The 144,179-nt window shown below is 37.7% G+C and overlaps 8 protein-coding genes across 9 annotated transcripts in view; 4 read left to right on the top strand and 4 right to left on the bottom strand.

Annotated features, from left to right (window-relative positions):
• Positions 1-11,685, bottom strand: part of ttc13 (tetratricopeptide repeat domain 13) — a 15,904-nt gene extending 4,219 nt beyond the window's left edge. For both annotated transcript variants that reach the window (XM_052535388.1, XM_052535387.1), the window contains exons 1-17: positions 11,480-11,685; positions 10,375-10,469; positions 10,182-10,257; positions 10,017-10,087; positions 9,570-9,635; positions 8,791-8,883; positions 8,595-8,711; positions 7,341-7,451; positions 7,024-7,106; positions 6,792-6,933; positions 4,935-5,109; positions 4,295-4,451; positions 4,085-4,215; positions 3,068-3,200; positions 2,881-2,973; positions 2,123-2,206; positions 1,740-1,824 (exon numbers count right to left, since the gene is read on the bottom strand). In XM_052535388.1, the coding sequence (XP_052391348.1) occupies positions 1,740-1,824; positions 2,123-2,206; positions 2,881-2,973; positions 3,068-3,200; positions 4,085-4,215; positions 4,295-4,451; positions 4,935-5,109; positions 6,792-6,933; positions 7,024-7,106; positions 7,341-7,451; positions 8,595-8,711; positions 8,791-8,883; positions 9,570-9,635; positions 10,017-10,087; positions 10,182-10,257; positions 10,375-10,469; positions 11,480-11,648 (1,881 nt within the window). In that variant the 5' untranslated portion in view covers positions 11,649-11,685. The remainder of the gene's footprint in view (positions 1-1,739; positions 1,825-2,122; positions 2,207-2,880; positions 2,974-3,067; positions 3,201-4,084; positions 4,216-4,294; positions 4,452-4,934; positions 5,110-6,791; positions 6,934-7,023; positions 7,107-7,340; positions 7,452-8,594; positions 8,712-8,790; positions 8,884-9,569; positions 9,636-10,016; positions 10,088-10,181; positions 10,258-10,374; positions 10,470-11,479) is intronic.
• An 89-nt stretch (positions 11,686-11,774) lies between these two features.
• Positions 11,775-15,977, top strand: arv1 (ARV1 homolog, fatty acid homeostasis modulator). The gene is made up of 5 exons (XM_052535389.1): positions 11,775-11,943; positions 12,474-12,593; positions 12,712-12,865; positions 13,903-14,124; positions 15,013-15,977. Exons 1-5 carry the CDS (start codon positions 11,848-11,850, stop codon positions 15,138-15,140), a joined length of 720 nt encoding a protein of 239 aa, XP_052391349.1. The 5' UTR covers positions 11,775-11,847; the 3' UTR covers positions 15,141-15,977.
• Positions 15,978-18,287: 2,310 nt separating this feature from the next.
• LOC127939082 (protein FAM89A) lies at positions 18,288-21,786 on the bottom strand. Its single transcript, XM_052536099.1, has 2 exons — positions 21,345-21,786; positions 18,288-20,128 (listed from the first exon to the last, which is right to left on the bottom strand). Exons 1-2 carry the CDS (start codon positions 21,594-21,596, stop codon positions 19,853-19,855), a joined length of 528 nt encoding a protein of 175 aa, XP_052392059.1. The 5' UTR covers positions 21,597-21,786; the 3' UTR covers positions 18,288-19,852.
• A 6,109-nt stretch (positions 21,787-27,895) lies between these two features.
• LOC127938870 (exocyst complex component 8-like) lies at positions 27,896-30,948 on the top strand. Its single transcript, XM_052535768.1, has one exon. The coding sequence runs from the start codon at positions 28,021-28,023 to the stop codon at positions 30,073-30,075; it is 2,055 nt and encodes a 684-aa protein (XP_052391728.1). The 5' UTR covers positions 27,896-28,020; the 3' UTR covers positions 30,076-30,948.
• Positions 30,949-33,147: 2,199 nt separating this feature from the next.
• Positions 33,148-70,899, top strand: LOC127938873 (E3 ubiquitin-protein ligase TRIM9). Its single transcript, XM_052535771.1, has 10 exons — positions 33,148-33,982; positions 48,834-48,929; positions 50,467-50,589; positions 56,517-56,627; positions 57,450-57,603; positions 59,518-59,678; positions 60,445-60,583; positions 61,597-61,900; positions 65,335-65,497; positions 66,468-70,899. The coding sequence occupies exons 1-10, from the start codon at positions 33,221-33,223 to the stop codon at positions 66,510-66,512; spliced, it is 2,058 nt and encodes a 685-aa protein (XP_052391731.1). The 5' UTR covers positions 33,148-33,220; the 3' UTR covers positions 66,513-70,899.
• Positions 70,900-70,976: 77 nt separating this feature from the next.
• Positions 70,977-75,720, bottom strand: ca20h1orf131 (chromosome A20 C1orf131 homolog). Its single transcript, XM_052535772.1, has 7 exons — positions 75,338-75,720; positions 74,507-74,709; positions 74,003-74,062; positions 73,369-73,464; positions 71,982-72,068; positions 71,835-71,872; positions 70,977-71,470 (listed from the first exon to the last, which is right to left on the bottom strand). The coding sequence occupies exons 1-7, from the start codon at positions 75,423-75,425 to the stop codon at positions 71,347-71,349; spliced, it is 696 nt and encodes a 231-aa protein (XP_052391732.1). The 5' UTR covers positions 75,426-75,720; the 3' UTR covers positions 70,977-71,346.
• A 509-nt stretch (positions 75,721-76,229) lies between these two features.
• gnpat (glyceronephosphate O-acyltransferase) lies at positions 76,230-103,945 on the top strand. Its single transcript, XM_052536008.1, has 16 exons — positions 76,230-76,523; positions 77,439-77,630; positions 77,874-78,050; positions 81,552-81,681; positions 83,142-83,269; positions 85,831-85,906; positions 86,383-86,534; positions 87,761-87,891; positions 88,803-89,026; positions 96,056-96,307; positions 96,385-96,464; positions 96,546-96,686; positions 99,440-99,539; positions 99,760-99,853; positions 99,934-99,995; positions 101,182-103,945. The coding sequence occupies exons 1-16, from the start codon at positions 76,494-76,496 to the stop codon at positions 101,223-101,225; spliced, it is 2,013 nt and encodes a 670-aa protein (XP_052391968.1). The 5' UTR covers positions 76,230-76,493; the 3' UTR covers positions 101,226-103,945.
• Positions 103,946-133,953: 30,008 nt separating this feature from the next.
• The window catches only part of LOC127938411 (exostosin-1-like), a 309,435-nt gene continuing 299,209 nt past the window's right edge, over positions 133,954-144,179 (bottom strand). Inside the window, exons 10-12 of the mRNA XM_052535006.1 lie at positions 139,945-140,105; positions 135,685-135,856; positions 133,954-134,569 (exon numbers count right to left, since the gene is read on the bottom strand). Of these exons, the coding sequence (XP_052390966.1) occupies positions 134,384-134,569; positions 135,685-135,856; positions 139,945-140,105 (519 nt within the window). The 3' untranslated portion in view covers positions 133,954-134,383. The remainder of the gene's footprint in view (positions 134,570-135,684; positions 135,857-139,944; positions 140,106-144,179) is intronic.

Consider the following 144,179-nt stretch of genomic DNA (forward strand, 5'->3'; position numbering starts at 1 on the left):
GAAGCACATCAGAGAAACATTGTCTTTCTGCATGCGCTTTAGAAGAACATGCATATGTTTGTAAATAAATATGTCTATAAATAAACACGAATGCTAGTGTCAAATGCCAAGCATAATTATGGAGGCGGCAAATAAAACGATTAGCCTTCATTACACATGTGTTTATCAAAGATCTGGCCTAATATTATATTACACACTCATAACTGTCACGTGCAGAGGCTGTTACAGGTGAAGCGTTTTCTTTAACTAGCATTCGTTATTGTTCCCCGTTCTCTCATACACTTTTAAAAATGCTATTTATTCATGTGATGCAAAGCTGAAATTTTCAACATCATAACTCCAGTCTTCAGTCACATGACTTTCACAAATCATTCTTGTATGCTGATTTGGTGCTCAAGAAACATTCATTTTTATTAAAACTGTGCTAAAATACAATTTAAAAGCTTTAAAAAGTAATACTTTTACACAACAAGAACACACTAAACTGATCAGAAATTACAGTAAATACATTAATAATGCTATAAAAGATTTCCATTTCAAATAAATTCCCTTCTTTTCAACTTGTGAATGAATTCCAATGTAAATATATATATACACAGGTCTCCATGGGTAAAGGAGATTTATTCTATTTTTGAGGAGGTGGATATGTTGTATATCTACAGAAATAATTTAAGTTGTAATGTCAATTCGCTTAAACATAAGCTGTTAATGAAATATGAAGAAAAATGGTTTGAAAATGTTTTATTAAAGCCAAAATTAAGAACATATATGCATATAAAACAGAATTTTAGTCCAGAATTATATGTTACATCTCATTTACCTAGAAGCCAAAGATCTTTGGTTGCACAGCTGAGATGTGGGATTTTGCCTTTAGCCATTGAGGTTGGTCGATTCAAAAATACTCCAGAGGAAAATAGATTGTGTGTGCTATGTGATCTTGGTGAAGTGGAAAATGAATCTCATTTCCTTTTGTATTGTACACATTATGATGATCTAAGGGAATCTTTGTTTCTGGAAGTTACACGACAAATTTCTGAAATATTTTGGTATGCTGATGATCAAAAATGATTGTGCTTGTTTAACTATGATGTGTTTAAGTTTGCAAACTTTGTTTCAAAGGCTTGGAAAAGAAGGCAAGCCAGTTTATTTAATTAGATTTAATTTTGTTCTGTGTAGGACTATGGGTTTTTATGGGTGATTATGTGAATAAATGAGAATACATGTGTATAGGAATACATACATGCATGAATTTGAACACATATGTACTATTATTATTATTAATTCTATTACTATTATTTGGGGAGCAATGTATTATGTACTTTGGATCTGTCTATCTGGTACATCTATCTTGTATATTAATCCTCTTACTTATGATTATTAATGTTGGTGTCTTGTAAGTCCATGCGGGCTGGGCGTAATTATACGCATGACACAATAATAAAACTTCATTCATTCATCCATATATATATATATATATAAGTTGATAACTGTGCTTGAATAATTCTTGCACTAATATTTTTTTGTTTGTTTCTTATAGCCAAAAAAAAAACCTAAACAAAAGAAAACTGAATTTATCTCACCTGGTCAACTGTTAGAGTAAGAAAGATGCTTCTAGAGCTAGAAACTTGTCCAACCATAAGGATTACTTTATTTCGCTCAGCACACACATTATCGGGTTAATGATTACTAAAGATAATAATGAAATGCTTAAAAACACTGATGTTTAACACTCGTGGTACCTTCATGATGGGCAGCAGATCCTCCACTTTATTCACATTTTCCAGAGCCTGCTTTACGTCCTGAAGCCCACGTGGGTTATACGCCCTGACAGAGAGAAACACACACACGCATGAAGAGAAAGCACTTTAATACATGCACATGAATAAAAGATCAACTCTGTGAGTGAATGCATGCATGAATGAGGCAAATACATTCAAATAAGGGGTTTGAAGAAAATAATGAATGAAAAAAAAAAGTGAAGTGTTTTAATGTACAGGGTAGAAAATAATATGAACACTACAGTTCAAAACTTTGCGAACAGTACGTTTTTTTGTGTTTAAAATTATCTTGTTTTATTTTTTATTCAGTGGCAGAAGCGGGCTTCCATAAAAAAGATACTCACCCGTGATAAACCAGTATTCTCTCCTTTACGAAGCTGAGAATACTACTGAAATACTCCAGATATCTGATATTAATGATCTGCCCTCTAAGAAATAACAGAAAAACCATTAAAACACCATGAAACAGATACAGCAATAGAGTTTCAGGCCTGTTTGACACCACAAGCATGACCAGCGCATGTTATAGTTTCAATGCAGCTTTACAGAAAAGTTTCAGTGAGAAAGTATTCTGACAGGAAGTAAAACTATTCACACTCTGCTAAAGCTCAAAGTGTGAAATCGGCTGTCTCTTCTCTGTACAGAACCATCATTAATGATAGCAATGCCGGTATACACAATATCAGTAATATCTAATGTGTGTATGGCATCAAGGCTTCTCTGTACCAAGTGGCATGAAGTATATTTATGGACAGCACACTGTAGGGCTACTCATATTGGCAAGCTTTATCAGTTATTATCATTACTGTAAGCTCTTAAAGCAGGGTGGACTCTAATTGGGTTTACATTTTTTCATCCCGAATCAGCAAAAAAAAAAAAAAAAAAAATTCTAAAAGTGATTTTAACAATGTTGTTCTTCGTGTCGTTTTCAATACAATTGTGGTGCGTAGTGAGTGAGTCTTAAAATAATTAATAACACTTCATGGTTATTGTTATCATCCTTCGTACAACCCTTAAAAGTCCTTTAAAAAAGTACTTAAGCGATTAGGACTGGCAGCTTTACAGAGCAAATGACTGGGTAAACTGAGGGCAGACGCAGCACCTGATGAGGTTAATGTGGTTGTTAAATCCTCTGCTAAGACTCCTGGCAGGCATCTGATCCAACCACAGCACAGGCTGGTCTGGATCTGCAATCCTGCTCACACACACACACACACACACACAGGCAGCAAACATCAGTCACCAAGCTTTGGGAACACCCTCCACAGAGCCGTTGGCTGGAATCTGACCTTCTCCATTTCACTGCGATGTCAAACATGTCTCTCCACTGCAGCTGTCTGGTCTTTCCATTGACTCGAACCTTGGAGTTGCTCCAGGTGCGCTGCATGGCCTGCATCACCTCAATGGTGGCCAAGCCCATCGCTGCACAAAACACCAGACAACATTAACAATGCAATCCAGAAATAAGATGACCTGAATGCACCACTTCTATGAAGAGCATGCTTTTCTTCTTTTTTGATATGACTGGTTTGATATAACGAAAAGAATTAATATTATTTAAATGGAAAAAATTTAAATCATATTAATAGCTTGGCATACAATTTATTTCAATTAATTCTAAGAAGAAAAAAAAGTAAAAATAAAAACATATATATATATATATATATTTGAATAATAATACATCACTGCTATCAACAACCACTTGTGTAAGTAAATAAATAAACAAATATTTTATATATATATATATATATATACACACACACACATTTTTTTTCATTAGATTATTTACCTATATAGGTAAGGATAGCTCAGGTTACAAAAAAATATAGCAACTCCTAAAGATTTAGTGATATTTAGAAATTAATTATTTGTTTATATTTGTTTAAAAAGAAACCTGTAAAAATCTATTTAAAAAAATAATGATTGTTCATGCATTCGAGGTGCAAAGTAAATATGTTATTACATTTTTAAGTGAAGGCTGCATTACTTGATTTAATATTTTTTATTATTTAATACTTTATTTTTAAACTTTTCTTTAAATACTTGTATCACTTTATTATTTTGTGATTTTCTGATCTAAAAAAAAAACTATAAATAAAAATTAAACACTAAAAATTGGACTTAAAAACATAAATAAAATAATGACTGTGTACAGACTGTGTGTGTTTTTATTTTTCTGATTGTTGCTCCACATGATACTTCATATATATATATATATATATATATATATATATATATATATATATATTAGAAGATATGAAAGAATGGTATGGTTGTATTATGTAGTGCGTGTGAAGAGCTCTGACCTCGGTGTATTCTGAGGTTCGGTAAGAACCCTAATGTGTCGTACTGCATCAGTGCTCCGAGGTGATCCGCTGTACAGATCAGCTTCTGCACTTCAGCAGAGTAACTGTCAAAGTTCTGAGGAAGAACATCTCTGCAAGGAGGAATAAAGAAGAAATGAGATGCAAATGATGCCAGCAACACAAAAAAACTCATTCTGCATCGAAACTCACTTGATATGAGGCTGAAGTCCAGGCTGTTCTTCATAGTCCTCAATCAGGAAGGGCAGATTTTTGGCCCAGTGGTTCTTAAAGTTTCCAGGCAAATCCTGATCAACGTTATACTCCGCCACCGGGACATCCAGATGAGAGTGTAGATAACGGGAGTATTCTGTCACATTAAATGAGGAAGAAAAACAGCACGTTTCAACTCCAAATCACTGACCTAAACCATTCAGATGAACCTCTTATTAAAGGGGGTAAACCAACTTAATTATATTTATATTTAATGCAATATGATTACTATAATATACATACACACAAGTGTTCAAAAGCTTGGGGTCAGTAAGTGTTTTTATTTCTGAATCTTTTTTAAATAAATGCTATTCTTTTGAACATCAAAGAATAAAAAAAAAAAGATAATAAATTAAAAAGGAATCCTGGGAAAAAAATATCACGGTTTCCACGAAAATATGAACAGCACAATAAATAATAGACATCATTTATAGAGATAATATATATATATATATAATAGAATGATCATGTGACACTGAAGTGATTTATATATTTAAATGATATTTCACATTACATTTGTATTGAAATTGTGTTAATGAGAACTACTAATCAAAATGATTATATGGCTCTAATTTCTCACCTCGGAGATATTTGACTTTGAGATACTCGGAGCTGGCTTTCTGTCCCAAGAGAGGGTCGTTGAGCATGACTTTAGTCTGAGCTTTAATGCCCTCGTAGAACTGGCCCATGGTCACGTGACTGAGCCCCTTCATGTACTGACACACTTCATTATAGGGCTCCAGCTGCAGACATCTCTGAAAGACACCGTGATAAACCACCAGTGAAACAAACAGACACAGGACAGCACAGCGCACGAATCCAAACACAACGGTCAACATCGGACCAGAATCTTTCTTTGAGCTTCAATACAAGAAACGATACGAGGAAAACACAACAGTGTATAAGTGACACATAAGTATAAGTGTATAAATCAATGCTATTGATATTGTAAAGAAGGACTTTGGAGTAGCACTACTCTAGACAGGTCATCTTGACTGAAAAAAAAGTCTACTTGATCTTCCCAAATAAGTGAAATGGATGAATCCATTTAAACAAACAATCAAAGTTTGGAAAAAAACATTTAAAGGAACAGTACACCCAAAAATGTATGCATACTCATGTTAATGCAAACCCATTAGGACTTTTGTTTGGCTTCACAAACACAATTTTCTGTGTCAAACTAGTTCTCTGAGCTTCTGTTTGCCGTATTCAATGTGATCTATTTATGTGGGATAATCAGTCTTTTCATATATTCACATGGATCACTTTTCCTTTGTCTTTATGAACTTTTTGAAGCATCAAGGGTTTTGGTGGATTGGACATTTCGATGGAGGAACAGAAATCTCTCAGGTTTCTTTAAAAATCTTTATTTGTGTTTCAAAGATGGACTAAAGCCTTATTTTTGGGTGAATTTGTTTAAACTCTACTAGCAGCATTTACTGTCAATTACAACATAAGCTCATTTTGAGTTGGCCCTCACTTTGTAAAAACACCAAGTAGAAAACAATTATTTGATTACAAGTCTATGGTTCAACATATTCTGAAATTATATTTAAGCATAAATGTGAATCCTGTATTTTTGTTAAAGCTTATAAGAACTGATATTAATTCATCTGTATTCTTCCTTATATTATATTTACTGCAATGTAATATATGGCACTCAGTTCTCCTTTACGTGCTTCATTCATGAATGAATCAGCTGTTCAAATGAATCAACTGAATGAATGATTCAGTGATAATCAGTGACTTGCTGCCACCTGCTGGCAGTTTAGTTTCATTTTTAGCATAGAATTTCAGTTATTTCAATCATTTGATATTTCTTAAAATAAGACAAATAATTTACCAATCATATGAAATAAATAAGTATTAATAAAAGTATTAATAAATTAATCAGTACTACACAGGTGACACAGAAGAACACAAAAGTAGCTTGTAGGTACATGTTCAGATGTTTAATGTGGCTCAGAGGTGGCATGGGTGCAATTAAATTCATAAATCACTTAATGTTTATAATATAACATTTTGAATACAGAAATATTAATATTATGATTTAAATAACTGAAATTGTGCGCTAAAAATGAAACTAAATCAGCCAGCGGAGGCAAGTCACTGATTTTAACACTGAATCATTCATTCAATTGATTCGTTCGAACGGCTGATTCATTCAGGAATGAAGCGCGTGACTGTCTTTATGAACTGACGGAAAACTTTAATCCCCGAGTACTTCCCATTAAATCTGATTATTTACTGGGGAATAATCTACAGTGGGATTCGATTTTATCTATCAAGAATGGTTTTGATTGGAACACGTTGGGTTATGATATTAACATTCATTATATTAAGCAAACGGTCTACTTCAAATCGATTTGACTTCATGTTGTTTTTAAGGATTACTACTGCCAACAAAGAGGTAAATACAACACCATTTGGGATGCACCTTAAAGTTGCCTATGGCCTCCTGCAGGCTGCCGTGGTGGTACAACATCATTCCTCTGAGCTGGAGAGACTGGATGTGGTTCTGATCCAGTAACAGAGCTTTCTGGAAGCTCTCCATAGCATTCTCAAAATCACCCAACTCCCTGCACACACACACACACACACAATTGTCTGCAGAGAAACATCTGGTAAAAACCGACTGTTCAAATCAACACGAGTCAGTAGCACCTCACCTGTAAGCCTGACCCAAGCTTTTATATGCATCTATGAAGTCCGACTTCAATTTGAGAGCTTCTTTAAACACCTCTATAGCCTCCTGCGAGCAGAAAACGTTTTGTTAGTAGTGTAAACTCTAAGCTATGCCACTTACTGTAAATATAGACAACTGTCCAATTAAAAATGGCATATTTTTTTTTAAACTTGAAACTTTCTGCTGTAAGAACTACGGACCAGTCCTTACATCGAACCTACATAAGGCTCTTGAATTAGGCATTCTGCACTGGCTCTCACTTATACAAAAGTACTTCATTTGTGATATGACTCTTTTTACCTTAAGGAGGCCTCTATGGAAGAAGGTCAGGCCTTTGTAGAGCATCGCGATGGGCTGGTTCTTCTTCAGCTCTAGAGACTGCTGGAAATCCTCCATGGCTGCCATATAATCCTGAGAGACAATGAGAGAAAGGAAGATAGCTGTAAATAACGAGGGATTAAAACTACACCATCATTCAAAAGTTTTAAGAAATTTCCATTTATATTTTTATTCAGCAAGGATTCATTAAACTGATTAAAAGTGACAGTAAATATTTTTATACCTATTTTAAATCAATGCGGTTCTTTTGAACATGAAAAAATGTATCACAGATTCCACAAAGATATTAAGCAGAACAACTGTCTCCGACACTGATAATAATAATAATAATAAATATTTCTCCATTCTTCATTAATCACTCTAATTTGCTTATTTGGTGGTCGTGTGACACTAAACACTGGAGTAATGATGCTGAAAATTCTGTTTTGCGTCACAGGAACAAATTAGATGTTATAATATATTAAAATAAAAAAATATTGTTTCATTAGTGATAATATTTCACAATATTGTTTGTGAAATATTAATTTTTACTAATAATTTGTACGGTTTTTTTAATAAAATAAAAGCATCCTTGGTGAATTTTACAGATCATTAAAAAAAAAAAACTGACTGACTGATAGGAACAAAACAAAATAAAATTATTAATTAATACTGATGTCTTAAAGGTACAGTACTAGCAACAACAGCCAGTTTGCTTCGTAGGGTCAGAAAATGGCAATAGAAAACTAACAGAGAAGTCACATTAGCATAAAAAAAAAAAAGAGGCACAGATGTTACACACAAAAATATTCGTAAGTGTGGGGAAATATTTCACCCTTATGCAAAATTCCCCAATTCTTTTTAAAAGAGTGGATTTCGATCATGAAAAACTGCAGATCAACAGCTGAAGTGACTGCACCTTAAATTACGACTGCTTCACACTACAATAAATACTTATCTCATGAGATTAAAATTGATTACTCATGATATGACCCCTACAATTAAAACAAAATCACTGTGCATCTATTATGCATCAGTCAAATTACTGTTCAACTGGATAATAATAAAGATCTCCACATGATAAATCTGAAGGTCCTGGACTCTGTCCCCAGACAGACCCAGCGCTATCTGTCCACTCAGGACATGAAATGAAGAGATCTATACGTTACAATAACACTTAAACAATCTATTTGTTTACGTGCCAGATAAGCCGGCTGTGTGGTGTGGTGTGTGTACCTCTGATATGAAGAGCAGTGTTCCTCGGTGTCTGTAGAGTCGGGCTGAAGGCTGCAGCTGTATGGCTTTAGTCAGGTCTGACAGAGCTTCACTGATGCGGCCCAGAGGAGACAGGATCTGAAATCACACGCTTCATCGTTACCACTAAACACTTCATAAACGGTCTTCATTTGTAGAAAAATCAACCATCCCTCACTTCCGCCCTCTGCTCGTATACTTCCGGTCTGTTGGGCTCCAGTGCGATCACTCTGCTCAACTCATACAGAGCCAGGTCTGCGTTCTTTATGTCCTTCAGAGAGAGAGTTACCTTCGATTATATGTTCAGCTATGGCTAGAAATGCACATATATTTAGCAGTGTTTGCTAAACCAACGTATATACTAGTGGTCGACCGATATGTTTTTTGACAGCCGATACCGATATCTTGGAAAGCAGGGGGCCGTTAGCAGATATGATTATTTTAAAATAATTATTATTCATATTTAAGAAATTTGAAATAATATGTCAATGGATTCAAAAAATAAATGTGTAAAAGAAACATACTTTAGATGACAGTATTTTTTCCACAAATAAATGAATATTTAATAAAACTATAAGTAAAAAGGAAGTTAACACTGTAAAAATTCACAGCTGGATTCGACTAAGTTTGCAAGGTTTGTGAAATTAAATGTTTATTAGTCATTCAAAGATTTGTTTAAATTATATAAATGCATATTAGCTTAATGTTGACGCAAAACGAGAAAGTATTATAATGTTTGCCTTTCTATTACTAATACGCCTAATATAAAAGCAATCGTGATAATACTTTCTATATACATTAATTCCTTTGTTTAACCCTTCAATCTGATTATTAGACAGACTTCTATCTATACTAGACAAAGGTGTTCAAGACGACGACGAACTTATCGGCCGATAACCTTGCCGATATATCGGTCGACCACTAGTACATACACAATCGTTCAAAAGTTTGACTGACCTGCAGACTCTTTTTGCCGTAAGCTATTCCCCGTCCATAGATGGCACTGACCAGCTCAGGATCTCCCTGATGATAGAGCACCGTTCTTTTGTGAAAAAGGGCTTTTAACAAGTTCACGATTACCACACAATCAACTCAACCTGAGTTAGGGTGTTACTCAGATGACTGAATACAGCTGATATACTAATATTTAAACATAAAAAAAAACCTTCACAACTTACACTTCTAGAATGCGGATCTAAGATATTCAATGTAAAAAATAATACCAGCAACTTCTTATCCAACTGATTGGATCATGAATAGTGTACGATAACAAGGAAACTACAAGATAACCAAGTGATTCAGCCTCAAAATGAATCTAATTTGAGTAATTACCAGAAAAAAAACACAATACAAGATGTTGATTTTAACACCAGATGAACACTGAATCATTACATCAAAACTGACCTGTAGCAGTAAGGAGAAGTGCTTGATAGCTTCATCATAGAGGCCATTTCCAATGAGAACGTAGCCAATGGCTGAAAAAAAAACACACAACAGCGTTAGCGGAGAACATCAACCAAAGACACACTTGCCAAAGTTAAAACAATGAGAACCACAGCTGACACACACCAAGCTCTTCATTGGTATTCTGGTTTTCCACGGCGAAAGGAAACCGGCGCTTTTCGACAAACAACTTTGCCTGATTCTGTGGTGACCGAAAGAAAAACACGTCAGGAAGTCAGTAAATAAATAATGACAGAGTTTTTATTTTGGCCTGAACTATTCCTTTAACATTGTGCAATATGATGCAAATGCAACTCACAAGTATTTTTTCTGCATTAAGTGAAAAGATGGACTCGCAGGGCGGGTTGCTCCCCTCTTCACAGTCCGGATCCTCCAGCTGCAGGATAGACGACTCTGATGGACACAAAAATAAATGTGACAGATAAAATGACTAACCAAATGACTATTTTGAACTATCATTGGTTTCTGACTGGGTTTGCTGCAGAACCCAAGTCTAGTGGAGACCAGATACAGCACCCAAATCATATAGTGCTTATAAAATAAGTTAAAACAAGTTATGTAAGTGAATCTGTATTAAATGTAGTCTATATTGTTTACACCATGCATAGTTTTGTTCATTGTTTTTTAAGGGGTTGTTCACCCAAAAATGTTATTATTTACTCACCCTCAAACAAAGAAGCTATAGAAAAGAATGTTGATAACCAAACAGTTGCTGGTAGCCATTGATTTCCATAGTGTGAAGGAAAATTTAAAAAAAAATATATATAAAAAATAATAATAAAAAACCTACGGAAGTCAATGGCTACCCATTAAACTATTTGGTTACCATTTCTCAAAATATTTTCTTTTGTGCTAATGAGCTCATTATATTCTTTCATTAGGAGTTACTAGGATTGTATTTCAAGGCTCCTTTGGATCAAAACACAATCTGAAACAGAATACCAAGTCACAAGGGTAACAACAATAGTTTGAGACACGATACCACAGTTTCTTCCTATAGATATTATTACTATTGAAAACTGGACTCATGCTATCTGTGTTCTCATGGCACTCAATAAAAGTTACTTCAAAGAATGCCATGAACATTTGAAACCACCATTGTATTGTCCAGAAACATCTGCTGAACAATCTTAAACCCAATACAAATCTTCTTGTCCTTCATATTGCTATGAAACTATGCACCAGTATTGCATGCATGATCTGAGATTCTGCAAGTATTTTGAGAGTTGCTGCATGAATGATGTGATGTTTTGCTGAATGCCCAGAGCTTCTGCATGTGTAATGCGAGTTTCCCCTGTATGGTCTTTAGGTTGTGCATGTAGGATCCCGTCAAGCTCGAGTCACAGCAAGCGGAAGAGTGTGAATCAGAGACACATTTACATCAGGACGTGACAGAAGCTCACCGCAGTCCGCCGCATACTCTTCCCACTCGGCCGGAGAGCTGCAGCCGTGCTTGTGGAGGTCGCTGTTGAAAACAGTCAAGGTGGAGAAATACTCGCTGGATAAAATAGCTCCACATAAGTACATAAGCGACAGAGCCGCCAACACAACACCCCCGCCAGCAGGTGCCATGTTGTGAGTGACGTTATGAGCAGGTGAGGAACGGTGCTGTCTGGGGAATGTAGTTGTGTGGAACTAAATCCCTTCTTTCCGGCAGTGGCGACGAGGGAGAAAAGAACTACATTTCCCGTAAGCAGCCTGGTAGGCCCCGCCCCTTCTAGAGGTTCAGGAAGCAGTAGGCGTGTTTTCACGCTGTTTAATCTTATGGAGAATGGCACCGCGACTCTTTAAATGCATCGAGTGTAACGAAGATGCAAGCGAGCTGCATCGAGATTACAGCAACGGAATACTGAAGATCACCATATGTGTGAGTGCATCATAAAGTTCAGCAGTTCAAGTTTAGATCGTTAATTCTCCGGTCTGTTCAGGTTAGCAGGCTCTAGGCCTGATCTAATGCACATAGTGAAGTTCGGCTGTCACTCTCCAGTTTATGTTATTTCTGTATTTATGCTTGTTTTGGTTGGCGAAAAATGAAACACTTTCACCATTATTGCTCAGGAAAATAAATAAATAAATACGGTCCCGTTGCAAACTACTATTATTGACAGCGAGTAACGTTACCTTTTAACAAACAAACAAAAAACAATAAATAAATAAAATTATCTGACGCTGTAAAGCTTAGTTCCACGAAATATCTGCATTTGAAATGTATTATAGGCTTTTTTAAATGGCTTTCAGCAAAATGTAAGTACGTTATAAAACCCCAAACAAATATTTAGTGAACAAATATGAATATACAGATTTATAAAATCAGTGTTTTGGCTAACATAAATTGAAATTCATAAACTGTCATTGAAAATTAAAACCGATGTGTTTTGTTTTTGTTTTCCTTTGCAGAGTTCATGCAAGAAGCCAGTTGACAAATACATCGAATATGATCCAGTTATTATTCTGATAGATGCCACTCTATGCAAAATCCAGGCCTTTAGACATATCCTCTTCAATACTGAGATAAATGTGAGTAAAACATTTTCTTACCGCTTTTGAGAAAAAGAAAAACGCACGCAGAGAGTTTGTATACAGTGTGCAGAATACAGACTGCATAAATAGTCTTGTAATGTGACCCTGTCTCTAGATCCATTGGAAGCTGTGTGTGTTCTGTCTGCTGTGTGAGGCCTATCTGCGCTGGTCCCTCCTGCAGGGGTCCCAGGCCAACGATGACCCCGCCGATATCATCCGTTACACTAAAGAGTGGGAGTTTTACTGCCTGTTTGCACTGGCTTCACTGGGTAAATCACTGTTTTTAACAAAGTCGGTCACTGACTAATTAGATGGAATTATTCAAATGAACTAATGGAGTTGCTGGGTAAAGATGAAGTGTAGAGTTTATGCATTTCTTTGAAGGTATTTTGAGGTCTGTTTTTGTAGTGGCTTCGCTGTGATCTTCTAAGCTCCATTCTGACTGCTCACTTTCATTGGTGATGATGTTTTATGGGTTAATCAAACTAACAACATGCCTCGGTCATTATTCCCTCCAAAATCACTAAATCTAAAGGGGGTAATAAAAAAGCGTGAAAATAAATAAATAAATAAAGATTTTTACAGTATATAAACTAAGATTTTGAGGTCGGTAAGATTTATTTATTTATAGTGAAGAAGTCTCTTATGCTTGCGGTCTAATGTTAGATCAGTTTAGATATTTTAATGCTATTGAAAGTCTCTTATGTTAAGGCAGCATTTTTTTGATCTAAAATATGGTAAAGACAGTAATATTGTGAAATGATTTCATTTATTTCTTTTATTTATACATTTTTGTTATTTTAATATGTTTAAAATTGTAATTTATTCATGTGATGTGCAGCTGTATTTTCAGCATCATTCCTTCAGTCTTCAGTGTCACATGATCACATGATCATGTTTGTGTGTATGCGTATGTTTGTGTGTGTGTATGTATTAAGAAATTGGTTGTTTTTCATGAATGTTCTTCATGTTTTAAATTGCTTTTGATAAAAGTGTCTGCTAAATGAATAACTTATTATTATTTTGATGTGGGGGCGAAATATGTCCTGCACAGATTTTCATGAGATTCATCCAAGTACTACCTTGATGAAGATGCACTTTCAATTTAATATAATATACTATACATAATATAATATACATTTTATTTCTGTATTATATTATTATTATTATTATTATTATTATTATATATTATGCATACCATGATGAGAATTTTGGGGAAAATGTGCATGATTGTCATTACAGTAATGTCCCAGTGCAGAAGTTCATCCTAACAGCATGCTCCGTGTGTGTGTGTGTGTGTGTGTAGAGTTGGCCGTGTTCTGCGCAGGTGTGTTGCTCATTCTGTGGACGGCGCAGTGCTGCTCCGGTTCCTCTTTAGAACTGAAGGCGCTGTTGAAGGCACTTCTGCTCTCCAGCTACGGCAAAGTGCTGCTTATTCCAGCTGTGATCTGGGAGCACGATTTCTCCCCGCTCTGCTTCAGCCTCATACGACTGTTCGTCCTGACCTCCAATTCACAAGCCATAAGAGGTGAATATCAACAAACACCTCACAGGCAGCGCAAGATAACCATACACACTCTTTCATTCACATAAACACCCAGAGGCAAAGTGAAATATCCACATCTCACTCACAGAACCAAAGTAAACTCTCTCTCTCTCTCTCTCTCTCTCTCTCTCTCACACCAGCACTGTTGTAGAAATATCAAAAGTACCAGTATGCTGGTACCAAGTTAATGCCATATTTGTTTTAAATAAAGGAACAACACAAAAGTTAAAATGTGATCAGGAAATCGAAGAAGTAGGTGAGTTTGATTCTTCATCAAAACAAATTTGGAGAAATGTAGCATTCCATCACTTGCTCACCACCAGTGGATCCTCTGCAGTGAATGGGTGCCGTCAGAATGAGAGTCCAAACAGCTGATAAAAATCCACAAGTAATAAGAGTAACCCACAAGCTGCATGTACGTAATAAACAAATCCATCATTAAGATGTGTTTAACGGCTTCAGTGGCTAAGGCGTCGAGTCTGAATCAGGAGAGAAATCTGCACGGATCAAGCTCCATTTATTAGCAAAAACACTCTCTTGTTGTGAGAGAATGGACTTCTTCACTGCTGGAAATTTTATTTTGGATCATGGATTAGTATCTTGGCCAGAAGCCATGGTTTAAAGCAGTGCTGTCAAAAGATTAATCGCGTCCAGAATCAAAGTTTTTGTTTTCATAATGTGCTCCTGTGGCTCAGTGCTAGAGCATTGTGTTAGCAGCGCGAAGGGTTGCACATACTGCTAATACATGTATAGCCTGAATGCACTGTTAGTCACTTTGGATAAAAGCGTCAGCTAAATGTATAAAAATGAAAAAAAAAAATCCCTTTTCTTTTATCATGGACCTAATAATGTGTGTGTCCCATGTTCCAGTGATTCTGAACTGCAGTCGGCGACGGTCTCTCCTGGCGGTGTGTGGTGGTCTGCTGTTAGAGACGTGGGTCGCCCAGGCTTTAAAAACACTGCAAGTCTGTTCACAAGACTATCTGTCAATGCTCTAGTCTAGAAGAATCCAGGAAACCTCAGGATCGTCTTGACAGTAAACATCAAACCTGTCCCTCCTGAAGATAAACGGATGCTCATGGAACTGCTGCACAACTTTCTTCGTGAACGATTCAAGCCGTCCTTGCTCCTAGCGAAGAACGTTTGATTTCTGAAACTGATCGACATGCGAAATCTCAGATGTGAATGTAAAGAGACATGCCTGTCATTACGTCAGAGATGTTGTTTCTACAAGATGTTCCCTACAAAGGAATTCAGTGGCAATGCCAAGTGAAAGTAAATTAAGTCATAGAGAGCAAATAGTTTATTTTTACTAAAGTTACCACATGGTTATGAGGTTTGTTTTTTCATTCAAACATGTCTGGTTTTACTAAGTTAACACCATTAAGACCACTAAATTGTCTTCACTTGTGAATTCTCCTCACACAGAAAGACTAGTTCGGGTCTATAAGAGCAAGCCTGTGCAATATTCACAAAATCCAGTGTTTCTGAAGACTTCGAAGGCGCAGCTTCACATTCCTGAGCTCATCTGTCAGATTCCTCTATTAGCTCTGCTGAGAGGAGATGTACTACAGATGTCTGTGGACTAGTGTCGACACGATATGTTCACTTACTGTAATCATCTGAATGGCATCTGTTTTATATTGGATGGTTTATGTATGGACTTTCTTGCTGATGTCATTAATCCCGGTTACATAAAAGTGAAGTGTGGGCCTTCAGTATGAACTTGTGCGACTTGTTCTGAAGAAACTCAGGGAATAAATCTTGCATCTCTTTGGGAAACTGAATGTTTTGTAACTGAAGGGGAGATTGTGGTTAATAAAGGATATATTCGATTCGGTGTTGTATTGGTATTCACTGTTTAAAAGTTGCAAGAAGAAATGCAACAGAATATTAAGCATACAACATTGAATAAGTTTTGAGTGTGAACTTTAAAACTGATCATTTCAGTACCAAAGCAGAAAACTTGTGTTACTTGACTGTGTGTATTATGTATGTATGTGTGCTCTTATAATGACATGGGTATGACACAAGGAGAGGGTGACTTATGAGGACATAATCCATGTCCCCATTTTTCAAAACGCTTATAAATCATACAGAATGAGTTTTTTTGAGAAAGTAAAAATGCATAAAGTTTCCTGTGAGGGTTAGGTTTAGGGTTGGTGTAGGAACATTGAATACACAGTTTGTACAGTATAAAAACCATTACGCCTTTGGGATGAACACACTTTTCACTAAAACAAACGTGTGTGTGTGTGTATATATCAGTAGTGTTTTGATTTCAAAAATATTTTAAATCAGCGTTGCCAGTCAGCGGCATGGAAATATTCAATCCAAGCCGCATATTTTGTCATGTAAAGATCATGACTAAACGCAGGTCAGTGTGGAACGTCCACAAGCCAGAACAGGTTTTTAAATATTTTCAGGGCTTGATCACACTCTTGGTATTTGTTGTCGTTCCTGACGTACACAGGGTTTGGTTCAGGTCTGAAGAATCTCTGTTACACAGGTCAGTATTGTTTAAGAGTAAATAAGTCCTGAAATGAAATTATCCAATGAGTAGAGAATGTAAGGTTGGGCTCCACTCAAAATTCAAGTCGATTAGTTTAAGTCATTCTTTGAATACTGTAGCCCGTTGTGTTTTTCACATGCTATCAGGGTACATTTAGCATAAATTCAATATAAGAAGGACTATTTATTTTAGTAAACAATTACTTTATTTTAAGTCATGTTTTATGGCTTTAGTTTCACTTTAATAATCCTGGATTGTGTCTCAGAGTCAGCAATTACATCTCTTGATTCATATGGATTATTTTCATGAACGGTTTAGTGGAATGGGCTTTCAATGGAGCAATAGCAATCTCTTTTATGTTTCATTATCTATAAATGATGGCAGAATTGTTTTATTTTGGGGTGAACTATCTTTTTAAATGTCTTCATGTGTATATGTCTCCAGATGAAATGGCTTCTTCTCGTCTTTCACTTGTTGGAGTTTGAGCAGGAAAATCCCTGGTCAACGTGACGCGGACGCATTCACTAAAGATTACAGTAATCCAGCTCAGTCTCCTGAACAGGTGCTTAGGCCCAAACTCAGAGGTGTGGATTTAGATTTAGAGATTTGGCACAGCAAACAATGAAGACGAACATCCCTTTTGTTAAAGGAAAGTGTATAATTGCATCAGTATTGACGCAATCCTATTAAATGTACTGAGATATCAAGTTAAAGACAGTACGGTAACACCTGTTAGCATATCATAATATCATCAGCTGTGCTAAAAAACACCACACTCACGGCTGTTATTCATCTCCTCAATATACAGCATCAGTTTGTGATTTATAATCCCATTATGGGTTTGTTCATGGCAGATCAGAACAAGTTAAAGATCAATTAGTTCTGGACTCTATTCAAACATAAAGCAGAGCATCTCTGGCTCTGTTCAGATCAGTATGATATGCTACTATAACTATAGCATACAGGCTAAACGTACAAGGGTTGGACAAAACATTGTAAAAGCCTATTGGGACATGGACATGGACACAGTCATTGTCAACACCTGACCCGGTTTAATTTAACGAGAGGAATCAAGTTAGGCATTTGAGTGCATTGCATTATTGGATATTCCACACAGTAAGCTCTTGCTCTATGCTGATTTTGGCATATGTAGGTCAGGCTGAAACCACATGCATAACATTTGCATATTGTGCACATACTAAATACTGCAGCAGTAGAAGCATATGACAGCGTGCTGTTCCAACTTTATAATATGCATATCGTGCAAAGTGTGCATTATAGAGAGTAGATTCATTATACTTTTGTCAAAATGAGCTGTAAGAAAAGATGAGAACCTGTGAAATATATAATATGAACCTGACCTTCTATTTCCAGCATGATGGATGAAACTGAGTATAGTATCAGCTGCATTCATATATTTTTAATACAAAATTGCAATAAATATGCAAAATGAACAACTGTAATTAAACCAAAAAGGTCATGTGATAATGCATACAGTCTGAAATGCTTATGGTGGAAAGCTCACAACTTTTTTTTTTTAAATAAATATCTCTTTACTTGCATTGAATTAAGAATTTGAACACTTAAATTCTAAAGTGACATAAAAAAGCATAAAAAAAAAAGAATACAGATGGACCATACATTATTTTTATTATGCATCACTGACACACACAAGAGAAAACAAACAAAATAATGATTCCTGTATCAATTATCAGGTCAAATCGCACATAAACACATTTGACAATTTTGAAAAACATTCAAGAACAGACTGACCAAAAACAAGTCGAGCACACAAACGGCATCTAAACCAGATCATTTAACATCTTTGTATGCAAAACAGTTACAAAATTCGAGTGGGAATTTCCATGCATGATCATAGCAATAAATGACTGCAGGGTAGTAGATCATCAGGACACATTTTCTGGGTGGAACTTTCTCCTGTTATTAAGAGGGACTAAATGAATGCACGGGCCAGAGATGGAAAAAAAAACATGGATTCAAAGCTGAGGTGTGTCAAGGCACAATGGGTGAAGTTCAGTGCTGATTTTAGTCAATGCACCTAAAGCCTTGCAGATTGCATAACAAGATCTTTTTTCAGTTTTGCACTCAGAATCGAACCAAATATGAAAGTTATTCATTGTAAAAGAGCGTTAAAATCGAATCAGGACTTATATAAATACTGGGAATAAAAAAAAAAAAAAAAGATCCACTTGTTTGTATCTGCTAGTGTGAGAAAACAGTTTTCAGACGTCAAACACACAAGAGGTAGAAGAGATTCTCTCTCTGCGGATATTAATATTTGTGTAGTAGAAACAGTATTAGACGATCCATAATGGTGCACATTTTGAAATCCAGGCATTCAGTTCACCAACACATCAAGAAAATATGTAATAAATGCTTACATTATGGCATGCTATGATAAACACTGAAACTTTTTAGTGGATTTGATGGCCATTTGTACTTGCAAAAACAACGTTTATTATCTCACATTATGAATACAGGAAACCTTGACATTTGAGTAAAAACAGACATGATAATACTCCCATGATATGCACAATGGAAGACTGAATTCAAGCAGCAATTATACTGTAAGTAAATAAATAAAACCTCTACAATACATGATCTAGAATAGGTTTGCATAAGGTGAGAGGGAAATGCTATGGAGCTGGATATCGATTTACTTCTAGATAGCATGTTCATACTAAATTACACAATACATAATGCAATGAGTAAACTGGGACATTGCGTCTTGTTTTGGTGATGCTGTTTCAAGCTCGTTGTGCTGGTTATACCCTGGATTACATTTCAGCAAAGAATAGGCAGCATTTCCAGCATATTCAGGATTCATATTTTCAGTAAAAACAAAACTGAAAGCACCCAGTGAGCAATTGCTCAAAGAGAAATAAGACTTTTTAGTATCAAACCAATGCTATAAATTCATCAACACAAGTTTAACATGATTTAGTGTAAACATCATTATGAAATGATATGATTCTCCCCTTATTAAAAAAATCTTATAACATTTCCAATGCTGATTAATTCAGAGGGGAAAAATACTACTGTATGGATCATATTACACAATAAATAATAATTGTCAATTATATTTACTATAGAAAGAGTCTGCTGTAAAACTAAACAATGCCAGCAAACTAAATTATGGCACAGCTTGTTTTCATTGAAGAAAAGAAGTCAAGTGTTTTAGATTGTGATTTGGAACGATTCATGCATCCAGCCGTCTTTGGATGTCCCGTTTTTAGGAGAGGTGTCGTTTCCATCAGGCGTCTCGGCTGGCGTCGTACCGGAGTCGGTATAATATTCCTCATCTTCATCGAAATAACCGTTCTCCATCCCGTAGGGTCCATCCGCACTGGACACAGCGGAGAGGTCCTGACAGCTGCCCTTGTACTCCTGGATGGACTCGTGAAGGGACCAGAGCTGACAGAGCAGGGACATGTCCTGCTGCCGCAGACCCACCTGTGCAAACAAACTCTGATGAGTGATTCTGGAAACATCACAGGGACAACTCATCGTACACTAGAACAAAGGGAACCAAAACATTTTTTTTTAAATCAATAATGTATATTTTGTGTTTGCATTCCAAACCTTCTCTTTAGGTCTAGCTTTGTTCTGATATTGTAATTATTTGATCCTAATCCAGTGGTGGCTTAAATGTTACTTACAGCAAAAGGTTATGTACAAATATACTCAAAACTAGATTCAAACACAAACTTTTGTTTTTAAATGTTTAAGCGGAGTTTCGAGTGTGCGAACCGAACACAGGAATCGAACAACTTCGGTTCATCACGCGCGCAGTCGGAACATTTGAATCGAACACTGTTGAGAAGCAGAAGCGTTTCAAAAATTCAAATAAACACTAAATTTAAAGTTCAGGTTCACTTTCAAAACATTCAAATCTATTTTTGGGGCATCATTTATACAAGTAATGATACAAGTCTACTTATTTGTATTTTTTTGTATTTTTTATTCTTTTATTATGTGTTTTATGTTCTGTCGCTGTCATTCCGTTGTACTGTGGAGCTTCTGTCACGAAAACAAATTCCTCGTATGTGTAAACATACCTGGCAATAAAGCTAATTCTGATTCTGATTCTGATCACCGCGAGGTTTCGAATGTACGAAACTGAACAATTTAGTTAATAACAGGTAAAAAAAAAAAAAAAGACGAAACATTAAAATTAAACACTTAGGATTGCATTAGATTGAAAACATCTGAATCTGATATTTTGGGCATCACTTGCACAATCGGAACATTCTAACGGGAATCAAAGGGGTGTTCAAATAATAAGAACAAGAATATTAGCGCATTACAAGCAGAGTCAGAACATAGGAGTCTAATATAACTGGGAATCACGAGAATTAAAAAAAAAAAAATCAAATCAAACATTTTCCAGGATCACAGTCACGTTCAAATTATTAAGCGATCATTTGTGGTCATTACAGACTAGTGGCGAACATTCGAATAAATCTGTGCATCAATTCTTTTCATATGACGGTTCAGTTTCTTTCGAACTTTCCGATCGATTCGAGTCCCAGAGTTCTATTTGTGACTACGCTGTCCAAAGATGTTGACTAGATAGGAAGGTCACTAGGTTTCAAAACACATTCACTGACAAGTTAAATGAACGCGTGCAGTCGGAGAACAGCTGTTGCTCACTATTCTGCACTCTTACCATCTCTTTTCTGAGCAAAGCAAGGGCGGCATCCAGGTTTGCTGGTTTGTTCGCCAGCAGATTGTCCGTATTATTCCTTCCTCGACTCAAGTCGTCCTGAATCATGGTCTTCTTCACGTACATCCTCTCCATCTCTCTCCACGAGCCGCCGCTGGAGTTGAGCAGTCCGCTCAGGCTCTTGGGCAGCGGCGGAAGACCCTCGATACAGGCCAGCACACCGCCCGCTGCTCCAGTCCCAGCCTTACCATTCATACTGACATCCACAGATAACACGCTCTGCTCACAGACGAGTGGACAGTAACGGCATGGGGTACTTTTCTTAAAGACCTTTACACCCTGATGTCGGAAAATCCATATAACAGCCGCTACTCCGAACAACACTATAATCTGTAAGGCTGCAACTCTCACTTCCTGTCGATTTAAAGAGCCCCAGAGCAGACTGGGCGTGGCCGCCAATGACGGACAGCGAGCTCATTGAATATTCATGAGCATTAAGTTCTGAATTAATCTTTTCTTCCGATCAAAGCGCAGCCAGCGCTATTGTCTGGTAACCTACATTTTTTGGACTTGCTACTGACCTGTTTGTAAAACAAAAACAAAAAAGGGATATTAGGGAAAAAAACAAAATAATAATACAATAAAAAAATAATCAAAGTGAATAAGAAAATAAAATTAAACATAAGTTAATGAATGAAAACAGATAAATAAAAGACCAACGATTTTGCAATTTGTTCTCAATTGAATTAAATTTATTATAATTTTAAATATACATAATATTATTTGGGTTTGCTGCCTTCCTCTTTGGAAACAAAGAAACAAAACCTTTGATTTTCAAGAAAAAACAGCACACACTTAAAATGTTTTAATCTGAATTTAATCTGATCAAAGCACAGACAAAGTTATTGTGTGGTAACCTAGATTTTAATCACATGTATAATATTTGGATTTTGTTAAAAACAAAACAAAACAAAATTATCTTTAAATAAACGTTGTTAAAATAAATAAATAAAAAGCCCAACGATTTTATACTCAAAAACATAAACATTAATACTATTCATCATTTAAATGTACAAAATATCATTTGGTATTGGTACTGACCTGCTAATAAAAGATAATAATTTTAAGAACTAAATTATAATAAAACAAAAAGTAAAATAAATACATAACATAAAAGGTGAATGAATGAAAATAGATAAAATAAATGAAAATAATAATAAAAAATAAAGCTTTTGTGATCTACTCTCAAACATTATAAAACGTGTATATTTTAAGTATGTTTGTATATAAACATATGCTTTAAATATATTCACTTCAAGAAGTGTTAAAAAACATATACATACTTGTATAAATACAAATGTGTTTCATGTTGTTATATTGTCCTTTAGCATTGGTATTTTGATTACTGGGTTAAATCCAGATCACAGTCCTCTAATGGCAGCTCAGACCTTGGCTTGAAGAGCACATTGGCAGGATATGGTCAGATGAACTGACTCCGGGTGAGGTCAATCCCCACACAGAACAAAGGTGTCAGCAGCGGGCAGATGGTGACCACGAGCAGCCACTGACCGCCCCAACGACACAACACACACCAAGCTGCAGCTGGACACGAAGCACTGACATGAGGCCAGAACAAAGACAGCATGTGCACACATCAAGACAAAGCTGCTAAACTTCACGGCCACCTTTACCAACCAATGAACATACATTCATACGCAAAAAAAATTAAATGCACACTAAGGTTGAAACTGTTATCTGTGCTGGAGACTCTTGAGAAGAGTGCAGTAAGATAAACATCTGACCATGAGGACATTGTGTCATTAAAAATAAAAAAAATGTCGACCCAAACAATTCACTTTTTACGGCTCTTATGTCATTTTTTATTTTTATTTTGGTGGAAAAAAGTTTGTGGTATTGGTTGGTTTGTGTCACTCTAAAACTGTCAGTCCTCTGTGATAAAATCACACAAATCAGTCAGTTCTTAATCTATAAAAACTGTAGCTCTTATTTCAATCCTGTTATATTGTTTACACAATGAAATTACATTTAGCTTGACCTCAACATGTTTTGTAAGGGGCCATTCACACAGAATGCGTTTTTATTCCACCGTGCTGCTTTTCCATTGTTTTTCTATGTCAACACATGCTACATGGATGTGTTTGACTCTCAGGTCTTTCGCAGCATCTTGTGCAGTGTTAAAAAACCCCTGCAGTGCTCAAGTCAAAAGAAGTAAAAAAAAAAAAAAATACATATATTTTTGGGGGAACAGTTTAGTGCACTGCACTTCACTTTTCTATTGTTCTTTTTGCAGCATCTCAAGCAGGACACGGCATTTTAAAAATACGGTACTCAAGTTCAAATAAATTCAACTTCACAAAGAGACAAATGATTCGAATTGAATATTCATGAACAAGTTCCTTCCAAACTTTCAAATATATCTGACCTTTTTTTTTTTTTGGTTGGATATACCCCCCCCACCCCCCACGTTTACTTTATTCTGTAACAATATTTTCTTAAAATTACAAACTAGCATATTCGTTTTGAAAGAGTTAAAAAGGTTTCAGAATGATCAATGTAAAACTCAATTAAAATATGTAAACAAAAGAGTGTTTCACAAAGACAAAGGGCTACCGAAATACTTAATAGAACATTTATTTCGACAAAGTTAACTACAAAAGTTCATAAGGCAAAATTAGTCACAAATAAATCAGGCACAATTTTGAAACATGATAGAAAATCCACTTCCACATATCCACATACAAACATTTACAACCACTTAATACAATTCTCAATTTTCTCTTAAAACAGAGTGTCAATGAAACCATTTTGAAACAAAAAAGTTGCGCCTTAAATTGGCCAACAATGAACAGTGCAAAGTTTCGCTCCTAACAGATGATGATGCAGTAACAGCAGGGTTTGCCTGGAGAACCTGTAGTGCATGTTAAAACGGCATGCATACATTACGAATTACATCACTGACGCCTGCAGCATCTCAAACACTAAACAAATCAATGCCTCTTTTTACGAAGGGAAATCAATGTTACTCCGACGGGCCTATAAGTGAGCCACGCCAAAAGCAACATCTGGGTGTTCTACAGGTAACATGAGCAGCGTGAACTCGTCATCAGGCATTGTGTCTGAAACACAACAATCCTCGTGATTTAACAATATATCGTGACTATTATCACATCAGGAGGTTTTAACCTGCACACCCAATACTCATTTCTGGGTGGGGTTAGTTTTTGCACGTGCGCATTCCTCCAGGGCCAGGGCACAAAGTAGATGTGAAATGATTATGCAGAAGGTGGGACAAGCTCCGCCCCAATCAATGCTAACCTGACAGAGCTGTTATTGATGACACAGAGATGTAAGCAACCTTGTAAAGCCTGATCCGGCAGAAAGCTAAGCACATCTAAATCCCACAGAGGACATCCGAATACGTGCGAAATTCAGTACATGAACCGCGGACATCGAGGACAGTGAGTGACGCCGCTTTAAACCACTCACTCAGTTTCATCCAAGCGGTCAATCACGTCCAGCATTCTTCCCATGATGCAAACGCTCTCATTTACATAACATAGGTAGAATTTAAGACTGCAGGCAGAACCGTGTCTGTGGAAAGAATATATACAAAGATATGTTCAGATTTATGCTCTTCCCATTATCTCTTCTTGGCTCCTGAAGGCGTCATCCCTGACGTCCAGGGGCTGCCAAAGCTTCTAGGGCTTGGAAAGTTGGATTCAGGCTTTTGGGAGCCTCCAAAGTGCTTAGAACTGGATTCTGAGGTAGTTGTGGAAGTGTGGGAACTTTGGGGACTGCCAGTGATTCGGAATCCTGAGCTTGTAGCAACTGATACAGGATTTTGGTTACTTCTGAAGAGCTTAGAAAAGTTAGCCAGTGTGCCAAGCAGTTTCAGACTTTTGGGGGCTTTCAAAGATTTTCACATTTTTCAAACTTTGAGCACTGCTTCCAAAATATTTGGAGAGATGCGACTCTGGCACTGTGGCACTGTATGAGTGATGGTTATTGATCAAGCTAGTTTGCCCGTCTAAGGCGCTAGACGAAGATGGTCCATTGTTCTTAGCCAGTTTTGCTGTTGAAGAATCCATGGCAGGCTTGGAGGAACGAGTCACACTGGCTGCTCTCTCTGGAGATTTGAGGACTATGGCCTGGAAGTGATCTCGCACCGACCTCGGCTTGCCTCTTGAGCCACTGATTTAGAGCCAACGACATTGATGAAGGCATTAGTGTAACTAACAGACTTCCTGCTGGGAACATTCGATGCACCTGAGCTGACTCTTTTGAACGAGTTTGCCTCAAAGGGGCTGTAGTCTTGGAAGAAGCGGTGAGTCAAGAAGAGAGGCGAGAGATTCGGGTTGAGCTTTAGGAGGACTCTGACTCTGCTTGTGCGCAGAAGTCTTTGTGTTCCCTCCAAGAATAAACCCTTTCCCACTGAATGAGATTTCTGATGTCTTGTTGTCCAGAAAAGCATACCGTGTGGGGCTCTTTGTTTGTTTGTGCAGCTTGATATTGCAACACTGGCTCAACCAATGGAATGAGTTTGTGTTGGGACTACCTCTTTGTTTGACCAATGGCAGACAGGGTTTGTGTTCATGAAACCTTTGTACAACCTGTAATCTCTACTTGTACACTTATTTTCCAAGAGCTGCCACCTGCAATACCTGACCTCTAAAACATCATATGCAAAAACTTAAAGGGCAGCGACCTCAAAAGTAAAATGTATTTCAGCCACTGATCAACAATGGGACAATGCAAGATTATTAAGTAGGTATAACGTCTATAATTGTTGGGTTGCAGTTCTGTCTCCTGATTACAGAAATTGCACAGATTAATTTTGGCATTAACATCATTGCCACAGAGCACTGAACTGAACATACAGCACTGAACAGAATGTCGCTATCTTATAGTAATTACAGAAAATATATATATATTTTTAATTTCACCTGTTTTGAACACTATTTGAAGAATCACTATTCTAGAAAAGTGGTGTAGAAATTCACATCTTTCACCTACAAAATATTTGTTTTATTTAGCATTTTTAGCTCTTAAAGATGGTCTATTCATACACTTTCTGACTCGATATCAAACACACCAGAACAAGCTCGTCAGTGTCTTCAGGATTACTTATAATAGTTTATAGCTTATAAGCTACAGCAGGTGAGGGGTTTTTTCAGGGTTGGAGCTGAACTCTGCAGTACTACGGCTTTCTACTGAACTTGCCTATCCCTGCTCTAGGTCAAAATACGGCGAAGAAGAAGAATCAAGCGATTGTGTATGTAAAATAACGCAATCATCAAGCATTAAACAGCATATGAATCAAAACTGGAACCAATAAGTGGTATATTTTTTGGTGGGGGCAAAACATATAATGCAAAGCAATACAAAGATGACTGAGAGATTCTATTTTGATCATGCATAAGCAACCTGTACAAGATCTTTGCTGTGTCTGAGCTTCAGCAGCGGTTCAATGAGTCGAAGTGAACACAAGAGGAGGCTTGTGTCGCTCATAAGAGCAGACTCCAGCACATCTGAGGAGTCAAACACAGACCATGAGGTCAAAGTCTCTCTCTCTCTCTGATGTGTGGCTCTTACAGGGCTATCCACGACAGACAGTGTGTCTCTGGACCAGAGTCAATCTTCCGCTTCTTACTGGACGGAGTCTTCAACCTCTATCTTCCGTCTGCTTTAGGACGAACAGATCCACAAGAACTCCTCGTAAACCTATTAATCGAGACAGTGATCATACATTTTTTGAAAGAAACCTATTCCCACCACCAGAGACCTATGAAAAAAAAAAAAAAAAAAAAACGATTGTTGGCCAATCGTAAAATCAGTGTTGGGAATGCTGGGAAATGTATTTCTAAGCCCTTTTTTTATTTATAATGTTGCGTTATATGCATGAACAGTGCAACACTGGGACTTGTGGATGTTACAATATGCAAATAGATAAAAACAGCGCTACAAAAATAACAACCCGTGGCATGCGGAAAGAGACGGTAGATGCACCCAAACAACAACAATACATCGTATAATTATATGTTGTTTGTCATTTTATTCGTCATTTGTTAATTATTTGTAATTTGATGATTAATTATTCATTCATTATTGGAACAAATATCGGATACTAACCATCATGGTCAAATATTTCCTTTAAGTAATTCATTAATTTTACTCTCAACACTTGCAATCAAAAAGATGTCACTTATTTTTTATTTATTTATCATTAACTCAAATGGGTATAATGACATATATATATATATTTTTTAATTTATAACTTGTAAACTTGTTGTACAGTTATTATACTGTACCGTACTGTACATTATAAATAAATAGCATACACACATACATTTATTTGAGGGTTACTGACCGGATGTTTATCCTTCTTTTTTTTTTTGTAATCAAGCTTTTTATTTATTGACTTATTATGCATATAATATAGACATCAAAACCAAACGACATTAAACTAATCGAACATATAAGTGAGTGAATCATTCTTTGTTGTTATGTTCAGTATTTTGAAGCGTTCGCTCGTCATGTGATGTGACGTCACGGGGAGGCGTCGCGCGTTTCCTGTTGAGGAAGCGATCAGCTCTGCAGCTGATTTTCACACACTTATCCTCGTATTTGTGTTTCATCCATACATTTCAACATCTTAAAAATGACAGACACCGGGAACCGTTTGCGCAAGTTGCTGGAATCCCCTAATTTTGATCCTCAGTCGTATGTGAAGCAGCTCTCGCAGCAGTCGGACGGGGACCGCGATCTACAAGAACACCGTCAGAAAATACAAACTCTCGCCGACGAAACCGCGCAAAACCTGAAGAAAAATGTTTATAAAAACTACAGGCAGTTTATTGAGACAGCCAAGGAGATTTCTTACCTGGAAAGTGAGATGTATCAGCTGAGCCACATTCTCACTGAGCAGAAGAGCATCATGGAGAGCATTACACAGTCTCTCCTGTCCACAGATAAAGACCAAGCGGCCAAAGAGATGCTCGCAGCCTTCCCAAAGGACACCGAAGAGGTCAAACAAAGAACCCTCACCACGCTTTTGGAAAAAGTGGAGGGATGCAAGAACATCATGGAAACCCCGGGCAGATATCTGGTCTATAACGGGGATCTTCTGGAGTATGACGCAGACAACATGTCACAGATCCAAAAGGTTCACGCCTTTCTGATGAACGACTGCCTGCTCATCGCAACCTGGCTTCCCAACAGACGCGGAGCCGTCAAATACAAATACAATGCCTTGTATGATCTACAAAGCTTCGCGGTTGTGAACGTGAAAGACAACCCTCCGATGAAAGACATGTTCAAGATCCTCATGTTCCCCGAGATCCGCATCTTCAAAGCCGAGAACAGCAAGATCAAGAAAGAGTGGCTGGAGATTCTGGAGGAAACGAAGAAAAGCAAAGTGTCAAAAGACCAACACAAAAAGGAAGTGGAGGTGCCAGCGTCGCCGGTCAGACAGGAAGTCTCCACAAACCCATTTGACGAGGACGAGCCTCTGGGTTCGGAGGAACTGGTGGATCTGAGTCCCGAATGGATCCAGGAGCTTCCAGAAGACCTTGACGTGTGCATCGCTCAGAGAGACTTCGAGGGTGCTGTTGATCTTCTGGATAAGCTAAACGAATATCTGAAGGAGCAGCCGGTGAGTCCACGAGTGAAGGAGTTGAGGAGGAAGGTGGATGAGCGTGTTCGACAGCTGACAGAGGTCCTGGTGTTTGAACTCTCGCCGGATCGCTCGCTCCGTGGAGGACCGAAAGCCACACGGCGCGCCGTCTCTCAGCTCGTCCGCCTGGGACAGTCCACGAAAGCCTGTGAGCTGTTTTTGAGAAACAGAGCGGCGGCCGTCCAAACCGCCGTCCGGCAGCTTCGCATCGAGGGCGCCACGCTGCTTTACATCCAAAAGCTCTGCAACATCTTCTTCACGAGCCTGCTTGAAACCGCCAGGGAGTTTGAGACGGATTTCGCAGGCAACACTGGCTGCTACTCCGCCTTCGTGGTCTGGTCTCGCTCGGTGATGAAGATGTTCGTAGATGCCTTCAGCAAGCAGGTGTTTGACAGCAAAGAGAGCTTGTCCACCGCTGCGGAGTGCGTGAAGTTCGCCGGCGAGCACTGCATGCAGCTGAGCGAGATCGGCTTGGACCTGACCTTCATTTTACAATCGTTACTCATGAAAGACATCAGGGCGGCTCTCCAAAGCCAGAAGGACATCATCATAGAAGCAACGAGGCATCGTAACTCCGAGGAGATGTGGCGTAGGATGAACCTCATGACCCCTGAAGCTCTGGCCAAGCTCAAGGACGAAATGCGCAGCTGTGGGATCAGCAGTTTCGACCAGTATACGGGAGAAGACTGCTGGGTCAACCTGAGCTACACCATTGTGGCCTTCACCAAGCAGATGATGGCCTTCCTGGAGGAAGGGCTGAAGCTGTACTTCCCCGAGCTGCACATGGTGTTTCTGGAGAGCCTGCGGGAGATCATACTGGTGGCGGTGCAGCACGTGGACTACAGCCTGCGCTGCGAGCAGGAGGCCGAGAAAAAGGCCTTTATTCTGCAGAACGCGTCGTTCCTGCATGAGACGGTGCTTCCTGTTGTGGAGAAGAGGTTTGAGGAGGGAGTCGGGAAGCCTGCCAAACAGCTCCAGGATCTGAGGAAGGGCTCTCGGTCTGTCAGAGTCAACCCCGACAGCACCATGTCCGTTGTTTAATAGAGATGTGGGTGGACGTGAAGGAATGAATGAGACTGCTGATGCACTTTAGGTCTACAAATCACAAAACATTTCACTACATTGCACTCAAATGACTCATTTTTGTTGTTTTGATGCGCTCCGAAACCTTGCACACTCTTTAGAGAAATAGTTGACTGAAAATAGACATTCGGTAATTTTTTTACTCGCTAAAATTCAGAATTAGCCTTCAAATAACAGCATATGGCTTTGGAACAGAATGAGGGCGAATAAATGTGTCCTTTAAAATTCAACTATGGAAGTCTGTTTCTGCCTCAGAATAAAAGGAAAAAAGATAACTGCGGCTTTTTATCTCACAATTCTGAATGTTTTTCAGGCTGAGACAAGATTCAGACAAGACTTAAACTGATGTTAGAGAAAAAATAATAATAACGTAAAAATGTTTTGTACAACGACTAACTGTAACTTTGTATCTCAATTGTTGTTTTTTTCTCGCAATTGTGAGTTTATATATTATATATTGTTTAATTATATTTTAGTTTAAAGTGCTATATAAATAAAGGTGACTATATTACAATTCAAACTCCTCAGAATGGGCTATAAACCTATAATTTAAAATGCAAATTAACTTTAATTCTGAGTTTATATTTCGAAATATGTTCTCTTTCTCAGAAGTGTGATGATAAAAGTCAGAATCGGGAGTTTAAAAATTGGCAATTACCTTTTCCTTTTTGTTCTGTGGCTCTATATCAACAGTATAACACTTCAGAATATTAATTGTTTTAATTGTGCTTTGTAGAGAGGTCAGCTGTTGGCTCTTTAGCCATTTATAATGAACTGTTTATTATTATGTAAATTAGCATTGCCCTTCTAAATAAAATGTAAAGAATTACATTTCATTTGTCATTTCAATCAAACAAAAAGACGAATGTAAAATGAAAACACTTGTTTATACTGCGTCCTTTTGAGTGTATTTTTGTACACAAACTAGTAAACACGTGTTAAAGCAAGTTGCATTAAACTCACTAACATGAATATGCTCTGTTCTTTTGATCCTGTGCTCCAGATGTCAAAGCTTTTATATGTAGCGCCCCCTGGTGTACAGGGAATTGTTCAATAAAAGTAAGGCTCTGTTAAAAATCCCAAAGCCAAGAGTCTTGACAATAACCCAGAGTTATTAAAAATATCCCCTTTTCATCTGTTTTCTCTCTCTCTCTCTCTCTCTCTTTGATACCGCTGTTTCTGTTCTCTGCCAGACTTCATGTCCTTGATCAAATATTCACAAGGTCTTTTTGTATTGTATCTTTGTTGTTTTAAACCTTCCGGCACAAAATAAACAGAAAACTTTTAATTAAACTTCATAATAATATTATTAAGGAAAAGTTTTGGGGTGTTGACACTATTCTTGAGACTTAAAGGGGTCATATGATGCCTAAAAGAACATTATTTTGTGTATTTGGTGTAATTAAATGTGTTTATGCGGTATTTTCCACATAATGTACATTATTGTTTCTCCTTTCTGAAACACGTTGATTTTTACAAAGCTCATCGTTCTGAAAAGCGAGGTGCGATCTGATTGGCCAGCTATTCAGTGCGTTGTGATTGGCTGAATTCCTCAAGCATGTGACTGAAATGTTACACCCCTCACCATACTTTGATGCCCTGTCCGGCCAGAGCGATGAGACATAAACATTAAAACCCGTTATAAATGTGATGTAAACCATTTCTAGTCGTGTCCTCTTTTGCTTGCGGTAACCACATGTGACGACCCAGGGCTGGACTCCGCTTCGTCTACGGTGAAAGTCGATCCTGTGATCCACACACAGCATCCATAAAACATGGTGGTGGCGGCAAAAACAACACTATAACGAGAATAAAAGGTAAGCCTTGTTTATTTGCATGAACATCTGGGTGCCATAATGCAAATCTTCCCATGAAGTGACGTACAGATGTGGGGGCGTTTTAGAACGAGCCGTTTTAGGAGGTTGTGGACGAGTCTTAACTTTTATAAAGAATATCTCTTTGGATTTGAGACTTTAGTCTGTGAAACTTTACAGACCTTTTTTATGCACCAAGACTCCAAATAGAAATGAAAAACTGAAATCGCATTATATGAGCCCTTTAAATAAGGCTATTAAATTAATTTCTAAATCAATTTGAAACAAGAACTTGAATGCATGCAAGAAAATCAATTTTTTTGCAGTCTGGTTTGCACTGACACACACAACACTGATGCAGGTTTTTCAGTATTCTAGGTGTGTGTCACCCTGTGGGTTATGACAGGAGTTCATTTTCTCTTGGCAGACCCCCAACCTAATCTCTTTCCTTTTCACAAAATTTGACTCATTTGTTTTCCTTCTGTGTAATGTACATTATAATAATGTACATTATGTTTTCCACACACACACACACACACACACACACACACACACATATATATATATATATATATATATATTATTAATATTATTATTATTATTATCATTATTATTATTAAAATGGGACCTAAAACGTTTAAAAAATTATACTATTTGTGAGTGCATGAGATGATATGAAATGACACACATCACCATAACTCCATATATATATATATATATATATATATATATATATATATATATATATATATATATATATATATATATATATTCCCAATTACCATTCAATAGAGAACCTGTGGTGTGGGGGTGTTGGTGATGGATGTGTGGTGAAGTGCTGTAATTAGACTGTGTGGGCAGGATGGACTGTAAACAGCCCGATGCTCGCAGTGAAAAAGATAATAATAATTTTCCTCATTATTTACGGCCATTCACAGAAATAGGCTGCTGGTCAGCTCTCTCGGATGCCGTCACAATTACAACGCCTGTCCTCCTTTGACGGGGTTGTTTACACAGGGGCTTCTTTAAATTGCAAATAAGTTTTTTTCCCCCAAACCTTGACCCTTGAATACGGGATTATAATACAAATTCTTCTCGCCGCATTTAATTAGCGGAATTGAGGGAGTTGTAGTTTTTAAGAGGTCAACTGACGCAGCGGGTCTCTGCCTAGGGACTACAACGCCCACAAGCTTTCTGTGACTGCGCATGCGCGGAGCGGGTCACGGGAGCTGTCCGCGTCTGTAGTGCTGCTCTGGTTTCATTGAACGGCTGCGCGTGCGAGTGTGTTTATGGACGCGATGGAAGAAGAACTGAAATGCCCGGTTTGCGGATCTCTCTTTAAGGAGCCGATTATTTTACCGTGCTCTCATAATGTCTGCCTGGCGTGTGCCCGGAATATCATCGTACAGACCCCGGAGGGAGAGACCCCTCCGCAGAACCGATGCTCCGGTGTTGACTATGACTATCTGGATATGGACAAGATGAGCATGTACAGCGAGACGGACAGCGGCTACGGCTCATACACGCCGTGCCTGAAGTCTCCCAACGGAGTGCGCGTGTTCCCCCCCGCGCTGGTGCACCGCCACTGCTCCATCACCTGCCCGCTGTGCCACCGCAGCGTGTCCCTGGACGAGCGAGGGCTCCGGGGCTTCCAGCGCAACCGGCTGCTGGAGGCGATCGTGTCCCGCTACCAGCAGAGCCGCGCCGCCTCCGTCAAATGCCAGCTGTGCGACCGCAACCCGGTGGACGCCACGGTGATGTGCGAGCAGTGCGATGTGTTCTACTGCGCTCCGTGCCAGCAGCGCTGCCACCCCTCCCGCGGACCGCTGGCCAAACACCGGCTGCTGCCGCCGACTCAAGCGCAGGCGGGGACCGCGCAGCCGGCCGGCGCCTCCGCGCGCGCTCAGGCGACATGCGTGGATCACGAAGCCGAGAACTACAGCATGTACTGCGTCAGCTGCAAGACCCCCGTGTGCTACCAGTGTCTGGAGGAGGGCAAACACGGCAAACATGACGTAAAGCCCCTGGCCGCTGTGTGGAAACAACACAAGGTAATGAACGCATCGTGTCACTGTGGCTGTGCCATGTACAGTAATGTTATGACATGGTAAAACCATGGTACTTTCTAAAATTAATGATACAACGTAGTATTTTACTTCAAAAATACCATGGTCCTACAATGGCTCTTGTCTTAAATAAATAAATGCATGAAATATACAACTTCCTAATAGTACCATGCACTCTTAGAAGAAATTATTTCATATTGAACTTTTAAGGGTCATATCAGTGACGTCATATTTGTAACCCCTGTTGAGGTTCCATATAGAATTTATTGATTGATTAATTTTTTTTTTTTTGAGAGAATTTAATCAAAAGAACCCCAATAGTTCCAAAACGTTTATGAAGTAATGCAAATAGAAGAAGCAAACAAGGTTCTCCCCAAAACCTTCCTTTGAACAGTTCTTAAAAGAACCATTTCCCCCTTAAGAATATGAAGAAAATGAGAATATTGTGAAGGTTCCATAGAAGGTAAAGTTTCTTCATGGAACTACTGATGCCCAAACCTTTATTTTTAATAGTTTAAGTGAAAAGATTGCATTTAGAATCTTGTTTGGATTCCAAACATGAGATCATGGATACATTCTTGTTAAAGTTTCATGTATGTGTCAATGATACATATAGTCCGTTTTACCACTAAAATAAATCTAAATAACTGGAACAGTCATCAACAAATCATTTAATTTTATTCTAAAGAACTCTTTTTGGTCCAAAAATGTTCTTTTTTTCATAAAAATGTGTTATTATTTTAGTAAAAAAAAAACAGAACACTATACTTACCCTAATAAACCATAAGTTCTTACTTTTCAATACTTTAAGAGTGCTTTTTATTTGTATCATTTTCAAATTCTGTTTAAGTTCCACAATGTTTGACATGATGGTGAGTAAATAATGATAATTTTATTTTTCTGTAGAATTTTCAATGCGGTGTTATTTGGATTACCTTGCATGCAACATGCAACAAATATACAGTATGCATTCAAATGCTCCCCAACTACTGTTGTATTTCCTGATACCATTACTAAACTGCCACAATCCTTATAGGTTTTGATAAAACACCGATCTCACGTTAAGTGTAATTAAGTATTTATAGTATTAAAAGAGCTGTGACATATTGCTGATAAATGCATGTTCTTTTAAAAGTGCTGCAGGAGATGGTTCACATTATTGGTTTTGAATTCTTAAGTCAAAAACAGTTTACACTTCAGCTGTTTTAACACACACACACACACACACACACACACACACACACACACACACACACACACACACACACACACACACTGTCCACTCTCGGGTCTACTCGTGCTTGTCTCTGTGCTCTGCTCTCTGTGTGTGCGGTATGTGTGTGAATAGGTCAGTGTAAGTGCCTTATGCTTTACAGTATGTGTATGTGTTGCTGTGTGTATACGCTTCAGTATGTGTCTGTGTTGCTGTGTGTATACGCTTCAGTATGTGTATGTGTTGCTGTGTGTATACGCTTCAGTATGTGTCTGTGTTGCTGTGTGTATACGCTTCAGTATGTGTATGTGTTGCTGTGTGTATACGCTTCAGTATGTGTCTGTGTTGATGTGTGTATACGCTTCAGTATGTGTCTGTGTTGCTGTGTGTATACGCTTCAGTATGTGTCTGTGTTGCTGTGTGTATACGCTTCAGTATGTGTCTGTGTTGCTGTGTGTATACGCTTCAGTATGTGTATGTGTTGCTGTGTGTATACGCTTCAGTATGTGTCTGTGTTGCTGTGTGTATACGCTTCAGTATGTGTCTGTGTTGCTGTGTGTATACGCTTCAGTATGTGTCTGTGTTGCTGTGTGTATACGCTTCAGTATGTGTCTGTGTTGCTGTGTGTATACGCTTCAGTATGTGTCTGTGTTGCTGTGTGTATACGCTTCAGTATGTGTCTGTGTTGATGTGTGTATACGCTTCAGTATGTGTCTGTGTTGCTGTGTGTAAACGCTTCAGTATGTGTATGTGTTGCTGTGTGTATACGCTTCAGTATGTGTATGTGTTGCTGTGTGTATACGCTTCAGTATGTGTCTGTGTTGCTGTGTGTATACGCTTCAGTATGTGTCTGTGTTGCTGTGTGTATACGCTTCAGTATGTGTCTGTGTTGCTGTGTGTATACGCTTCAGTATGTGTATGTGTTGCTGTGTGTATACGCTTCAGTATGTGTCTGTGTTGCTGTGTGTAAACGCTTCAGTATGTGTCTGTGTTGCTGTGTGTATACGCTTCAGTATGTGTCTGTGTTGCTGTGTGTATACGCTTCAGTATGTGTCTGTGTTGCTGTGTGTATACGCTTCAGTATGTGTCTGTGTTGCTGTGTGTATACGCTTCAGTATGTGTCTGTGTTGCTGTGTGTATACGCTTCAGTATGTGTCTGTGTTGCTGTGTGTATACGCTTCAGTATGTGTCTGTGTTGCTGTGTGTATACGCTTCAGTATGTGTCTGTGTTGCTGTGTGTAAACGCTTCAGTATGTGTCTGTGTTGCTGTGTGTATACGCTTCAGTATGTGTCTGTGTTGCTGTGTGTATACGCTTCAGTATGTGTCTGTGTTGCTGTGTGTATACGCTTCAGTATGTGTCTGTGTTGATGTGTGTATACGCTTCAGTATGTGTCTGTGTTGCTGTGTGTATACGCTTCAGTATGTGTCTGTGTTGATGTGTGTATACGCTTCAGTATGTGTCTGTGTTGCTGTGTGTATACGCTTCAGTATGTGTATGTGTTGCTGTGTGTATACGCTTCAGTATGTGTCTGTGTTGCTGTGTGTATACGCTTCAGTATGTGTATGTGTTGCTGTGTGTATACGCTTCAGTATGTGTCTGTGTTGCTGTGTGTATATGCTTCAGTATGTGTCTGTGTTGCTGTGTGTATATGCTTCAGTTTGTGTCTGTGTTGCTGTGTGTATACGCTTCAGTATGTGTCTGTGTTGCTGTGTGTATACGCTTCAGTATGTGTCTGTGTTGCTGTGTGTATACGCTTCAGTATGTGTCTGTGTTGCTGTGTGTATACGCTTCAGTATGTGTCTGTGTTGCTGTGTGTATACGCTTCAGTATGTGTATGTGTTGCTGTGTGTATACGCTTCAGTATGTGTCTGTGTTGCTGTGTGTATACGCTTCAGTATGTGTCTGTGTTGCTGTGTGTATACGCTTCAGTATGTGTCTGTGTTGCTGTGTGTATACGCTTCAGTATGTGTCTGTGTTGCTGTGTGTATACGCTTCAGTATGTGTCTGTGTTGCTGTGTGTATATGCTTCAGTTTGTGTCTGTGTTGCTGTGTGTATACGCTTCAGTATGTGTCTGTGTTGCTGTGCAGTGGTAGGGGGTAGTAGGAAATTGAGGAAAGCTTTGTGTAGTGGATGGAGAGAGTCACGGTGTGTGTGTGTGCGCTGATTTATTGTAGGCAGGGAGGTACTGTGTGAGTGTGCATGAGTCAGTCTAAATTCGACCCTCCCGCTGGGCCTTTTTTTTCTTCATGCACTTTAATGGATTCAGATGGAGCTGGCAGAACAGATAATTTTACACGTATTGCATGAAGCTGTGAATTAAACTAGAACACACCTTTAGTCTGAATTTCACCTGAATCTCTCTAATCCCATATTTGGGTGCGTTTGGGTTTTTATCATTTAGGTGGTTGAGTGATTGTGGCAGTCTACTAGTCATTTATGAACCGAAAATGGGCTGTGAATTATGATGATGGGACATATATGTTGATTTTAGTGAGTGAAATATTAGGTTGGAGATTTACTGATGTCTAATGATCCCATCCATTATGATAGTTCAGACATGAGAGTTTTAATTTACTATAATTTTTATTGCTACATTACACATAATAACCTGCTGTGCTGGGGCAGAAAGAGAGGTGTACAGTATCAAGTAAAGATACAGACTGATAAAATGTTCTCCGTTAAGCCTGAATCAGCCTGACATAATTTTCATATTTTATATAAACCTGTTTGGGCCCTTAGATATGAAATATAATCACAGTGTAAGATATATAGTCCCATTGTGATAGAAAATCACAATTAAGACAAGTCGCACTGTGAAATATAATTCACAATTGCGAGATATAGTCACAATCACAGTACATAAAATAAATTCGCAATTACAAAACAAAGTCACAACTATAAAAACTATTAAGTCACAATGTGGCTCAAGGGAAAATTGTGAAATATAAAGTGACATAGCGAAATATAAAGTTACAATTACCTGAAATAAAGTTGCAATTGCGAGAAAAAAAAAAAAAAATCACAATTTGTAGATATAAAACCACAATATGAAACTTAAAGCTACAGATATGCAAAAGAAAATCACAATTGTGAAAGATAAAGTGAAAATAAAAAGACATATATCTTTAAAGACACAATTACAAGAAATAAAGTCACAGTCATGAGATATAAAGTACGGAGCCCTGCACATGACATGCAAGAAAAAATAAATAAATTGTGCGCACGATTTATTATTTCATTGACAGGTATTGGTAAGGGAGGAACTCAGGTGCAGACAGGGATTCTCAAACAAAGGGTTTATTACAAAAAGGGGAAAACAAAAACCCACGAGGGGGAAAACACGGAGCAAGGTAAAGACTAAATAACTAAAACAGGACTGGACTAACAAGATAAACAAGGACTCTAAATACTAACTATAAACAAACACTCACGGTAATACAAACACTTCTTTAAGGAACAATCACAGAGTGGAACAATCACAATCACAATCACAATCACAGGTACAAATCTCAATGACAATGAACCGACGCAAGACAGAGCACACTAGGAGATCTAAATAGGGGTACTAATCAAGACACGACAGGTGTTACAGATAGGACAATCAAGACACGACTAGGTTAACAAGGGGGGCGGGGCAAGGGAACGAGACAACACAAGCACATGGCCCAAAGACAAGGCCATGCGCTTGTACACAAAACAAGGGTCTGTCATGATCCTGCCTCAAGACTAGGAAAAATCAAGGACACGAGGGCAGGATCATGACAGAACCCCTCCCTTAAGGAGCGGCTTCCAGACGCTCCTCAAGGGAACATCAAACACGGGACATGACTGACATGACAGACTGGGACACAGACACAAACCAACAAGACATGACAAATAACAACAAAGGCAAACTTGAGTACACAACGGCAGGGTTGGGGTGACAAATCAAAAAAAACAAACAGGGAAGGGGAGGGGGCGGGACCACAAAGTTCATGGGGGGCACACCAGGGTGAGTGGGTGGGGCAGGAGTTTTAGGAGGACAGGACGAAGGCTGACGACGGGGGGTACGGGCAGGTCTGGGTGGTGAGGGGCGGGGAGGGGTCTCGGGACAACTGACAGGGGACATGATAGGAGCAGACAAGGGACGCGGGGCAACACTTACGGGACGCGGGGCAAGACTTACGGGACGCGGGGAGACGACAGCTGGACACGGGGGGACAGCATCTACTGGACACGGAACATCTACGGGACACGGGGCAACATCTACAGGACACGGGGGGGCAACAGGACACGGGACATCTACGGGACACGGGGCCACATCAACAGGATACATGACTTCATCAGCAGGACACGGGGCAACACTCACGGGACACGGGGAGACGACATCTACGGGACACGGGGAGACGACATCAGGACACTCGGGATTTCTGGGGACAGGGTCTGAGGACAAGACAGGACTGACGGGGACTTCTAGGATACGGACAAGACTAGACAAATAATCAGAAAAGGCTTTAGCCGCTAAGACAATTGGCATCTCCTTACGAGATGAGATACACTGAACTAAAGTCTTTGCTGCAGAGTCGGCCGCGGCACTCTCCTGCGCTCTCACGACTGCCGACTTGCATACTGCCCTCTTCTTTGCCGGCTCGGGCACGCCAGCGCTCACCGCTGCTGGCTCGGACACGCTCACCGCTGCTGGCTCGGGCACGCCAGCGCTCACCGCTGCTGGCACGGGAACGCCCACCGCTGCTGGCACGGGCACGCCAGCGCTCTCCGCTGCTGGCACGGGCACGCCAGCGCTCTCCGCTGCTGGCACGGGCACGCCAGCGCTCTCCGCTGCTGGCACGGGCACGCCAGCGCTCTCCGCTGCTGGCACGGGCACGCCAGCGCTCTCCGCTGCTGGCACGGGAGGAGACAGGGTCACAGGACCGGCAGGCCCCCTCTTCCTCCTCTTCCTCCTTGGGCGCGGTGCAGAGGCCACAGCTGGGTCAGAGGCGGGTTGGGGGAGTTTGGTCTCGGGCAGGGCAGTCTCGGACGCCGAAGACTCAGAAGTTGACTCCCATGAAAACCGTCTCCCTCGTTTCATGGGGAGACTGCTGGCTGAGGAGGGCACCTCAGGACTCTGGGAGGGGCTTGCCTGACCCCCCAGGGTTGCCACGGCCAGGACACGACCCTCCGGGATCGCCGGCAGCTGGGTAGGTGGGGACCTCTGGGGCTCCTCCTCTCGCCCACTCACTCCGGAACGACCTCCCCTGGTCCCCCGGAACACCACAAGGCGAGAGCCCTCAAAACAATCTCGCTGGCTGGCTGATGACATCCAGCATTGCCTCCTGTCTGCTGAGTTCCTTGGTGGTCGGTTCATTCTGACAGGTATTGGTAAGGGAGGAACTCAGGTGCAGACAGGGATTCTCAAACAAAGGGTTTATTACAAAAAGGGGAAAACAAAAACCCACGAGGGGGAAAACACGGAGCAAGGTAAAGACTAAATAACTAAAACAGGACTGGACTAACAAGATAAACAAGGACTCTAAATACTAACTATAAACAAACACTCACGGTAATACAAACACTTCTTTAAGGAACAATCACAGAGTGGAACAATCACAATCACAATCACAATCACAATCACAATCACAATCACAATCACAATCACAATCACAGGTACAAATCTCAATGACAATGAACCGACGCAAGACAGAGCACACTAGGAGATCTAAATAGGGGTACTAATCAAGACACGACAGGTGTTACAGATAGGACAATCAAGACACGACTAGGTTAACAAGGGGGGCGGGGCAAGGGAACGAGACAACACAAGCACATGGCCCAAAGACAAGGCCATGCGCTTGTACACAAAACAAGGGTCTGTCATGATCCTGCCTCAAGACTAGGAAAAATCAAGGACACGAGGGCAGGATCATGACATTCATTCCCTCAATGTACTAAAACGTGCACACGATTACTATTGCGTTCCCTCGTTTTGTGCACGATTAAGCAAATCGAGGGAACATATTAGTAAATCGTGCGCACTATTTATAAATTGAGTGAATGAAATAGTAATCGTGTGCATGTTTTAATACACTGAGGGAACGAATTAGTAAATCGTGCGCACAATTTTTTAATTTTTTCTTGCATGTCATGTGCAAGGCTCTGTAATAAAGAGATATAAATGATTAAAGAATAATCACAATTTGGATATATAAAATCACATTGCGCTATATAAAGTTACAATTATGCTAAATAAAGTCACATATCTGAAAGATAAATGATGTTGTGTGATATAATGTTACGATTGCGAGAAATAAAGTCGGAGATATAAATCACACTATAAAATATAAAGTAAATATACACAATAATCAAGTAAAATTAACATAAAAATTAAACTGACGGACATAACTAAAAAAAACACAATCAAAATAAAAAAAGACTCTAGCATCAATACACTTCTTGTATGAATGGAAAAACAGACAAGACTTCCGTGTGTGGAAATGCCAATGGATGTCACTAAAGTGAAATATAAATATGATTCTAGTGCCCAGACACGTAATGCAGGAATGCCGTCTCCTTTTATACATATTCATAAATACAGTGTGTGGGAATAGCTGTGACCTCCTCCTCCACACACACATTCATGACATGCAACAGTGGTTTTGCTTCACACACACACACACACACACACACACACACACACACACACACACACACTCACTAGCAGATCGAATGTAGGTTAGATGTTTCAGACTGAAATATGCAGTCCCACTCCTCCATATGCCATCGCTGAGGTGTGTGTGTGTGTGTGTGTGTAAGGAGTCTTTTCATGCTTTTTCCTGCCGGCAATCTGTGACCAAGAAAACAGCTCAGTAAACTGGCTGCTGACTGAAAAGATCTTAATACAAAACAGACTTTAAGCAAATAAGTGTAACTGGTATGTTTCTTGAAGAAAAGGAAAATATTAGCTTAATAAAGAAAAATTAAAACTGTTAAAACCATGAATCACATATTTACATAAAAAAAAGATTTGAATAAAAACGTCTTTGTTAATGTTTTTGCAAAAAGCTAAAGTCAAAGATTGTCAACCAGCAGGGTTTGAGAGAGAGAGAGAGAGAGAGAGAGAGAGAGAGCGCTCCACACACCCTCCTACAAACGTGACCCGTCCTGTTCAACGCCCAAGTGCAGAATCCTGTAATACAGCAGGTTTCCATGGTTACACATGAATATTACGTCAGTGTTTCATTTCCTCACACAACTGAGAAGTGTCTGTGGTTTCTTCAGACTAATACTGAACAGACAACCTCTCGCCTCCCTGTCCTGGTGTCCTGGTCAAAATACAAACCATGTCAGTACTGCTTCTCACAATCGGAATATTTAAATTTAGAAATTCTAATTTATATCAACAATATATGAAGCTTCAGGACGACTGAGTGTTTTAAACATGTAAAAAAAAATCCCGTAAAAAAACTGTACAGTTCCAGCACGGAAAAATACAGTTAAATAACGGGCACATTAAGTACCGTAAATTTTCCGTAATTCACAAATACAGTTTTTTGCTGTAATTTTACATGAGATTTTCTGTATTTTCTTCAGCTTTTAATGTTTAATAAGCTGTTTTACATAAATATTGTGGAAAGTTAAGAATTAAAAAAATAAAATAAATTATCATAAAGTTTGAACACTGCTTTAATTCAAAAAATTTTTTACAGTGTGTTTTTTTTATTTTTATTACTTTTATTTTATTTTTACAAAATTCTCACCACTGTAACGTTCCCTCATATATAATTGTTTTTTTTTTGTAAGAAGATGGTTTCCATAATTCTGTGTTTTTTTATGTAAATAAGCCTGGATTACAAACCAAATACTATAACTCTAAAGCACAAATACTTAATGTTACAATTAAATGATATATAATTAGTTTCATCACTATAAGAACAATAATAACAATTGCTAATAATAATTGTTCTGCTTATTTGTCATGGAAATAATGTCATAATGCATCAAAATGACATATTTCTTTACATTTTGGGGTGAAATATTACTGTTCCTGAAAGTTTTAATGATTGTAATTGTATTTCTCTGAATAATGCCTTAAAGGGTTAATTCACCAAAAAAAAAAAAAAAATCAAAATTCTATCATTAATAACTCACCCTCATGTCGTTCCAAACCAGTAAGCCCTCCGTGTCCAATAAACTTTTTTTTTTCTTTCTATTTTTTTTTTTTTTACTGTGTACTTACAGCATTGTTATAAATATTGCTTTAAATAATTTGGAGTGATGAGTATGAACAAACCTCAGGGCATGTGACACCCAATCCCAGTCTGAAGTTGTCTCACAGCATCACAGAAGGAATACAAACAGCAAAAGTGATGAAATGTGAAATCAAGGGAAACAGCTGAAGAATTGAAATGTGTGCATGTAACCTTCATTCCACTCTTTAGGGCAAAATGCACCACTGCAGCGTTCTTTTAAATATTCATTTAACAATTAATGATGCCAATGACTTTCTGTCTTTCCATTGAAAACGATGTATGAAGACGAGAGACAGAGAGAGGTCTGTTGTCTTCAGTAGGGAGATTTGTGTGCCCGGGTCAGATGGGTGATTGCTTCTGCTGACCTCCAGATGAACAGCATTAATCACAGAGACAACAGAACCTAATGAGCCGCTTGCACTGCAAAAATCATTCTCTTCATTAGTCATTTTGCCATGTTTTCCAGTAAAAATTAAAGATAAATTGACTTGATGAACAAAATGGGGTAAATATATTAATAATAATATTATTAGTGTAACACAGGGGTCTCCAAACTCAGTCCTGCAGAGTTCAGCTCCAAACACAAAGCCAACACGATTAATTATTGGTGATCGAGTTTGTGCAACGTCATGTGCATTTTTTATGATCTGTTTATGCTCCAGTGAGGGTTAAGGTGCAGACATATTTACTAATGTTTGGCAAATGTTCATGGGTGAAATCCAGTCATTTCAACTGGAATCTGTTCATTTCTAAATATTTCCCCATGCAGATTTGGCGAAAGGTTCAGTTGGTTGGTCATGTGAATTTGGCGCATTACAGAAAGCTGCTTGGGTTCAAAGTGACTGAAAGTGATTTCTGTTGGGGCTAGGCTTTAAACATCACTATGTTATTAACAACAGACAGCTTTCATACATTTTTAAAATTGGTTTCAAAATCATAAGTGCTTGTGCAAATCAAATCATATGACTTTAATGCACGTCCGCTGGAGGCAAGTTGAATGAGAAGCCATGTGCAGTTTAATAAAATCCAAAAGTGAGCAGACACACAATGAATAAGACTTGGCTTGGCAAAAACATGAACAAACTCACCAAACAGTGGATTACAACAGTGGGAAACATCAATATCACACAAAAAATACCAAACAGAATATTTGCTGTGTTCACAGTCTGTTTTATTATGTCTTTAATTGATGTTTCTGTACATTTCTGAAGTCAGCACTGGTAAGCTACTACTAAATATATTGTAGAAACAAGGACAACAATTAAGAATTTGTTCCCTCATTTTTATTAAGAGGTCCCCCTCAGCGGGCCCCCAATCAACCCGAACCCATACCCAAACTCCACGCCCCTGTCTCTTCTGAAGAGGTACTTCACTACATTTTGGAAGGGAGTCAGAAAAGGCGATAGGTTCAGAGGAGTATGGCAAACCTGACCCACTCTTTAGTGCATATACCCCAGGGACTCACAATCAAGGTCACTACTACATTAGCACAGACTTGTATCTCTCTCTCTCTCTCTCTCTCTTTCTCTCTCACACACACACACACACACACACACACACATATACATTAAACACACACGCATTCTCATTCTAGCAGACATGCTGATAAGGCAAGTGCCCAATTACTCTGTCAAAAAAATCTACCAACAACAGTTATTGAGATGTCATGCGTGTCACACACACACACACACACACACACACACACAAACACACACGCACACACAGACACACACACACACACACTGCTCGTCTTCAACTGTCTCTAAATTCAATTCACGTCTCATCAGCTCTTCATCACATTGCCCTGCTGAAGTAGATAATGGGATAATAGAGGAAGATAGAGAGCCTAAATAAAGAAGCTCCACTTTTCTGTGTGATTTCATATTAGAGCAGCATTTCTTCTCAGCGCTCTCCCCATCATTACAGACAGACTCAGTGTTTCAGTAAATCAGTAGATCAATGCCAGTAAACCATAATGTTTATTGTCCTGGTTTCAACCTAGAGATTGAAATGATACAGTGAAACCCTTGGACACTTACTCCACACTTGAATATAATTATGAATGATATATATGCTATATATACACTGCTATATATACCTTTTAAAGGTTTGGGGCCGGTAAAATGTATTTATGTTCATGAAATATTCATGTACTGTCTTCCAGGTAAAGACAGTAAAAACAGTAATACTGTATAGGATTATTACAATTTAAAATGATTGTTTTCTGTTTTAATATACTTCAAAATGTAATTTATTCCTGTGATGTTTAGCTGAATTTTCAACATCATTCCTCCAGTCTTCAGTGTCACGTGATTTACTGCTCAAAAAACATTTATCAATGTTGAAATATTTTAGTTGAAACAGTGTTTTTTTTTCTCTCTCCAGGTTTCATTGATGAATAGAAAGTTCAAAAGAAGGGCATTTATGATTTGTAACATCATAAATATATTTACTTTAACTTTTAACTTAAAGTATATATTTCTTAATTTCTTTAAAAAATGACCCCAAAATGTTTTGCATATATATATAGTATTATTTTATCCAGTACACAGACTTGACTGGAGTTGTCATCTCTTATAAAAATATAAAAACATATTCGTCAAATGTCCTATTGCATTTTTATGGATCTACTGTAAAATGAGAGGACAAACATCATTTGTCCATTATTCAAAAGAAAAGTGTGCAAATGAACTGAAACACATCTGATCTCATCTGTGTGAGTGAGTCTGACCTTTGCGCTGACTGTGGTCAATAAACTACAGCTACGTAACATTTTGGACTTTAAAATCAGTGAACTGTTTCTTTGTTTGATTCTTTGGTTGAAATCAGCCTGAGCGGTGTGAAGGAGGGACAGATTGTACAGGGTCTATGGACACAAAAGAGGGGCGGGACGGTGACCCCGATGCATCATTGACCCCAGCAGTGTCCTGGGGTCTTCTACTCGATCACACAGGCACACACACACACTAAGAGAAGTGGGCCATAGCTGTCAGGGTCTTGTTAGCAGGCTGGACAGCTTGCTCGCGCAGATGGCATGTTAATAGAGCGAGGAGATATGACGGTGTGTGTGCTTGTGTTTGTTTATATGTGTGTGTGTGTGTGTGTGTGTGTTTCTTTCGTTGATTTAAGATCCCGCTGATCGAAGAAGGCCAGGGAAGGCCCAGAGCAAGAGGAGCAGGTGGGAAGGAAATGTGTGTGTGTGTGTGTGTGTGTCTCTGTGGACTCATGCCAGGGTGTTTTCCACAGACTTAAGTGATCATTAGTCAAGCCAGAGACCTGCAGAAGATGTTAACACTTTATTGTGTTAAAAAATAAAAATAGAGTAGGAATTTAACAGATTTGGACAATTCCTTAACAGTTCCACTTGGTTTCGGGTTCTCAAGTCAAGTCAAGTCAAGTCACCTTTATTTATATAGTGCTTTAAACAAAAAAGTTTGCGTCAAAGCACCTGAACAACATTCATTAGGAAAACAGTGTGTCAATAATGCAAAATGATAGTAAAGGCAGTTCATCATTGAATTCAGTGATGTCATCTCTGTTCAGTTGAAATAGTGTCTGTTTTTATTTGCAATCAAGTCAATGATATCGCTGTAGATGAAGTGACCCCAACTAAGCAAGACAGAGGCGACAGCGGCAAGGAACCGAAACTCCATCGGTGACAGAATGGAGAAAAAAACCTTGGGAGAAACCAGGCTCTCACTTCAGCGGTTGTGTAATGTCTGGCCCAAGCTGAGGGTTTTATTATATATCATATTAGAAGTAAATAGTAGGCACACACAGTACAGTAGGCTAAAGTTTCAGCTATAAAGATACTATAATGCAAAGCTGTTGTTTGCTTTGAGAAGGTCATATTCAGCTGATCTTATATCCTCTGCCTATGGAGGTCTGGTAAACCGGCGACAGTGACAGTGTTTCAATCATGTAAAGCTGATTCTGCACAGACCAGCCCTTCAAAATCATATGAATCCTGACAGCTGAGTTATGTTTGGGGGAATATAAATGAGACATACAGTATGAGAAAGATACGGTGTCTAAGAGAGCTCAACGCGCTGCAACTGTAGAAAACATGCAAATAGAAAAAGCACCAGCAAATTAAGAAAACATCTTCATCAGTTTCACAACACGCTCTGCAAATACTTCTAACACAACCAAACACAGCAAGTAGCACAGAGCACAACGGAAATGTTCCAAGGGGACCCCAGCAACCCTTATGAAAATGAACCATGTTTTTAGTAAAGTAAAAGTGTAGTTACCATGTTTTTTTTTGCCGTTTTTGCTAGCTCCTCACCGGAGAGCTGTTTTGAAACAGAAAATCAAGTAAAAGTGACCCGACACTGATAACATATAAAGCTGCTCGATTTAAATAAATCTACTTTTAAAGTGCTACATATTGTATTCTATCCATTTTCTTTTCATTTATTATACAATTAACAAAAGCAAAAATAGGACGTCTAACACTAGCTTCCTCTATTATTTTTCTATTCTATCAGGTTTTTTTTTATTACATTATTTAAAAGCCCTTGCCCTAAGCCCTTGCTAGCCTTAAGCTAACTGAGACCTGTTATAGCACTTTTGTTGATTTTGATTGCTTCCGTTGTCCTCATTTGTAAGTCGCATCGGATAAAAGCGTCTGCTAAATGACTAAATGTAAATGTAGCTGTGTATATGAGAACGCTGGTTGGTGATTGAGGATGCTGGGAATATTTGAAGATGTTGGGAAATGTTGGATTGGCAGGACTGTTATTGTTATTCCGTCAAGTCACCTTTATTTGTATAGTGCTTTATACAACACTGATTGTGTCAAAGCAGCTTTAAAGTGTTAAACAGGAAAATAGCTGGTCAATAAATCAGATTTGAATCATTCTAAATAATTAAATGTCAGTAATTATAATTTCATTCGTGTGTTGAAGGCTCTCGAGGGAGAAATGAACTTCTGGTCTACATGATGTTTTATTTAGGGGATGTTCCAGCGGGGATGACTGCTCATGCTTCCCCAGCCAAACCTTGAACCCCTGAGGTTGAACATGTTGGGAATCTGGGCTATGTTTAAGAACGGTGGGAATGTTGGGGGGTATTTGAGGATGCCAGCTAATTCTGCGCTGATCGGGACTCTAGATAATGGTTGGTGGTGTTATTTTAGGAAGCACGGAATGTTGGGTAGAAAATCCTGGGAATGTTCAGTGGGATGTAGCTAATGAATGTGCTGCAAGAATTCATGCAGGTTTAAGACATTTTTAAAACTTGTGATGTGAGTGTGTGTACTATCTGTTTAATGCAACATTAATAGATACATGTTTTAGTTGAATTGAAGTTACATATCATATTCACTCACAGCTCTTTCAACAAATCATTTTGATAAGCAGATGATTTGATTGAGTCTCGTTGATGTGTGCAGTGTCAGCTGTCCCAGGCGTTGAATGGAGTGTCTGACAAAGCCAAGGAGGCCAAGGAGTTCCTGGTGCAGCTGAAGAACCTGCTTCAGCAGATACAGGTATGCAACTCAACAAAGCCATCTGACGAACAGTTGTGTCTTAGAAATGTGAAATCGATGTAAACTCATTCAATATCAAATGTTTAAATAGCTTGCCAGTTTTGAATGTGTTGTGCTGAAGTGTATTGAACACTTGTGAATAGAAAATGGCCTTAACATCTTAAAAACATAATCAAAACAGCCAAGCTAGCAGCACTCAATATTAGCATCTATTCCTTGATTTATGAGAGTCTCATTAAATATGCAAATGAATATCTAGTTAAAAATGAAGTGGGGTACTTATAACATTCAGCATGTATCCAGCAAACGTGCCATATGTCAGATGTTAACATGAATTTTGTTAGCATGTTTATGCGGTGCATATTAAAGGCTTTGATAATCTAAGGCCGGGGGTTTCAGCTACGGTTCCATTGACCCCCGGGAGCCGGAAGCAGATATATAAAAATGTATTGGAAGAATAAAAATATTGAATAAATGTAAAGTTTGAAGCATTAATTATCGCTTTACCCTGTCCCGATCTACAGAAATAAAACCGATGCATCTTAATATTCGTTTGTATTGAATGTTGATCAATGCAATTTTTTGCATACAATTCATACATGCACATGATTGTCATGAGATTAGAGTTGTATTCTGCCTGGAGACCATTGGATTATGAGCTCTGAGCTATTTTTACTCAAGTGAAGAGTTTAATGCCCTTTCATACTGCCCAGCAGAGGAGAGAGAAAGAGCTTGTCTATCAAAGCCTCTGTAAGCAGACTTTGTGCTGAAGTGATTTTCAGTGCAATGTGACATACATTATAAAAGGTAGCAGTCACATGTGAAACGTCTCCTCTTCATCATGGTTGTGTAGTAGATGAAATGACTCCGTCCCATCAGTGTCAGTGTGTGGGTGTAGGTCTCACATCTGAGTCACAGCCGAACTCAAAGTGAATGAACGATCAGTTCCTTTCCAAACTCCTACACCACAGACAACTGATCTGTGCCAGCTTTACAAAATGGGTTTTAAAGCTGACGTGTTTCATTTCTGTGCCACTACGGGCTCTAAAGAGAATAGAAAAAAAAAATAGAAAAAAAAAATAGAAAAAAATGTATTTGAAATACCCCCGTTCCCCGTCTTGCACAACCAGGGAGTCCAGCACCAAGCTTCACATATATTAAAACTAATATCATATTGTAACTATATTTCCACATTTTTAAATTATGGTTTCCCACATTTGCATATAAACACCATTTAGTATTCAGCAGTTTAAAAGATAGAAGTTTACAAATGTGAAAGGTTAGCCAATCATTAAAGAGGTCATTTTAATATATAAGTCAGAAAGGTGCAAAAGCATTTTAAATTTTAGGTGAAAAATAACAATTAACCAACTTCAGCAGACTTCTTCTGGAGGGAGGTTAAAATGGTGCAAAAGTTCCATATTCAGGGCATCAAAAACTAAATCATGGAGACATATTGCATTGTTGTTTTGTGGTGCAAATTCTTGAGGCTCACTCTCATTATGTGTGTGTGTGTGTGTGTGTGTGTGTGTGACAGGAAAATGGGGTTGAATTTGAGGCATGTCTGGTCGCTCAGTGTGACTCTCTGATTGAAGCGCTCACTCGGCAGAAGGCCAAACTGCTCACCAAGGTCACAAAGGAGAAAGAGAGTAAGCTAAAGGTACGTTAACACACACACACACAACATGCACATCTCTTGTCACTCATTCCTATTCTAAACACCTTTTGACAGGGGTCCACACATCTAAAATTAAGAGTAAATTATATTTGCTAGTGGTTGTAGCATCAGCATATATTCTATATTCTATACACACACACACACACACACACACACACACACACACACACACACACACACACACACACACACACACACACACACACACACACACACACACACACATATATATATATATTAGGGGTGTAACGGTTCACAAAATTCACGGTTCGGTTCGATACGATACACTGATGTCACGGTTCGGTTCGGTACGTTTTAGATACAGCAAAATGCAAAAACATCTCAACTTTTCAGAATGCCGCAAGCGCACCGCGGGTCATGTGACAAGAACTAACCAATCAGCTTCATCCTTTCCCATAACAACGTTGAAAACTCAGCCAAGATGAAGGAACAGCTGATCATAGTTGTATATGGATTGCAATTTTGAAATAAATTTAGTAGCAGAGCTACTGCAAGCGATTTTTAGAGCTGCAAATCCATTTATCCTTCGCTGAAATTTCCGCATCTCATGGAGAGAGCACGTCATTGTTGCTTAGCAAAGACAGACGCCTCATGAGCGCTTCTGCCCAAGCGCTTTGGAAAGGAGGAGAAAGACGTGCTTAGCGTTTTCCACGCGTTTTTAGGAGCGATATGTGAACGGACCCTAAGGCGCTCGCTCACTCAGCACGCGCTGAAGGCTCATTGCAAAATGTCTAATGCATTTAACAGACCAGAAATATAAGATCCTAAAATAACCAACAGGTCTGGTGTTTGGGTGCACTTTGGATTCCCTGTAAGCTATAATACTGGTGTCTAAATGCTGCGGGCATAGTTTGTTGCGTGCATGTTTCTCCTTTTTTTCGTCTTTTCCCAGATACTGACACAATAAGGTGATGTCGGCGTAAATGAGTTGACATGTTTCAAGTATTCACGCTGGTGTTTTTTTTTTTTTTAAAGCAATGAAGCAACCGCGCGAAGCCCTCACTATATAGGATTTTAGAAAGAATGCAGAGCACTAGTGTAGTGTGCAAACTTACCACAGTGTGGATTTCAGAAAGTGTGCAAAGACTTCACGTGCACACTTACCATAACATGGATTTACAAATAATGTTCTAAGGAGGGGCTCTCATGTCACTCTGATCGAGCAGCTCATAGATGGAATCATGCATCTCAAACAATATGTTTGAGAGTCATCTTCTTTTTCTAGTCTGTTAAACGCATTGGCCATTTTGCAACGAGCCTTCAGCGCGTACTGAGTGAGCGAGCGCCTGACTGAGTCATAACATAACATAAACATAAGTTGGTGTTTTTTTCTTCTTCGGGAGTGTCAGGGGCGTTGCCTGTTACGTCGTTTGGGTTATTGGGCTACCTTGTTGAACGCATATCATTATATTTCTCTTTTTTTTTCCAAATATAATTAATTAGTCCAACGAACCGTTCGGTATGCATAATGCGTACCGCGTACCGAACCGAAAGCGTCGTACCGAACGGTTCAATACGAATACGCGTATCGTTACACCCCTAATATATATATATATATATATATATATACATATTAAAGAATAGTTCAACTATAACTATACATTTTGCAACAGTGAGATTATTTCCTAATTCAGTCACATGACATCATTCCTGGCTTCACCACACAGATGGGACAGAGCTTCTGTAATACACAGCACTGTTAGTGTGTCCTCCTCTGAATTTATGGAAAGCAGATTGAGTTTTTGTGTTATTTGTGCAACTCCATGTGGTCAAAACACAGTGAGATCAGTGAGTTTCTTTAATCCGGCTGTGTGTAAAAAAAAAAACTAATATTTACTTATTTACTGTACTAAAATATAGCCTATAATCTAAATATTTGCACTAGTAGAAAATATTTATTTATTTATAACATTTTTTTGTTCATTTAATTCACAAATGTAAGTAAATTAATTTTAATTATTATTTTTGTTTAATTTTTTTGTCCCCCCCAAACATTTATTATTATTATTATTATTATTATTATTATTTAAATGTATTATTACTTTTTTTTTTTGAAGATAAAAATAACTTAAAATTAGCATGATGCTTCTAGTGCCATTTTCTTCAACTCTGGTTGTATTGAGGACCTCATGATATAAAAAGCCAGTTTTTCTGTTCTCTATGATCATTTGTGTCTAATAGTGTAGGTTCCTCCATCTTCCGGGGTCTGTGTGCTCTGCTCAGATAATCAAATGAAGTGTTTTTGTTTGCAGTGACAGCAGACGTCATTTTCTACTCTAATTCGTTTCTTCCACGCCAGTAGTCTGACAGCAGAGCTTTACACATGCCCTCTTTCACCACACTGAACACAGGATGAAGGGGGTTGGGTGTGAAAGTAAACCCGCTCAGTCCTAAGCAGTTATTACAGTGTGTCAGGGAATTAATACATAGATTGTTCTATAGACTACAGTGATGCAAGTTTATATTGTGCATTAGAAATATTTAAATTATCCAAAGTTTATGTATCAGAATTTGGGGGACAGGAAAGCAGCTAAATTTAGGAAACCCTGGTGTATGTATGGCTCTTTGCACAATAAACCAACCAACCAATCAGGATAAGGCAGGTAGATAAAAAAAAAAAAAATATGAAATTGCGGTCTTGCTTTTTTCATATTTAAATATTCATCTCACACTTATGAATGTTTTTAAGCATTATTATTATTATTATTATGGTACATTAAATGCATTGAACACTGTGTTTTTGTTTTGTTTACATATTCATTCATTTCTAACGTAAAGGGTTAATGTTGGTTCTGTCAGTTATAATTATACAGTCATTCATCTCAAGTGCAAGAATAATTCAAGAGTGACTGATTTGCTCAGCTTGTCTTCACAATTAGACACGGATAGCAAAAAACCATGAGTGAATGTTTGATAAATTAAATCAGCTCATTAGCTTATTATTTCATTAATCAGCTTATTATTTCTTAGTATTTCAGGAAAGAACATTTAATACTCTACTTAAAGGGATAGTTCACACCCTCATGTAATTTCAAACCATTCGACTGGAATGAAGATACTTTTTATGACTCCTGAGAAATTTCTGTCTCTCCACTGAAAGTCCATTCAACCAAAACTTTGACGCTTCAAAAAGTTCAGAAAGATTTTGTAAAATAATTCCATATTCTATATTCCATCAAGCTGTAAATTCCGAGTTTTCAAAAGATTACTTAAAAATATAACTTATAACTTATAAATGTTGCAGGGAAAAACCATTTCATAAAAACTTCAATGGCCAGTTTTCATAAACAGTGCTTATTAAACAATTTCAGAACAAAATCAAGTTAAAAACAAAGTACAAAATTTCGAATTTTTGGTCTAAACTTAATGGAATATCATGTAACTTTACAGTAAATAAATATAATCTATAATCTTAAGAAGGGGTGAGTCCAGGGGCGCGGGAAGATGTTTTAGGTTGGGTGTGCGGGGGTGGGGGTTGGCTTAATAGCAGTTGTTTAGTGATATGCTATTTACACTTGTCGTTGATGATGACCATTGTAGGATAAAAAGGCGTCCAGAACAAGCAGGAATCCGTTTAAGTCGGTTTTATAAGGCAGAAAGTGACAAAAGTTCCACAGCGCAGGGAAGAATAGTGCTACGAATCAAAAAAAAAAGTAAATAAAACTATGCAATATTCACAGCAAACACGTTCAAGCCAGCAGTCTATTGCTGCGCACTAAACGGACTACCGTAGCCAACACACTGTCTCTGGCTTTGACCACGCTCACGCTACTTTCTCTAGACCTTCACCTGTCTACTAATTTCTACGGTCGTCATCTTAATGTCTTGACCCCGTCTACAGAACATTCCATACTATCGGTAGATCTAACATAACATTTCACATACATCTGGTCAAACATTTCTACACAGGACATAACCTGAATATAAACACAGTTGTCCTATACGCCAAACAATAACACAAGTAACAATCAGATATACATTTGTTCACAGATGTAACATGGATTCGCCCGATGACGTCCACAGAAACCATGAATGATATGCATAAATAAACCAAGGGTTTGAACAGCACCGGTTTGAACAAAAGATGCTTCCAGCTAATAAGAATATCCATTGTACTTGCGTCAATAAATGACTTAAACTGTATTACTGTGTCTCGTAGGAATTCTTAAACTCAAATGCCAAATTAGTAAAATGTTAATAGTTAGAATATATAACAAAACATGTACAGACTTTTACACTAGACATACTACACACGATACCCAAACATATTATACAGACAACCCTTTTATGAATCCCCGGCATCATAAAAGTCCATATAAATATATGTTGTGTGTGCATGTGTTTAAAAAGAGGGAATGTGCCCCATAGTCTGTGCATGGACACGGAGTAGCTCCGTGACAACACTGCAAATAAATAGCTCAATTCTATTTATACACATAGGCGTAGCTTGACGTTTGAGCTTGGGAGGGCCAAACTAAGCCAGTCGATTTGGTTAGTCAAACTTTTAAATACATTTTATAATTTCTGTAAACATACAAAGTCCCAATCCATGTACCATTAAAAGCGGGTTTTCTATGAATAAAAAAAGCAGCAGCAAGCGTGTGAGGTTGCCATTTAGTAACGTTAAATCTTACTGAAAATGGCCGATTAGGCTTCATCTGTCTTTATTTTGGTTAGGTTCAGATTCCTCTGCAGTTGTTGTATGTTGTAAAAAAATAAATAAAATAAAAAAACCCACACAAACAATCCATTCATGCCATGCAACAGCATGCAACAGGCAAGCATAGACTATTATCCGCCAAAATGCAGATTCGTCACGAGCCAACTTCTTACTCAAGTAAGATTGGGAAAGTCTATTAGTAAGTCTGATTTGATCTATTATTTACTTACAATAAATAACAATAAAATATATTTAAATGACTACATTATATGCATATTTACTTTTGAGTTGAGAGCATTATTAATGAACAAATATTTAGTAAAATCTTTCAATCATTAGGGGGGCAACGATTGAAAATATTAGGATATTTTGCTAATTACTTATTGTGAATAGTTGCAAATATATTCACCTCAGCATTGTAATACATTATAAACCAGTATGAGTTGAGTGTACATTTTAATTCTAATTATTAAATGGATGCCACCTTATTGGGAAAAAGCCCTCCCTACACTTACCCTAACCCTGCCCAATATTTTATTACAATTTTATTAATAATAAATCCTTTTCTGATGTGATTTGAAATTAGAAAAAAATTATTCGAACCCATGTCGATCGCGTCAAAAGGAACTGAATGCTACACACTTTACCATCTACACCATTAAACCAGTGTACCCCATGATTTTCAGCTTTACCCTACTCTATACCATTTTAACAAACTTGTATCATCTAACAGTTTAGAGCTAACTTACTAAAGCAGAAACACGTGTGATTATTTTTTCGGATTTGTCCGCAATTCTTCAGACTCAAGAAGCATGAGTCCCTAGACATACAAAAATCCCTTTGAACAGCAAAAACAACAACAACAACAGTTTTAAAATCTAAATGTAGTTACCAGTTATTACATGGGCTTCTCTCCATCCCAGGTTTAGTAAAATGGTTAAATCTTTATTTATGTGTGGTCATATCACCAATTTTGTTTAAGGTTATCTAGAAACAAGGGATTGCACAACTTGATTGAGCTTAGCTTTTATTGAATCTGGAGCATTCCCTTAATTGGCCGAGACTGACGATCATTGACAGCCGTACAAATCTTGTCTTGCAGTTCTCTGAGAGTAGTTATTATACGGCTCCACATCTCTTTGAGGTGTTTATCTGACGTGACTCTCTCAGCAGGAGTTCATCACTGTGAGCATGTCTTTGATTGAATGCCGTCTCCTCTCTGTTTCAGACTGTGAAGGATCAGATAACTCACTGCACCATGAAGCTACGACAGACCACAGGAATGATGGAGTTCTGTCTGGAGGTTATTAAAGAGAACGATCCCAGTGGATTCCTACAGGTGCAAACAGACAAAAAACAAAGATCAAAAGATCTGAAATAATAATAATAGTATTAATTTTAAAAATCCATATTTCAAACAACACTGGTACATCCCTGTTATTATTCAGAGGTATGAATGAAACATAAAGCAAGCTGTGGTTTCCGATAGGTTCCTCTGAAAGCATTTATCTGGTGTTCAGACTTGCCCTCAGCAATTAAACTCTTTCAATAATTGATGTTTCATATCAGCGAACCTTTAAAATATAGAGATGACAGCTCCAGATGAGCAACGCTGCCACTTTACTGAATTTTTCATGAAGTATCGATTGTGATGTTCCTTTGAGTGCCTTCACAAAGCATGTAATGTGAGTCAGAGATGCCTGCCCAGCAGAGATTTCTGAAAGAAGAAGTTGGCAGTCAACAATGTATTTTGAGGATCAAGAAAAACCAATGCACAAAGGAACAAAGTGAATCGCTGAAACACTGTGCAGAATGTTATGGACTACATCTTTCATATTGCACATCAGTGGCAACCTAGCAAACTACTAAATTTGTACAAAAGCTAACAAGCATGTCCTTAAAAGAATACTATTTTGTCTTCATGCACTGTAATTCCAAACCATTTACTAACTTCAAAAAAAAAAAAAAAAAAAAAAAAAAAATTAAGATTATTTACATAAATAAATAAAGATTTTTATGATTATTTAAATCAATAAATAAATCAACCTTAGTCAGGGTAGTGCCATATTAAATTTTTAACAGGAATGACATTACATTTTCTAATACATCACTGCTGATAATTATCATTTCTCTTCTCCTCTTCATTTCTTCCTTCTTCAAGATCTCAGATGCATTGATCAAGCGTGTCCAGGTGTCTCAGGAACAGTGGGTAAAAGGTGCATTGGAGCCAAAGGTCTGCCCAGAATTCGCCTTGACCATCAACACAGACCCTCTGATGCAGTCGATTCTCCAGCTGGACTTCACCCAGAATAAAGGTAACATGTGACAACACACCTAACAAATGAGATTTAACGTTTGCTGTCTGTGGGCACCAGTGTTGGGGGCATAACGATACAAGCAACACACGTCACATGATCATGTTATGCTTTTGGGACTGTGAACACACCGTGCATGTTTTTGCAGTATGGCAGGTTCACACATACTCTGTCTGCAGTGTATTTTTTTCCGTGCCCATGTTAACAGAGTAGAGTGTTCACACTGCATTGCACAAAGTTCTTTATGATCCACAGGATTGCTTTTAAATGCAAAAGAAAGAAAGCAGGAGAGCTGTCTGTTTCTGTCATTGGTAAGATTAATTTAAAATGTTTGTGATAATGTAAGAAAAGTAGACTATATGCTGTTTAAATGTACTTAACGTATACATCTAGAAGTAAATAGCATTGAAACATTGCATATATTATTGCATTTAAACCTGAATGTGTCTATGAAGATTGTATTACTGTAATGTGTAAAAAGAGAATCACAGTGCTGAAAAAGCATTTTCATTAACATGATGAAACACAGCAGATCTGAACAGAAGATGCACAATAGGAACCAAATACCAAACAAAATGATCACTTTTATTCAGCAAGGAAACATTAAATTGATCAAAAGTGGCAGTAAAGACATTTATAATACATTTCTATTTCAAATAAATTCTGTTCTTTTGAACTTTCTATTCCTCAAAGAATCCTAAAAAAACAATTGTCTTGAAGCAACTTAGCCTATTAGAATGATTTGTAAAGGATGCTGTGACACTTAAGACTGGAGTCATGATGCTGAAAATTCAGCTTTGCCATCAGAGGAATGACTTACATTTTAAATGTAATTTACATTTTATTTTTCATTGTATAAATGCAGCCCTGGTAAGCATAAGAGACTTTAAAAAACTTCAAGCTTTAGACACTTTAAAAACTTAAAGGGTTAATACACCCAAAAAATTAAAATTAGCACATGAATTCCTCACCTTGAAGTCAATCTAGGTGTATATGACTTTCTTCTTTCATACTAATTCAGTCGGAGTTATTAAAAAAATTGTCTTTGATGTTTCAAGCTATTTAATGCCACTCAGTGGGTGTTGCATTCCATCGGTCCATGAGAAGTTTAATAAAAAGCGCATCCAATAAAAAAAAAAGTTTCTAACATGGCTCCGTGGAGTGAACAAAGGCCTCCTGTAGCGAATCGATGTGTTTTTGTAAGAAAAATATGCATATTCAATGGTTATAATCACTTTGATCTAGCTTGCGCTCACTGTTGCAAAACGGAAGCAGTTTAGGGGGAATGACGTATGAGGTTAGCATTTTGCTTTCTTCAACACTGGTGGTCACAGTTATAAAGCTAATAATATAATATGATTTTGAATAAGAACTTAATAAGATTCTAGAATGTGGATTCTAGAGTCTAAGGACTAGTAAACAACAGCTTTAAAAACAACAACAACAACAACAACAAAACTGCAGTTAAAACAATAATGGAAACACAACCAATCTTGAAACTCAAATTCATTTCTTGTCAAAGATCCAAAAGCAAACTGCATCATTCCCAATTTCATAGACAATTTTTCCCTCAGTGTTACCTCTAGACTCACACATGCAACACTTGCTTTGTCCGATATCATCTTTCAGATGGTCAGGAGGCTGCTTTATTGAAACAAATGCATGCAGGTGACCAGAAAGAGGAGGAGAGCACAGGAGGTATTTCAGAGCTGCTACAAACTGTTCCCCTAAAATACTGAACCCCTCCTAAACCCACAGTCCTGTTTCCTTTATTTGTTTTAGAGGCACCAGTGACTTTCAGGAAGTGCTTTCTCCCATGCATGTCACTCCACCATTACCCTGTTTAACCCTCGGATGCCTCTGTGGTTGACAAGCAATGCTTTAATGCGTACTCTGTAAAATTCTGTCTTTTAGCGGAGTCCCCCACAGTGCCTCCTGCACCACTGTTGCAGTTGGAAAAATGCTGCATGTGGAACAACAGTGCCACTCTGGCCTGGAGGATAACTACAGTCCAAGCCCTGCCTGTAGAGGGTTATGTGCTGGAGCTTGATGATGGGAACAGCGGGCCTTATCGGGTATGTATGTTGCAGACATTTCGTGAAAACATTAAAGAATAATACCAACTTGTGGAAAATGGGCATCCGATGTCTCCTTTAAAAAAATAGCCAATAGCGTTTAGCATCACAGTCATGAACATGATTTGCTGTTTATGTAATGGATGCTAGCCAGCCTGGGATGCTATGAAAATCTAGCCTACCATGCAAAATGGTGCTTATTTTAATTCTGTTTAGAACCATGTCATTAGAACCAATGACGTTGGTGCCATGACCCGGACGGGGGTGAGGTTTAACGAAGGCCATCTAGTAAGAGCTGTGCTAGGGATGCTATTGGCTGCAGTCTTTTATGTCTTTGTTAGTGTCATATTCAAAGTTTGGTATAGACAGATGACAGGATGAAAATGAAATACACAGTAACTAAGGACAGTAACATATACAAAAAAAGTCAATGAAAGTAAAATTAAGCAATTAAGAAATAAATAACTGATATTACAGTTCAAGTGTCCACCTCCCATGCCAGTTGAAGCTGGTTCATATAGGGCAAAATTCGGACTAACTAAATTTGTGCTGTTAAATAATCAAAACTGCTTTTCCTAAGTAGGGTTGCAGGAAGCTTTTTTTCTGTTATCTTGTTTTTAAAATTCTTAATATTATCTGCATCTCTTTGAGAAATCTACAGCTTATTTTATCTTTCATGATAAACATGTAGTGTTGTCTTGTTTTAACCTATGCTTTCTGTTTTTTACCTTACACCTTTTTTCCTCTTTCTCTGTCTATGTTTTAGGAAGTGTATGTTGGGAAAGAGACCATCTGTACAGTGGATGGCCTTCATTTCAACAGTTCATACAATGCTCGAGTCAAAGCGTACAACTCTGCTGGTGTGGGAGCGTACAGCAAGGTTGTCGTTCTGAAGACATCTGATGGTGGGTGTTTTGGTCGTCTGCATCACACAGTTTCTTTCATTCACCTTTAATAGGGTCTCTGAGTGTTCTTAAAGCTCCTATCTATGACGTTCATGCACAGCTTCCACATTATATATTCCCTTTCCTCGGTGGATCCCTGCTGTGGATGCGTTTCTTTAATTAGTTTTTTATAGGAAAACTCCTTTCAACGCTTTAGCCACTCTGCTGATCAAACTTCCTACATAAGCTGTATATAGACATATAGACTTCAACTTTAACTTCAGGTACATGGAGACTTGAATTGTTTCAGGTATTTAGTCCTTGAATTAATTTGACTGAATGTAGTATATATATATATATTTGAATTATTTAGATTTCATTTATTTATTTATAGGTGTATAAGTCCTGTGACTGGTCAACATTGCTTTTAACTTTTGCACCATTTTAAAAGAGCCCAAGACCAATAGGATTAAGATCCCAGTAATACTTACATTGGCAGGACCTAGATTGCTGTTTGCAAAACTACATAAACCAGGGGTCCTACAGGACATGTTTAATTAACATGAGTACATACAAGGATTTGATGCTAGATTTGCCTTACAGGCCCTCAGCTACCAAAACTCCACTTCTAAAAGAGCATACTAGCTTCGATATTTCATTCCTTCAACACTTTTAATAATTCATGTGTCACTGAAGGAGTGAATATGTGCAGCTGTAAGATCAGTAAATTATAATGACTAAACTTACACTCTTTTATACCCTTGTTAAAGGAGCTGCAAACTGTTTTTGTTTTGGTAATATAACACATAAAATGCCCCATTTATCTGTTGGATATAATGGAAATAACTGTCCTAAAAATCACTGGGCTCTAAAAAAAAATTCTTAACACAAAAATTAACAGTGAACCATAAATGTGGTACTAGAAACACAAGTCAACCACTGTGGAATGCTATATCGAAAGACTCAAAATAGGTTTTTGAACCACGACAGATTATTCTGGCTATCACAAACTTTATTTTATCTTTCCTTTGCAGTGGCATGGTTCACTTTTGACCCTACCTCAGCTCACAGAGACATTGTCCTGTCCAATGAAAACCAGACTGTGACTTGTAACAGTTACGATGATCGCGTGGTGCTCGGGACGGCTGCCTTCTCCAAGGGCGTTCATTACTGGGAACTTAGTGTGGATCGCTATGACAACCACCCTGACCCCGCATTCGGTGTGGCCCGGATTAATACGATGAAGGACATGATGCTGGGGAAGGACGATAAGGCTTGGGCTATGTATGTGGACAACAATCGCTCCTGGTTCATGCACAACAACTCCCACACCAACAGGTACACATCTTACATTTTCTAGTGTGGTGATAAATATTACAAGCTAGGCTTTTGACAGATTTGGTCTACATTATTTTGGCCATGCACCAGCTCTTAGACAGGAAGGGACCATCTGTACAACACATAATATTTGTCTATCCATTGAAAGTCCAACCGAAATTGTCAAGCTGGAAAAAGTTCAGTCTATACGAATTGAGCAATTAAAGTCCAAGTCGTACAACTCCAAGTCTTCCAAACAAACAATCAGTATATATGATGAAGAGCTTGATTCAGGCTTTTTATTTATAAACTTTGATCAATGCACATCAAATATGGTTAACGGCTGCTCAACCGTACTTGCTTTCGATGTCTAAGAACTCTGTCTTCATGAAAAAGTTTATTCAGACATCAAAAACATCATAGGGAACAATGATGAGAGAAGTATCTTTGTGTCTTGTGTACCAAAGATGAACGAAAGTCTTTAAATTATGAATTTGAGGGTTAAGGAATATTGCTTTTAAGTGCACCTGGGAAACATTAGGGAACAGTAAACCAAAATAACTAAGTCTGAATTCAAAACAATGAAAAATATGAATTTATATCACTTATTTATACATGGTATCATAACTAAATGGTAAGCAAACTGTGAATCGCTACAGCCTTGCTTTCAACATTTTTTGGTGAGATTAGATGCAGAGACTTGAAAAAGCAGAGAAGTCAAGAATTTAAGGCAACATTTTTGAAGCAAAGAGGAGATTTTATTACTAAAGATTTTATAACTTTTTACAAACTTTAAATGAAACCTATATTCATCCCATTCTTGGATGTTAATGACATAAATTAAACTCAATGAACTGATTAAATTACTGTACAGCCTTCCTGTAGCTCCAGGGAAAGCAGTGACTTTTCCCATTCCACTGTTTCTATGTGAACATGTCAGATCATTGCAATTCTGTTTTGTGTCTTTTGCAGTTTCTTGCTCATGACACAGTATACTAAAAACGCAGCACTTAAAGCTGCAGTAGGTAACTTTTGTAAAAATATATTTTTTACATATTTGTTAAACCTGTCATTGGATCTCATTCATGAAACACAAGCAGAACAAATTTTTGTGTAAGTCGCGTGTAAAGTGGTTTTGGCGTAAATTTTCGGATTCATTAAAACGTTCGTATTTTCCAAATGTTAGTTGGTACGAACCTGCTCCCAGCCACGCGTAAATAGTGCGTTTAACGTCTGAACGTTTTGCTCATTAATACGGCTGCATTTTAATTCACCTTAATCGGGTACATATTTACACAGCATTTTGAAAAAAATATTATATATAATAATTACATACGGTTTTTCTTTTAACTTTTATTATGAGAGCCTGTAATGGATCTGATTTTAGGACCTGATACGCCACTTGTGAATCAGGAGAAGAGTTTTCGGGAAGTTCTCTCTACGCGCAAAATATTTACTCGTATATTTACGAATGTTTCATGAATGAGACCCATTATGTCCTGACAGTAGAATATGAGACAGATAATCTGTGAAAAATCAAGCTCCTCTGGCTCCTCCCAGTGCTCCTATTGCCATTTGCATTTCCATTACCACTCCCGTTAAGAAACAACCAATCAGAGCTGCGGTCCGTAACTTTGTTTATGTTCAAAATGTAGAAAAATGTATATAATAAGCGAGTACACCATGAATCCATTTTCCAAACCGTGTTTTTAGCTTGTCCTGAATCACTAGGGTGCACCTATAATAAGTGTTTATATTCGGACTATTTTAGATTGCTTCGGGGGTACCGCGGCGGAGTAACCCAGTACCTTTGTGATTCTTCATAGACATAAACAGAGAGAAGTAGATCCGGCTACGATGTTCTTCCGCAAGACGCAAGCAGTTCTGTTTATTAACCGCTAGAGCGTCAAAAGTTACCGACTGCAGCTTTAAGTTAAGATAAGATACATTTTTAAGAAAAGTGTTTCAAAACCTTTCATTTTTTTCACTATTCCAATGTCCACCAAAGCAAAATGGATTTTGTGTGAATAGCCACTAAGTCACTTAGAATAAAAACAGCTGGCAAACACATAGATGTAAACATACTAAAATATTATAAATGGAAGACCAAGATCACTGAGTCTTGGATTATTCATGTACACCATATTCTAGTATGTTTTAATCAGTGTGGAGCATTATAAACATTGTTTCGGTATAAAGGTTTGACTAGAATATTCTTTAGAGCTTAATTGAAAATGTAGCGCATGTACACATGGTGTATGTCAGACTTATGCTGATGCAGTGTCCTCCAGTGAGTATCAAGGACATGCTGATTATAACACTTGAATACTAATGCAGTGATTTAAAATTCTGCCTGTTTATTGATAGTGAGGTGACTGCGAGGACACACTAACAGTACTGCTAGCGTTACACTTAACAGTCCCTGAAATCTGTGCCTTTCTGTGTAACCTATTTAATGTAGCCTGAAACCAAACTTGTTCTGTTTCTTGGATCCACCATGTGTGTATGTATATATATATATATATATATATATATATATATATATATATATATATATATATATATATATATATATATATATATATATATATATATATATATATATATATATTTAGAAATCTTGTTTTCCCAACATGTTTCTTTTATTCTTTCGTCCCTCCATTACCCAGGGTTTCTAAGCAGGTAAACAATTTAGGTTTGTAGTCACTCCTGTAGAACTGTGCTAGCAATAGTCCTAGTAATCTTATTAGCTTTGTGATAGTTGTTAGATAAGAGAATGTTCCAGAAACTCAACGGTTCTGTCGTATTAAGTGCACAGTACTAAATACACGTGGAAACATTTTATTCACATATAAACAGTAATCTACTTTCTTACATAGAGCACATCAAATGCAGTAAACGGAGACTAAGTGCAACTGTATTTGCTTAATGTGTAAGAACAAATCTCATTGGTTCCTGCCGGAGTTCGAACATGCTTGAATGACTTGAACCAACTTCGTTGGTTTTTGCGCACCAAGTAAACATTCTGTTTTCAATACTGATGTGGGAGTATCTTCATTTGTGTTCCAAAGATGAACGGACGTTTAATGGGTTTGGACTTTATGAGGAAAAACAGGTGGAAATAGGCCCAGTGTTTAGAAATACATGATATGTAGAGTTTCCTTGTGTTCCTCAACATGTATCTTAAAACAACAATGAGCTGTTTCTTCACTACTCTATAAATATAGTAGGTGATATCACACTTGCAGTCATCATGTCAGACTGTATATTAGCACTACTGTGATTCAGAAGTAACACACACTGGAGTAAAGTGGAGTCATAGCACAGTTCTCCATTTCTTGCATCCTTCTCATTCCTCTGCCCAGAAAGATCTTGGATCAAAAGAAAATGCATGTGTGTACTGTGTCACTGATTCCCTTCATTTGGCTCCTTCCTCTTCTACCTGATTCTTGCAGAGCTGAGGGTGGCATCACAAAGGGTTCGACTGTGGGGATTCTGTTAGACCTGACAAAACATACCCTGACCTTCTTCATCAACAAACAGCAGCATGGACCCATGGCTTTCGAGAACCTGGAGGGTGTGTTCATGCCCGCGGTTAGCCTTAACCGCAACGTCCAGGTGAGCGGCAGAACCACACCAACCTTTAGTGATTAGTAGCATTGGGATTCAAGAACTGCTTCTTATACTGAATCATTCTCGTGACCTTAAGCTGCTTGACCAAACATCTGGATTCTTCTGGCATGTTTGGATTTTTTCTCTTTTTTCCCCCACAAATGTTATCCTAAGTTTAAATTTAAGAGCTCAAATAAAAACTTTAGGGGTGCAGTATGGTCGCTGTACTGTATTAAACATTAATAAAGTGATACAAGAAGACATTTAGAATTATTTATTTTATTAAAATATAAAATGTACATTATAGGTTTTTAAATATTTCTGCTTCAAACTGTATTTAATAATTATAGGCCTACTTTAAACTATATGTATATGTATAATATATATTATTTGACTGTTACTAGTAAAAATCTATATATTTAAGCAGCCCAGACAGCAGCTACAAGAGTTTACGTTGAATTAAATGCCACTTTTAATTATAACGATTTACTGTTGCTGGCTGCTCATTTAAAACGATGCACTGTTACAACTCTCTTAAAAGCAACATATTACAATATAAACACCATAATAATGCATCAGCAGCAGTTTTAAAATGCGAGTCGTAGAATGTGCAACAGCACCGTGTGTTTATTTTGACATGCAACACTCATATCCGTCAAAGGAAATCATATGCTTTTTAGGTTTAACAGTTACATAAGGCTGTTTCACAATTCCTGTTTTCCATGCCTAAATTTAAGGTCATACAAAACCATATATTTCATAAAAATTTGATCCTAAGTAGATTTTACAGTTTGCACAGATCTATTTTGAGTTGTAAATGTGAGTGAAATACTTAAATGGTTCCTTTTGAAAGTGAATAGATGTAAATAGAATAATTTAAGATGAATTATAATATGAATCAGATTTCTGTGCATAGTCTTCATCAGCACATCATATCTCTCTCAACATTAATAACTGAAATGTATATTTTTCACAGGTGACTCTGATCACAGGTTTGGAAGTCCCAAAGAGCATCATGTGATCATCTTGGACCAATGAGAACAAGCCAGAACCTTCTTGTCAAACAAATCAGTGCTCTTAGACTGCACTGTCATACTGATCTTAATATTTTTTCCCCTTATGATCATATGGGTGATTTGCATTTTGGTGTTTACGAATCAATCCCATGTTTATGGAAAAGCAAACCGTGATGTCCCTATGGGGGTCGAAGCTGGAGTCGAACCCCAAAGCACTTTGAAATAAAGTTCTGCCTGTTTTTCATACCTCCAGCGAAAGATTAGCACAGTTTCAAAAATCTAATTTGGATTAAAACCAATTTATCATCCATTTGATGTGTTAGCAATGGAACGGAGTGATCAAACCCAACCGATAGTGATCAAACAACTGCGAAACTAAAGGGGAATTTGAAAATGTTTCAGGTTAATCTCACATGCTACATGAATCTCAGGTTTAATCACCTTTAATGTGCTTCAAAAAACCATGAATCTTGGGTGCTGGGATTGAAAAAGTCCCGGTCAAGCCAAAAGCCCTGCGTCAGATTATAGTGAAGTTTACAGTCTATTCAGTTCACAGTTCTATGAGAAAAATGTTAAATCTGATTGCTAACAGCACAATCTGATTCATAATTCATGATTTTAGCACAAACAGTGCAGGATGAGTTAAATGCTGAAGTGTAATACTTAACGTATGCACTATTGTCTTGCAAACAGCACTAAAACACACACACACACACACACAAAAAACTCCAGGTTTACAGAAATTAAATAATACCTGCCATTAGAGATAGACTGTGTCCTCACCACCAAGTCTTGGTGCTTAATATGAGCCACAATTGCGAATACTTAGCCAGAATCTCAACTCTGAGGTCTCCTTACACTGTGACCGACATATTCCTTAAGAGTCTTGAAGTTGAAGTGTGCAATTTCAACGCTATCCCGCGACCAATTCATACATATTTTACGAGGTGGCTAATTCGTACAAATTTGTACGACCTCCCTCATACAATTTTTTCGTATGATTTGTCTAGACCCCTGGTGATGGGTAGGTTTAAGGGCGGGGTTAGGTGCACGTCATTAGTTCAAATTCATACCAATTGTGCAACTCGTAAAATACGTACGAATTGCCTTGAGATCGGGCTGGTAATTTTCTCCTGTCCCAGCTGAAGTAAGCCATGTTAGGTTGATTTCGCAAAAAAAGTGTAAACATTGTCTCAAAACATTGCTTTGTTTGTTTGTTCTACTCCTAGCAACAACGACTCAACCAATAGTGAGAGTTTAGGGCGGGGCTATCTGTATTTGTGACCAATGACAAATGAGTGTAGGGGAAACCTGTTTGAAAACAGTCACTATTTTTGTAAATTTATTTAGTGATACACTTACACACTTTGACTTTAAATACATGACAGACTCAAGCTTCATACACCTCATTACAAGTAAATGAGCACTTCATGGTTCGATTTATCAGCATTATTTCCATCCCGCGCTCTTTAAAGGTTTCCATGCTTTTTTAGATTCTGATGTCGAAATGTCAAGTCAGAGCATGTAGTTGGGAGAGAAGATTGCGTTTGCATGTTGTACAGCTGTATATGGTTAAAGCATTGAAGCGCGCATGAGTTACACATTCATTATATTGAGTTTGTTACAGTGTGATGACTGGATTAAACAAGAATACAGCATAGACGCAGAGTTTGCAATCTGCCTCCTAGTGTTTGTTGTGTGGAATTATTTATGATAACATAGCTTTGAGTTAAAACCCCCAAAAGCTACGTAACTCCATAACAGCGCTTTTATTCTCATAAAACTGGTCACAGTAAATGGTATGAAGAGTCACATATGGGCCTTGCAATAGGAGAAACAAACCTATGTTCAGTTCATACCTCTTTTAAAATTACGATGGTTTCAGGGTGAAATAAGAGATGAATTAAATATATTATATTTATGTTTATTATCCTACCCAGACACTTATTTACTGGATTATGGGAGCATATGATGACCCATTGGTGATGTAAAACATGGGGTGTTGTTGATATTTATAACATGTTTCTATGAACAGTGTAATTAATGTAAATAGCCTGAGCTGATGCTTTTATTGCGCAATGATTACTTAGTTGTCAGAAGTACCAAGCTAAACTGGAACAGCACTATGTAAATAAATAAGAAATATTTCAAAAGAGTGGTAAAATGTAAAAAGTTGTGCTTAAAGGAATGTTCTGGGTTCAGTCAGGGCCATTGTCTGCTTGGGACAGCTGGGAATGTTGTTCCAGGTCATTTATCAACATCTTCACACTACTGTGATGGCTTTTCAAGTATAAATCACAGAAAAAAGTTTTTTTTTTGCAGTAAAACACCAACACAAGAACCAGTACAATCTCATGGCAGTTTGTAACTGTTTTGGCAAAATGGTGACTTATTCATATGAATTTATTCAATCTCACAAGTTTTCAAAGGATCTATTTATGCCCCAGTGATGGCTATATTTATTATTAAATTAATAAAATTAATTTAATGCATTTAGCAGACACTTTTATCCAAAGCAACTTACAAAATATTCAAGATAACAATTTTCTCCTAACCTGTGTTCCCTGGGATTCAAACCCACAACATTGCGCTTGCTAGCGCAATGCATTACCACTTGAGCTACAGGAACACTATATTTAGGGGTAGGGTTAGAGATGGACATTCATGCTTACTTTTTCATTAAAACTTTTTATATTTTCCCATTGTACAAATTCATATGAAACCACTACCTGCCAAAGCGATTGGGCTGTAACTTACACAATGACAGAAACCTTACACATGTTAACATGAGCCCTGAGCATGTTGAGTCCAACACAAGACCAAATGTAACCTTCACGTTCATGTGTTTTCATGTTCACAGCCAATTTTTGCTAATGGCCTTAATTATAGATGATGAGTCGGAAAGTCATGTGACTGAAACAGATGAATAGCTGAACTTTGAACATTCCTTTAAATCCAGTTTACAATGACTGTTTGGGTGACGCCTGCAAAACTGCCGTCCGTCCAAAAGGATCTATACTGCCGAATTCATTTTTTTAATATCACAATGATCCTTTTTTGTTTGTATTAAAGTATATTTAAAATTCGATGTCCGTGTACATAACAGAATCACTGCTCGTGTATTGAATATGAAACAAAATTCAGTCAAAGAGCAGTTTGCTGAGACTGGAATAATGCCAACATGAGAACTTGAGAGGGTGCAGTATATATGTATGTTAATAAACCAATTGTACAGTGATGGAGAATTCATTATGTAGAGCTACATATGGATATGACCCAGAATCATGGGAGAAAAGATGTGTACTATCAGGATATTTACTTACTCAACAATATGGCTGAGGAAGCCAACTTGCAATTCCTGCCAATATTGAACTGCCACAAACTAAAAACTTCATATCAGGGGGTTCTTCAACTGTGGTCACCTTTTGCCCTGGGAAATATCAGAACCTTTGTCATTTTCTTAACCAACAAATGCAATCCCATTTCATCTCAAATGGAAATACCATGTTAAACTTTTTTTAATTATTATTACAATGGCCCATCTTGCCACTTTTTTGTATTCTAAATACAATTAGATAATATGGTCATGCTTTTTTTTTTTTTTGACAACACAACTATACTTAATTTTTTTCGGCACTTTGCATGCATTTGTAGAAGTTTCCCTTTTAGGCGCAAGTTTGAAAGTGTGGATCTGGAGAAAAAATAAAATAAAATCTATGGATATCTGGAGTTGTAAAAGTACCAAAAAAAATAAATGAACACAATGATAGTTTTAATGTGATCCATCATATTAAAAATTTAACAATCCTTTCAGGCATAAAAGTGGCCATAGTTGAAGAAACACCCATCAACAGAAAGCACAGATGAATTCCACTGTATTAATTTATTTTTTATTTTCCAGAAACAAGGACATATATACGGAGCAATCCTATTTTTCCTCCGATTCTTTTGAAAGCGCATACAATGGAGTGCTCTTGAGGGAGTAGTATGGTGAACATGACTCTCTGTGAGCGCAACTATCATCAGAAAAACTTCTGTAGTCCTAAAAACAGAAAATCTGCCACACTAACACGTTTTTAAGAATTTATTTTTCTATTTACAGCATATGCATGTGGATGTACATTAGTCAGGTGCCCTCAAATGATCGCATTATGAAAAGTTTGGAAAGGAAAGACTAGTTGTTTTTCAGACGCGTCTTTCCACTGATCAGCTGACACAAGACACAGCTCTTAGCATTGTGTATCATCATTTTCTCCTGTATGTGATCTCGAGCTCTCATTTGCTCTTACTAATGTGATTTTTGTACATCAAAACATTGTACATGACATTCTTTTCTTACTACTTGGTGTAGAAGAAAAACGGTCTTTCCCTTTTAATAAACAATACAACTGATCAATGCGTCTTTATTTGAAGTATCTCATCTATGATTTTTTTCCCCCAGCCACATAGATTTATTAAACTCCAGAAAGCAGTGTTACAGCATTATTTATTGTGAATAAAAGTACACTTTTACACTTTCTGAAGGAATTATGTGTGTCAAATGCCCTGGTAGTGAGGTTGCTAAGATGTTCTAGGAGGTTTCTATATTACTGGGGTCTATAAAGCGCACTCGGGTCCCAAAAGCTGTCAAACCATATTTTAACATATAATTTATGTCTGTAGCACAGACGCACCAAAGTGAAGAAACCAAAAAATATAAACCGTAATGGCATTATAAATGTTCAACAGAGAAATGACAGAGGTATAGTTTCAATTACAGTCCAGTCAAAATGTGATATACCATACATATTAAAACGATCTTGCATTTTGAAAGTGGTCTGAAGATTCAGAAACAGTCGCTCACTTTTTCACTTTTACTTTTAGTTTCTGAATGTCTTTGGAGCTCAACACCAGCATTCCGTTTTTGAAGCGACCAACTTGTCCACCGAGCTCTCCTCTCGACGATGATTTACTTTTCTCAGGCCTGAGAAGTCAAAAAGACAACCAAAGTTACAAAAACAATGACCAGATAACTTGACTTTGAGTGAAAATTCAATCAATTCTAGAGGAATCTGTAGGCAAATCCAATTTCCCATGCAGATTTTGCTCATGTTCATGCAAGTTCACTGCATTAAGAAAAGCTACATGGTTTAAAAGTGACTTCTGTGTGAGTTGTGCTTCATGCATTATTGAAAATTCCTTTGTGAAATGTTGCTGAAATTTCACAAATGCACCTGAATACAATCAAGCACAAGCAAAGTACAACTAATATCATTTAAATGACAGCTCCTGGAGAACAACACAAGGCGGACTTCTTAATGTCCTGGAGTTCAAACATTAACACAAACCTTGATTTCCCTTCTTTCCTTCTTTTCTTCTGTGTTTCCTGACAAAAGACCCAGAGGAGAAATGTTAGTGTAAAGACTGCACATGCTGCAGAAGAAATCGAGTGTTTTTTTTAAAAGTAATCATATAAGAGTCGCTGTTGTACTTACAGCTTTAGCTTCCTCTTTTGCTTTCATCTTCTGATCTTTTATCATTTGTTGATACATTTTGTAGTTAACATACTGCTTTTTCGGGGGCTACAGAAAGAAAAAAAAACATTTAATCATTCGAGCCTTGTAAAATAAAATAAAATAAAATTAATACTCTACACAAGTACTCAAACTCTGTGTTATTTTTGTATCGATATATATATATATATATATATATAGGCTATTGATTATAAATAATAGTTTTTGTTAATATTTTAAATTTAAAAAAAAATTCCCATTTGTTTAGTTTTTTTTTTTGGTTCTATTTTTGACATTTTTATTTTTCAAGTAATGAAAATGTGAAAAAGGCGTTTTCAAGTACTATGTACTTTGTTTAAGTGAATCGATGTATTAACATCATGTAGATACACAAGTAATTACAGTTTTTAAACTCTACAAACCCCTGAAGCCACACTCAAAGCCAAAATTTACACCAGTCCTTTAACCTCAACTGCAGTGTACCACAATTCAACATGAGCACAATAGGTGCACTGTACACAAGCATATAGTAGATAAATACACCATAATTTGAATTGGAATAAAAAATTCGTAGGGCAAAGGAGTGATCGAGTTACCTTCAAATGTCTGTGACAAATAAATGTACACTAGTCAATAGGGCTGTCACTTTTAGTTCGAAAATCTATTGCACAATCGATCAGACCAAACAAAAAAAGTTTCAAAAATGAACATTTTAACCAAATATGTACACTATTCATTTTAAAATAATTAAACAATTAAAAAATATAGATGTAACAAAACTCACAAACAAGCATAAAAAGAAAATAAAGAATTTCGAAAAATGCAGTATGCCTTGCGAAAGCTAGACAGAAAATACCAGCAATTCGAAAGCGACCATGCTGCTTTGCACCATACACGAATAGAGCGTCTGGCGCAAATAATTTCAATGTTAAGTCAATATAAAGATGCGTTTACGTGCGTCGGGAGGTCTCGCGGTGCAGTAGACACGAATTCCCCTCATTCGCGCATCTAGTTACAGGAGATTCTGAGTTATGAGAAGGACCATTGCAAGCTGACAGCGACCGGCTTTTGTGATGGAAAACTGGCAGAAATACCCCCACTTTGCGCAGCTGTACCAGAGCGTCCCACATCAGTGCGGTCGAAAATGATTTTTTCCCAAAAGTGACAGCCCTACTTATCAATAGTTCAAGCAACTTTCTGTCCAGGACTCTTCTGCCTGATATAGCGCCCCTAGTGGCGATGATGAGAATGCATACTTGTGATGTGTCGTAAACTGCATACTGGAGGCAATTCTCAACACAAAGCAGACTGAATGCTTTCTTATAGTTGCTTTGGGCGCATCTGATTATTGGATGTGTGTTGAACTCACTCGGGCTCCCAGCATGATGGCCCTGTCCTGCTCAAAGACCCTCTGCTGCTGCTTCTGATACCCCGACAGCCCAAACTTGTGAACCTCAAACCGAGCCTGTGAAGGACACACACACACACACACACACACACACACACACCATGGTGAGTTCATGTGATAAACGAGAAACAAGTGGCTTATCATACTACAAAAGGGATTCAAAGGGGTGGAGCTTCATCTCCATTCACATCCATTCAACAACAAAAATAAAACAAAAAACCACGAGGTCTCCTTATCTGTGTACGCAGTGTTATTATTATTTTTCTTTTTTTGCACGCTTGCGTGTGAGTTTGATCACTGTTGGAGCTTGGCTTTGCTGAAAAATGGATCCTGAGGAATAGTTTGCATTCTTTTGTAAAAAAAGATGAACTTCATTAAATGACTTGAAAAGTTTGTGTACATCAGCCGAGAGAAATCTGTCGTTTCTCAGGAAGATCGAGTTTGACAATTTGATAAAAAATTACAAGGTCAATTAACAAATGCATGGATTTAGATGCATTTAGAAAACAGATAGGGTGGATTTTCATTTTGTTCCGACTTTTAAAATGCTGATTACTTGGACAGTTCACTAGGTTTTGAAAAGCAATAACCTCACCTTTTCTATTGCTAGTTTCTCGTCTGAGCCCGATTTCTTCTTTCCTTTAACATCAGGAACCTGAGGATAAACACAGATGAGATGATGTGGTTGCATTCATTCTTTCATGCACATATTCTCAAAACACAAGGATTTCCATTTCACATGAATAAGACAGGGTTTGGGGTTAATAATCACAATCTTGCAAACTATTCTAACTAATTTTTTTCTGGGGAATTTTTTTTAAAAATAAAGACCACAAGAGATGTTGGATACATAATGGTTGTGCCATTTAACTCATGCAATGGTTTAGTTTAATTATAGCCTAACTTTAGCTTGTAACTTCTAGGGTTATTCAAATTAATTTGTGATTTGAGGGAAACAGGGTGATACTTACTTTTGCATTGGCCTTAAAAAATACATGACAGCAGCACTCTGTATCTACAGAATCAGTCAAATGATTGGCTCAACAAAAAGAAAAAAGAAAATCCCTCATGGAGCAAAGACGCTGCATGCTTTTCTTACCTTCTGCCCTGGTTCAGCAGTCTTGGGTATTTTGTTTTTCTTCAGAGGATCAGTAAATGTAACCAGCTCCACACTGGATAGTTCAGCTCCAGACGGGATGTTTTCACAAACTGTGGAGCTCGTCATGATCTGCTCGGAGCCTGTGTCTCCTGTAGACTTCTTTCTCTTCTGAGTCTTTTTCAATCCTTTGTTTTTTCTATCCCCTAAACATGAAGAAGAAGAAAAAAACTATTACCATCAGCAATTACACATTTCATAAAGTGTTGTTGGTTTTGTATGTAGGCCTATATTTACATTAGTCATTTAGCATAAACACAAATGAGGAGGACAACAGAAGCAATCAGACCAAAACGATAATAATTTCACAGACAGGGCTTAGCCATAGTTTAGTTAGTATATATATATATATATATATGCCTTAGAAAAAAATGATAATAAACAAACATTACTGGTCTGCATCTTGAGATAAAACAAGGACACTTCCATATTTTAAGACCAATCGGTGCAAGTTTATTTTAGGTGGCTGTGAATCCAGGAGTAAATGTAACGAGGAATACTTTTTATATGTTTTCCTCAGTACTGTTTCAATATTTTTGTTTTGTTTACAGTATGCAGTATATAGTGCACACTATGTAGTACGCTGCTAATTCAATGTGAACCTAACCCTGCAGCACTACACAAGTTACACTGAGTGAAGTTATCATACATCTCTCGGTGGCTTGTTCTTATGCTGTAAACCGCTGTTAATCACCATCTGCTAATGTCTACGATACTGGGACTGTGTCAGGATGTCTGTTAACGTTAGCTGTTTAAAAAAACCTTCAGACTTACCAAAATCATACAACTGGTTTAGAACTTGATCGAGGAAAAGATGATCGCCATCCGCCTCCCCATCGTGTTCATCTCTTTTCACGCTCATTTTTTAAGATAAATAAAACACGTTTCAACAGCAATGTTGGCTTTCGTGTGTTTCACGTGTGTGCATCGTACACGCGAGATGTCCCTTTTCGCTTTCCGTCAACACGTTCTTGGTACCGGAAGTAGCACGGTCGTGACAGTGCAGGACTGGAGCAGGAGGAAACTAGCGTCTGTAAAAACCCTCGCTGTCCTCCGGGCGGCGCGTGGAGGCCCAGAGCCTCCAGTGACAACAATCAAATCTCACGACATTTTTGTCTTACTATATGTAAGGTAAAAGTGATCAACTTTTAGATATATTACTATTAAAATGTACTACCTGATATAAAAATAAATAAAAAAAAAAAATCGCGCATGGAAAAGAGCACTCTAGTAATCCCAAACGCCATTCATATAGCGCTGAGAAAAGTAACATGTACCACGTGATCTATCTATCTATCTATCTATCTATCTATCTATCTATCTATCTATCTATCTATCTATCTATCTATCTATCTATCTATCTATCTATCTATCTATCTATCTATCTATCTATCTATCTATCAGACATTATGAACCATTTTATCCGTTTTGCTGACTTTATTCAGATTTAGTCAGTGACCGTACCTTCAGTTACATGAATCCCGCCCTCAAAGACGTGTAAACCAATCCAAAACAACAAACTCTTACGCACAGAATGAATGACAGGGAGGAGGCGTTTCTGATTGGCTAAACGCAGGAACGCTCTCTCGATTCTTTTATGTTACGGAGCTGTGACTTAGACACAGCAGGTGACGTCAGTAGGGAGATTTAACGAGTGGCATTAAACAAGTAGCTTGGAGCACCTACAATTATAATATTAATGATAAATAAAATGATTACTTTTGACCAATCGCGACCGACTTGATCCAACAGCCGTAGCTCCAAGCCCCGCCCACCCGGCATCGGCATTCATACTCATTTGTCACTCCACCCGCTTGTTGTATTTCTAAAACAGCTGTGAGTGTTACTGGACTGAACGATCAACCTTGATCCAAACTTTCTCACTCAGAACTCATCTCATCCATTACACTCATGTTTTGATAGTTGCGGAATGGAGATGGAATCTAGAGCTTTGTATTCGGTGAGTGTTTTACAACATTTTTGCATGCTTTCTGACAAAATATTACATGCTTGCAACACTTGCAGTTTGAATCTATCACAGCTTCCTTCCTTTAATATTTTCCTTGAAGGAAACATTAAGCACATTTCATGTCCAGTGCACACGAGCTTTTCGTGAAACAAAAATATTAAATCACATTTGATATTACCTCGGTTTAGAGCCATATAGCAATAATAATAATAATAAATAAAAACAATGCAAATCTTTCTATACAATCTGACAGCGTTTTTTAAATTATAGCAGTAATAATTACAAACATGCATATGTTTAAGCAGCATACATGTTTAGCTATTAATTTAATTATTTTCTTTTTTTATATTAATTACATATAAATGGATACGATTATTTTGTACTACTACAGTATTTTCCACATTTTAGAATAATTAAGTCAGATCTAGTTAAAACCAAAATGAATTAGTAGAATTTATGTAGTGGTCTCAAACCAAAGTTGTCTTGTTTTTATTATTATAACTAATGCTTATTATTTAGCATTAGTTATCAACCTTAGCATTTCATGAATCAAAAGAATATTATACAGTGTATAATTTTATAGAAAAATGTGTTCAAAATAAACAATTTTGAACAAAGATCTGCACGGTCTCGGCATTCTGGAAATTAACTCTTCATATGTGCAGTTTATATTTGGTAATATGAACAAGCATGTATTAATTAATTTAAAACATTTAAGCATAAGCAAATCAAAATCAGTTCAGTAAGTCAACCATAATTCTGTCATATTATTTTATTCATTGGTTTTGTGTAATTGTGTATGTAATTGTAATGTATTACAGTTAAAAAAAAGAAAGTTCTTTCAGTTCATATAATGAATCACCATTATCTTATCATTATAAAAAGCATGCATCTGTCTTCATACAGCCTAGGCATCCAATGCTGAAGAAGCAGGATGATTTTGAAGACATTCTGGAGGAGAGGCGACGTTCCAGTGATCTGCGATACGCACTGAGATGCTACACTCCCACACTCTATAGAGGACTAGTGCCCTGCAAAGCCAGCATGCTGAAAAGCATCGTTCTGCAGTCGGACCACCTGCAGTATGTCATTAAACAGGTACAGCAAACGCAAAGAGCACCACCATCCTTCTCAGTGCCACAGTTTTATGTTTTTATTTAGGAACCCTAAATTCTGTAAGATATTGTGGAGGAATTGGACATTCAAAGGAAATGTGCTCTTGTTTAATTATTATTATGTCAAAATTACAGTGTTGTGCTCTCCATTTCTTGGTCTGGATCTAGGAATACAGATCAGACCCTGGATGCTTTAATGGCTACTGAGTTGTGTGTGTGTGTGTAGGTTTCATCAGAATCAGGAGACAGCAGCGAGTGTGTTGCGGAAGAAGCGTCTCTTATTCTTGATGAGATGGCTCACCGTCTGCAGCTCAGCACTATTCGTTTCTTTGCCTTTACGCTCAGCAAAGCCTTCAAGAGGCTCTTCCGCAGCGTGTGTGTCAATGAAGAAGGCATCCAGAGAGTGAGTGACTCTTCACTGTTCCCAAAATACAATGTTAATTTCCTGCTAAAACACCTGGCATCTACACTACTAGGGTCATCTAATGCTACTAAAACAGCTGTCCTCATTTAATTCAAATCCCTTGTCATTAGTATGTTATTGTTAAAGTGCGTATTAACATATATTTTCTATTAGTCAAAAATATTGAATAATTAAGCTTTTTTGAAAACATTTTTGAAAGACGTTTCTTTTGTGCACCAAGACTGCGTTTATTTAATACATATACAAATACAGTAAAACAGTAAAAAATGTGAAATATATTTTTTTTATGCATAATGTACTTGACATTAGAATTTATTTAAAATGTAATCTTTGTAACATCTAAAATGTCTACATTGTCACGATTTATCAATTTAATGCATCCTTGCTGATTAAAACAACTATTTTTATTTATTTGATGTACCTCCCAAATCTTTAAGCTGCAAAACTGTTTTCAACATTGATAATAAGAAATGTTTCCTGATCAGTTAAATCAGCAGATTAGAAAATTCAGCTTTACATCACAGGAATAAATTACATTTTTAATAATTGTAATAATATTTCACAATGTTACTGTTTTTACTATATCTGTTTATCAAATGAAAACCGCTTTTGTGAGTATAATTATATATATATCTATATATATATCTCAAACATTTGACCGATTGTAGTTCCTGTAATAATGAAAGCACTGTTTGTTTTATTATTATATATATTTTTTTTAATGAACAGAAGTAGGGAGTTTTGATACATTAAATCAATTAACAACAATTCACTGAAATGTCATGATTTCAGATGTTGCCAGAACTGTGTGTTCTTCAGCCCAACAGTGCTATACAATAGGTATTGAAGGGGATTTATTTTATTTTATTTCAGTTCATGTCTTATTATTATTATTTATTTTAGAATTACATACCCGATTCCAAAAACGTTGGGACACTGTACAAATTGTGAGTAAAAAAGGAATGTAATAATTGACAAATCTCATAAACTTATATTTTATTCACAGTAGAATATAGATAACTTATCAAATGTTGAAAGTGAGACATTTTGAAATGTCATGCCAAATATTGGCTCATTTTGGATTTCATGAGAGCTACACATTCCAAAAAAGTTGGGACAGGTACATTTGCATATAAGGAACAGCTGAAGGACCAATTTGCAACTTATTAGGTCTATTGGCAATATGATTGGGTATAAAAAGAGCCTCTCAGAGTGGCAGTGTCTCTCAGAAGTCAAGATGGGCAGAGGATCACCAATTCGCCCAATGCTACGATGAAAAATAGTGGAGCAATATCAAAAAGGAGTTTCTCAAAGAAAAATTGCAAAGAGTTTGAAGTTATCATCATCTACAGTGCATAATATCATCCAAAGATTCAGAGAGTCTGGAACAATCTCTGTGTGTCAAGGGTCAAGGCTGTAAAACCATACTGGATGCCTGTGATCTTCGGGCCCTTAGACGGCACTGCATCACATACAGGAATGCTACTGTAATGGAAATCACAACATGGGCTCAGGAATACTTCCAGAAAACACTGTTGGTGAACACAATTCACCGTGCCATTCGCCGTTTCCGGCTAAAACTCTATAGGTCAAAAAAGAAGCCATATCTAAACATGACCCAGAAGAGCAGGTGTTTTCTCTGGGCCAAGGCTCATCTAAAATGGACTGTGGCAAAGTGGAAAACTGTTCTGTGGTTAGATGAATCAAAATTTTAAGTTATTTTTGGAAAACTGGGGTGCCATGTCATCCGGACTAAAGAGGACAAGGACAACCCAAGTTGTTATCAGCGCTCAGTTCAGAAGTCTGCATCTCTGATGGTATGGGGTTGCATGAGTGTGTGTGGCATGGGCAGCTTACACATCTGGAAAGGCATCAATCAATTCTGGAAAGTATATCCAAGTTCTAGAACAACATATGCTCCCATCCAGACATCGTCTCTTTCAGGGAAGACCTTGCATTTTCCAACATGACAATGCCAGACCACATACTACATCAATAACAACATCAGCGTAGAAGAAGGATCCGGATACTGAAATGGCCAGCCTGCAGTCCAGATCTTTCACCCATAGAAAACATTTGAAAACCTCAGAGAGTTGAGCAACTAGAAGCCTGTATTAGACAAGAATGGGACAACATTCCTATTCCTAAACTTGAGCAACTTGTTTTCTCAGTCCTCAGAGGTTTGCAGACTGTTGTATTCTGAATAAAATATTGAAATTTGAAACTTCCAAATCATTGAAATCTGTTTTTATTCTCAATTTGTAAAGTGTCCCAACATTTTTGGAAATATCTACAATCATTTGTAGATTATTGTAATGTATAATTAATAATTAATTCAATTTAAATACTTCCAAGTCATCCTGAGGCCCCCTAGTGGGGAACCAGTGTTTTAAGCCTCGTGTCCACCGCAGGAACTTTACCCAGGAACTAGGGACTTTGGGCTGGTACTCTGTGTGTTTCCACTGCAGGAACCAGGAACTAAATCAAGTCCCAGGCAAAAAAAATTCCCTCAGAAAGTCCCTTCTGGCGAGATGGTACTTTTACAAAGTTCCGTAACTTTTGGGGGCGGGACTTGGACGCTAAACATGCTGATAGGTTGAGTTTACACAGCATTGTGATTTCAACCACCATTTATTCGGATAATTTTCAAAATATTACTGTTATTGTGTCATGAAATGTAATTTTAAAAGTATTTCAGGCGAGAATGTAGTTGTTTAAAACTCAAATCTGCGGTTTATTTATAAAGACGGTGCCTATTTAAAAATGTGTTTCGCTAATTTCGGATCACTCGATCAGCGGGAGCTCAGTCCTCATGTATCCGCAGAGAGCAGCCTCACCTCGGCTAGACCTTCTGATGTGTGCCGCTAGCGCTGATGTCTCTTTAGTGGTTAAACATAAAATATAATTCGTTTTGGGTAAATCTAACCGGTTATCTTTGGTCTGTATTCAATTTATCTATATGTTAAAATAAAAAAAAAGAGGCAGTTGATATAATATTTCGTTTCATTGTAATGGCTGTGTGTATATATATATATATATATATATATATGTATATATATATATATATATATATAGCCTACATTCCCCTGAACTAAGTACATTTCTGCTGTTATTATAATTTTTTATAACAAAAGGAGGCTGTGGTATTTGATATCCTATTTCGTTTTATTGTAAATATACAGTGAGGAAAATTGCAGTAGCCAAGGCGAGCTGACTGATGTTATCAAGTACGCTGCTGTTTGCAGAAATACCGGATTTGTCATCGCAGACCTCTCACTCCCGAGTTGAATAAGCGAAGTCCGAACTACCGAGGATGGGGGGAAAATAGTTCCTGGGGAAAAAAGTTCCTGGTACAATTTTTCCGGGTAATTTAGGTGGAAACGCGGCATTAGATGGTCCTGCCGGTTGGTTTAATAAAGAAGCATGTAAATAAAGTTTGATGTCATGTGGGTTTTCATCGATGATGTTTTCTCTCTGCAGCTCCAGCAGGCTGTACAGGAACACCCGGTGGTTCTCCTTCCCAGCCACCGTAGTTACATGGACTTCCTGATGATGTCCTACCTCCTCTACACATATGACCTTCCACTGCCTGTGATCGCAGCTGGAATGGGTGAGCGTGGACAGGAGTTGTCTGAGGAGTGTAGCTAGTATACAAACACAAGTAGACACACTTTCCAAAAGTATGTAGTCCATACTCCTTTATATGCTTGAGTGGAGTTTGTATCTGATTTTATAGCCTTTCTGTGGTTCTCTCAGGGTGTTTTTGAAGGTTGACTTTGTTTAGACAAGTATCTGGGTGGTTTGATGTACAAAAAGTGCCAGCTGGAGCATCTAAACAATTGAAAATCTTTCTGTATTATATTCAAAATCTTAATACAAGCACTCTATGGTAGTTTCTAAACTTCATAAACATAAAAGGTTGTGCCACGTTTTTATTCTAGAATATATACTCTTGTAAAATCATGGTATTTTTAAATGCCCTGGATATATGGGTCAGAAATGGATTTTATACACATAGAAGGCATATTAAATTCAAGTGAATTGTCTGCTTTAAAGGGATAGTTCACTCAGAAATGAAAATTTGATATTTTACCATCCAAGATGTTGGTGATTTTGTTTCTTCAGTAGAACACAAACAAATATTTTTAACTCGAACCGTTGCAGTCTGTCAGTCATATAATAGAAGTGAATGGGAATTATGGCTTTGAGAGTCAAAAAACATACAAAATACTAAACAAAATTAAACCCTGTGGCTCGTGATGATACGATCTGTCTGTGCAAGAAACTGAACAGTATTTATATAGTTTTTTATCACAATGTCTGAACTGTCCTGAGCGTGTTCTCAACAGCTGGCGCATGAAACGTTGTCGTCTTCTTCTTGTTTTATGGCGGATCACACTTATAAGTGCATTACCGCCACCTATCTCTCAAATTGACCATTGAAACTCTATCTACAATCTCAATTAGGCTTGTTTTTTTTTTTTTTACTCTCAAAGCCGTGATTCTTATTAGCTTCCATTATATGACTGACAGACTGCAACAGTTTGAGTTAAAAATCTTTGTTTGTCTTGTACTGAAGAAACAAAGTCACCTACGTCTTGGATGCCCTGGGGGTAAGCAAATAAACATCCAATTTTCATTTTTGGGTGAACTATCCTTTTAATGTTTCAAATTATTTTTGTGAAAATAAAATGTCAAAATACGGGTGAAATAATGTTCCATCATCATTCAGTGTAAGATATTCATGTAAAAATGAAACCGCATCTTTATTCTGACTTGTATTTGTTAAAATATATAAAAGAAAAAGTGATCATACAAAATTGTATTATATTTTAAATTATTAAAAACGTCTTGTTGATAAATGGGTGAAACCTAGTGGTTTGAAGGATAGAGGCAAACAGTGTCAAGTTAAACTAATTTGAATATTAGTTTTAAGAAAATCACTAAATTAATTTCAGTAGTTTCTTTGTTCTTTCATTTCAGATTTTTTCAGCAAGTGACCTTAAACATTTTGAGTTATATTGATTACATATACTTTGCTGTTTTCTAATGTCATGATGTTTCCTGCAGATTTCATGAGCATGAAGTTTGTTGGTGAGATGCTGCGCATGTCGGGAGCTTTTTTCATCCGTCGGTCGTTTGGCGGTGATAAACTTTACTGGGCTGTGTTCTCCGAGTATGTGAAGACCATGCTGAGGGTAAGATGCTTCATCCACACAACTGAACAAATCAGGGAACTAAACTGTCCCGTATATATAGATAAAATACAGAAGATAAAATTCAAACTGCTCTTAACCCTGGGGAAACATATTATGTGTAGCTGCAAGGACCCTTGATCAAAACCAGTGTTGGGGAAAGCTCCTTATAAAAAAAATGCAATACTAAAAAGTATTGCATTGCAATATTGTGTTACTCCCTAAAAAAGTAACTAATTGTGTTACTTATTCAATGTATTTGCTTTTCTTTTACTTTTTAAATCTGTACTGTGCTATCTTGTCAAGTCACCTTTATTTATATAGCGCTTTTAACAATACAGATTGTGGCAAAGCAACTGAACAGCATGAAATAGGAACATATTGTGTCAATAATGCAAAAAGGCAGTTCATCATTGAATCCACTGATGTCATCATCCAGCTCAGTTCAGTTGAAATAGTATCTGTGCAATCAAGTCAACTATATCACTGGAAATAAAGTGTCCCCAACTAAGCAAGCCAGAGGCAACAGCTGCAAGGAACCAAAACTCCATCGTTGACAGAATGGAGAAAAAACCTTGTGAGAAACCAGGCTCAGTTGGGGGGTCAGTTCTCCTCTGACCAGATGAAACCAGTAGTTCAACTCCAGGCTGCAGCAAAGTCAGATTGTGCAGAGGACTCATCTGTTTCCTGTGGTCTTGTCCCAGTGGCTGTCTAGGACACAAGGTCTTGACTGTGGATCCTAATTAATGCAGCCTAAAAATCCTTTAACGGATTTGAATATTAGAAGTGTATTAGTGTGTAGTGTAAGCCAGGTTAAAAAGCTGCCTCCCGAACAATGTTAGGTAGGTTATTCCAGAGTTTGGAATACTAATACTAGCTGGAGGTTGTTTATTAAGCATGCAGAACAACCACCCAATAAAGCATTACAATAATCTAACCTTGAGGTTATGAATATATTTATTAATGTTTGTGCATTTGACATTGAGAGCATAGGTCCTAATTAAGATATATTTTTGAGATGGAAAAATGCAGTTTTACAATTTCTAGAAATGTGGCTTTCAAAGGCAAGATTGCTTTCAAGTTGCACACCTAGGTTCCTAACTGATGACAAAGAATTGACAGAGCACCCATCAAGTCTTAGACTGTGTTCTAGGTTATTACATGCATACATCCTATAATTAACACTAGAGATGTTTCGAAACCCCTTTTTCTCTTCCTGATACCGATTACGATACCTGGACTCAGGGTATCAGCCGATACCAAGTACTGATCCGATACCTGGGTGTGTATCTGTACAGCTGTATACACTAATAGAGAGATTCAACCAAGATCAGATGGTTAGAGCAGGTAATTTGTAACTCTAATGAGAGCAGTCTCAGTACTTTGATATAGTCTAAATGCTGACTGTAAATCCTCACAGATAGCATTTTTTCTTAACTAGTTCTTTTGGGTCTAGTTGTGTTTTTTTGATGAGAGGCTTAATAACAGCCAATTTGAAGGTTTTGGGAACATATCCTAATGACAATGACAAATTAATAATAGTCAAAGAAGAGGATCTATGACTTTTGGAAGCTTTTATGAGCTTAGATGGATTAGGGTCTATCATACATGTTATTGGTTTAGATGATTTAACAAGTTTATACAATTCTTCCTGTCCTATAGTAGAGAATGAGTGGAACTGTTCCTCAGGGGATCTATAGTGCTCTGTCTGATGCATTACTGTAGTTGACGACTGCATTGTTAAAGTTTTATCTCTAATAGTATAGATTTTAGAAGTAAAGTAGTTCATAAAGTCATTACTGCTGTGCTGTTGGGAAATGTCAACACCTGTTGAATGTTTTATTTTTAATTAATTTAGCCACTGCATTGAATAAATTCCTGGGGTTATGTTGTTTTCCTTCTAAAAGAGAAGTAATCAGATCGAGCAGTTTTTAATGCTTTTCTGTAGGATAGTGTACTGTCCTGCCAAGCAATACGAAATACCTCTAGTTTTATTTTCTTCCAGCTGTGTTCCATTTTCCGGGCTTTAGGGTGCGAGTATGCTCATTATACCATGGTGTCAGACGATTTTCCTTAATCTTGATTAAGCGTAAAGGAACAACCATATCTAAAATGTCCATAGTTTGTGTTACATCAAGTTTTTCTGAACTATTGGATATGCTAAGGACATTTAGATAAATCAGGAAGATTAGTTACAAAGCAGTCTTTTGTGGTAGAAGTGATGGTTCTACCATACTTGTAACAAGAAGACAAATTTACAGTTTTAGCTATATGAAGTTTACACAAGACTAGATAATGATCTGTGATATTATCACTTGGCTGCATAATTTCAACACCACCAACATCAATTCCATGTGACAGTGTTAAATCTAAAGTATAATTTCGACAATGTGTAGGACCTCACACGTGTTGTCTAACCCCAATAGTTCAAAATGTCTATGAATTTAAAAGCCCTTTCACACCAAAACTGAAATGAACAAGCCTCTGGCTGAAGGATTCCATTCTTGACAGTTGAAAATATACATTTTGGAAAATTATGAACCTGTTCTATGTCATTTATTCAGAATGGATATGCCCCGATTGAGTTCTTCTTAGAAGGAACTAGAAGCAGGACATGCAAATCTCTCACACCAAAGACGGGTAAGTGTTCTAAATTATTACTAAATCGACTAAATGTTTGCAATATTTTTTTTTATACAATTTCAAAAACAGACTGTTTGACTTTTCTATGTTTCATTTTGATAAAAGCTCTTTCCTTTTCTTCTGCATGTATTCTGGAGCGTCAAAGCTTTCCCCCACTTTTCAGCCTTTTTATTGCTTCACAAATAAATTCAAGGTGGCAGGAAACATTTTTTTGGTCCGCATGGCTTGCACACAGGAAGTAAGATGCCAGCTAAATGAAATTACACAGGATTTTCACTGAATCTTAGTCATAGAATGATATAGAGCCCTCAAATCGACTACCTTAAACCTGGAAAGCCCAATGGTGGCAGCTCATCAATCAAACCCAACAAAAGCAAATTTAGATGAATGAGACAAAAAACACAGTCCACCTCTTTGAACACTGTTCATTTTGTGTCAGCTTCATCTCCCGCTCTCTTTATCTTCTCCCTCAGGGTTGTTGAATATTGTGATGGAGCCTTTTTTTAAAGGAGAGCTGTTTGATGTGAACCTGGTTCCTGTCAGCATCAGCTATGAGAGAATTCTGGAAGAATCTCTGTACGCCCGTGAGCTGCTCGGCATCCCGAAGCCCAAAGAATCAACCTCAGTACGCATGGCCTTCTAATATGCATTACATCACTGTTTTTAGCAGACATATAACAACAAAATATGTGCCGCAAGATATATTGTCTTAATCTGTTCACATTTCCTGTAAAAAAACAACAACATAAAAAACAAGAACAGTCATATGCTCACAAGGCTACATATATTTGATTAAAATACAGTAAAAAACACTAATATTGTGAAATAATATTATTTAAGTTTAAAATAGTTTTCTATTTGAATATATTTTAAAATGTAATTTATTCCTATGATGCAAAACAGCATCATTACTTCACTCTTCACTGTCACATGATCCTTCTGAAATCAGTAATTTCTAATGTTCTGAACATTTTCTTATTATCAGTTTTGAAAACCGTTGTGCTGCTTCATATTTTTGTGAAAAAACATGTTTCCTTTTTAAGGATTTTTCAATGAAGATAAATGTTTTTTCCCAATTTTTCCCACATAGTGACATAGAGATGAGGGGGCGTGTTAGGGTGAGTGGTTTTAGTGGGGTGTGGACGAGACTTAAATTAGATAAATAATATCTCTTTGGATTTCACACTTTAGTCTTTGCAACTTTATAGATCTTCTTTATGCACCAAGAGCTTGTAACACTCCAAAGAGAAAGAAAACATTAAATCACATTGACCAGATGTGATGTTTTGTAATGATTTAACAGAGGCAGACATAAATTAAAATACACGATACACATTCGTAACATTTATAAAAAAAAATATGAAAGACTTGCAAACATTGAATCAATATAAACTATTGTGAGGATTCTGTCATTTCTGTCATTAATCGAGTGCACACATTTAACTGAAAATAGTAATCGATCAAATTCAAATAAGCAATAGAGATCAAAACCATTGGCAGCAATTGTGTTAGAGAAGAAAATATTGATAATTGCTGCAGTTTATTGCAGCACACTGCTTGTGTTTCGCCCACTTGCTCTCTCGCATGTTGTAGTAACTTTCAGCAGTTTTCAGTCCAAAATGGCGGCAGTGCCATCTTTAGACTGTCGCCCTTATCACTACAGGGTTTCGCCTCTTGGGCTTCTATAATCTTTGGTGTAACATTCCACAACCTTTTGTGTCTTTTTGGCAGAATGTTTAACGAGAAAGTTTTGAGTTTGAAACTTACAGGGCTGTTTTTATCATACAATGACTTCTCATATGTCAGAAGGGAATTTTGATTTCAAGTTTATGCTTTCTTTCCTCCTCTCAGGGTCTGTTGAAGGCCCGGCGGGTCTTGAGTGAGGACTATGGCAGTATGTATGTGTATTTTGGTCATCCTGTATCTGTACGCAGTCTGGCAGAGGGGAAAATTAACCGCTCTCAGTACAACCTGCTGCCCAGGTATGACACCTGCAATCAGCCACGCTCAGAATGTTTTGCTTTAAAGGCCTACATTAGTCACACAAAGCATGGATTTTTGTCACAGCAAACTTTTAAAATCTAAACAATGCTTTCCTATGGATTCCCTCACCTAGCATGCACAATTTTCTTATCCTTGTTTAATAATGTCACAGTAAACTATGCACATTAAATCTGTTTTAAGAAACAGTTGTATTATGTGTCTTTGGTGTAGGACTATCAGAAAGATGATGCCATCAAAGCTCAAGAGGTTCTCTTGTGAATTTTACTGGAAAATCAATTATCAACGCTTTACATTGTATTATTTTTTAATAGTGTGTTTATCATTTTCTTTGCTTACTTTTATTCAAAAGTGTTTTGACTGTAAAGACATTCATAATGTGACAAAAGTAAATTAATATTTTTATATATTAAATAAATGCTTTTTAAATAAATGCTTTTCATCAAATAATCCTTAAAACAACATCATGGTTTCCATAATATTAAGCGGCAACTGGTTTATTTATTTATTTATTATTATTATTATTATTATTATTATTTTACATTGATATTTGTAGGAAATGTTTCTTGAGTAGCAAATCAGCATATTACAATGATTTCTGAAAGATCATGTGAGTTTAAATTTAAAATGTTGCTTTTTACTAGAACTTTCATCAATTAAATGCAGTCTTGGTGAGCATACTTCTTTCAAAAATATGTAAAATCTTTTTAATTGTACAATATGTTTATATATATATACATGCAATATTGATGCTTTATAGTAGATTAAAATATATCAAATGCATTGCTGATTTTACTTTTTTTTCTATAGTCAGTGTTCAGATATAATCCATATTTAGGTGAAGCAGATTGCACTCTGTACTAAGAGAAATGACTAGTGTTGTTTTTATCAGGTATATTCCTCAGAAACCCAGTGCAGACACTCATGAGTTTCTGAACGACGCTGCGTTCCGACTGGTGCGCATCCAGGAGGAAAACATGGTTCTGAAGCCCTGGGTTCTCATCGCCACACTACTGCTACAGAACCCTGATGGCCTGGACCTCTCCTCTCTCGCAGAACAGACAGACTGGCTCAGACACCTGGCACTGGCATTTGGAGCATTCTTGGACTGGCCTGGTAAGGGATCACAGTCTAAACCTCAGACTGACCACTCTGTCAGAATGTCAGGATGCACAGGTTTAAATCAGTCTACCAGGACACAAAGCCTGGTTTGTGAGGAACAAGATGCTGCAACAAGTGTTTGTACAGGTGAGCTGAAAAACACAAGACTTTGCAAGTTTGAAAGATTCATGGCATGTTTGAAATAGATTCAGAATTCTGTCTGAAACACATGCACACAACTGATTAACTTTGGAAATTTGGTCTTTTCTTATGTTTGTCATGATGTCTTGCTGTAGTACTAACCGCACAATGCCCATGGGAGATGGTCGGGCTTGTCTGAGTATTTCAAAAACGTCTCTGGTTACTTATGTAACCATGGTTCCCTAAGTAGGGAATGAGACACTGTGTCCTCTATAAGGGAATGCCTAATTGTGACCCATGTCTGAAGCATACATTGAATAACAGCAACAACACATGCCAGCGACAGTCCATGACATCTCTACCGGTGCAACTACAGTATAAATATGTGCCGTGAGAACATGCCATCCACTTCTTCTTCTGAAGCTAGAGTCTATAGCATGGCGGGAAGCTAGAGAATGCAGTGTCTTGCTTGTGGGGCAGCTGTGGCCTAATGGTTGGACTTGTAACTGTGAAGGTCACAGTTTCGAGTCTCTGTGCTGGCAGGAGTTGTAGGTGGGGTGGGGGGGGGATGAGCGGCGCTCTCTTCCACCATCAATACCCATGGCTGAAGTGCCCTTGAGCGAGGCATTGAACCCCCAATTGCTCCCTGGGCACTGGATATAGCTGCCCACTGCTCCGGGGGTGTGTTCACTTCTCACTGCTGTGTGTGTGCACTTGGATGGGTTAAATGCAGAGCACCAGTTCCGAGCATGGGTTACTATACTTGGCAAATGTCACGACTTACACTTTATTTCTTTTTCATTCCCTACTACGGGGAACCATGGTTACATAAGTAACCTGAGATGTTCCCTTTTTAAGGGACTGGTATACTCACGCCACCATGGAGAGGGGAGTCCAGACCAGAACCATGGTGAGCATTAAGTACCAACTCTACCGTTTCCATGGGAGTTGCCTCTGGGACGTTAACTTTCCTTGACATTATCCTTTACGGCCAAAGGCCTAGGCTACATACCCAAACTTACCTGTTAGGGCCAGACTCCTGTGCTCGGGGTAGAGCTCAAGGCTTAGAATCAAGAAAAGATTATTTTTAAAGGGATACGACCAAGAGCCTAGCATCATACTAAATCTTGGCCTGTCACACAGGGGCTACCACTTGCTCTGGCATAAGCTCACTGAACTGTCTGGATTTTAGGAGACTGTTCTAAGGGGCTCTTGCAGCACTCTGAAAAAGCAGCACATGGGTGGAATGGTGCATCCCAAAACCAATATGTTCGAGAGTCACCAACTTGATCTAAGGTATAAATGCTGGAGTTGCTAGCAGTAAATATCTAGCTGAGGGGTCAAACACACAGCTCTCTACTGCTGCTCTGTGAAAATGTAGAATTCAACCCCTCACGTGAGAGGAGAAGTCCAAATTCAACAAGGGAGTAGTGTGCTCTCAAGCACTGCTAATACTACCACGTGAACAGCCCACGGAGCAAGGAATACAACTCCTTAGAAGGCGAGAGAACTCGAGCGCTTGACAGGAAGCACCATGCTCACAATAACCCTCAATGCTCAGGGTAGGGATGCTTCAAAATGTGTTAATAGACACACTGGTTGAGTGGAGCCCCAGGGACCGGGGTCTGACCAACTCAGAGAAAGCAAACGAAGCTAATCAAGTAACCCTTAACATACAGGATTTCATAAAGTGTGCAGTCTTGCATGCACACTTACCACTTATGTGGATTTTAGAAAATGTGCAAAAGAAAGTTCACAGAGCTTAGTGTACATACTTAAAGCTTTACAAGCATTTATTCACAGATACCCAGAGGTACTGAACCGAACAGGAGAGACAATCTCAAATACAACCCTCTAAGGCAAGGGGAGCACTGCCTGAGACAGCATTGCACAAGAAGGTTTTTGCAAATCCCACCTATACTTTCAGCTTGATGCTTCAGCAAGAGGAGATATCCTGGTGACCAGAAAGCCCCTCAGGGTGACCTAGCCGGAGATCCAGGAAATTTTGCAGTGCTGCGCTGGGGGCCTGATGATCAAGAAGGATCCCGTAGAAGCCTATGAAGACAGAGAAGAGGATATTTATACTATAGTCGCACCGGTAGTGACATTTCGCCCGGCCAATGTGTTGTTTGTGTTTTTCAATATAATGCTCCAGGTTACGATGAGGCATTCCCCAATAGCAAACCCTAGAGGATACAGTTTGAAGTTCCCTTGAAAGGGAACTGCTGATCTACTGGGATTTTCATGCACAACCATCTCTAGGTTTTACAGAGAATGGTCCAAAGAAGAGAAAATATCCAGTGAACGGCTGTTGTGTGGACGAAAATGTCTTGTTGATGTCAAAAGTTAGAGGAGAATGGGCAAGATGGTTAGAAATGGTTAAAGATGATAGAAAGGCAACAGTAATAAAAATAACCACTCATTACAACCAAGGTATGCTGAATACCATCTCTGAACGCATAACATGTCGAACCCTGAAGCAGAAGACCACACTACTGTAGGTGGCACTTCTGTCAATTTAAGTCTGCGTTCACTTCCGTTCCCGCAGTCGAGAGCACCAAAAATCACTCTGACTGCACTGCCAACAACGCTGTAGAAAGATTTGTGGACAATCTGATGCTCTGACGTAGATCGAATGCGAATCTTTTATTTAAAAAGGCTGCTAAGCAAACAAGCTTGTTGATCTTGTACAGACTGACTACAATGAGGGTAATGTTATAAATTAACCTCATTAAATATTTTTGCGGACAAAGTATTAAGATCCTTTACCTAGTAATGTATAAAGCACTAATAACAGACTGTAAAAAATACTCTACAAGTTATCAGAACAAGTTGGGGAAGTCGTGGGCTAATGGTTAGAGATTAAGACTTGTAATCCAAAGATTGTGAGTTCAAATCTCGGGCAGGCAGGAATTGTAAGTGGGGAGAGTGAATGTACACCGATCTCTCCACCCTCAATACCACGACTGAGGTGCCCTTGAGCAAGGCTCCCCGGGCACCGCAGCATAAATGGCTGCCCACTGCTCTGGGTGTGTGAGTGAGTGAGTGAGTGTGTGTGTGTGTGTGTGTGTGTGTGTGTGTTTGTATGATGACATGGGTATGACACAGGTATTACAAGGAGAGGGTGACTTATGAGGACATAACCCATGTCCCTGTTATTCAAAACACTTATAAACCATACAGAATGAGTTATTTTGAGAAAGTAAAAATGCACAAAGTTTCCTGTGAGGGTTAGGGTTAGTTGTAGGGTTGGTGTAGAGCCATAGAATATGCAGTTTGTACAGTATAAAAACCATTACACCTATGGGATGACCCCACTTTTCACTAAAAAAGATGTGTGTGTGTTTATGCCACTGCTATGTATGTGCACTTTGGATGGGTTAAATGCAGAGCACGGATTCCGAGTATGGGTTACCATACTTGGATGGATATTATGTCACTTTAAAAAGTCCTGCATTGAAAAGTATAATCAGGTATAAACATTACTTAAAGGTGCAATAGGAGATCTTGGAAAATGCTAACATTAGCCTGAAAGTGAATGTCCCACCATCCCTGCATTCACCTTCCAAAACCACGTCTCCTGAACACATTTATGCTCACAGACTAGTGGTTGGTTCCCAATTCCAATCCATGTTCCGAAGTGAAGTAAACCCCTGCTCAGGGAGTAGGGAGCAATGAACATGGTGTAGGGATCATATCGATTGGAACACAGTTAATTTACGTAGCTCGAGTTGGTCATCTGAATCGGGTATGTTAACTAATCAAGAAATGCAAAATTGTGAAAATAATTTTGAACCATTGGGCTACATCATGTCATTAACCAGCAAAAAAACTTTAAATGTAATACAATACCAGGAAGGAAGACCGGGCAGGTAGGTAGGAAACGTTGACAGGCAGGTAGGAAAGCTATTTAAAACACTCTGACCGATGTTTACCTATACATAAACAAACAAACCAAACAAATGCTACATATAAACACTGTACCTATACACAACTAACCTACTGACAGATTTTGAATATGAATATACTATATATAAATGTTTACCTATACTTAGACAGCACAAGAAAAATATATAGATCAGACGAATGCATCAAATAGTACTGTGCATGTGCAAAGAGAAACGTCGTAAGTCAAGCAGCTGGTTGGGGAACAGTGCCAGATGATTTGTAGTGCATGAGCATTTAAACACGTATTACAGAGTATTTTGTGGGATCATGTACTTACAGCAGTATATGTTAAAAGTGTCTAGGGCGCATATAGGAGAATTGCACAAAAATGATTTGAGGGGGTTTGTGTGGGGTTTCAGAGGAGCGTGGGGTGCTTTGAGTTCAGGGATCTCATAGCCTGGGGAAAGAGCTGTTGAGCAGTCTGGCGGAGAGGGCTCTGATGCAGTCGGCGGAGAAAGTGTAGGCGCTGTTGTGCCTTCTTGTAGGGTGACTTGGTGTTGGTGGTCCAGGTGAGATCCTCTGTGACGTGAACCCCCAACAATTTAGTGCCGCTCTCTCCACAGTCGAGCTGTTGATGGTCAATGGGGGGTGGTTAACAAAGTTCCTCCTGAAGTCCATCACAACCTTCTTAGTCAGCTTAGTCAGTTCTTAGTCAGCCAGCTTTGCCACTTCCTCTCTGTAGTGCATTTCATAATTGTTGCTGATTTGACCTACCACACTCGTGTCATCTGAAAACTTAATGATGTGGTTGCAGCTGAACTTGGCAGTGCAGTCATGAGTCAGCAGCGTGAAGAGCAGTGGGCTGAGCGCACAGCCTTGTGGGGCACCTGTGTTCAGTGTGTTAGTGCTTGAGGTGTTGTGGTCTACACGGACTGACTGAGGTTTTCCAGTTAGAAAGTCCAGGATCCAATTACAGAGGGAACTGTTAAGGTCCAGCAGGTTTAGTTTGATGATGAGCTGTTGTGGTATTATTGTGTTGAATGCTGAGCTGGAGTCGATGAACAGCTTTCTAACATAGGAGTCTTCATTTTCTAGGTGGGTAAGAGCCAGGTGGAGTAAATTGCATCGTCTGTAGATGTTGGTGTTCCTCACCAGAAACACCAACAATCTCAAGACACCTTGGTCCACGCATCATTTTTAAAATGTACGTCCCTGTACGCAAACAGGGACACATCGTACAGTATTGGGAAACCCGCCACAGCAATAATCAACCTCTCCTCCATTTTGCTTGGGAACTAATGTGGTCAGTACAAAAGTTTACAGGGCTGCGTTCTCTGGAATCCTCTCAAGCTTTGTACTTCTACGTTCCGATTTATTGCTGCCAAACCGTGTCATAGCTCATTACCATAAAGTTAACCTAACAACACGCCACTGCTCACCACTGCTTGAAGCTGGCTCACGTTGAAAATGGATGACTTCCGGCTACTTTGACGCTCTTGACGGCAGCAGTGTGAACGACACGCACAGTAAGAACAGGAAACAGAGGCTACAAATTTCACAGGCTGACCAAACTCTGACAATAAAAGATTGGAAAAAACGTTCCCTGTTCTGATGAGAATTTATGCAGAAACATTCATATGGTAGGGTCAGAATTCGTTGTAAAGAACATCCTGCCTTGTCTCGACGTTTCAGGATGGTGGTGGTGGTGGTTTAATGGTGTGTGTGTGGGATATTTTCTTGGCACACTTTGGGCCCCTTAGTACCAATTGAGCATCGTTTAAATGCCACGGCCTACCTGAGCATTCTTTCTGACCATGTCCATCCTTTTATGACTACATGATCTTTCCTTTATGATCTTCTGATGGCTACTTCCAGCAGGATAATGCACCTTATCACAAAGCTCATATCATCTCAGACTGTTTTCTTGAACATGAGCGTTCACTTTACTCAATGGCCTATACAGTCACCAGATCTCAATCCAATAGAGCATCTTTGGGATGTGGTGGAATGGGAGATTCGCATCATGGATGAGCAGCGACAAATCTGCAGCAACCTTGTTGTGTTCCTGTAGCTCAACTGGTAGAGCACTGCGCTAGCAAACAAGCAAGCGCAAGGTTGGGGGTTCAATTCCCCGGGAACACATGATATGTAAAAATTGATAGCCTGAATGCACTGTAAGTCGCTTTGGATAAAAGCGTCTGCTAAATGCATAAATTTAATTTAAATGTAATTTATTTGTTGAATTTTCAGTATCATTATTCCAGTGTCACACTTCAGTGTCACATGATCCTTCAGAAATGTTGATTTGATGCTTAAACTTTTTTTTTTCTTAATACCAATGTTGTAAACAGTTGTGCTGCTTAATATTTTGAGAATCGTGATACTTTTTTTTTCAGGAATCGCTGAAGATTAAAGTAAAAAATAAAATATACAACAGCATTTATTGAACTATAAATGTTTTGTATGCTGTTATTCCTTTCTGAATAAAGGTCATTTCTAAAAATAAAATAAAAATACTTACTGACCCCAAACTTTTAAATGTTAGTGTACATTTATACCATTTATCAGTCTAGATTCATGCTAATTTCTCCATACACAAATACATTTTTTTTTACATTAGTTGTTCTATAAATGAACAGTTATTGTTTCATAAATAAACATGAATTAACATCTGACAACAGTATAAAGTCAAAAGTGCCAATCTAAATTCCTACATAAAAATCATATCAAAAATCATATAACATACAGCTAAGTATTTGTATCCGTGAGTGAAGATCTTTAAATTTGACAGCGACTTGAGAAATTATATCCTATTATCATATATCGTGTTCTTCAAATGTTTTCATTAAGTCAAAAAATGATCATGCATGTCTTCAGGATATGCAGAATCTGCTTCGGTAAAGGAAAGACGCTCAATGAATAACTCATTGCAGAGAAATCCAACAGCCTGATCTAAGCTTACTTGTCCTTAATGAACAGTCCCAAATAATTTGATCTTTCTCTCTCTCTCTCTAGATGATGAGGCCTGCAGTGAAGTCATCAGCTGTAGTTTAGCTCTGCACAGACACCTGTTGAGTGTGTCTGCAGGCCACGTTCAGCTGAGCGTCACGGATGCGCCCCAGGTCGAGACCACACCAGAGGAAGACGTGTTTCACCGAGCGGTAGTTGTGCTTTCCTGCGCCTCCTACAGGAACCAGATCCTACACGTGTTTCTGAGACCTGCTCTGTTAGCAGTGGCCATGCAAAGTGCCAACTCCAACAGAAAAGGTGTGAGAGAATTAGGTTTTATAGATGTTACTCTGGATTAGTAGATTTTACCAATCACAAAGTCGTTTGTGTTCTAGATGACGTATACAACAGTTTCAACTTTCTGAGAAACATGTTCTCCAATGAATTTATTCTTTGCCCTGGGGACTCAGTTCAGGTTAGACCTTATTCACAAACACATTCCCCAAAATCTTGTCAAATGTCTTTTCTTGACATGTTATTGTGTGCGTTTTTGTAGGACTTTGAAGAAGCGTGTTATTTGCTCATGAAGCGTGGAGTGTTGCAGGTATTGGAGCATGAGATTGTGATGTCAGCGAGCGGTCACAGCACCCTCGCTTTCCTGTCTTCGGTTCTGGACCCATTCCTGCAGGGATACCAGGTGACATCTCATACAAAATGTGCAAATGTATACTACAGCTCAAAAGTTTGGAGTCGGTATGATTTTTTTTCTTCTTCAGTTGTTTTCAACATTGATAATAATGCGATGAAATGCTTCTTGAGCAAATCAGCATATCAGAATGATTTCTGAAGGATCATGTCACAGTGAAGAATGGAGTAATGATGATGAAATTTAGCTTTGAATATTTCACGATATGAAATATATTAAAAGTAAAATATATATAAAAAAATATATATTGTAAAAATATCACAATATTACTATTTTCAGTGTGTTTTTGATTAAATAAATTGATCTTGGTGAGCATAAAAGACTTAAAAAAACCAATAAAAAATCTTACTTAGCCCATTCTTGTGATTTTTAGCATGCATTTTTTAAAAGTCAATTTTTGGAATAGTTAAACGTGTACTAAGCGATTTCTGACAAACGAATGATATTTGAAATCGATACCCAAACTAACACACACATCTACTCAAAAGAAACACACCCCTCTCTTCATTGCTCCGCCCCCAAATTCATGAACTTGGAATGCAACACAGGCAACGACTAACCGCACACACCAGGGGCCCGTTCTTCGTACGTCGCTTATTACATCCGAGATCAAATGACACATCCAAGATGATATCATCGTGCTAATCATGATCCGGCTAATTGGGTTCCACGAACACACCTGTTGTGTATGATTAGTATCGGTGGATTGAGTTATCTGAGATAATTGCACGTTCATGTGTTGTCTCAAAAGGGGATATGTATCGATACTCGAAACCATGATCAGCAGTGCAGCGATTGGCTGGTGGCAAGACGGCAATGTAATGACGTCATATAATTTAAAATGACACCCGATGAAAAACTTGACAAATTTCTGGACTTTTATAAGGAAACAGCCAAGAAAACAAAACTACATAAATGTTATAATAGATACATGAAACAGATAATAGATACATGTTTTTATTTTCTTAGAATTTTTTTCATGATTCCCAATTATTTAGATTCACAATTTATAATAGTTACATTTTTATTTCAATGTAGAAATTATCTATTCATTTCATTTTATATTTGGACAGATTTGTTACGTGACAGCATTAATGAAAGTTTCTTAAGGGTCAATATCATGTTATCTGCATCTCCTGCGCTCCAAGCCACTCTTATAATAGCAGTCATCACTCAAAATAATACACGACTCCATTATCTGTATAGCATGTGTGTAAGACTTTAATACAATTATGAAGTAATAATTTTATGACAAATAAATATTTCAGTGAGTAAAACTGGCTGTCTAGTAGGCTGTTATGGACTACACAGCATTTTTATATTATTTTTCATTAATTTTTTTAATGATTATTGTCCCTGGATCAGTACGATACTCTTGTAATAAAGTAGCAGTGGTAGCAGACATATTTTGAGTATCAGTTCTGGTTGAAAAGAAGCGATCTAATCCTGTTTACATGAAATAAGCTGCTCCCGAGCAGGTTTAAGCTGACGGACCTGTTGCTATGACAGCAGCTCTGGGATGAGCTTCGAATAACCAAACGATCCAAGATCACGCCAAATCGTCAACATTCAAATCCAGCTAACTGAGTTAGCGACGTACGAAGAACAGGCCCCAGCTCCAGACAAACAATGACAATGCGCCTTTAAAGGTACAGTTCCCCCAAAATGAAAACTTGATGTTAATTTACTCACCTTCCAAGATGTAGATGACTATTTTTTCTTCAATAGAACAGTAAAGAAGATTTTTAACTGTAATCATGATTCTTGGTGACTCATTAAATGCAAGTCAGCAGCTACGTCACTTTGAGAGTCAAAAAAGCATATCAGGGAAGATAAAATCAACACCCGTGTCTCCTGATGATATATTGAGGTCTTATGAAGCAAGATGATCGTTCTGTGGATAAAAACTGGACATTATTTACAACATCATTTCCTGTAATCCACTGCTCGAGCAGCACAGATCTACAAGTTACTCAATCAAAACTACGTTTCTGACTGTTACTCTGTTGACTCTAAAAGATATCAGCATATATGATTCTGTGGTGCTAGTTTTTGCCAACTCCTTCAGCGCTCCAGCTCCTCCAGCACTGAGGAAACAGTTCTGACTCAGACTAAAGACAGATGAGCCGCTTGAATCAATGGGCCCAGTCAATGTTTTTAATGTCTCTTTGTGCATATAAAAAGGTTCGCTGATGAAGGCATTATGTGCATAAGACCATGTGTTTCATGGATGCTCTAATAATATAATTGCATATTCGTTACGTCATTGTGATTATTTGAACCAGTTCACGGAAAAGAATCAGATTTTGCCGTTTGCCTGAGGCTCTGGATTTACAAGCAGTAGTGTTCAGTTTCTTGCACAGACCGATCGTTTCACTTCATAAGATCTAGATCTCAAAATGTCGCTAAGAGCCACAGGTATTCATTCCTTCTTGCCTGACATGCTTTTTTGACTCTCAGAGTGATGGTAGCCACTGGCTTGCATTTCACGAATCACCAAGGATCGTTGTTTCTGCTAAAAATCTTGTCTTTTCTGTTCTACTTTTCAAAAAAGAGACACCTGCACATTAGATGGCCTGATGGTAAATTAACATCAAGTTGTCATTTTTAGGTGAACTATCCCTTTAAGTAGTAGGCCCTGTATAAAACTGCTTATTTATTAATTGTTTTTACATAGGAAATGTTCTTAGGTTTAATTACCTGCTATTAAAGGTCATATTAAGTTAGTGTGTGTGTTTGCGCAGGTGGTGTGCCGCTATCTGTGTGAGGAGACTAACGAGAACCTGATGGAGAAGGAGTTTATTCCTGCTGTGAGGAGTTTTGCACTGAAACTCATATTAGCAGGTAATACAGGATGGCAGTGGAAGTTTAATTGTTTACACACCAGGTCCTGTTTACACCTGGTATTGACATCCGTCTCAACTGATCCAGTTATGCATGTCCTAGGCTGCGTCCGCTTGTGATCAGATCCGGTAGAGGTGTTGCAATTGTCAACAACTGATTTTGCTTCAGTTTAAAACGTGAGTCTTCTGTTTTCTCTGTGTGTTTGTCATCATGGCATCAGGCCGTCTGAAGTGTTATGAAGCTTTATCCTCCGACCTGCAGAAGAACGCTCTAGCAGCTTTTCTGAGACTCAAAGCCGTGAGGAAGGTCAAAGTGTAAGTCTGTGTTTCATTAGACGTGCTGTGGGCGTTTGACAGGTTATGGTTGTTTAACTGACGTAAACTCTCTCTCACAGAGGAGAGCAGGAGACACTGAAGGTAAACAAGATTGCAGTGAATTCACTGGAAGATACGCTGGGTAAGAGTGATGTCATATCTCATCAGAATAGCCGGTGTTCAAGTATAGCAATGTCTAATTGTCTAATTGTATCTGGAGTATATAATTTTATTGTACCTTTAACTGTAAGTAATACATATTTCAAACATTAGAATGCTTGGATGAAAAACTTATATAATCGAAATGTTGAAAACTGATTTTTTTATTATACATATATATGCGCACACACACACACACACACACAAACACACACATACACATATATAAGCTAAACACAAGTAGAAAAAATAAAACAATAAAAAGACAAAAAAAGATAAAAATACTAAAAATACAAAAAAAGAATAAAAAAATTTAAGCTGACAATATAAAAATATAAATAATGCTAAGGTATCATATTACATACTATAATGTTAGATTTACACTGATTTAATTTCGGAATTGTTTTGCAAAAGCACACAGAGCATTTACAGAGCATTAGACTGTATAAATAAAACATATTTTTGTAACTAAAGTGACATGCGAAAGACCAATTTATATTTAAGAATGCAAATAGTTTTATAATTGACACAAAATTCCTCATGTGCTTAATGTGTTCATGTTTAATAACTACAGTAGCCTCATGTTTAGATAACCGCAGATATGTGGCCAGAAATAAAAGATGATTTCAAATATTAAGTAAGACCCATACAATTTTTCACATTTTGATGAAAATCAATATATATCAGGTCAACTTTGAAGGTCTTGTTTTATAAGATGGTCTCAAAAACATATTTTACGTTTGTACTATTAAATAATTTTATAAAAGTTGCTGTGTATATTTACATTTTAGTTAGAATTTTATTTAGTTGTTTGCAATTAGTGTATTGTTTTTATTGAGTGAATGCAACAACAACAACAACAACAACATCTAAATATGTAATAGTTAAAACGTAAGCCAGTCAATGCACACACGTATTTAAATTTAAATTAAATTACACAATGCAGTATAATGAACTATAGATATTCTGCAGACTTTTTTTTTTGCCCCGATTGCTTGCTTTTAAATAAAATTAATTTGCCTCTTAAAAAATAATGTTTTTCGTGTCCCCTGACAGAATTCGCTTGTGACCCTGTTCTTGTCTCACTGTGCTATACGGCTATGAGCTCCTGCATCTTCGTTCTATTTTACAGCTGCGCTTGTTTACTTTTCTTTTCCTCTGTCACACAGGAGGTAAAATTCCTACCCAGAAGCCCATCCTCGCTCGACTGTAGTTATATATGCACATGTGGAGACTCCGGAGGGATAAACCAGACTAAACTGCCTTCATTAACTTAATGCCAAATTTTGCAAGGTGGCATGGCTTCGCTGACTACAAGGGTTACCCGTCATCGATCTTTAAAGGGACGTCATGGGTTTGCCTTCTGGGACACCCGCATTACACTAGAAACACTCTTTTTATCCCTCTCCCTCTCCGACAAGCTTGACAGCAGGTTGCCGTGTCTGTGATCAGCCTTCGATCTTCACCGTGTCTTTATCAGACGAGGTTTAAACTGCTCTGAAGTTGCCAAGTGTATGAAGACAGTGACACTTTAGATGTGTTTTTTTTTCTTCATATTTGAACGTCCTTGTTAGCAACATTTGTGTTTTTTTTAATCTGTGTCTGCACTAAAGAGCCCTGGCTTTGATTTGAAACACGGTTACTGTTTGTTTTCACTGGATTTGTGTTGGGCCTGTTATCTTTTCTTCATGACTCGTCTGATTTTCTTTTGCTCACTAGATATGGCTGTCTGTTGCGTTTTAGGGAACATGTAACAAAAATAGGTCACTCAAAAGTTGTGCTGACTCCATTTTTATCTGCTCTTATAAAAGAAACATAGATAAAAGAAAAAAAATGCTGTAAATTTACTCGGGTCATCAAAGATGTAGATAAGTTTGTTTCTTCATCAAAACATATTTGGAGAAATGTAGCATTGCATCACTTGCTCACCAATGGATGCTCTGCAGTGAATGGGTGCCGTCGAAATAAGAGTCCAAACAGCTGATAAAAGAACATCACAATAATCCACAAGTAATTCACACCACTCCAGTCCATCAGTTAATGTCTTAAATCTAAAATCTGCGTGTTTGGAATAAAAAAGATATCATTAAGATGTTTTTAAAGGTACCATAGTATGCAAAAATCACTTTAATGAAGTGTTTGAACACAGTTGTATGGCCACAGTGTGAGAAAAAAAACTGCCTATAATTGTAAAAATCCACCCACTCATTGTTTTATAATCCCAATCATTTCTAAACAGTCTCTCCACACACTAGCAGTTCCAGGTTTCTCACATACTATGATGACAGAGTCAGTGAAAGCCCCGCCAATTTGTGACGCTGTATGCCCTATTATGATATACACAGCCCTGAGTGAGAAGCTGCGGTCCGCCATTACTGTTCTCTTGCTGTAGCTGCTGAAGGTACAATATCAGCACCAAAGAGCCATTAAAAGTGTCGTGTGTTGGGATGCACCAACAAACATATTATTCTCCATAGATCGCTGAGGACACAGTGGTTACATTTCATTTTCATAGGTAATTTCCCGTAAACAAAATTGAAAGTCCTATACTTTGTGCTAATCATTTTTACTCCGGACTGCCTCACAAACGAGGGTCAGTTCAGCGCTGTAGTTGTGCAAAGATTGTTTCTGAAAGAGGGATCGATACCAACACTTTGTGCGCAAACGTCCAGACTACAGACAAAGTAAGCATCACACATTATAGTTGTTTTCCAAAAGATCTTCTTGGCTCTCTGTAAGGCTAACGTTGCTAAAGCTACCATTGTTTCTGCCTGTTTTCACTAATGCTGCCTTCACGTGCTACCAGAATGATCGTGAATACGAATACGGTAGTTAAAAATTGCATTTGGAAGCAATATGAAGTCATTAACACGGCCCCCGCCAGTTAAACCGTAACACAGGTATGCATTGCCTGCAGTATGTGCTCTTGAAGCTCTGCAGGGGAGCAGCAACTCATTTTCATTTAAAGGGGACGTACACATAAAACAGGCTCATACCCTAAAAGTGGCGATTTCAACAAGCTATAAAAAATTATGTGGGGTGTTTTGAGATAAAACTTCACATACACACTCTGAGGACATCAGAGAACAATTTAAAATATTGTATCAATTCATTATATGGCACCTTTAACTTCAAACCATTGCTTCCAGCTAAAATAGGAGTCCTTTATCCATAACATTGTTTCTCTAGTGAACCTGGACTTTGGATTTGTGTATTTGGATTTGTTTCTCATAAACCATCAGTTTTTCACTTCACAAGATGTTTATTGATGAACTGAAGTCATGTGGCTTATTTGTCATTCTGACGGCACCCATTCACTGCAGAGGATCCATTTGTGAGCAAGTGATGTAAAGCTGAATGTCTCCAAATCTGTTGAAAAATCAAACTCATCTACATCATGGATGTCCTGAAGGTGAGTAAAACTTCAGTTAATTTTAATTTTTGGGTGAACGTCTCCTTGATTAATTCAAAAGCTGTTCTCATGAGACAAATATGGAGACTCTTTATTGCCATAACAGTGTTTACATGCCTCGTAAACTGCAGCTTTTATTTTATGCATCACTATTTGGATATTTCACTATTTCACTTATTAATATGCTGAAATATTTGTATTATTAAAAAGGACCTGACAGAGGCATGTGCCACAAGTGTTGAATCTCTGTTTGCTCTGTTTAATGTCCCAATCATGTTTTATTTCAAATCATTAAGCCATTTTTCAGACTTTATCAATTAAGAATTAAGTTGTACTGAACCAGATTTCATATTAGACAAAGTCAAGCTTTTAAAATGATGAAGTTGATACTGTATTAGTTTTGGTTTTTGATTTTTCACACAGCAAACTAAAACTGCAGAAAAAATAAATAAAAATAAAAATGTAGATACGTTTATGTGTTGCACTTTTTCTAGAAATAAAAAAAGAATATAAAATTGTGACCATTGTGTGGATTAGAATGGGAATTCCGATATATATTTATCCCATAATTTGGATTGATATTCAGATATTGTGTTTGCAATCACTGAATGGATAATGCAACTATAAAACACAAGCCACAAAATTAGAGCTAGAGTATTCATCCATCCTGGGTTTGGGTCAAATCTTGCACAGTTCACTGAATTAAGTAAAAAAAAAAAAAAACACGCTTTTGACATAATCCGTTAATTGCAATTTGTGGATTGAAATGGTTTTGAAGGAATCCGTGGAAATCACTCCTTTTCAACTTTTGGACATTTTATTTTTCTATCTATGTTAATATTGTGATTGAACAGTGTTTCTGTCTTATAAATCTGGAGAAATGTCACTTAAATCATACTGTCATTAAACTTTTGAATGGTAGTCCATGTTGGAGAGATGCAAAGATAAAGGTCTGGACATATAGCTACTCATTCTTTACTATTAGTATTTAACACACATTAAAATTGTGTGTGTTTGTGTGTGTGTGTGTGTGTGTGTGTGTGTGTATATATATATATATATATATATATATATATATATATATATATATATATATATATTAAAATGAGCCTATTTCGTATATATAGTAATATAAAAATAATTACAAAGTTAGTAGTCTTTGACATTATGCAATAAAACAAATGGAGATATATAACAAATATATAACAAAAAAACATTTTAACTTCATGTACAGTATTTCACCCATGACTCTTCTAGACAAATATAAATAATGCTTTTGTTTTATAAGTACAATAACACATTTTATTTGAAACTTCCAAATCAAGTCTAAACAATCTGTTGGGAGTCCAGTTAAAACAGTGCAGAATCTTTGATTTAGACAGCTTTCATTCCATCCTCATCCTTCACGTTGTTGTTTTATCAGTCTTGTCCTCTAGATGGCAGACTTGGATGTGGATTTACCAGCCAGTCCAGTTTGATCCTTTCACCAAATCAGTGCAGCCAAGCAAAACCTTTTACTCATATTTCCTTTCCATTTCATTCATCTGGTCAACAGGAACTCAATCAATATGGCAGCAGTCTCTTCCACTGAGCACACAGGACATGTCTACTGCGGGTTCTTGACATGTCCAGTGTTCATGCTGTAGCTACAATTCATTAAATATAACTTTAAACAATAAAATAACATATGAATAGCATTGCACTTTTAAATTTTTTTTCTATAAACAAAATAAATCGTAATAGTAGTATTATATTGGAAAATAAAAGCATTAAATAAAAAAATACTATTATTTATATCTCATGTAAAACAACAATGCTAACATTTTCTTTAATTTCTTTTCCTTTTATATTTTTATATGAATTTGGTTATGTGTGCGCATCGGAACACCATTTATGTGCTTCCATGTGTTTATATCCTGTCTTATTCATACATCCATAGTTTTATTTGATTGATTAGGCCCATTTAGCAGAAAACATTCAACAAATTAACATTAAGCAGTGAAGGCCTGCTGTTTATTCTTCCACGTGGAACTGGACATATAGGATTAGTGGTAAAATGTCATGGCAAATGCAAACAATATAATCTAAGTACTGCATTTTTATTTGACGCAAACACAAGAGCCCCTCTCCGGGGGATGCCATCAAAATGGAAGTCATTGTAGGAGATGCTTTACTATGCTGAATAAACAGATTTTGTATTACAGTCTCATAATAAATGTTGCACTTTGCATCTAATCTTCAACAAGTTTAAAAGCTATATTGGAAATGAGCTATACTTGAGTTCTGCTACAAAATATCATAGCTTGTTTATGATTGACTTTCAAAACTTGTTCACTATTTTTTTAAGTGACATACACTCAGAGTTTTTGATTTCCACCTCTACCAGAAAATCTCAGATGAAACTGAGACTCTGAGGTCAGTTCAGTGTCAATCTGTCTTAAGGTCACATCTAATTGTCACAGGCCAGAGTTTTTTTTTTTTTTTGATTTTCACCAGACATGTTTCAGTGTCTGATAATATCAAACACACTGGCTATGTCTTGAAGTAACACTTGTCACACGTTTAAAGAAGTGCATACAGTGGGGGGTGCACACACATGCTGAGTGTGATGTTGAGAAAAGGCATTGGCTGGGTTTATGGATATTAAAAAGATTATGAACAGATAAGTGAACTATGTTTTATTAGGTTGATACACAGTACATTTGTGATGCATTTATGTGCAAATCAGGTCGGTGTAGGCTAGAGTATTTGCTCATGTGCATACTAGTGTTTGGTCAACAAAAAAAAAAAGCCATCTGAAAAATGTCTTAATTTCTACTGTGAAATATGTATTGTAGTCATTACATATTCTCTTGGTAATTTCTAAAGCTATCTTATATCATCTTGATCACTTTATGGGGTAGTTATATAAATATATATACAGTGGGTACGGAAAGTATTCAGACCCCCTTACATTTTTCACTCTTTGTTATATTGCAGCCGCTAAAATCAAGTTCATTTTTTTTTCATTAATGTACACGCAGCAACCCTTATTGACAGAAAAACACAATTGTTGACATTTTTGCAGATTTATTAAAAAAGAAAGACTGAAATATCACATGGTCGTAAGTATTCAGACCCTTTGCTCAGTATTTAGTAGAAGCACCCTTTTGATCGAATATAGCCATGAGTCTTTTTTGGAAAGATGCAACAAGTTTTCCACACCTGGATTTGGGGATCCTCTGCCATTCCTCCTTGCAGATCCTCTCCAGTTCTGTCAGTTTGGATGATAAACATTGGTGGACAGCCATTTTCATGTCTCTCCAGAGATGCTCAAATGGGTTTAAGTCAGGGCTCTGGCTGGGCCATTCAAGAACAGTCACGGAGCTGTTGTGAAGTCACTCCTTCATTATTTTAGCTGTCTGCTTATGGTCATTGTCTTGTTCGAAGGTGAACCTTTGGCCCAGTCTGAGGTCCTGAGCGCTCTGGAGAAGGTTTTCATCCAAGATATCCCTTTACTGTACTTCATCTTTCCCTTGATTGCAACCAGTCGTCCTGTCCCTGCAGCTGGACTCAAATGAAGGTGTAGAACCATCTCAAAGATGATCAGAAGAAATGGACAGCCCCTGAGTTAAATGTAAAAGTGTCACAGCAAAGGGTCTGAATACTTAGGACCATGTGATATTTAAGTTTTTATTTTTTAATAAATCTGCATAAATCTCAACAATTCTGTGTTTTTCTGTCAATATGGGGTGCTCTGTGTACATTAATGAGGAAAAAAAAAAAAAAAACTTAAATTATTTTAGCAAATGGCTGCAATATAACAAAGAGTGAAAAAAATTAAGGGGGTCTGAATACTTTCCATACCCACTGTGTGTATATATATATTTATATTGCATTCCAGTTTATGCCATTATAATAGTATAAACAGTGTGAGTGTGTTCACACTGAAAATTCCAGCAAGAGGTACACTTCAAAAATGGGAATCATGCATTATTTAAGAAAAAAGAAGAAACATTGTTGTGGAATGTTGGACACTTTATGCATTTAAAGTTACCATATGTAAAACAATGTCACTGTATAAACAATAAACATATTGTTTAGTGAATACCTTGTCAGAATGTCTGTTTTTGTTTTGGTCTGTGTGACTCCGCCCACTGCCAGTTTACCCAATACTATTTAAACAACCTGGGTTGCCAGCTCACGGAAAACACAGCTTATTGTAGCCAATGAAGCCAAAAGAAGCAAACGAACTGGGGCCAGTTGCATGAACAGCCACAATGCTAAGATTGTGTCTTAAGAACTAATTTCACCAACTAGCGGTTAACCAGTCTTGCTTTTCAATTCAGATTATACCAGTCTACCTTTTTGTAACTGATTTAAAAAGTTATGACCCAGTCTATAAAATAAATAACAATAATAATAATTAAAAAATGGCATGACTAACTTTAGTCTAAGCAGTTTATGAAACTGGCCCGTGGGTCGGAAATGGCAGATTCTATTCAACCTATAAAGCCTAAAGGATCCATCTAAAACTGTCAGACATTAAGTAGACTGTATTTATATCCATCACAATATTGTTTTCATTTGCGTCAAATTAAATATGTCATCTACATTCGACCACGAACACTCCATAGATTGAATAGGCGTGAACAGATCCAATGGAACTTGTCATTTAAATTTTATAGCTTTCACGTCACTCAGTGTCATATTCACAGCTTAAAGGTGCTGTATGTAAGTTTTTGACTCTACTAAAGCATAAAAATATCATAATATGTTTGCAGATATATAAAATATGCTAAGTTAACAAATTTGTCTATCTGAAAAACAATGCTACAGTCCATTATTCTCCTTTGGAAACGTGCGTTCCGGGCCGGAATGTCTGTTTTGGTTTGTGAAACCCGTCCACTGCTAGTTAAACCAATTGTATTTCAGCACCCTGGGTTGCCAGTTGGGCAAAAACACAGTGTGGTTAAATTAATTCATTATCAAGTGTGCTTGTTCTTGTTTGTGACATGAATCTGGCAACCTGCATGTGTGTCAAGTCTGAGGAGGAGGGGCTGGGTGAAAAAAACCCTCTCCAATATTTTGAATTTGGACTGCAATACCTAGTTCAACCACTCTGTGTAAATCCCACACACAGCACATGTAAAATTGAAACAGAAAAAAAAATGCTTTGCATTTGAATACTCTGGAAATGAGAGTATTTGTTAAAGCAGCCTCCTGTGGTCGGCACAACCAGTCACAGAATCTTACCAGCCCTGGAGTCGCTGGACTTGCTGTTTCCTCTTCCACCGGGAAGCGGCTCCGTCAGATGAGTGTTCAGGGGTGTCAGCGCCATGGGAATCTCCATCAGTGCACTACTGACAGTGAAATAAATAATGATTCTCACACAACCGCAACAAAGTGACAGCCTGGAGATGATTTAATAAAGTTCAATACAATCTAATTGAAGTTGTGAGCAAAAGCCTCTTGAGAGCGACCCCTTTCTGGATTTGTCACAACCTCTGAAGTGCGAGTTATCACTGTGGAAGAAACATGGTTGAACCACACAGCTGGTGGTTACTGAACTGGGTTCACACACTTTACACGTGCCCTCAGCAGAAGGTATTGACTCTTTTTGGACAAATTACCTTGACCTCAATGACCCCTGGACATATGTGATAGGAGTCCCATGGATGATCATACTGGCAATTCCAGAGCATTATTTTGAGTGCCTTGGAGTGCCACAGTGTAAATTAGGGTAGGGTACCGGAACAAAAAGTGAAGTGACATTCAGCCAAGTATGGTGACCCATACTAAGAATTTGTGCTCTACATTTAACCCATCCGAAATGCACACACACAGAGCAGTGAACACACACACACACACACACTGTGAGCACACACCCAGAGCAGTGGGCAGCCATTTATGCCCGGGGAGCAGTTGGGGGTTCGATGCCTTGCTCAAGGGCACCTAAGTCATGGTATTGAAGGTGGAGATAGAACTGTACATGCACTCCCCCCACCCACAATTCCGTCCAGAACCCACAACCCTTCGATTGGGAGTCCAACCCTCTAACCATTAGGCCACGACTTACCGCTAATATGGCACCGGTAACTATGGAACTGGAATGCACCAAACCAAATAAGAACGCATATTTAGGTGCCACATTTCGGTGCCTCTTAAGTGCCTGAGCGATAGATTGAAATATTTATCCTGGTTCTCTGAAATGTACACAAGAAGCACGGGCATCGCTAGGCTTTTTTTTAGCAAGGCTATAGTATTTAGCTCTATAAACTGTACTCAAATTCGTGATTGCCTCATAGCCCCTAACATTTCATATGGAAAAGGCGCCAGACTGGTCCTCCCCATCTTTCAGCGTTCTTCAATCCACAGACCGCGGTGCAGCACGAGTGGACTCAAACAGAAACAGAGGACACAAGGTGTGTGTTTATAGATAGATTGTTAGAATATCTGTATCTGTGCAGTTCTTTGTCATAAATACAGTACCATAAAAAGGTCACAAGGGTGCAATCGGTTTCTCATTTACTGTAAAGCCAGGATGTGCAGGTATTGCGGGTCCTAAGAAACTACGAGCTGAAAAAGGATGACTTGGACAGATACGTCTTTCTGATGGGCCTTCAGGACCGAAACGAGAAGCTGTTTTACTTGACCTCAGACATCGAGAGATTCATGCCCATTGTGTACACACCTACGGTCAGCCTAGCGTGCCAGCAGTACGGCCTTACCTTCAGGAGACCTAGGTAAGAGACTGCGGAATGTAACTGAATTTTCTTTTTAAATAAGTTCTTTCTCCTTCAACACCTTAACTCCTTAAGCAAGCACATCCATCCAACTGACAGCTTCTCTTACAGCTCCTGGCATTGTCGCTCTGCTTTTTGAATTGTTCTACAAATCATTGAATATCTCGCCTCCAGGCAAATGAAACCGAATAACTCTGGAAAGTTGAAACATCTGTCTGGAGAGTTGAATATACATCCTGTCATAACTCCTTGAAGTATATTCCAGTATAAATAAGCATAACCTTCAGTTAATTGACGAGCTTGGCGTATTTTATAAGATTGTTATCATTCTCAGCTTCCTGTGCTGGGTCAACTTATGATTAGTAGTCTTTATCACCCATTTTATATATCAAATTATGCCTCTTGTTTGCCTTTTTTGCCTGCCGTACTTTGTGGATTGAATTAGATCTGGACATAATCAAAAAAATAAAAATAAATTTTGTTTACTTAAATGGGGAGTCATCTCATTTATCATCAGTAAAATATGGAGTGCCACAAGGATCCGTCCTAGGTCCCCTTCTATTTTCAATATACATGTTGCCCCTTGGTAATATTATTAGAAAATACGGAATTAGCTTCCACTGTTATGCTGATGATACTCAGCTATATATCTCAACGAGACCAGATGAAATTTCCCAATTGTCTAAGCTAACAGAGTGTGTTAAAAATGTAAAAGATTGGATGACAAATAATTTTTTCCAATTAAATTCAGATAAGACAGAGATACTAATTATTGGACCAAAAAACATCACACAGAATCTTGTAAATTACAATCTGCAACTAGACGGATGTACTGTTACTTCCTCTACAGTCAGAAATCTGGATGTTATATTAGACAGCAATTTGTCTTTTGAAAATCATATTTCCAATGTTACAAAAACTGCATTCTTCCATCTTAGAAACATTGCCAAGCTACGAAACATGTTATCTGTTTCTGATGCAGAAAAGCTAGTTCATGCATTCATGACCTCTAGACTGGACTATTGTAATGCACTTCTAGGTGGTTGTCCTGCTTCGTCAATAAACAAGCTACAGGTAGTCCAAAATGCAGCAGCTAGAGTCCTTACCAGGTCAAGAAAATATGATCATATTACCCCAATTTTACAGTCTCTGCACTGCCTACCTATTAAGTTCCGTATCAGTTACAAATTATCATTACTTACCTATAAGGCCCTAAATGGTTTAGTTCCTGCGTACCTAACTAGCCTTCTACCACGCTACAACCCATCACGCACCCTAAGGTCAAAAAACGCTGGACTTTTGGTCGTTCCTAGGATAGCAAAGTCCACTAAAGGAGGTAGAGCTTTCTCACATTTGGCTCCCAAACTCTGGAATAGCCTTCCTGATAATGTTCGGGGTTCAGACACACTCTCTCTGTTTAAATCTAGATTAAAAACACATCTCTTTCGCCAAGCATTCGAATAATGTATCTTTTTAATTGTGAGTGTAGTTGCATCTGATCAAAGGTGCATTTTTATTCATTAGCTTGGGTTAAACTAATTTTCATTTGTTGGATCAGCAGCTATGCTAATGATGTCTCTATTTTGTTTCTATGTTTCGCCACGGGATTCACATCCCGTGGTAACTAGGATTTACACAAGCTCCAGTCTGGATCCAGAACACCTGAGAAGAGATGATGCTGACCCCTCAGAGGACCCCAGATGATGCTAACCCTGAATCAACAAACAGAACTAACAATTATTGCTAAATGTGTGACTGAATCATATAATAACTTAATTAATAATATTGATAGTTCATCGTCTAGCTGACTACGTCTTGTATTATTATTATTTTATTTTTTCTAAAATCCTGTCAAATGTGCACAAACTACTAGCTACTACTAAATATTGTAGAAACATAATTTTCTGTAAAGTTGCTTTGTAACGATTTGTTTTGTAAAAAGCGCTATACAAAAAAACTTGAATTGAATTGAATTGAAGGTTTCCGCTACGCTCATCACACGCAGCTGTTTCCTCCAGCGACAATCTAGCCCTTAACACAAATTAATGCATAATTTAATTACACTTATTAAACAATGAAACAGATCTTGAAATACATTTATTAGCCTTAGAGTAAGGCATCCAAGAAGCGTGTGAATGCTATGGATTTATTTTAAATCTTTTTAATGTTCTTTAGTGTTATCCTTTTTAGGCTTTTATTTATTTATTTATTTTTATAGAAGTATCGGTTTAGGCACTGGTACTGTTTTAAAAGTATCAAAATGGCACTGGTATTGTATAAAACGCATTCGATACCCAACCCTAGTGTAAATACCATCCAGTAACACCAATAATACTTTTTGAGGCAAGATCCTTATGTATTTAGTAGTGGTGGGCATAGACTAATTTTTTAAATATAGATTAATCTTACTGTAATCTTGGAATTAATCTAGATTAATCTAGATTAAAATGGCTCATTTGAATTCTGCCAAAGGCATTCATAATTTGTGTGCTACCGAAATAAAATAATGATTAAAAGTAACGTTAAGTCTTTGAGAATGGGTTTATCAAGACAGGTGGTGCATTAGACCAGGGGCTCATCTCCTGTTTCCAAAATGCATCACAAACTGCTTGAGAAAGCTGTTAACTAATTCCACATTGCACAAGGTGCAAACAACCTTACGCCTGTTTCACACATAATCCGTCTGCAGTGCGTATGCATTTCGTATTTTTTTAATCACCCATGTTATCGGATTCAAGTGTTCACACGGTTGCTGTCCGTCAGTGCGTTCCAGGAGCGGTGCGTCTGCAGCAGTGCAGCGATCGTTCACGTACTGAGTAGAAGACTGCAAACGCGTCCTGTGTGAAAGCACAATGAGTATGAGTCTGTGCTGCTTCTACGCACTGCAGACGGAGTATGTGTGAAACAGGCATGCGTCTTGTCGAGGTTTCCATTGGGAAGCTTCTTTAAAAAAAATACTAATTTCCTGAAGCAAACCCGGCGCTTCAGCTGCATCCATGTTAGCACGTCACGTTTGATGTGGTAATTTCACAGTCAGCATTCACACAGGTTTTTAAAGATTCTTTCTCGCCACTTACAGATTCGGCTAGGTATACATCCACGCTAAAATATCAAGGTGAAAGACATCACAGCTGGCCTAGTATAGACCCAGCTCCCAACCCAACTTTGAGAATAGATTAATGGCGATATTTTTTTTATGGCCCGGTAAGGGTCTCCCATTAACGCAGCAAGTTAACGCCAATAGCGGCCCACCACTAGTATTAGTACACAACAGGCATTATACACTTGCTGAGTTTATAAAGAAAAAACATACAGTATATATATATATATATATATATATATATATATATATGTGTGTGTGTGTGTGTGTGTGTGTGTATTTCAGTGCATATAAAGGTATTGAATGCTTACCATCTTACCATATCAATATACTATGATATGTTCAAACAATACAATGTTTTACCATCATCTGTATGCTAAAAATCATACATTTGATTGATTATAATTTTGACTGTAGACATAGTTTAGGATGTGCGTGTGAAGGTCATTTCACAGCAACACAATGAACCCTAATAAATGTGATGTACGGAAATAACTGCACTCTCCACATTATCTATATGCCTGTATCATCTGCTAATTGAGAACATTTACAAGAAAGCATTTCATAAGCATTTCCTAATTCCCCAGGGGAAGAGAACAAAACATTTTATCATCTTATGGGAAAAGCAGGATGCATTGAATCAAAGCAGATCCCATTGATTCATAATGAAGCTTGTTATATCTCAGACTGGGTAACATGACTGGAGCATAATGCTTTCACACAGAGGAACCAAGGTCTGAAAACCCAAGACTTTATTGATTTCTTTTTCCCCTGTATGATTTGTATGAAGGGGTGCATTTCATCAGGGTTTAGTCATGAAGCATCACCTCTCGGCCCCGTGGGTAATGCGGCTGTACCGTCCAGGAAATTAAATGAGGAAATTAGAGCCGCAGTATTTAAATGAGACTCAGAAAATCGCTTCCTGTTTTTTACTGTTCAACATTATCACCAGATCACGTACGCTAGCTCTCACCGTATATTATGTGAATGATGAGCCATGTATAATTTGAAAAAGTATTGATAAACACATACAGTCCCTGAACATCAACAAGCTCGGTGCTGCCAGGATAGCTTTCATAATTACAATATCTATCTGTCTCTCTTTCCTTAGGGCCACAATTGACCAAGGCATTCTGATATTAGAGGATTATATTACGCTTATCAGAGGATAAGTGAGGTCATTTTAAAGCAATTACACAAAATGAGCAGACGGTTTCTATTAATCTTAGGTTATTCCCTGGTCCTTAAGTGGCACACATGCACAAGTACAATGTAAGTATTACTCTTTCCAACAGGACCATCTAGAGTGCTGGTTTACATAATTTGGCCCATTAAAAGAACAGATTAAACAGGTTTGGGTGATTAACAATCTCAAAACATTGAGAGAAAACATTTATAGATCAGCATCCTCAGAATGTCCTTAGGATGTTATTTGTACTTGATGAATGTTCTCGTAATGCTAAGAAAAAATATTCCAAGAAGCATTTTTGTAACCTTTAAATAATGCTTTAATCACTACAGGAAATATTGGCATTTTAATGTTCTTAGAATATAAAAAATAAATGTTTAATATTGTTATATGTTGGGTAAAAATATAATTGGTAGCACTTTATTTACAGTCCTGTTCCACCTGTCCAATTACAATAACTGTGTAATAACTACTGTAGGTACCAACCCTGAACCTGCCCCTAAATCTAACCTTTACCCATATAGGTACATTTATATGAACCAGTGCTTTCTGTATTTGTTAAAGTGTAACCTAAGTGAATTTATAACCATGACAAGAAAACTGGACATGACAAAATTTTAGACAAATTTCAAAACAGTGTTCCCACAATGTATTATATATATATATATATATATATATATATATATATATATTATAAAGCCCCACCCTCTATTTCTTCATATTCACTATGTCACTTCACAAACAAATATGTCATAATACTGATTTAATAGGTTATACAAAGAAACAGATGTCTTCTGTGTTAATGAAGAATGGATTAATTGTTCACCACATGACTAGTCTGCTAACAAAGAGTCCATTTTCATTTCATGTGGACTTTAATGAAACAAATAGACAAAAATCAATATTTCATTAAGCTTATTTAGGTAGCAATGCGATGGGGTACTATATAATCAGCTGGTAATATTACTCAGTTTTTATTATTCAGTATTATTTTAGTATCCCTTGTGTGTGTTACTGCATATGTCCTTGTTTATGTGTGCGCTGTAGTCTCTCTGGAACAGCAAAAGATTTACAGCTAAAATGTCAATAGGAGAGTGAGTGAGCCGGGGAGAGGAGCAGAGGAGATATAAAAAAGGGAGCGAGGTCAGAGGTTATCGGTTTGAATCTGGTCACTTAACGCCTACTGAGGGCAGAGAGGAAGTCCTGCAACAGCCCTGGGGAAAAACGGCACACGGAAATGAGACATACAGCATGTCAAGCAAAAGATGAGGAGAGGAAGAGAAGACAGATATAATCTATGAGCATCTCTGGCCTCAGAGGAGAGCGTGGGAGGTCAGCTCATATCAATTTGGCTGGGGTTACTACAGAGGTGGTCAGCAACTCACCTACACAACACAAGAACCCTATATTACACTCTCCACTTTGTTCTCAACTGGAAAACTTCAGGGGCTAACGTGAAAATCCAAGATTATATTATTAGTAGTTCATCAATATCATTTAATTTAATTAGTTTTATTTAAAGGAAAAGTACTGTCCAGAAATGACAGTTCTTTCATCATTTACTCAACCCGTTAAATTAACTTTCTTCACAAAAAGTAATTTTCACCACTCCTTTTCTCAGGAGAATCATTTATTATGCCACCAGTGAACGTCCGTCATAGATCCCTCAAACAAATATCTAGAGAGAGAGAGAGAGAGAGAGAGAGAGAGAGAGAGAATGAACACTTGTGTGTCAGTCAGTGAGAATCACAATGGTGTGGTATAAATGGCAGATAAGTAGCACAACTAAAATGTTCCCGTTTGAAATTTGTTTGTTTTTTCTTGTTTACTTGTTTGTCACCAAACTTGTTTATTTGCACATTTCATGGAGGGCCACCATTTGTAGCTTCCCTCAGAGATTCCTTTACTTGAAGGTGTGTGTGTGTGTGTATCAGCAGGAGGACTCTGACATTGGTAGATTTGTGTCCACGGGGAGATTGGAGTGATGTGTGTGACAGGGATCTGTCAATATCTGCAGCTTTGACGTCAGGCACCCACCTGTATGTGTGTGTGTGTGTGTGTGTGTGTGTGATTAAGGACAGAGTGCACCCAATCATAATGTGTTTGTTCATGCATTTGATTATGCATAATTGTGTGGTCAACACATTAGTTTTCAAGGTTTAGACTCAAGGTTATTATTCATTCAACATTAATACAGTTGTTTTTCAATCAATCAATCAATCAACCAAACAATCAATCAATCAATCATTTGTTGTCTCTAAGATGTCATTCAAGTATGAACTTTTTTCACAAGCCTGTTGTCTCATAAACGAATAGTGTTTTCTGACAAGCCACTATTCCAACCCAATTTCACGATAATATATAGCTGTTTTTTACGATGTGCAATTTCATATAAAAAATATAAAAATTATTTTTTAAAAAAGTATGAATATTCTTCATGGTCAGAACACAAATGTATATATATATAAATTTAAATGATGGCAATTTCAACATTTATAACTAATTTGAACTGGATAAAAAGTTTGTCAAGACAATATTTGATGCTGGCCAACAAAAGACAAAAGTATGGTGTACATCCTGGTTCAGTATTTAGTCCATATGATACAATTCAAGGCCAAAATTCTCAGGGATTTAAGGCAAATATTACACATGCGATACATTTCTCTCTCTTTTTTATTTGTAGAATCTGAAATATTATTAGTTATATATTATTACTGGTATTTGCTTCGGCACTATTGTTATTGTTCATAAATTGGTGATTCTTCAGCTTCAGGATTGTATTTATTGTTATTGTGCGTTTGTTGGTTTATGTCGGCTGATTTTTCTCAAAACTGATTTCAGCTTTTGCTATTTGAACATCCTAAACTTACTAACTTACTTAAAAAATGAAAAGCTATAATAAAAATATGAATTATTATGTTTAAAACTGTGAGGAAAGTTAATTATTTACAGATAATGCAACAGTGTCATTAAAGCAAAAAACAAAAACAAAACAAATGTATGTGATGTGAAAAATCACATCTCTTGGTAAAAAGTCATTGCGTTTGTTAACAGATTATTTGTATTGTGATTCATTTCCAATCAAACAGAAATTTTGTCAAATGTATTTAGGAGAGCAAGGCAAATGAATCATCTCGCACGAGTATGAAAGAAATTAAATTGTGTAAACAATGATTCCTTCTAATGGTCAAGTTAATTCATGACTGTGTTCCTGAAGGAAGCATTAATGGACAAAAAAAAACCCTCCACCCATTCTTTTTTAGAATCACAGACAAGTTTCTGGGAAACAGTGAGGCTGATGTGGCAATCGCACACTTCACCTTCTTGGAAAAAGCAGTGTTGTTTTTAATGCTAATTATCTTGGTGCTACCGCTGGTGTCTCTGGTGTGATTTTGTGCAGTCACACTGATAACAGGTGGCCAGATGGCATGCCACTTCTAACAAAGTGACTAGAAAAATGCTGCGGTTGAGTCTTTGAGTGGATTAAGATTCAAATGAAGTGCATTTTTAATATGCGTATAAATTACAGGCAAATGGTACTGAAGGGAAACATACACAGCTGAAATGAACAGGTTTCATCATTACCATCAGAGAGTGTTGATTAGGATTAATCATGATCAAGGATGAATGGAGATAATGTTTTTGGAATGCTGAAATTAGGTTGTGGAAATGTTGCACCAATAATGCAGTGTGAGAGGAACAAATGCTTATTTGATGTGTTTTTGCATATGTGTGTGCAGCATGTTTAAGTTTCTCTTCTTGTGTGCATTCTACTACTGAGCAAAAGATCAACATAAAACCACAGCTAGCTTTCCGATGGTCTCTGATTTAATGTCTACCATGCTGAATTAAATGGTCTCTTGATGCCTACCAAGGCCTTTTGCACATACTGTGTTGATTACACTCCCAAATTAACACTGGAATGTTTACCCTTAACCTGCCTGTCAACAGTCTGACCTTTTCTAAATGTTTAATATATATCAAATTCAGCCATGAATCTCTAGATGGCGCAGACTGATAATATGCGGCACAAGTTGACTGGCCTCTGTTTAAGTTTAAGTCACTGAGATGCTTGCTCAACAATTAATTAGGCTGGATCAGTGTTTGTTCAGTGTAAACTTATCCTGCAGTGCATTATCAGAGTTCCTCTGAAACCATCCACCTCCCCCAGCTCCACCTGTCTAGATCTGCTATGGGATTAATGGATGCATATTCATGCAGCAGCAGCATCTCCTGTTGTATTCGTTCACCAGCAGCATCATGTGAATTGCAGATCTAGTTTGCCCTTATATTTATATTAAAAATAAAGTGGATAGACTTTTAGGATTGAAAATTGACATCCAACAAACAAAACATTTGACCCGACTCTCCAGAGTTGGTATGTTTGAAGGTGTATTTATCCTTTTGCCTCCTTAGATATAATATTGTAAGAGTGGATAGGACACAATGGGAGGAAAAAGAGGAACAGGGTCAGGACTCAAACTCAGGTCACCATAATTGCTACCTTGCCAGATCAGAGCACTGCCCTTAAGTCTATGGCTGTGACATATTAGTTTTCATATGATCAGATTTTAGCAGTAAAAATTCTAAATATTAGTAAAAGAGTGAACACAACCTGCTTTCATGAGAATTAGTACTGTAAGTATTTTATGAATTGGTGATTTCACATGAATTTGTATGAGCCATACAAAAACACATGCATTTGTAGATAAAATGTCACCATGAAGGTCCACACTTAAACCCAAGCCTCAGGATGGAGTGAGAGCAACCCCACTGGACTGAATTAACTCATTTAACCTGTAATGAAATGTGCTAAATTTGACTCAGGTACTACTAATCATCTTTCCATTAAAAACAGTCTTCTTGCAGATTATTTTATGAAAATTACAGACACAAACGTTATGTACATTTATAACACTTATATTTAGAGTTATTTTATCACAGAAAACTAGTAAGCACTGGTGCAAGGGTGTTTCTAAAACAGCTGATGATCTCTCTATACCCCCCCCCCCCTTAGAAAGTCATGGATTTGTTTTTTTTTTTTTTTTTTTTTTACTATTGAAACAAATGGAAACTGTTATGATCCCAGCCTGTGCTTGTGTTTGTTGCCTTTTATTTTGAAATGTTTGTTTTTTTTCCCCCATTGTTTCCATGTTCGCTTCCTATTTCACCTTGTTCCTTTCCCCACCTCGTTTGTTGTCATGAGGCATTTCTCAATGTCAAGGATGCTTCCTTGGCAGGACTGATCCTTCCAAGTCACTTCCTTCAGAGGCTAGGCAAGACTCCTCTTTAGCATTCAGAGAACACGTAAATGGAACAGGCTAGCAAAGTGCACGTAATTGCGTCATTACGTCAGTGAAAAGGTCCGTTTGAATGGTTGTCTCGTTTAATTACTTCGGACAACTTAACTAGTTATTTATAACTAACATTGTTATAATTTTATAATTGTATAATTTAACATTTGTTAAATGACAGGTCCGGTTCAGTTAACCATTTGTATTTGTATAATTTACAACACCAATATGGTAGTAATTTGTACTGGCATTTAAACGTTAAACTTTACTTATATTTACTACAGTTATAACAAATGTTTGGTAACGTAAATAAAAACCGTTAACGCTCCGACTCCGCAAATGTTCGACATTTTTGAATTTTAGTAAAGCTGCGCATAGGATTGTGGGTGATTTGAGAGCGCGAAGAGCACGAACGATACACATTTGCTTCCTTTCCTGTGTATGGCATATTTTTCGAACGAAGGACTCAGTCCTTGGTTGAAATTCCGAGGATCCTCGACATTGGAACAGTCCTTCGACGGATGTCGATGACGTAGCATCCTCGAAATACTGGCTTCCGAGGATCCTTCCTTGACATTGAGAAACACCTATGGTTTCCCTTGTTAGTTTCCCTAATGATTGATTAGCTCCACCCCTTTGTTAACCTTGTTACTTTATATTTGTGTGTATATACTCCTATGTTTTAGTGCTTGTTTGTGAGTTGTTGTCTCATGTCGATGCTTGTATTCCTTTTTCCTGTGGTTTCCTGTTCTCCGGTGTACCCGTGTTTTGTTAGTTTCTTTATTAAATCAATTCTGCTTGCACATGAATCTGCTTGTTCTCACCTTGGTCCTACTCTCAGCATTATAGAAACACAAAAATTGTATCTGCTACGGTCTCTCATTTACTTCCCCAGCAACACAGCGGCTATAGTTTACTTCTGTGGTCCAAACCCCAAAATAAATTATTTGCATAATGTCTGCTTGTTTTCATTTTTTATTATTTTAGGGTCTTCAGAGCAACATTCAAAATTCAATTTGTTTGCAGTACTGAAAAAAAAGTGACATGTGAGCACATAAACTCATACACAGACCATCTACAGTGCATACACGTCATGACAGAGGCCAGTATTAATGACTGATAGCATTAAATTGCTTTTATCCAAGTTTTATTAGGATTTACCAGCCCCTAGCACCATTGGGTTCCACTACCTCTGTTTCAATAAATCATGCTGGTGAGTGGTGCAGCACAGCAGAGAGAGAGAGAGAGAGAGAGAGATTGATGACCTGACCAAAAACTGATGCCAGAACAGCCACACGACGTTCTGATGGAGAAACATATGTACATTTTTAGGCCATAATGGAAAATGTCAATCCAAGTGAATGTGGGCTGGAAACTGTATTTTTCATTACAGAGAAATGCCAACTCATTTCCTGTTTACAGACCTCTGATCAATCTCTCAGCACAGACGGAATGACAGGCGACGGGTCAGCGGCGTCTGTAATAGAGAAAACAGAAGAGTGAACCTGGCACACACAAGGTGTATGTAGGTTAATGTGTTTTTTTTTTTTTTTTTAAGCTGAAAAAAATTAATCATTAAGAAAAATTCAAATACATTTTCCCTTAAAGAAACAAAGAGGGTTGCCTTATAGCTTCAGGCATCTTGAGATCACATGACTAGCAAATACTTTTTATATTTATTAACTTCCTGTTATTCATGTTATTACAGGAAGTATAAATTACTTGTATGTAAATTTGTTAAGTTTCATATAGTAGGTTGACCATACATGCTCTTTTTCCTGGACCCTTCTTGCAGGATTTCTATATTGGCTAAAATATCCTGGCTTTGTTTTCCTATTTTCATACTTGCTTTCGACTTGAAGCAGCGCAGCGCAGACTGATCAGTGTTAAACATTAAAGCCATATAGGCAAGCCTGCAACCTTTAACCGAAAAAATCTAATGCTAACGCTTCCGTTTTGGTAGTACGTGGGAAAGAAGACCAGAGGCTGTTTTGTTTGAATGGATGTCAGTGGAGAGCCTTTTTTAGAGGAAATAGCTTATAATTTAATGAAATGACAGCCTATCGGCTAGTCTTCAATATTTAAACTAAACAATACTTTTGGATTTAACTATTTTTAGAGTTTTCACATGAAAAAGAGAGACGTCGCAGACTTTTTGCGTCAGGTTGAACAATTTTCATTCATTCCTATGGTATCTGTAAACAGTGATTGAGTGTCGCACAACTGATGTCAAGGCTGTAATGTGATTGGTTATTAAGGCACACGTGATCCAAGTTGACCATTACACTTTCTCCAATAGTAAGCAATACAGACCCTCTCATCTCCCAATAGTAAGCCAGTCTGTTTATATCATCTGTGGAAGGCATAGGACCATAAAATGTTCGCCCAATCATATCCCTTGGTCCGAGTGTTACGATAGGCTGTTTGCCTGTCTGTCAGTGTATGTATTTGCATACCTCTAGGCACCCTGTTCACACAGACAGGATACCTCATCAACGCACTCCGTTACGCTATAGCAGAATGAGTGAGAATTAAGGGCGTTATTGTAATATTATACACTTTGTACTGTAATGTTTTCTCACCAGTAAATGAGACATGAGGTAGTCTGACAGCATTGCATTCAACCCTTCACCAATATGGGAGAGTTGTGTCACCCGTCCCCTCCCCTTGAGGACATGCAACTGTAACAAGTGACGCAGTTGACCTGGAAGTTGATGAGTTGATTTATCCACGTTTTAATATTTTTCTGGTTGCAATACACCATAATTTCCACCAACTGGCAACCCGAGGTGTTGAAATACTATTAGGTAAACTGGCAGTGGGCTGAATCACACAGACCAAAACAAAAACAGACAGACTGATACGGGACACACATTTCAGAGTAGAATAACTGGCTGTAGCATTGTTTTTTCGGAGAAACAAGTATGTGAATTTAGCTTGTTTCCCAACATATCAGCAAACATATTGTTGTATTTTAATGCATTAGTACAGTCAAAAAAGTTATAATAACAAAATAAATACAATTAAAATAAAAAAACGCCTTTAAAGTGGTGTACTAAAGAACACAAACATGAGTATAGTTGGGGGCGAATTTCTGAGAAGGACATTCTGAATAAACAAATGCTTGCTGCTGTTTGATTTTTTGATCTATGTCTGACAGTATGTGTTGACCTTTTCTGTTTAAATCTGGTGCCACTGAGTAACTGCAAACATTTTGCTTTTGTGTTATATCGCCGTATATCCACACCACTAGGTGTCAGTATGACTGATTACCTCTTGGGGGTTGCCATGTTGAAATCACATGACTAGCTGAATTCTATTTGTATAGTACCACTTATCTTGCTATATTTCACCCTGCTATTGGGTATGCTTAGAGAATACATGTATTATACTGTATGTGACAAATTTAGTATTAACAATGATAGCCTGATCAGTTAACTGTAGAACTGGTTGGCCAGCTAAAACCACAGAACAGACCAGCATAAACAATTTGGCCAGGATAGAAGATCAGCTAACGTAGGAATATACAGGCGGTGTTTGACAGTCTTCTCAATGCCATCCCGTGGATTAAATGCTCTGAACTTCATGTTTTATCTTAAAGATGTGGCGACAGTAAGACACAAATAGATGAACACACACCATCGTGTTCTCTCTCTCTCACATCTGCAGACACACAGCTCGACAGTGATGAATACTTACAGCGGCGTCTCCCTGTGCACGCACACACTCTGTCTCTGTGCTCTAATTTAAACAGATGACTCTTAAACCGAACTGTGACTTACAACAACACACCCTCAACCACTTCCTCTCCGTGTGCGTCTCACTTAAATGCCATCAGAGGGAAATTTCCATATGAATTACACCAGTGACAAATGTTCATTTTAAATGTCGTGAAGCATATATTCCCTTCGTAAGGTGGAGTCTGTGTTTTAACAAGTCTCTGGGTTGCTGGGTACAGACAGACTGTGTCAAATAATTTCAGTGTCGGTTCAGTTGAGTTTCAGACATTGTGATAGTAGTGCAGTTCTTTGCTGGTGTAAATTGTAGCTTATCCTGGCCTGTATAGGTGCTCAAGAATATTCCTTTTACTTGCTACTGCAGCAAGTGTCTCAAAAAAAAAAAAAAAAAAAAAAAAAATTCTATTGATTAGCTCTCTGAGATTTGATGCCACGAATCCAGAGATTAGTTTTTCAGAAGTGCTTATAGTAGCAGGATGGAAACTTGTCACAATATCTGCCATAAACATCCATTATTTCTTTAAAAAATACCACGAGCAGCATACAAAACCCATACAGAAAATATACTGTCATAATCATATGTCTATTTGCTTTCATATTTCATGTGTAAAGAGTGAACGTGACTCATAACAATCGCACACATGGAAGAAAACGGACAGTGCTCTACAGATCACATATTCAGTGGACAATTAATGCAAATGTTATTCTGTATAAATAACGTGAGAATCAGTCTGTTCTGAAATACCAACGATAACAAGAACTCAGCATCCACTCTGTTCTCTTGTCCGGGATCCTCCTCTTCTGTGTTTGTTTACACTGGTTTTCGAGACAGCGCCATCATCATATCCCCTACTCACAAATTACTATAGGACCTTCAGAACAGATCAGGTCCCAAACAGGTGCCACCATCTGTCAGTATGAAGATCCTGCTTGTTATCAGTTTTCAAAGATGTTAATTCACTGATAATGGTTTCACGCTTCGACAGGTTCCCTGGCTGCTGGATTGAGTGTTGCCTCTTGAGGACATCTCCGGTTCGGGTTCAAACATCGGTGCTTACAGGAAGACAGCATACCCTGTTCCTCAGCATCTATTTAGAACTCATGTATGGATAAATAAGAAGAAAAGAACAAGAAAAAGAGAAAGGGAGAAAGGGGAGAAACTGCAGCGAAATCGAAAAGCTGAAAGAAAATGTGTTTTCAAACGTATTTCTGCCAGGGGAAGGCAGCGCGGCTGTTTGTGTCTCTCAGATGGTGAATTGTTGTGGAGGTGTTATAATCATTAGTGCAGATAGACAGACAGTGGCAGGGAATCTATGAGAGTACAGCAAATGTTCTCTGCATGAGGGAGACAGGTCTCTAAACTAAAGTGCGTTAAATACTCGAAAGGTCCCGGACTGAGAGAGATGCTGATTCAGTACAATACTGAAGGATTATGATGAGAATGGAAGTGGAAAACCTGAACGGTGAAAGAAAATTGCGAAAACTGAATTCTCTATGAATTCAGGTTTACTTATTAGCATGTTTGAAGGTTTGTGTATAGCTTAAAGGATGAACTGATTTCTTTTAAAAAGCAAATCTATTTTACGAGCAGTTTCACAATGCTTTATAAGGACATGCCGAATTCCAAACTAATGGTCACTTGATACTAAAATGTTTTTTTTTTTTATATAGTAATTGTTCTTGTTCTTATTATTGTGCTAATTATCATATATGGTACATCTAATTAGTTTGTTACCCTACTAGTTCCTTTGGCTTGCTTATTCAGTGTTTAGTAATGGTGAGAAACCAAGCTTTTTGAAACTCAACTGAAGCAATTGATTGACTCTGTTGAAGTGCATGAAACTCCAGATCTGGCAACTCTTGCTTATCGAAACAGTCTAAATGCAATGAGAACACAGCCTCAATACACAGTTGACAGCTTTTACAAACCATCTGCAAATATTTTAATGGATTTGGAATGTATTAAAGTAGGCTTTGAGAGGAAATGGCTAAAGCGGGGTATACACACCACATAATCGGATTGATTTCGGTGCCTCTCACATTTAGAAAAAATAATATGATTAAACAAAATGTATAAATAAAAACCTTTGGTCTAGCCTTAATCAGACCAGTTATATAAAATCGTAATTTTCCCAATATATCCTTGTTTATTACACTGAAACGAGAAAATAAGACCCAAGATCAGTTAAAACCATACTGGACATTTGTTCATGGCTCACTGGATTAACCCCCAAAGCCTCAGTTGCTGAAATCATGTGTCTTGGCCAGTTTGGTGCACACTCTGAACCACTAATTTGAAACAAAAGACTTTTAAAAGCTTCAAAGCTTCATGAAGCATGGTTGCAAAGGCTCTAGGGCCACAGTGAGAATCTCTGATCTATGTCGGGGTAGTCCAACCCTGATCCTAGACTTAGAGGACCATTATACTGCACAGTTTAACTCCAATCCTAAATAAGTCCCATGAACCAGCTTTTCAAGGTCATAATGATTACTTGAATCCTCGAGTTAAGGGTGTTTGAGGCAAGCAGAAGCTACATCCTGCAGAACTTTGGCCCTCATATAGCATACCCTCAATCAAAAATGTTTGTTATGACCATATTTGCTCCAAAAATCTTTGAAAAAGATTTATTAAGAGTGAACATGTTGAACTGACCCAAAGTACCAAAGTTTTTTCGCAGACACATTTCATCTAAAGCATGTAGAACACACTGCATGCTGGGAAAGCTCTCCGGGGCATCGTGGGCTGAAGTGCCTCACTTATGGACATGATGGAGCTTTTAGGAATTGACAGATTCCAGACACTCAACAGGGACTGTATTTGACATGCTTCCATTATCAAGTCAAGAAACTACACTACATGCAAGCACAAATTTACACTTGACTAAACCTCCTAGGGCTTGATGAGTGTATTAAAGGTTGGCTTTAAAATAACTGTTAAAAAAACTGTCTAAATAATAATACTGCGTTCAAGTGAAGCTGGGAAACTTCAGAATCAGGTATTTGCTATTATGTATTTTATGATGCTGCAACGTGATCTCATGAGTATACGTGTGTAACATTAACTATCAATGAGCAATACAGTTGTTGCAGTATTAGTTAGCCAATAAATAAACTGTTTATTCTTAGTTCATGTTAGCTACGTAAAATAATTAACATATAAAACTTATAGATGTAGCAATAATAACAAAAATTATCCATAAAAAAAAAACAATGTATAAGTAAATGTTTAAATTTGCAATAAGAACTGACATTTTCCTCATCAAACAATTTTTTTTATAGAAAACACACCTCTTTTGCATAAGTTTTGTTTTAAGCAGCTGTAACATTCTAGGGCATTTTCAACATTGACTTTACATGTTCCTGTTTATGGATAATGAGTGAAAGAGAGAGAATTCAGCACTAATTTTCAATTATAATCTAATCAAATTGATAAAGAGTCCTGCTGACACTCTCATCTTTCTGAAAATCAGCCTTAATAAATTTCATCTGAAGTATGGAAGCTCTCTCCCACCTCTGTAAGCGTAACACAGTTGAGCTGTTTATAGCGGAATGATTAATGACATCTAAAAATGAATAACAGAAAGAATCACATCTCTCCTTTTCAGACCCCTTAAGAGTCAAATCACACGACGCTGTTGAAAATCACATCACGTATAAAGTTTATTTATTTCTAGTCTTTGAAAACAATGAATGTGGACAAAAATCTAATTTAGCATAATTGAGACATGAGAGATATTGCAAATAATATGGTAATTTCAGAGGCTAAACTCAATTTGTTAGTTGTAAAAGAGAAAATGTGAATTTTAAAGCTATTTGTGTGCCTTTCTTGAACCAACAGAACAGAACTAATTCTAACCCCAATACATGCAAATTTATTGAAATACGTCATGTGAATATTAATATAAGCACCATTAAAACAGTATTAAATACAAGTTCTTTCAGTTGTCATTTGTAAAATGTTGTTATTCTTTTTTTTATCTTATTAATAGTAGTAATAGTGGCGCTTCATTATACTTATGACTTCACTGAGTACTGAGGCTCCATGTTGGCCCCAATAGGCTCTAGCGGCCCCAGCCACATTTCTGCTGCACAATATTATTAAGACACAGGGATGGGCTCTTGAGATATGAGATAGTGTATTGAGACCCCATGTGGGTTGCCAATGGCCCTTGAATCACAAGTCATATCTCTGCATTTAATCTTTAAGACATTGGTTGGCTCTCTTGCCATAGTACAGTATACTGAGGACCCACGTGTCTATAACAAGGGGGTCCATAAACTATTCCTGGATCATCACTGCATTGCAAAGTTTTACTCCAAACCTAATCAAACACCTCAACCAGCTAAGCAAGGCCTTCAGACTAGAATTAAGGTATCTCTGCACAAGAATATCACACAGATATGGCAGCCAGTTCCAGTTCCTTTCGGATGAGGTGTACAGAATCCCTATGTGGGCCCCAGTGGACTCATTCATGCATAAGGCAAAATGTCACCAGTCAAAGAGACTTTGAGACTGGCTTATTTTCTTTGGGGAAACCTATTCCGCAATCATGTGGGCCTACATCACAATATTTAAAACACACAGAGTGGGCTCTTTTGACTTAGTGTGGGCACTGAGGCCTGTGTGGGACATCTGGCACCCTTGAAAGGTCCAAGCATGTCTCATCACCAGGAAACCATACAGTTATTTTAGTGGACTATTTGGACATTTGGACTTGGGGCAGTGTACTTAGGCCCACTGGTGGCCCTCAAATACAAGTGGGGACCACAGGCATATCTGTGCATTACAATATCATAGAGACATGAGGTGGGCTCTTGCGCCATGCACTGTCAGAAGGAATAAAAAAAATGCAAACCTGGTAGCTTTAGGGGTAAACCAGCTTGTCACTGGGCAATGCCCCCAAAGGGACTCCTTCTGTACCTTCTTTGTACCCTCTCTAAGACAAATATTAGTACCATAGAGTAGGATTATGTACCCAAGGTAGTAAAATGTACTCGGATAGTACTATTATAAACTCTTTAGGGGAGTGGTGAAGTCTAGTTTTCTGTAGTGAGTATACTGTGATTTTTTCCTCCCAGCCTCATACTGACCCATCCCAGAGTGACACCCCATAAGCACACCACACACACTAATGCATACAGTTTGCATCTACATCTAACTGAGAGCTTTATGAAAGACTGCTTGTGTGATATCAACACGTCAATTTATTATAAGCCACACAAGACTTTAACAGCCAACGACATTTACAGCTGGGGAGAGTGGGCTTATTTACTACTGTTTAAAGTAGTATAGTGTTATAGTTTAGTGTTCCTGTAGCTCAACTGGTAGAACATCGCGTTAGCAAGCAATCTAGTGCAAGGCTGGGGGTTCGATTCCCCGGGAACACAATTAGATTTTTAATTAAATTTTAATTTACTGTTTAACTTAGCCGGCTACATTTATCCTTAGATGTTATGTGAATATGGTCCAGGTCCATCGGCTGCCAATTTTCAATGCATAGACAAGTAATTTCCAACTCTATCTCCTCCTAGGACTTTAATGCTACAACCACCAAACTTGGCAGAGACTTTGACCTTTATAGTTTCAGTTTGTTTCTTTATCTTTTCTACCCTATCAGACTTACAGTTTTTGTGTATAATTATCAAAAAATTCACATAGATTTGCATTGGCTGAGCAAAATTGCCCCCTCTAAAGGACGATTGCAGTCCACTAGAGGGAGCCACAGGATATGTCACAGCTCCAGTTGGGTTATGCTGCGTCCTCACTATGCTAAGGGTCACATTTCTAATATATTTCTGTATGTAGAGGGCAGATTAAGGCCAGATAAATATTAAGGGAATAATTCAAGACAGTTATATGCCGTAATTAGCATACTGTATATGTTGAAGTAGATTAGTCTCTTCAATCTCTGAGAGAATATGCGCCGCTAATGCAGCTTCCGAAAGTGCCGTCAGTTTTTACTTTTTAAGACGTTCACCTGCATAACTTTTCCAAAAAGTGTGCATGGTGCGTAATATTAGCCTTCATGGTTTGAAACAGCAATATTGTGAAGTAACATTGACAAAACTTCATGCAATTTTGCGGAATGACACTCACCGATTGGCTACCCGTGTGGCATGAATGGACCATGTGAAAGTTCTGTCACAAAACGATGTTATAAAATATCCTCACACTTTTTTAAGTGGGTATACAGAAATCCTTGATCTTTACTAGCATGCCTATCATGTACTGTAGGCTGTACCACTGCTTTAGGAGTAAATCTCCCTTTTAGGGTATTGCCCCAGTGACAAACTGTTGTACCCCTAAAGGTACAATTTTGGAAAGTTTTCTGAGAGTTTTCTGAGAGTGTGTTGCAGGTCCTAATGTTCCATGTAGGACTCCCAGAAGCCCATGGGATCCTCAGTAATATCTCTGCACCAGAATATCATAAAGACATGGGAGACACAACTTCTTCCACTGGATAATCTACTGAGATCCTATGGTGGCCCACAAATGCCACTGGGGACCCCAGTCATATCTCTTCATGGGAATCTCATAGAAACAAGAGACAGGATCTTGCACCCTGGTGCAGTGTACTGACGCCCCCTGTAAGATCACAGGCAGTCCTTGCAGTCACAATCTTACCTCTGTAGTAGAATATCATAGAAACATGGGATCTAGCCCTTTTTTCTTGTGGCAGTGTGTATAACTCCAACTGGCAATGAGTTTTAACCGGGAAAGTAGCACTCATATTTTGTTTAGAAAATGTACTTATCTTAGGGTGACCATATGCACCGTTCATACGGGACACGTCCCAGCCAGGATTTTAATATTGCCTACCTTTTTATATGGTACAGAGGCATTAGGCACATTATGACACAGCATTTTAAACACTCTGTAATTAGGTTTCCACACATACAGTACACATCAGTGGACAAACACCATAGCGCAACAGGGAATGAGACCCTGGGGAGGGAAAAAGAGAGGAACAGGCTTTATGACGCTCGCCATTGAAAAGAGAACTAACTGATGCTGCCAACATCCTTTGATGGAGCTGAACTCAATTGGATTGCGTCAAATCTTATTCTTCTGAACTAAAAGCAGGCGGAGAAAGCAAGCCAGAGAGATAAATGGATGGAGGGTGAAAGGAAGAGAGGACTGGGGAAGCGGATTAGAGTCTCCAGAGATACGGTGGTCGTTTGAACAGGTGTTTGTCGAGGGAAAAAGAGAGAGACGCTGGAGTAAACTGAACCGCAGAGGCGGGTTCTCTGGAGATGTGTAAGTATGCTGCACTGTTTGATCTGTGGAGAACTGAACTGATTTCGATGCGCAGTTCTGTGTGGATTGAGCAGGGGAGATATATCACACACATGCAGACCTCTGGACTCTCTGATGTCTGTAGATATTGACTTTTCACAGGCCTCACACATATACACACACCCTTTCATCCCTGCTATCCCTGATGGCGCCTGTCATTCAGATGTCGTTCAGCAAGAGGAAGTTCCTGGGATGCCGCTGCCAGGAAATACTAGTTTCTGCTAAAGAGAGAAAAAGGAAGTTGCATCAAAAGCTGAGGGAAAGGTGTTGTGTCTGTATGTAGTGTCCAGGCATACTCGCAATTTTGTCCATGAGCAGAACGTCATAATATATCAATATATTCATAACAATTAATCAGTGTCACATGAGCAAGAATGCTGATATTAAGAATAGCAGCATGATCGCAAGTGTGATATTTATGTTTATACAACATTACAGTAAATAATGGTTGACTTACATTTTAGACAAAGTTCTGCCATTTACATGTTTATTTTTGCTTTGTTAACTTTTTTGCTTTGTTGACTCACTCATAAAGACACATTCATTTGTGCTGTCCTGCATGATGATCTGCAGAGCGTGTCATTTGAATATCCTGACCACAAACAACATGCACTAAAAATAAAACATAATTCTGAAGCATTTATCACTCTGTTCATGTTAAAAATCAACGAATTGAATCATATTTAAAGTCACTTAATATAAAGTGGGACAAAATGAATAAAAAATGCAACAAATGTATTGCTCTATGTTAGTTAATGCCATAACCAGCATCAACTAAAGTGTTGCTACATATTCTAATGAATTATTGAATGCCTGCTAATACATTGAATAATGCTTTTCCATAGACCATTGCTTCTAAAACAGAAGTTATATCTGCAATAAACAGCATCTTGTTTGTTCCAAACTTCCCCCAAAAATGAATAATTCAAATTTAGATTCAGATATACAACTCAAATTTGGCTACACATCTTCAAAATCTTGAGTGTTTCATAGTGTTCACAAAACTAGAGATCTACAGACAATAACAGATAATAACAGAAATGTAGCTCACAGCAGGCGGTTTGAGGATAGACTGCAGTTGCTTTGACATGTTTTGTTGAAAGGTGGTGGATTTGTTAGACAAGTAGAGTTTTGATGGCTATAGTAGCAGACTTTAAAGGGAATGAATTCAGAGATGCAACTTTTCGCAGATGATTTAATCATGCGGGTAACTATTAGCTTGCTAAATCACAGTATACTGTCATCCTTTTCTGAGAAGCTGCATATCTTAATTTGTCCCCTTCTACTGCTAATTCTGCTGAAAATGGTTACGCTAAAAAGACGAGATTTTCCTGACTTACCCCCATTTTTATGTTTTACTGTGCAGATTTTTCATGCACTAGATGGATATGTTTGACTGCTACGCTAACATCTTGCACATGAATGGCATTCTGGTTAACAGAAGTTGAACTTATCATTATTATTTTTTTATTCCACTGCCCTCCATCTCAAATTTTTTTACTTAAAAACACATTCAGTGTTAATGGCCCCAAATACTTGGAGTGGCATGAATTGTGTGCTGGACCAGGTACGTTTCAGCCTTTGAATCATCTACAGTGAGAGAAGCATTGTTTTCTCAAGTCTTTGTGGTTGTGGAGTAAAGACATCATCCTGATGAGAACCGACAGGAAGAGGTAAATGAGAAGAGAACACAGACTAACGAGAGAGAGAGAGAGAGAGAGAGAGAAAGAGAGAGAGAGAGAGAGAGAGCACTGGAAAGGAGGTACTGTGAAAGGGCAGATCTCCACCTATCGCCATTCTTTTTTTTGTTCTGTCTGTTTGTCATAAAGATGAAAGAGTTTAGACTTCAGACAGATATCAAAGCCTGTCAATACATACACACATATCGCTGCAACTCTAATAAAGACTAAAGACATTACCTGTGAGACATAAACATCAAGAGAGAGTGTGTGAGTTAAATCAGCCTTGCTAACATGCTAATATGCTGATATACAGATGCTATGGGTTGACGTGGTGAGGTCAGATCCAGTATCACTTCCGCATAAATTCAGAAGACAAGAGCTGTGACTGGATGAAGTTCGGGATTGTTGTAAGCAAGAACTTATTTTGACAGTCTAGCCTAAAAATGAATATAAATAATATAGCAACATTCCAAAATATATGGATTCTCTTACAATAATTCAACAAAAAATATAATTTTTCTCTACAGCTATTTTTACTGTTGTTAAACTCATTTGGGATTAACAATCAGTTTCCAACTTCCACAGTCTACATGTGGATTGGGAATTTGGTCCAATGTCAATTTTTTTATTTTTATTAATTAATTTAATTTAATTTATTTTCTACAATATATATGTGTAATGTAAATTGTAAATATTATGATTCTTTCATATTACGCCCACTTTTACATACTGTATGATATGATTGATGCTAGAAAATTGATGCTTGTTACTACTGTATATTACACTTCAGGTAAAATACATGTTTGCAAACATTCATTTAGGGTTAAGTGAAACAAAACACTAAATCGTAACTACACAAGTTAATGCTAGATTAAACAGTGAGTGAATGATTTGGCCGTGGGCATGATAATTCATTTGGTGTCACCCAATTTTCATCAAAAATTTTAATTACCCCGTGATTTACTCACCCTTAAGCCATCCGAGATGTATATGACTTTCTTCTTCCAGACTAATGCAATCAGAGTTATATATATAAAAAATGTCCTGGCTCTTCCAAGCTTATAACGTTGGTTGAGATTTTAAAGATCAAAAAAATGCATCCATCCATCATAAAAAGTGCTCCACATTGGGACAGGCCTGTGGTTTTCTCCTCAAATAGGCTGGTGTACTATATAAGCCTATGACTTAATTTACAAAAGGATTGCATGTATGACAATGTACAAACATAAAGACATGCACACAAAATGTCCGAACTGTCAACGTTTATGTAAAAACTTTTAGTTTTAACTTCAAGGGGGTTCAAACTAGGGGGTTAATTAACACCCCTGTCCCTCATAATTCACACCCTGCTCACAAATTATTAAACAGATCTATGCTAGCTTTTAAATCTGAACTGCAGAATCTGACTGCTGATTTTCTCAAAATATCAAGAACAAATATTATTAATATTGGATAAATGGTGTATTAAAGGACAAACACACAATAAAATGATACAAAAGTTAATATTTAGGGTGCAAACCCACTTTGCATTCATAGATTTTATTTCTTTTAAACTTCTTTAAAAAAAAGAAGAATTTCTTAAAAAATAATTGAAATTAAAATAGATATTGCAGGCATAGGTGACTCGTTGAGCTGTTTTCATCCATTCACAGGACACTTTTGCCTCTTTTTCATACATGTGCAGTGGCTATGGCCCTCGCAGACAACAACATCGATGACAACAACAAATTTGTACACGCAAATCAGTCCTATTCTGAGCAAATGGCTTCAGCTGCAGATAAAACCATTCAGTGTTGCATATTTTGTTATATATATATATTTTTTTTTTCTTCTGTAGATGGAACGTATTGTATTTGAGTCCAGGCAAACTGAACACTGAAGGTCTGTTTGGGGATGTTCTGAGGAGTTCAGCGGGGTGTTGGAGGGATTTGCCCCTCACAACCTCTCAATGTCTCTGTATTTCTTGCGTAAGATAGAGACCTGGTCTTTGAAGAGGACGGGGTCCAGACGCAACTGAGAGTGAAGGAGAGGCATGAAGCCAAACCAACGTGTGAAAGAGTTCATGCAGGACTGACGCTGTGCAAAGTGATCTGGGTCGGCCCATCGAGATGCCTTCGAGCCCTGAGAGAGAGAGAGATAGAGATGTCTGTGTATGGTTCACCAAGCAGATTATAAAAGAAAGCAGGAACATGTTGCTGGAATTGGGCAGCACTTTAGAAGACACTGACAAACAGAGTGAACACGGAGTGTTCATTTCACGACTCAGAGAACAGATGACAGTTCTGGCCTTACATTCATGAGAAACACTGTGGAAAGCTGTCTAGCTCCTTGTTAAAGAAGCTTACGATCTGCTAATAGAGACCCACATGCATCCAATCCTTTGGACATGCAGTGGAACACGCAAAAATATATTTTGTATATGAAACATATTTTGGAATGTCGTTACAGTGTCGTTTACAAAAAAATAAAAAAATAATTTTCAACTTTTAATTAAACTAAACCATAAAAAAGCTGTTACCTGTGTAACATGAATGTTTATTTTTAAGTTCAAGTACATTTTTAGGAAATATACAGTAAATCAGTAAACATTCCTAAACCTTTGAAACTATATCCTCCCAAACTTCAAACTACAGTGACGATGTCTAGTAGGCTGGCCTATGCTACGAGGTAATAATAAAAAATAGCTAACTACTCTGTACCTACACTATTTATGGGGGGTAACAGCTTATTTTGTTTTAAATCAGAGTAGTACATTTTTGCCACAAAACAGCCTCAATAAGAATGACAATGTTAAATATCAGAATGTGACAAAAATTTTGCATTTTGAGGTACTTGTTGGAATAGTTAGCTTCCCTTACGAAAATTAACCATGGTTTTACTTCAAATAAAAATTGGAAATAAAGAGAGAATGTACGAATAAAGAGAGAATGTACGAATAAATTATTGAGAGAGAAGGAGAGTGAAAATGGAGAGAAACAAGACAGACAGAAAGAAGAATAGTACTGCAACCTTGCTGTCAATCATTAATCTTGCCTTACCATGAAGACATTCATCAAACAGACCAATACTGCTGAATCAGATCCGCGCACACTCACAGCCCTGGGGCCATCCATCCATCACACACTACACAGACGCTTCTGACCCCAACACGGCATCACCCTGGATGCACACACACACACACACACACACACACACACACTCATCTAATAACAACCCATACACACAGATACCCATACCTGCTGCATCATGGTCTCCTTGTACTGTTTTTTCTGTGTGACTTTGATTGGCGGGAGTTTGGTTACTGCAGAGATGAGGAAATTCATGAGGATGTCCTCACAGTTGGCCAGCTGGTCCACCACTGACAGCAGAGATATTGGCAGGTAGTATGTGTACAGGTGATGATAATACCTGACCAAGAAAATCAACAAAAAACAAAACAAATGAAATGAATTAAGATATTTATTAGACTTTAAAAAAAGTCATTTTGCCTGAAGCGAAGTAAAACTGACCGATTTTTTTACTGTTTTATTTTGAATGCTGCTCAGAAACCCTGCCATTAAAGGGACGGTTCATTCAAAAATGAAAACATCAATTTCTCATCCTCATGTTGTTCCAAATCCATGACTTTTGTTCATCTTCAAAACACAAATGAAGATATTTTCAATAAAACCCGAGATAGTTCTGTACTTTCTGTACTCTTTTGAAAGTCCATTCCACAAAATCCTTCAAGCTTTTTTCAAGTTTTCTGAAGAGACTTGATATGTTGGATGCACATTCATCGATGTTGATATGTGAATAAAAGCCTGAATTAAAACTGTTCATTGTATAAAGCCATCAAATTTCCTCAGAAGACTCAATTCAAATGGCATCTTCTGAACTTTTTAAAAGTTGAAATAGGCTTTCAAAAGAGGGACAGACATCTCTAGGTTTCATTGAAAATATATGAATTTGTATTTCGAAGCTGAATAAAAGTCTTATGGGTTTGGAGTAATTGACTGATCTATTGACAGTCCCAGCTTTATTATTATTTTTCTTTATATTTATGTGTAATGCATGGGCAGAAAAAAGATGTCAACTTAACATATTGTATTTATCTCACATATTTATTTCATCATTATTAATTTTTTTCTCGCACAACATTAATGGTGTCACGATCATTAGATGGAGTGCCCATGAGCTTCAGTAGAGGGCACTCCACTCAGGACCATTCCACCCATCAACCACCAGATGTCACTTGGACACTAGCACCTCTCATACTGTTGCACCACACTCAAACTACATTACCCATAAGTCACTGCATCACAATCACCTTGCCACACCTGCACCTCATTCATCAGCCAATTTCCTTGCCACACCTGCACCTCATTTACACACACACATATAAGCAGCACACTCACTGCGAAGTCTTGTTTAGCCAGTCTGACATTTCCGAGCGTTTTTCCTTGTGTTTTCCTTCTGTACCTGACCTTTGGATTGTTTATACCGACTCTGATTTTCTGCTTACTGCTCCCGACATCTGCTTGTTCCTGTTATCGATTCTGATTATCCCTACATACCTGACGCCGTTACTGATCATTGCCTGTCTGACCATTCTCATCATTAAAGTTCTGCACATGGATCCGAATGTCTCTGTCTCATCATTACAAATGGCTTCATTATTTATTTATTTATTTCAGTTTTATAGCGTTATACATGGATAGTCACCCTACACACCCTATGTCGCTCCAAACCTGTGTGCATTTCTTTGTTCTACCACAAAATAAATTATTTTAAAGAGCATTTAAACAAGCAGTTTCAGTTCCCACTGACTTCAAGTGTATTCATATATATTTTCCATATTTTATATGGAAGTAAATGGGAACCAAACAGTTTGTTTGACAGCATTCTTCAAAGCATCTTCTTTTTTATTCCATAGAAGAAAGTTTTGGAACAACATGATGGTGAGTAAATGATTACAGAATCTTATTTTTTGGGTGAACTATCCCTTTAACAACATTCTAAGTACCTCATATTTTTTAATATATTCTTTTAGGAGAAAATTTGGAGACAACTTAAATGAGTGCTCCATTAAGAGCAATCTATGAGTAATAAAATGTTCATCTGGGAGGGACTCAAAGTATAGTCATGATACCCAGCACAGACAGAGCTACTCTGATGTGAGAACCTCAAAAAGACAGATGTTTTAATTTCTGTGAGTGACACCTACTCTCTCTCTCTCGCTGTCCTTATTAAACTGAATCTCCTTTCCTGCCTGCAGACGTATTTTCTGTCATTCTCAGTTCTCCCTCCTCTCTCTTTGAGGGACAGCCGTCAGAGCATTCCTCTCAGCTCTGCAGGAGGTTTATCTCTTTTCAGACGTTTATTTATGTCTTTTTCTCCAACACACTTTAAGCTGGGGTCACTTTGCAGGTGGTGTCGGCTCGCTGACCAGTAGCAAAGCGGTTAATCTGAGTGTCAGGTGTGTGATGTGTCAGTCTGAAGGTCTGTGTGTGTGTGTGTGTGTGTGTGTGCGGCTCTGTTGTGAGTGATGAGCTCAGAGTCCTTCAGCTAAAACAAACTGTGAACTCTATCTCACCTGTGCCATTTATGGTTAAAATATGGCCAGTGAAGCTGTCAGACTGAACATTTATTACCTGCTTTAATATCAGCCTGTCTCTGAACGATCTCTATCACAGCAGGTCTCACATTCGGCTTTTACAAGCACCTGACCCTGACCTCGTATCAGCCAGCCTCTTGGCCAAATTTAGATGTCTTTCTTTTTTTCTTTCAAACTATCTTTCAAAAATAAAAATACAATACAAAGTAATTGTTTACCAACTTTTTTTTTAATGAGCAAAAACTGGGAGTGGGAGTATTGTCCCAAAAGTTGGTAAGGAAAATCTAACCTTTCTCCCGGTGTCCCTAAAAGGTTAGAATGAATGCTATAGTAACCAAAGTGAACCAGAGCCAATTTGATCTTTTCATGATGACAGATGAATTCACATTGAGATCAATAAAGAGAGACGACTAAGAAATATTTGTGTGCTTGATTTAAGAGAAAACATTTAACTCATTCTAGCTTTACGTGGAGCTTGATGATTCCTGATTTATCATTTGGGTATCACTTTACTGTAGGGACCAATTCTCAATATTTACTAGTCGCTTATTAGCATGCCTGTTAATAACAAATGATTAAGAATGACTTAAAAGAAAAATTCACACAAATACTATACAAGTTTGTTTTTTTCATTGGAACAAATTTGTAGAAATTTAGCTTTACATCTCTTGCTCAGAAATCTCTGCAAGGTGTTTTTCTAATTTTTGTATAAGATTAGTAAACACAGCAAATCAGGTTGTATTAGTTATGGGAAACTGACTATAGATTTTTAATCCACAATTGTTCCTGGGTCTCTCAAAGAATTTGAAAAAATGGAGCATTTCTTTAATTCCTTCCTGGAATATACTTTACAAGGTGAAAGTATATGTACATTTGCATTCATTAGGACATTAAAACTACACCATATTACTTAAAAAATAGACAAATTATGTATTGTCTTATTATAGTCTTGTAAAATTACAACATATTTTGCCATGCTTTTAGCCAAATGAGTATTCTCATTTTTAAATTAAATTAAAGATTTTGTTTGTTGAGAATAAGGTGTAACTTATCAATATTTCTGCACTAAAATGTTATTCTTCAAACACTATTTTTGTAAAATGGGCAGTTAATGAATAATTACAACCAAAATTATTATTTTATAATTGCATAACTATTTACATTACCCCTAAATAACATACTATGCTTTTATTTCAGACATATTGGCAGCCATCTGTTTCGTGGGGATATATTCATACATATGTTTTTACTATAAATAAGTGCAAGGCTTCACGATCAAGTTCTGTGTGACTGCCATTAAAAAGGTGTAATGCAACAAACCTATGCAGATGTCAGAGACGGTGGAAAGGTGGCTTTACTGCAATTTTACTGTTTGAATTATTTATGGCATGACAACTCTCTGAGTATTTAGCATGGTAACATACATGGCGATGTTAATGTGTTTGGTCTTGGCGGAAAATAACTGCTATGCTGCAAAGCAAGTACAGAGATTTTCTACTCCCAATACATTCACAGACATGGTTCTTTAAGCACTGTAACATACAGTACATGAAATTACCTCCATATATAAAATACATGAAATCATCCCATATCAGGTGGAGCTGGGGAAGGTGGAGGGTTTCTGAAGCATGCTGCAATTTCTCATTGGCTTTGTATTTCATTTAAAGAAAAATCTTAGCTATTAAGCACTACAGATATGCTTCCACCCTGTGGCTAGGTACATAATTTAATGCTTACTATTAGCACACGCTAATTTTTAGCCAGCAAACTACTTTTTGTGTTTTGTTACAAAAAAAAAAGAAGAATAAAAAAGGCCGAATAGAATAGAAAAACTGCGACAGAACAAAAACAAATGCACTTTAGGTCAGTTTTGTATTGTATTGCGTTGTCTGGAGATTACCTGTGGTAGAACGCAGCTCCTGTGAGCACCATGGAGTATTCATTGGTCCATTTAGAGGTATAACCCCACCTCCCCTTCCCACTGTCCCAATAATGGCTGCGTGCTGGGTAGCCTACGATCCGATCTGGAAAACTCTGCCAAACAATGAAGGCGAAATCCACCTGCAAACCCAGGGAAGATAGAAGTGCACAATTTTGATTAAATAACTGTTTTAATATTTTTGGTCAAACTATTCCTTTAAGAACAAAAACATTGTGTTCATTTTTATTATCTCTACAGACTTCAGATAAAACCAAAGCGAACACCCTGCTTAAGAAACTCATCAGAAGAGATTAAAGAAGTGGAATTAACAAAAGCAACATTAGCTCTCTTGATAGTCTGTTAAAAGAACTGACATGGGCTCACTTTCAGTGAGATAACTTATCAAAGGAGCCAATGAGAGCTAAAAGAGTACAAGCCTTTTCTAACTCGGCTCTTTATTTAGCCTTGGATTTCTAATGCCTTCAGGCATGCTTCAGCGTCAACACAACTGACTCGTCTGCATGCAGGGGATGAGAGCAGTTTTTTCTCTATCAACGTTAACGTGCATATATATTAAAAAATGAACCCTCAAATCTGAGGAAAAGGTTGCAAACGTCTCTCCTTTAATGTTACAATAGATTAATTGCTGCAATAGCAGCAGACTCAGTGCCAGATTTATGATATCATGCAAATAACGTGGCCTTAAGGAATTATGGCTTTAAGGCACATCACTCCAGCAATGCATTGTGGGTGACACACTGAAATTCTCTCCATTCATTATGTGTCCCAGACCTTGATTATAGATCTGATTGAGTGGGAAAGATGAATGGCAGCTGGAGTCACGAATGCTTGGTCTGAGATGAACAGAACTTTAAGATCGTTGCTAACAAATGAGTTTACCTAAATGTCTAGCTCGTATTTAACTTACCAATATGTTAAAAGGAGACTCTGAAGTGTTATGTGTTCTCATAGGTCATAATTGCAAAATGAAAGGGCACCCTCCTTTCTGGCCAATTTTCAATACTGAAGAGATACAGGAAGTACTCACACTGAAGCTGCTTTCAAACCAAGCAACTTTCTACAGAGTGCCGTAGTTTTCTGTTGGTCATCGCTGAAAATTTGCATGACCAAATACAAAATCCCTGAAATTCTCAGTATGTTGTGATAATGTTCAGTTCATATGCATTTCTAATGAAGAGACATGCAAAAAAAAAAAAAAAAAAAACCTACAACAATAAAAAGACACACTCTGACCTCCAGGCTGGAAATATAATATGATGCAACAAAACTAGAATGTTTTGTATAATCAAAGGCAGCTGTCTGATGCATCCATATTTACATAATTTTAAGCATTAAAATTATGCATTTTGACAGTGTTGAGAAGGTACATACTTTTGAGATTATAGTAAAATATCCAAACAATGGAACATTTGAGATTTTTTGGAACTATGAAACTATAGCTTTCTATGACACAAGCTACTCATAAATTAATGGAGTTAAAGGTCCGATAAAATGGAAGAAGCAAGGGGCTACAATCCATCGACTGTTGATTGAATAAGGGCAGATCTGAATGCTAGCTTGCAGCCAGCTGCAAAAAAAAAAAGATCTGAGTACAAAGTCAAAGTATACTTCATACACAAAATATAAAATAAAATAAAATAAATAAATAAGAGAGATCCTTAGAGAGATTAGCCACATTATATTTATGTGACAGATGATTGGTTAAAAAAAAATATCCAAAAGCTATCCATAAGCAAAAATGACAGAATTGCATTGTGGGGATCATGCACCAGCCAAGCAACTGCCATTGAGTTGAATACGAATGCTAACCTCCTTGGCAAGCACACATTCATAGGGTCACATGTGCAATAAAGATACATGGGAAAACAGATACATGATAGGTGGAGACACAAATTCACCTGCAGAAACATGCACAAACACTAGGTTAATGCGGTAATTTATATTACTCTGTCATTGTACTATAACGATTATTACTCTTTGTGGTCAATTCTTCAGGCTATTAACTGCATCATAGACATCATAACCCATGGGCTTTGCTGTGCTGCTGTTATGCAACACACGTGCCTACAGTCTAATGATGCTTGTCGCACAAAAAATAAAAACCTCAACCCCTATATTATATTTCCCATTTTAATAAGCCAGTTAATGTGCCAAAACAATGCAATTATCAATTTCTATGGAGGCATAATGCCACACAGTCTTCTAAAATAATAAAAACCACTAACATATTCTCACATTCTCAGCACTTTTCAATTAAAACCCTCTCAAATGCTTAAAGGTCAATTACTAGGGCAGATCACTTTGTGGAATGAGCGAAAGCTTCACTCTAAATGTTGCTGGATTTGTTTAAAGCCACAAGAGCTTCCTCACCGAAACTGAGACTCATTAAACTTTTGTAATACGGGTTCTGCAATCTTGTACTGCTATAAAAGTTAAGTGCATATTCTGGCCAGGCAGAAGTAAAGATGTACTGGGTGCAGTTAATAAAACATTAGTATGATGAATTATAAATGGCAGGTTCCAAACACACACTGAGCTTCACCATACGTAATGAACTTGAGAAATTAGTAGCTTTCCAGCCATCTGATTGGACGCATTCTCACTGCTTGTGAAACTTGAAATATTATTCTGAAGTATTATGACTCACATTGCAGTACAGCCAGTGCACTTTAAAAATGCTTGTAAATTTCACAGATGATTACAAAAAGAATGTCATGCAACACCGAATTAAACATTAAATTTGAAGAAACCATCTTATGTTTTTACACATTGACAATACACCAACATGATATCTATTTTTTAAGCATTAAGCATCTAATTTTACCTGCCTTGTAGAAAATATCTTTCTTTCCTAAACCTTCATCATGGAATTACGTCAGTGTCAGACAAATGTAAGCGATCAGTCTATGGAATTAAATTGGTTTCGCCAACTTCTACTGCTTTTCAAAGCTGGGACTATCAAAGAAGATCACAAAATCTTTCAAGATCTGACTGCAATGAAGTTAACAATACATTCCACAACAAAATTAATTCCCACACTTTTTCTTCATCCCCTGCCTAGAAATTTACCAACAAGCTTCATATTCTCATAGACTCTTGCCAGGAAAGCTGCTGAGAATCTGTTTCTTTTGTTTTTAACACTCTCAACCCTGTAAATCAAACTTAGACCTATAACACCCTAATCATCACAGCACCCTGTCTGTTTAGAGAATAAAGAATTCTTCACATTGCCTGAAACATCTTTGCCAGATGGTGCAGTTTGAATTGGCACTGCAGCCACAGAGATTTGCATATCACAGCTTGAGGAATGATAGTTGTTAACTACACATTTATAATCATTTAAAATCCATCTAAAATTCTAAGGAGGTAGTTTACTTAACAGTTGTGCCATTTTTGAGGGTGGTACAGTAAGTTAGCGAAAACACCTGCAACTTATTCACTAACCATTGCAATATAGTTTAGCAGGTGCAGTGTTGAGTCCTCAACATTGAAATGAAGTCACTGATACCTTTTCTGTGCAAGCACAGCTAATTAGGTTCATTAGATTATGCTTCTTCACAAAAAATGCCTGATACAGTTCATATTACTGTACCAACAAATGATTTGCCTATACAGTAGGCTAAATGTAGATATCTAAGGGCCAAAAAGGATTATGTGGCAAGAATTTCATTGTTAAGGTTAAATGAAAATTATAGAACTGTTCTGTTTACTATGTATTTACATTAGCATTAATGAAATTTGCCTGGTGCCTGATCTACAAACTTCCTTAATTAAATAATGTCCTGAACTTCGTCCTGAATGTCGTGTCTGTAAAAACAAAAACAAAAAAAACAAACAAAAAACAATTAGGTCAAGCCTTCCAGAGCCCGCTCCAGTGTCGGCACCAGCCACTGAGTATAGCCCACGGAGGGCTCTTGTTCATGACTATAGCCCATGGAGGGCTCCAGATCCCCCTTTAAGCCCATGGAGGGCTACAGAACCCCAATTAAGTCCAGGGAGGGCTCCAGATCCCCCAGTTAACCCCAGGGAGGGCTCCTGATTCCCTATTGGCTTAGTAAGGCCACCTGATCCCCTGTCTGGCCTAGGAAGGGCTCCTGATCTCCTGTAAAGCCCAAGGAGGGCTCCAGATCCTCAGATAAGCTCAGGGAAGGCTCCTGTCCCCTATCATGGCTGACAGAGGGCCTCAGAACCCT

Source organism: Carassius gibelio, chromosome A20, assembly GCF_023724105.1.
Source record: "Carassius gibelio isolate Cgi1373 ecotype wild population from Czech Republic chromosome A20, carGib1.2-hapl.c, whole genome shotgun sequence".
Lineage (NCBI taxonomy): Eukaryota > Metazoa > Chordata > Actinopteri > Cypriniformes > Cyprinidae > Carassius > Carassius gibelio.

Coding starts and splice junctions, on each gene's coding strand:
- ca20h1orf131 (XM_052535772.1), bottom strand. CDS start 75,425: ATGAGCGTGAAAAGAGATGAACACGATGGGGAGGCGGATGGCGATCAT. Junction 74,710..75,337: donor AAACCAGTTGTATGATTTTG/GTAAGTCTGAAG, acceptor CTTCATGTTTAG/GGGATAGAAAAAACAAAGGA. Junction 72,069..73,368: donor CCATCATGCTGGGAGCCCGA/GTGAGTTCAACA, acceptor TTCTTTCTGTAG/CCCCCGAAAAAGCAGTATGT.
- LOC127939082 (XM_052536099.1), bottom strand. CDS start 21,596: ATGAATGGTAAGGCTGGGACTGGAGCAGCGGGCGGTGTGCTGGCCTGT. Junction 20,129..21,344: donor CTTTGCTCAGAAAAGAGATG/GTAAGAGTGCAG, acceptor TTGTTTGCACAG/GTGGGTCTGCGGCAGCAGGA.
- arv1 (XM_052535389.1), top strand. CDS start 11,848: ATGGCACCGCGACTCTTTAAATGCATCGAGTGTAACGAAGATGCAAGC. Junction 12,594..12,711: donor TCTTCAATACTGAGATAAAT/GTGAGTAAAACA, acceptor CCCTGTCTCTAG/ATCCATTGGAAGCTGTGTGT. Junction 12,866..13,902: donor GTTTGCACTGGCTTCACTGG/GTAAATCACTGT, acceptor GTGTGTGTGTAG/AGTTGGCCGTGTTCTGCGCA.
- gnpat (XM_052536008.1), top strand. CDS start 76,494: ATGGAGATGGAATCTAGAGCTTTGTATTCG. Junction 76,524..77,438: donor AATCTAGAGCTTTGTATTCG/GTGAGTGTTTTA, acceptor GTCTTCATACAG/CCTAGGCATCCAATGCTGAA. Junction 96,687..99,439: donor CATTCCTGCAGGGATACCAG/GTGACATCTCAT, acceptor GTGTTTGCGCAG/GTGGTGTGCCGCTATCTGTG.
- LOC127938870 (XM_052535768.1), top strand. CDS start 28,021: ATGACAGACACCGGGAACCGTTTGCGCAAGTTGCTGGAATCCCCTAAT.
- LOC127938873 (XM_052535771.1), top strand. CDS start 33,221: ATGGACGCGATGGAAGAAGAACTGAAATGCCCGGTTTGCGGATCTCTC. Junction 48,930..50,466: donor ACCTGCTTCAGCAGATACAG/GTATGCAACTCA, acceptor TGTGTGTGACAG/GAAAATGGGGTTGAATTTGA. Junction 56,628..57,449: donor ATCCCAGTGGATTCCTACAG/GTGCAAACAGAC, acceptor TCCTTCTTCAAG/ATCTCAGATGCATTGATCAA.